General features: G+C 36.4%; 1 protein-coding gene across 2 annotated transcripts; it reads left to right on the forward strand.

Moving 5' to 3' along the window:
• The first annotated feature begins 2,526 nt into the window (after positions 1-2,526).
• Positions 2,527-82,160, forward strand: LOC149532142 (YCF49-like protein). Of its 2 annotated transcripts, none has more exons than XM_089810808.1 (4): positions 2,527-3,091; positions 3,525-3,603; positions 5,267-5,335; positions 81,834-82,160. In XM_089810808.1, exons 1-4 carry the CDS (start codon positions 2,706-2,708, stop codon positions 81,939-81,941), a joined length of 642 nt encoding a protein of 213 aa, XP_089666934.1. In that variant the 5' UTR covers positions 2,527-2,705; the 3' UTR covers positions 81,942-82,160. The 2 variants fall into 2 exon arrangements, with proteins under 2 accessions (XP_089666934.1, XP_089666933.1); XM_089810807.1 differs by having other exon boundaries at positions 2,593-3,091; positions 3,495-3,603.
• Positions 82,161-144,179: the final 62,019 nt, after the last annotated feature.

The following is a 144,179-nucleotide window of genomic DNA, read 5'->3' on the forward strand; positions in this document are numbered from 1 at the left end:
TATGTACTTTCTGATGCAGGAGCATCTTGCATGGAAAAATTATTGAAAAAAAAAAAAAATCTGGAAGAGAGAGAAAGTGACGAAAATTAGAGGAGAAATAATTTTTAAAAAAATAAAAAGGGGAAAAAAATGAGAAAAGAAAGGAAAAAGGGATTTCTATTTTCGAGGTGCATAGGTGGCATAATAGAAAAAAATAAAAAATAAATGGTTGTCATTCCATTTATCGAGGTGTGTGGGAAGAATTCTAGAAAGTTATGAATATTGTAGAAGGTTGTGGAAGTTGAAGAAGGTTGTGGAGGAATTCTAGAAAGTTGTGGATAAGTCATGCATGGGGTGGTAAGTGCCTATTTAAGCAAGGCATATGAGCATTTCTAAATCAAGCTCAAGGAGAAGCTTGAGAAGGAGAAGCTCAAGGGGAAGCTCGAGGAGTAGAAGCTCAAGGAGAAGCTTGAGAAGTGGAAGCTCGAAAAGAAGGTGAAAGCTCGAGAAGGAGAAGCTCGGGAAGTAGAAGCTTTGGAAGGAAGGCTTGGAAAGGTGAAAGTTGTGGAAGGTGAAGCTTGGAAAGCTTGAAAGGCTTTAAGGTGTGAAAGAGAAGGAGGAAGTGAAGAGTGAGTTTTCCTGAGTCTATGGATAGAGCGCCGAATGTGAGGCAGTTTACAACAGGATTGTGATGGACTTGTGAGTGTGTAGACAGAGCGCCGAATGTGAGGCAGTTTACACTTGGATCTTGGATAAGGTTGGAGAAGAGCTAGTGACTACAGTTTAGAAACAAGGAGGTTGCTTGGTGGCTTGCGAGCACAAGTTGAGATCTTGGAGGTTTCTACCAGAGTGTGGATCTGGACTAGCTTAGGCTTGGATTGGATTTTGAGAGATCTTGTAGAAATGTTATTGTAATTTCTATTGGATTTTCAAGTATAATAAAATTGTATTCATATTGTTGCATTCTTGGTTGTGAGTTGGTAGGGTGGTGTGGCCCTTCGTCAGTGGTATCAGAGCGTATCGTCATCAGTGGTATCAGAGCGTACCAACATCAAGTGGTATCAGAGCATACCTTCATCACTTTCTTTCTATCACATTATTGTTTACATACAATTTTTTCATACTTGAATTTTAGTTAAGTTACAATGTTGCACTGCACCAAATTCATCCGATTTGCTAGTTCCAAGTTGCTATGTTTCATGTTGAGTAATAGGGGAGATAAACAGTCCATGGTTGGGTGGAAAAAGTGTTTGGATGCCATTCTTGTCTTGAGTACAATGGGTGGACAACATTTTGAGGCTTCATAAGTCATGGATGAACACAATAGAACTTCTTAATGCATTGATAAATTTAACCTCTTGGTCATCGATTGCATCTCTTATTAATTTTATTATTTGATGTATCGACAAGATAGTAAAAAATGATACACACACAACACACATACATATATATGTAATATTCCTCGTATGAGAAAATAATATAATTATTTGATTTATGTATTTCTTTTGTTTTCAACTATGCATTTATACATAAATTTTGGAATTGAATCTTATGTGAAATGTTAGCCTTTATTTTCCCTTAACTACAATCTAGAAGTTCAAGGCACGAGTTTTAAATGAACTTATGTAGAGTTAAGATACTTCTACACTTTCCATGACACTTTTATAGATATATGACACCTTAAGGCCTTCTAAGACACTTTCTTGTTTATTGGGACTCTACTATTTAAGTGAAGAACAATATATAGCATAACAAAAAAGGAAGAATCCAAAAACTTGATTTTGGTTAGTTAATACCTCACTTATTTTCTTTAACTTCTACATCTTCCTCTATACAATTTCTCTTATTTTTTCTTTTCTTTCCTACCCTTACAACTTTATCTTTAAATGAATTTCTAGTCATTTAAAATCTAAAATGATATATAATTATTATTGTCATTAAATTAATTTTGAAATAGATAAATACATTAGAAATTTCTTATCTATATTAATAGATGTGCATGATATGCATTGATTCATTTTTCTATGTTAAGTAGATGTCTTATAAAAATGAACTTTTTCTTAAATATTTTCAGTATTGAAGTGAACACAATCTTAATATTTGAAGTTCAAAGTTTTCGGAAAATTGGTGGTCTCATTAGTTTTTAGTAATAATAATATTAAAAAATCACTTGAAATATTTTTTCAAGCAACAATTGTATAACATATGACCAACCTAAAAATACATGCTGAAAATTTCAAAACTAAAGAATAGAAACTCTTTAAAAATTAAAAATTGTCCTATAATACAAAATTACCTCACATCATAATACTTACAGTTTTATTCACGATTAAGTAGTTTAAATTAAAATAATAAATAATACTTTGAATCTTTATAACAATAACATTATTTGACTTAATGATAAAATATATTCTAATAATTAAAATCTTAAAAAAACTTAATTAATTGAATAATAGTATTAAGAATTAGTACTTTATCACCATGAATATCGCCTAACATTATACTAGAATCATTGTTATAAAAGATGAATATCTTCCAATCATCTTGAATACAATTTATTTGAAGATAAATACTTTCTTATCACTTGCTATTCATAAAGCAATAATCAATAAATTTGACTTCAAACCTGCAAGTAAAATAGCATCAAATAGCATCACAACTCCACTCCCTCATAAACCTCGTCGGGGGTAGAGCATAAACGGACCCAAACAGTGTAAAACGACGCGATGACAGCTCTGTTTGCGCATACACCGCGCTTTGCTCTACATTACAAGCACCCTTCCCCTATAACCAACTCTAACATCTCCAAGAACAACATTCACAATAAACCGGAAAAGTCCCTTTCCAAAAATATAATCGGAGAAGGGGCAGATGCTACTAAGGATTTGAAGCTTTCTATCAAGCCCATGTTGTTACTTACACCAACGAAGAAGACGAGTATATCTCTTGGAACTTGCTCTGCCTTATTCTTCACACTTGCATTTACCAGAGACTGCTATGCAGCTGGGATTGAGTCCCAATTGGAAGGTGTTAAATCCTTGATTTCGCAGGAGCCTAATAATGCATTGTCTCTGCCTACGTGGGCTATTCATGTCTCGAGCGTTGTGGAATGGTAGATTACAATTCAGCCTCCGCTGTACTTCAGATTTATTGCTAGAATTTTAAAAGTTTTTTCTTTTTTTACTTTTAATCAATTGGTTTTACTGGGTAAGTTTGGGTGAGGTCATGGCTTGAATTTTAGTTGTTTCGAATAAAGGCATGCCATCTTTTTCACTTATTAGTTATCGTTTCTGCTGTGTATCGAAGTACATGATGATTATTTTGGGATTCTGCTACGTAATTTCCTGACAATTTACACCAATGTACATTGACCGATATTTCAATCTACTGCTACAAATATGGGTTGATGTTGATTGCCTAGAAACTACATTGCACAATTTTCAATCAAATTCACCTTAAGGAATATTTATAATTTAATATCTGAAATTAATTCAGATGTTTTTGATGCAAGGCAGTCACGTGCGTATTGGAATACTATTGTGCAGGATGACGGCCATGGTTTTGGTTTGGCAGTATGGTGATAAGCCGGGATACAAAGCCTGGAAAGGGCTGTCGTGGGGCATGGTTAGTTATTCTATACTTCTGTCGAAATCATGGATGCTACTTAAAAGTTTCGTTTGCAGATATTATGTAGTTCAGTACGATGAGTGAATGCATTTGCATAGATTGTTGTTTATCTCTGTTCTCTGTCATTTGTTACTTGATCGGTATGGCTGGCCTTAGATCCAGGAACTCAGTGTTAGAGAACAGAAAGAAAATTCAATACATTGGGGAGAGATTTATTTTAAATGGTAAGTATAAGGTGGGATAAGTGATTTCCTTTAATGTGGTGTTAGTTGTGGACTACGTTTATGTGATATTTAACAATTAGTTCGAATAAACTGTAGTGGGGAGATTTGAAGTTGGGTCATGAAGTTGGGTCATGCTTCTACAAATGCTCCCATAGCCATTATACCGCAACATTATAAACTATTAAAGAGAAACATTGATCTCATTAAGGAAAGACTATAATTTATTATATACATAAAGCACAAGGACTCAGGGTTTGTGCCAGAGTGATGATCTTTTCTAAACTGATAGGGGTGCTTATGTCCAGTGCCTAATCCTAGATATCTTAGGATGTTTTGTGTATGTGTATGTATTAGTGTTGTTAGCTTAGAGGGAATATTGTGAATGCTGATATCCATAAAGCACAATATTGTCTGGTTATCAGTGAAAATGGTCAGCTTCAGATCTAGAAAATTTATTGCATAAGATTATAAATGTTTTGAAAACACTAGTGGATCCCTTGGCGAGGTGAATGTTTTATGGGATTTTTGTGTTTCACTACCAAGCAGTAGGACATTTGTTGTTTTGTTAACTCTCTGAAGGGCACAATGGGAGTCTATGAGTGTTCACTGGGCTTAGGGAGTAATTTTCACTTAATTTAAATTTTCATAATACTGAAAGGTTGAATCATATATCTGAATCTTGTCCTTTTTCAAATTTTGAAGTAATGAAATTCAAAACTATTTGACAAAAATTACAGTTGATGGTGCGAGATATATTAATTCAAGGAATGTAACATGAAAAGAAGATTTACCTCCATTTCAGGAGAAACAATAATTTTCTTCTTGTTTGCTCTCTTGGTCTATCTGCATACTATAAGTGTAAGAACTTGCACTTGAACAACTATTCTTTTTTTGAAATATGAAGCCCTTAGATCTAAATGACATTTATTTTAAGCTTCTTTCTGGAACTTGTCCTCATAGGTTTAAAAGTGACGTGTAAAAGTTAATGAAGAGAGAGAAGCCTTGCTGTAAATTTAACTAGGACCTTCCTGGAGCTCAACCAAATACTGTGACTACATAGGTCTATCTGTAAGTGTAAAGAAAATAATGTCTCTAAAATTTTTCTTTCAGAGCAGTATATTGTTAAAAAATTTGAAGGAAATATGTTCATGTCACGTCCATTTATTGTAATACTATTTGACAGTGTAGTTTGTTAGTTTTCTTGCTGTTCGTTTGCTCAAGATAATGAATCCTTCTTTTCTTTTTTCCCTGTTAAAACTTTTCTGCTCTAAGTAGGTTGAAAAAGTGGAAAATAGAAGTAGCATTTAGAATCGAGCAGGAACAAACATGCTATTGAACATTCAAATTGATCTGTTGGTGCTTCTTTGCAGTTGTCAGTTGGTCATTTGGGTTTTTTATTCTGGCTTCTTATCCAACTTTGTAATGATCTTGTTCAGGTACCTCTACTTGGAGGAGCATTTTGTGCATGCACATGGCATTTCTTCTATAATGCTGAGTCACTTGAGGTTAGTGTGGTTTTTCCATGTTTCCTGGTAAGCATAATACTGGATTTCTTCTGCAGACTGCTTTAAAAGGATCAGGATTAGTATAGATTGTGGAACTCTACAGGAGAAACGTAATGATCCATAATTGGTGTAGATATTCCATAGCATGATCATCAAGAACAGATATGTATTTTCCTTCTATGTTGTTGCTAAGTTTCGTGCTTATTAAAACAACAAACTAAGGTTTCAAAATGGCGCTAAACTAGCTCTATGGCCATCAACTACATCAAATAGCCATTTGTGCAGTTAACACACCTTAACATTCTTTTGTTTATTGCATAGTAGTGCCCATTCATGCTATTATCAACAGGAGATAGTTTCAATCCCATCAAACAATAGTGCACTATAAGATTATGCTGAGGGTTGATTAAACATCACTTGGCTGTAATCAACAAGAACTATCCGTACCAAATGAGTATATCGATTAGATGTTTTATCGAGTAATTGAGTAGCAGTAGAATTGCATATGACCTAAAAGGGGGGATACATTAAGACAACAAAAGGAGGTAAGCTCAAGAATTTACACTGGAGAAATTCCAATATAAGGAAACAATCCAGCAAGAGTGAATTTATTCTAACAAATCTTTACAAGCTTGCTACCCTCCTGGGGCCTAACAGGATCCAGTCAATACAATATTAATACACTTGAAAATGCAGTAACTGCATGCAAACATGCATACTAGCTTGCTGCCCTCAGCCAAACACTGCTATGCAATTCCATTTCTATCTCAAGGATTTCCTCAAACACACCTGACTATGGGTTGCTCCTTCCTACTTTACCAAGAGATCCTAAAAGATCCAAAGAATTGGATGGATGGATGGATTTGATTCTTAAAAGACGCTGATGATCAAAAGAGTCAATTACAGGATATGAACAGTCTTTGATTCAAAAAGACAAAAGGGACCAATTAAACTTCCTCTGGCAGTCAAATTTTGTCCTTCTGTCTCCACATACAACACTTTTGGCTATGGACAAACATGCCCTAATTAACCTGTATTATGATGATGTTTTCTACTACAGTCAAAATTGTCAAATGGTCTTCTTTGAAAGAAAAAAAATCATTTGGTTTTTTCTGCAAGAAAAATTGTCACCTTAGCTGATTTTTTCCAATGATGTGGTCGGAGGGTCAATCCAAGTCTGTACATATTAGGCCTATACTTGTGTCTTTCTGGTTTCCATTTGCTGTGTGTTTCCACTTCTCGAGTATGTTTTTTCAGATTTCTTAAGATTTTGTATCCCCTTCTTTTTGTTGGTGTTCTGGACTCTTCCTTATTGACATGCTGTTGCTCAACTTCTGTTGCCTTAACTGTATTATGTGTTTAGTGGTATGGCTGCTTCTCGATCCTCGATATTTCTACATGTGTTCCCATTTCCCTCCTAAATTTCCAGAATGTATATTAGTGTTTACACTAGTTTTTTTTGGTATCATAATTTTCCTAGTGAAATCTTTTCCTTGTGTATATCCTTCTCTTTTGCTAAAGGATGATTTTCTCCATAGCTTGCTGATTCATTTGCTTGTTTTTGTTCATTAATATATGCTGTCATTTTCTCTAATGGAATATGTGTACCAGGTTTTCTAGGGAAAGCTTTGATTGTATGGGTGCGCCACACAAATGAGCTTTCATCCAACTATATGAACTTGATACTTGACATCATGCCCCCACGAATCCAAATATAACCCCCATCATTTGAAACTGGTATTATCAATATATTAACATACTCACAGGATAATTCATTGTAATACATTCATATAAAAATGAAAGGAAAATAAAAAGTTGTAGGAAAAATAGGAGAGTTTGTAAAAAGAAATGTAGGAGAAAAAGAAAGACAACTTACTTTTGTCAAAAATCTCCTTCTATGATTTTTTCGGCATCGATGGACATTTGCGCATGCATAGGAATAACCATTTAACTGCTTCTGAACTTTTAGAGATCAATTTTTTAGCTCTTTTTGTTGAATGAAAAACAAGATAAAAGCTAAGAAAAAAGGAAAGACATTTGATTTTTGCAATAATAATGCGTTAAAAATTAAAATGAGTTTGTTTAGCATTTCAAATACTTTAGTTGGCACTTTTAGGTTAGGTATTTGTTTTAGGGTCCCATAGTCAAAGTCAAATGTGAAGAATTGATTAAAAAATTTAAAATAAAAAAACCTATCCAAAGATAATTAGGTTCACTATGAGTTCTCCTTGGTTCACTTTGATTCTCCCTAAGTTCATGTGGGATGAAGTAGCCCCTTTTGATCGCTTTGTGTGAAAATTTGTAGCAAGATTAAATTGGGCTAGGGATCTTATTGGACTAACTGCCAACGTTCCCCTTCGAGATTCATGACATGGCTTAACTGCCTCCTGTGTTCTATAAATCTAATGGTTGTATCTAGCATTGAATGATTGATCTTTTGGTGCAACAACAACTCTAGTTTGTAACAAGTGGTATCAAAGCTTAATCACAGGTTCAAATCCCCTCGAGTAACGTTGAGGGGGGGATTGTTGGACTAACCGCCAACGTTCCCCTTCAAGATTCATGACATGGCTTAATTGTCTCCTGTGTTCTATAAATCTAGTGGTTGTATCAGGCATTGAAAGGTCAATCTTTTGGTGCAACGACAACTCTAGTTTGTAACAGATCCAACACACAAATCCTGCAAATTTTTAACATGGCTAACATGTAATGCATTTTTAAATAGAAAAAAGGAATATAGAGGAGATATATAGTATCTATAGGACTAAGAAATATGGTATGTTAATAAAATGATAGTGAAAATGAGCAAAAGTGGTGACAGAATTGTGGTTTGTGCCAATCTAGAGAAAGTTAAGGAGAATGAGACGAAGTAGGGGAAATAGGAGGATCGGATTAAGAAATACAACTCTCCATTTTCAATAGAGAAAAGAAAAAATGACATGGCAAGGATGGATTAGTGCCACAGTAGAGAAAAGGGGGAATTTAACAACGCCAAATTGGTGGTTGGCAATGTCAACTTGGAAGTTGATGATGAGTTACTTGTTATATGTGCTTTGGATGAATTCTTGAATTCGAAGTTTGGAAGTTTGAATAAGATTGTGGTAGTGTGAAACTTATTGAAATTTGGACATCAACGAAGAGAATTAAGGATTTAAATATCAAGGCTTTGTGTAGTTAAATGGGATATCATTAATGGTAAGATTCCCCTAAGGGCCCCTTCAAAATGAAGTCCTTTTGGTATAAACACTTGGAGTTCAAAGATGCACTCATGATTTGGTGGGAGATTTTTTTGGAAGTGTATAATAGTTTTTTGAAAGGCAAATAGAAATTAGATAAAAAAATAATTGCTCATGCAACCATACACTTGATCAAAATTAAGAGAAAGAAAAGGTATGATATTCAAACTATATATGAACAAAGCTTGCAATAGAGTTTCATGGGACATTCTTCTTTAAGTTATATTCAAGTCTGGTTTTGTGAAGATTGATGCAAGTGATTTTACAGCCATGTCTTGTTGGCTCCTATCCTTTACTAATAAATTAATTTCTCTATATGGATTCTTTTTAGCCCATTTGGGGCCTCAAGGAGGAATATCTGCTTGCCCCATTCTTTTTCATTATTGTTGTGGAGGCACTTTGCATGTCGGTGAAGTGTGAGATGGTGTAACACACAAATTTTCCTAAACAAGTTTTAATCTACTGATTTCTAATTCATATCACATGACAATGATTTCCATCAACTGTTTATAACTGAAATAAAACTCTATTCAATATACAATACATATTCTACCGAGTTTGCCGAAAAATGAGATATTAATGTATTTTAACTTCTAAATATTCAGCTGAAAGTAAGTAATAGATATTCTTGAAATGAAATATCTAAAAATACAAAATGAGATATTTATGTACTGCGATCATTTAACTACTTCTAAATGTCCAGCTGGAATTAAATAACAGATGTTCTTGAAATGAAATATCTATCTAATTACAAATTGAGATAATTGCGAACATTTAACTTCTTCTAAATTAACAGCTATTTGTAAAGTAAATGACTTTCATCTTGAAATGAAATAACTAAACATTCAGAGTTTTAAAGAACATACAGTATAATTTGAGAAACTTCTTTAACTTGTTGCCCAAGCCTCGACATTGGTGAGAGGAGAAGCATTGACATAGGCTTAACCTTCCAACCGTGGACCATTACTTATCCCCACTTATTCTAATTTATTAGAACGGCCCTCCCTACCTTGGGATTGGGCTTGGGATGTTCATAAGTCTAGTCATTAGAGTAATCGGGTGGGTTGAAGTCCCAACAGTTATTCGCCAAAATAACTGAAGCATCTAGACAATCAACAAAGATCACTTGTTTGGCAAATTTGTCTAATTCCAACCTGGCCAAGGATTTCAAAATTGGGTCTACAAACCCGATCTCCACCAACTCGTCTTGACAACATTCTTCATGAGTGGAACATGTATGAGCTAATGCATTATTTATCATGTTATTTATTTATTCTGATGTCATTCTTGTTTTGTAGATTCTCATACACCTCACCATTTTCAGGCCATCAAGCCAGTGATTCCTTGGTGCTTTCAAATTAAAATCACAATGAGACTTTACACCTTCTTAACCATATTCTCGCATCATCGCCTAGTGAATTCCTTGGTGTTCTGATTTCAATATCACACTCTCATATATATATATATATATTAGGATGCATTTGATTCCAACTGGGATGATAACTTTCTTGCCATGGACTTTAAATGATTCAGAGTAAATCTAACTATTATTTCTCATTTTCAGATTAAAATATTAACACACTTTATGTTGTAAAATCGGTGCCATATTATCACACGCTGAAATTACACTAAGAGAGATTGTGATCAGGACTGACGGCTTAAGAATTAAATACGGTATCCAATTTAACATGAAGTGTAAAAGGTACACGGTTTGCAGCAAATGATTTACATGACTCTTCCACTATAATTTGAAAAGAACCTTGCGCTTGAAATAATCTGTCAACCCTATTCTGAGACTTGTGGTAAGGAGAGATTAAATTGATTTGGACAGAATGTTATCGGGTTGGCTCTGTATTTACAAAGGTATCTAATAGCATGGATTTCGAATGCAAAGGGAGTAAGAATGCCAATAAACGATTAAGAGAATTTGTAATATAGAATGAGTCTGACTCTATGGCTTCCTTCAGTTACAAGACTCTATTCGAAAGCCATTCAAATTGATTTAAAGGATAAAAAGAAAGGAGGGAAAGAAAGAAAGAAAGAAGATGAAAAGTTGTAAAAGTTATTATTATTTTATTATTATTATATTTTCTCATCTACGCTTATGTGTACGTAATGATAAGGTGGCATCATTGGATTATTATTTATAATGTATTGGTGTCATCTTATTATTATTTACATATGTTCGTATTTGAGAATATAAAATAATAGTTAAATAATAATATTTGTTGTCTTTTAAAGGTAAGAATTTATGTTTATTTTACTTTATTTATTAAAATGTTCTTCTTATAGCTCATGCGGTTCCACCATGAAATATGTTGCAAAGTCCTAGTAACCTTGCCAAGATAGTTGTAGGTCAAACTTGTCGATTCTGATGACTGAGCTATTCGACCATCCCTTTCTGATGGCCCTGTTTAGCAACGCTTCCCCTCTCTCTTCAGTCTTCCTCCTGTAATCATTCAAAACAACATTCTTGCCAAGGCATCAATTCAAGATTTAAAAATTGCTAATTCAAAATCATCAAGTGATCGTTAGGGATTTCATCAATGTCAGAATAACTAACTCTTACTTTCACATGAACATGAATAAATTGATACAACAGCTATTGTTGTCACTTAGGTTTGCACCCTTGTCCAAAGCCTATGCGTGAGGACAACCTAGTGAAACATGGAAACAACCTCCAAGCTGTGGGACTTGAACTGTGAGGTTGAGTCTCCGGAGAAGGCCGGCTTCCTCTTACTATCAGGATGCACCTAACTACTCTTGGAGAGGAAAAGGGAGAAGGAGAGCATGAAATCAAATCTACCTAATCTAATCTAAAAAGGTGATGCACCAAAATAGAGTGTTCAGACCAATCTCTACCCATATATGCACTATTGAACCAGAATGAAACTAAGGATATACGCATTCAGACTTGCTTTTAATCTAATAACCACATGCAGACCAGAAAAGCTGAATGAATGACACAAGGAAAGAGAAGATTCACTTATATGTCATTCATAAGCTGAAAGAGATACAGTCAAGCAGATTACAGACTTCCACAAAACAATAACGAAGGCAAAGAGTTCTTGCACTTTCATACCAATGGCTGAAGGAGATAAGGTAGAGAATCATACAGTTCAGAGGCAAGGGGAATTTTACATTGGAGTTGTAGAGCAATAGCAGAGAACAAGAGAGAATGTTTCAACCCTTTCAAAATTTACAAAATCTACCTTTATATTGCAGGCATAACTGAGATGTCCTTTAATTGTAGTGACTCCTCAACCACTGCATTGAAGTCCTGCAGAGAACAATCATGGGGAAAATTTGATGATGGATACAGATCTAGGGCAATGATATCTGATCTTCTGTGTCAAATAATGTCTCGAGAAGACCAAATGGTGCCATAACTGTGCTCTGACTAGGTAGATGGATTACCGGAGGCGGTGGAGTGCTCTCTCGCATTTAGCATTCATTTTCTGGTGGTTGGGATTGATCATGAAGATCGGATACATAAAAAACCTTGATTTCCTTTGTTCCTAGTTCGTGAATCAGCAAGTTAACTTAGTCAATCTATCTTGGCACTGGGATGAGCCACGTGAGCCAATCAATTCATTCCATTCTGCCACCTCGCGGGTCTTACATGGTTGACCATTCCTTCCTTCACTAACTGCACCAACTTTTCTCAAAGAATCCTGACCGCGACGTTACACTAACCGCCAGCTGCATCTAACCGTTACTGCCTCAACTAGACCCACAAAACTCTGAGGATATATGGCAAATCCTTGCTATGTCGCTATAGCTAAAGATCGAGCATCTTTCCATAATGACCTAGTGAGAAACATCGATCTTCCACCATCCGACGGTCCTGGAGATACACCCACTCTGTCAGTGTGCTGACCAATAGAAACCTAGCCTTTCTCCAACTTGTCCAGTAAGTTCTTGCTTTTGCGGCCTGCCAAGGAAAATAGGACCCACAATCCACGTGTCGCTAGGTCGTTAACTCGCTATACCTAAACAACGTGCATCTTCCCATAGCGAGTTAACGAGGACCTTTGATCCATGCTGATCTGACGATAGTGAAAGATGCACTGAAGGGACTGGCCCACTTTTTGCACTGTCATTGCCCTAGCTAATGAGAAATTGACCAACTACCGACGTGTCATTAATCTGTACACTCATTCTTGGCGTATCATTGGTTCGAGGTCCACCCTGTGGCTTATGGAAAAAACTTGGCCCCACAAGACACGTGGTAGCGAATCGCTATCTCGCTATATATATCTTCTGAGCATCTTTCCATAGCGAGTTAACAAGAGCCATTGATCTGAGGTCAATCCAAGAGTGAAGAAACTACATCAGGGATTCTGAAGATTGGTGGGTCCCATACTCGCTAAGTCGCTATGAGTAAATAGCTTACAACTTTCCATAGTGAGTTAGCGAGGATGGTTGATTTTGCATTGATCCGATGGTCAGAATCCCCCTTGAGCATCCACGTCGCATGAGGTCCCACCAAACACTCATTTCACGGTGATTTGCTATGTCGCTAATGACGAGCTGTTTGAATTTTCTAGTAGTGAGGTAGCGAGCACCGGTGACTTTATCCAAACTCGGCGCCGAAAAAGCAAAAAACCACCACTGCCAAACTGGGCCCGCTGAACCACGTGGCAAACACTCGCTAAGTTGCTATGCATATCTATTGAGCAGCTTTTCTTGGCGACGTAGCGAGGGTCGTAGATCCTGAGAAGATCCAACAACGAGATAGGATGCAAGCCGGCTGAAACATATCATAAGTTTGATTTATTTTAATTTTTTTTTGATGTTTCTCAGGCATTAAAATAACATTAACTCTGGGAACTAGCCGTTGGCAGGTAAGCATTTAAAATTTGAATATTGGTGGGGCGCAAAAATGAGCAGCAGCTATAATTAACTAACTCACTTTCATATGATAAATAAATTGATACAATGGCTATAATTAACTAACTCACTTTCATATGATAAATAAATCGATACAACGACTATAATTAACTAACTCAATTTCACACAATCATGAAGAAATAATCAACGGTTATAATTAACTAACTCATTTTCACATGATATGAAGAAATAAACAACGGCTATAATTAACTAACTCAATTTCACATGATATTGTTTCGTTAAAACAACGACTATGTTCAACTTAAAATTTAGGGCAAAATTTGGGATGTAACAGATGGAGAAAGGAACTTTAGATGGGCTACATGTGTCCTGTAGTGTCTAGACTCTAAAACATCACACACCTTTAGTTTGTAGATGGTAATCTCCTCTGGCATTAATTTTTCTAGAGATGCCATTTTGATCATGAGGGTCTTCATGCAATATGAGAAGGCCTTAGGGGAAAGAGTAAATATTTATAAATCCAAAGTCTTTCTATTGAAAGAAAGGTGTTAGGAAAGTTTTGGAAGTTTAGAGAATTTTGGAGTTTGAAATGAAGCCGCTTCTAATTGTGTGTGTATATACATAGGATATGCCTTATAAAAAAGCTTCAGACTAGAGTGGAATAATGTATTTGACGAATTCCACTATAGATTGGCTTCATGGTAAGGCAAATAGCTTGCTTTGCTTTTAAGAATCACGTTGATTAATGTTGGAAATTAGTGTCACATAAGTTTTAGGAATTAGAGTTTATGTTTATTTAAACACATCGTAATATTAAGTTGTTGAAAAAGAACTTAATGTTATTTTTCACCACATGGTTTGTTAAAAAGGTTATGAAAATAGTGGTACGTATTGAGTTGTTAGAAACAACTCAATATTAATAGGCAGGTTGTTTGGGTTGCTCCCTGTAAAATAGGATATAAAATCCCATAAATATGTAATTTGCATTTGAATGAAACAAGCAAAAACAAACTTTGTCTTGTCTATTATTCTGCCTAAATTTTCAATATGGTATCTGTTGACACAAAAGTCTGCACCCCTGCTTGAGGTATGACCCTAAAACGACCTCACATAACATGGAAACAACCTTCAAGTGTGGGACTTGCTCTTTGAGATTGAATCTCTGGAGAAGGCCAGCTTCCTTACAATTAGGATGCATGTAAACTACAACTTTTCAGGAAAAGGGAGAAGGAGATGCTGAAAGGGGAAGGTGATGCACTGGATTGAAATGTGGTTAAGATCTTTGCCTATAGATGCACAACACATGAATGAGATACCCAAATACACAAATCTCAACTCTATTCTATTTCCTAAGAATTCACATGCAGGTTTGGAATTGATTAAATGCTGAAAGGAAGGATATTTTCACAATACAACAATTATCAATAGATTAAACACAACATATAACTCCAAGAAGTAGGAAAGAAACATTCAAAACATGGCAAAATACATCACAAATCATGAATGGCACGAAGAGGTAAAAGTAGAAATCTCATTAGTGGAAGGCAAAAGGAATACAGTTGCAAAGCATAAGGCTGCTACAAAAATACAACAGAGAAAAACTTTTAAGAAATATTGACAAGTGCCTTTTAAAGAGTTTAGGCATAACTCAAATTTAACTTGGAGTTCAAACCCTAACCAAATGGAGTTGAGTTGCAAAGGAGAGTAATAACTGAATATCAGAAGAAAATCTGATCATGAAGTGCAACTGCTGCTGGAAATGACATGAAGAGCAAAAATGAGTGCACCCAGCCATAAGAGATCAAATCACTGAAAATCTGATCATTTCACACATTAAAGAGGCGTGGAGGGGATTTGCATCATGCAAACAAGGCCCAAGAAGTAGCTCAACATTAAAGAACAGACCCTGTTAGTGTGTTATGGCCACAAGAATTTGATTTGTGCTGCTGTAGAAAACCGCGAGAAGAGATATTTAGTAACCCCTGCCGGTTATAACCACAACAATTATAATTTTCTTCACTATTCAGTCATTTGTCATTATGTCAAACACTTGGCAAGCAAACTTATTACCACTGGATATGCTGATAGATTTCAGATTTCATACATCTTTTTTGCTTGTGTTAATACTTTAGATTTTTGCATACATAAATATAAGAAAGAAATGACAATGCTGAAAATATGTTAACAATCAAATCCAATGTGCTCAATTCGTAAATGATCATCAATTTTTGCCAACTATATTATGACAATTTTGCATGTAGAGTAAATAGCAGCCAGTTCTGAAATGAAATTCAAATGCAATCTTATTCATATGATTTTAATAACCTTACACAAGAGTCTTAACAAGTAATATGAAACTTGAAATTCCCAGCTATAGTCAACTTGCAACAATAATTCCAACGCTAGTCTCATGGATCCAATTTCGAACTCTATCGATTTCTACAGTAGTTAAAAAAAAATCCCTCTTCCATAGATCCACAAGATACCTCCAACAAACAATCTCCTTAGACATAGATTAAACAATAGGAGAATTAGCAAATAGTTTTACCACAACAACCATTTGCAAAGCAAACCCAAACTAAAATCTTAGATTCAAATCTACAATAGTTCAGCTATAGATCCAATGGAACAACTCAAAATTCAAACTTTTATACTTCATCAAGGGCACAAAAATCAGAACTCAGAAAAAGCCACAAAGGTATCAAAAGCAAATAAAATATCCAAGCATGCTTTTATCAACAAATGGGCTTGTATTAATAACCTCCAAATGCCCTTTTTGTTGCCAAAATGTAACTTCACTCAAAAAGTTTCACCACACAACATTAATTAGAAGCTTCCATTAGATTCTTTCACTTGACTTGGCTTAACTAATTAATAAATGACTCTTTTCAATGATAACTCAACTCTCAACTTAAATGAAATTATAAAGTTAAATTATAACTTTATAATAAACCATTTAATAAATTATTAATAATTTGGCCACTAAAAATATAGTAACTCTCAAAATACTCATCATTTAAATATGTCCTTTGAAATAGGAGTTATACTATTATTTCTCCATGTAACCAAATGCACTTTTCAAAAATAGAAAGGGTCCATCTTGATCAACACCAACTTACCACAAATAGTAAGTACACAAAACTAAGCCCAAATGAAGTCCAGTTTGAGCCAAACGAAGACCAACTTGTAGCTTATTGAATTGTGGAGAAGATAAAACCCTCCCAAGCCAAGCCACTGCCACAGAAGACCCTCTATCCACAATAAATAGCCTACGAGGATCACAATAATAGGTTAATCTCTCAAACTTCGATGATGACAAAAATGGGGATGTTATAGGATAACATGACGTGTTATCCGCCTGCAAAATGTAGGGTTGACTGCAGGGAGGAATCTAATTTTCCCAAAAACAAATGCTGGTTGTTGATGTAGATCTCCCCTTTGAAATGAACGGCCCAGATGCAACAAGGATCTTCCTCAAATGAAAGATTAAAATGTAGCTGTCGATCAAGATTCTCTCTTTGAAACGGATGACTGAGATGCAGTGAGAAGATCCAAAAGATGCACCAAATCCAACGGTTGTTGCATCTTCTCAAAAGGCCAAGACAAAGATGTGAAAACGCAAGAGCTGTTAGATTAAGGCGACCCAACAAAAGGGAAAAAGATAACATGGGATGTGGGACCCTTCACCACGTGGCACAATTTCGAGCTCTGGAGCATCGAAGAAACATTGTAGCATGAAGAAATGCTGGAATGGAGACACGTGGCAGCATCTCGCACTTTTGCAAGGATGGGTAGATAGCATGCAAAAACATGAGAGCTATTAGATTTGGCGATCTTAGCAAAGAAGGAAGTGGATAACATGAAGGGTGTGACCCCCACCACGTGGCGCAATTCTGAGCTTCGGAGCCTCGTGGGAACACTACAGTACGAAGAAATGCCAAAATGTAGACACATGGCATCATGATGTTGGACAACAAGCTGAGTCAACCACCCGGGCATATAGAAAGGACCCACAACAGGTAAGGACACGTGGCAACATCTCGTGTTTTTGTGAGCCTGAGCTGATACTCCATGAAAACACGGGAGCCGTCGATGTGTTTTGTTGTTTGACAGAATGAATGACAATCTTTTATTCTTTTGTTGAATCTCCGCTGTTGATTTGCGCATGTGCATATTTGGTTGACTTAAACGTTGGAGATGGGACATGACCACTCGAAGACATGTGACGCGATTCTGGGTTCCAGAGCATTGAAGAAGTGCTGCGGCATGAAGAAACGCTAGAATGAAGATGTGTCAGCATCTCGTGTTCTTGTGAAGATGAGCATATATTGCACAAAAACATGAGAGCCGTTAGATCTGCAAGCCAGTCAGCTAGGGAGAAGGGGTGGGCAAACACAAAATGTTATTTGCCAAAAGCGCGTGTTAACCCACAACAAAGAAAACAACCCATTGAAGATCTCTCAGATTGGTTATCAGTTATGGATTGAATACAGGGCAAAAATAGCCAACATTCTTGGCTACTTAGAGAGGATGCTTGCCTACTAAGCATGGATTAGTGGCTTTAAGCAATGTATTGGACATAGAGTCACCAAAAGAACAAGACGCCATCCCACCTGCAACTCCACAAAATTTTGCCTCTGTAACCAACAAACTACAAAATTTGCTATATCCAGGAGGGAATAGTTGTGCTAGTGTGCTTCTTGAAAAGCTGGAAAACACCTCCTCTACTATGTACAATTAATCTACAATTACAAAAGTCAAACAAAGCCATTGATTGGTTTGTTGAAGTAGCTTCCCTTTCTTACAAGCTGATTTCTCCTTCCATGCACATGGGCAACTAAAAATAGCAGCAAGCATGACAAGCATGCTGCTACACTTTGGAACACCTTCCCAATGCTGAGAAAAAAGAAGCTCTCTAGCATTGGGACACTGTCTTCTTGAGCAAGACCAACTTGCTCACCCTTGTAGAACTCATGCTTAGGAATAAACATGACTGGGGGCAACATGCATTGTTGCAGAGCTAGATGCCTTAGGGGGCATCCCCTTGATGACACATGGTCTAAGCAATCAACCTTGAGCTCGGTGTTGTGTTCTGCAACCTTGGTGTCTAGCTGGTTTGGAAGTGACTCCTCTTGTGCAAAAATAATCTCCACCTCTTCCTCATGATGCTCATGAGCCACCTCCTTGGGAGCTATTGGTATGGCATGAATCTCCACTTGCTGCTGCTGTAACTCATAATTATTTGATGAAGGGGCAATTGCTTGATGTCCATGGATGAACAAAACATTTCCAGCTCATCCCAAAAACTATCTTCATCAGGTTCATCTTGCTCTGCTATAGTAGTATGCATAGGTTGAGGGGCAACCTCATGCATATCAACATGTTTCTCCTCAAGGACAGAGCTATCCTTGAGGCTACGCTCTTTTCCATCCTCCATATCATGGAGGACTATTTGCTGCAACAAATGATTTTCTTCTATAATGTCCCCTTCTCCGCGCTAGGCCTTTTCGGTGCCTTATTGGTCAATCTTTCCATTCGGATAAGCTAATGACATTAATCTAGAGGATGCCAACTAGTCACAAGAATTTATTTGGTTTTGTTTGGGGAAATATTAAACTTTAGGGAGCTTTTCTATGATGATGGATCATAGAAAAGCTCTCTCATCCCAATGATGGATCACAAAGTGTGATCCGAAAAGTTGATGCAAAAAAACAGTAACACAATCTGCCCAGAAAATATAGCAAAGAGCTTTTCTATAGTTAAGTCACTTTATTTTATAAAGTGGATTTATAAAGTTACTTTATGACTTAAAGTCATTTTATAAAAAATAACTTAAGTGACTAAAAGACAATTATTTTTGATCCCACTTTGCTTAGTTATTTGTGCTCTCCCTCATATTGAGGTTATAAAAGCAATAGGTCTTCTTGGGATTTGCACCATGAAATATACCAATATATTGAAAGATGAAGTTGGTTGCTTAAATGTGACTAGTTTCTTAAGGACAAAACCCTTTAAGAAGAGTTGGGAGGCTGGACGTAGCCCCAGCATCTCTTGGAAGATTGCATTCAGGTTCAAGCACGGAATTTGCAGTATAATACATTGCTCAGTCGAACATACATTCAGAAGTAAGTCTATTAGTAGTAGAAGCACTAGTGAGTTTTTTACACTAGCTGGGAATCTGTACAATTAGTCTCCAATGCATCCGAGAATGTGGGGAGTGTGTGGCATCAGAAGTGGCAAGTGGTAATATTGGTATAAGCACTTGGGGACAAATCAGAGAAGGTCGAGTTACTATCTGTAGTAGGCCAGTAGTAGCATTGCAGCCCGACACCTATGGGAAGTATAATAGAAGTTGCAGGTGCGAGTAGCATTAACACCAGTTCAGGGGTCTTGGCAGTCATTACCATCAACACCCAAGGCCACATCACAGTTGGAGGACACACGGCAGGATATTATCAAAGGGTTTGATCATCGTGGCAACAGGAAACTAGCACGACACCCGACTGACATAGTTGCTGGCTACGAGTCTCTGCAAGCTCACAACTATCAAGCATGAGTTTGACTCAAACAACACCGTAGGGGATCGGGAAGGCTGCAGGCCTAGGGATGTCAACTCTAGGTTCCCTCCTTATATATTTTATTTTGTTTGCACAACGAGACTATATCTGTTGTCTAGGTTTCTAGTTTGGGTGTTTCAAATTTCCATTCACTGGCTATTATGTGCTCTCTATTTGGATAAAAGTATATGAAGGAAAATGAATATGTAATGTGATGCATTTTTTTGGGAGTATTGCGTGATTGATGAATTATCTTTCCACCCTTTTATATTAGTGTATGTTGTCACTGACATAACACTGGAAGACTGAATTCGTGGTTTGGTTTAATGACACTCTCTCTTTATTGTTTGTTTTTGCTGAGCGTTTTTATTACCCCTTGGGTTTCGGATTCTTACATCTTCCTTCTCTAGCAATAGATCCTCCATCTCTTGCAAAGGCTCAAAAGCCATGATTTGTTCCTCAAGAGAAGGAACAAGCTTTTCTTCTTCTTCTTCCTCAACAAAGGAGAGAAGCTCTTCAAATAAGAGGATTGGATCCTCTTCCTTTAGTTCAACAGCTACCTCCACCTCTTTGAGCTCCTCAGCAAGCTGCAACAAATGTTCCTCATATGGGGAAGAGGGCTTGTAAGATAGACATGACGCCTCAATCTCATAGAAATCAATCTTCCCCATCGACTGTGATGTCCCCATGTCACAAAAGTCCCTATGATGGCTTGAAGAAGAAAGAAACTCTTCTTCCTGGATTGTCTTCTCTATTGTGACATTGCATGCAGGCTAAGGAGCAACATCATGCACATTAATGTGTTTCTTCTCAAAGACAAGGATTTCTTTGGGAAGCAACCTCTTGCTGCAACACATGTTTTTCAATTGGTGGCTGCTCCATTGTTGTCTCTGATATGGACAAGGATCTATTGACCTCTTCATGAACCAAAAAGAAGGGACAAAAATCAGCTGGAGGCTCACAATCATCAACATGGGGAGGTGTTTGAAGCCTAGGTTGAGATTCAGGGCAGCTTGAAATAGAGGTCTGGGGAGGGATGCTTCGTCTGAAGCTGGCAAATCTGTGCCTTGGAGGTTCTTTTGCTCCAGCATCTTGCATTTGGGCAAGCTTTAACCTTGCCTCCTCATATCTCTTCTATCTGAATTCTTCCTCCTGTCGCAAATAGAGGAGAGCCTCTTGAGCCTCTTTGAAAACATCGACTGCCTCAGACAGCACCTGACATTCATAAGGGTTAGATATCCATAGCTCCATGTTGCTACACATCACATCAATCCAAGAACTCATGAGGAGCAAAATGAAAGCAAAGTTCCCACTATTTGAAAACTCATAAGGATTATGAACTTCAGCAAAAATCCTTCCCAAGTTAGAAAAGCCAAGGCACAAGCCATCTATACAGTTGCAAAGCTCTTCTAACTTGGCCTTTGGATCATTATAGGGCTCTATGGAAAACTGAGCAGGCTTATCATTTGACATTGTAGGGGAGACTAAACCTAAGGAGGAATCAACATATGGGCTTGATTTTGTTTCCTCTCTTGCTGCTCTTGGAACTCTTGTACTAATACCTCTCTTGCTGCTCTTGGAACTCTTGTACTAATATGAACTTGTAGGGGGAAATCTCAACACATTGATGGCCAAAAATATTATGAAGATTTGGGGTAAAACTGGCCTCTTCATCTAATAGGGGAAAATGGTAGGAGTTTCAAAGAAGTGGGTCCATGATAAGGCATCTAAGAAAACAACTTCATAGAAATCCTGAGGAAGCATAAAACTGTGAAAATCATACCAGCACTAGGTCTATTAAAACTAGTAGATGCACTTAGAGTCACCATGGTGTTTGATGGAATGCCTCCAAAGGCTGATGGCACTAAGAAAAAAAACCCAATTTCTCAATGCATAGATCTTAACTGGCTGACCAGCAGACTTATGTAGTTGAATTTGTGTCCCACCTGGTATGCCAAAAACTGTTGACACAAAAGTTTGCACCCATTCTTCAGGTATGACCCTCAAATGACTTTGTATAACATGGAAACAACCTCCAAGTGTGGGACTTGCGCTCTGAGGTTGAATTTTCAGAGAAGATCGGCTTCCTTACAATTAGGATGCACCTAAACTACAACTTTTCAGGAAAAGGGAGAATGAGATGCTAAAAATTAAATTGCTGAAAGGGGAAGGTGATGCACCGGATTGAAATGTGGTTACAATCTTTGCCTATAGATGCACAACACGTGAATGAGATACCCAAATACATAGATCTCAACTCTATTCTATTTCCTAAGAATTCACATGTAGGTTTGTAATTGATTAAATGTTGAAAGGAAGGATATTTTCACAATACAACAATTATTAATAGATCAAACACAACATATAACTCTAAGAAGTAGGAAAAGAAACATTTAGAACAAGGCAAAATACATGCACAAATCATGAATGACAAGAAGAGGTAAAAGCAGGAATTTCATTAATGGAAGGCAAAAGGAATATAGTTGTAGAGCATAAGGCTATTACAAAAATACAACAGAGAAGAACCCTTAAGAAATATTTACAAGTGCCTTTTAAAGAGTTCAGGCATAACACAAATTTAACTCGGAGTTCAAACCCTAACCAAGTGGAGTTGAGTTGCAGAGGAGAGCAATAACTAAATATCAGAAAAAAATTTGATCATGAAGCACAATTACGGCTGGAAGTGACAAGAAGAGCAAAAAACGAGTGCACCCGACTGTAAGAGATCAAATCACTGAAAATCTGATCATTTCACACATTAAAGAGGTGTGGAGGACATTTTTGTCTTGCAAATAAGGCCCAAGAAGTCGCTTAGCATTGAAAAACATGTCCTATTAGCGTGTTATGGCCATGAGAAGCTGATTCGTGACACTGTAGAAAACCGCAAGAAGGGATAACATGATGTGTTAACCACCTATAAAATGTAGTGTTGACTGTGGAGAGTAATCTAATTTCCTCGAAACAAATGATGGCCATTGATGTAGATCTCCCCTTTGGAATGAACGACCCAAATGCAGTAAGGATCTTCCCCCAACGAAAGATTAAAATGTAGCCATAGATCAAGATTCTCCCTTCGAAACAGACGGGTGAGATGCAGCGAGGAGATCCCAAAAAATGCGCCAAATCCAACAGTTGTTGCATCTTCGCAAAGGGCCAAGACAGAGATGCGGAAACGTGAGAGCTGTCAGATCAAGGTGACCCAACAGAAGGGAAAAAGATAACGTGGGATGTGGGACCCTCTGCTACGTGGCACAATTCTGGGCTCCAGAGCATTGAAGAAACATTGCAACATGAAGAAACGGAAGGATGGGTAGATAGCATGTGAAAACATGAGAGCCGTCAGGAGTGATCTTAGTAGAAGGAAGTAGATAGCACGAAGGGTTGGACCCCCACCATGTGACACAATTCTGGGCTCCGAAGCCTCATGGAAACAGTGCAGTATGAAGAAACTCCGAAATGGAGACACATGGCACAATGACGTTGGACAACAAGTTGAGTCAATGTAACATTAGGTTCTTTTACAACTACAAAATCAGCTGAATTTAATATTCTAATTATCTGATGAGATATATCTAAACTAATACTGAAGTTAATCTAAATCTAAATCTATTTTAATTACTGAATTTCAAATTCATTCGAATGTTTGAAAATACTGAAATTTAACCCTGATCTAGATTATTGTAAAGAAAAACTGCAAACTAACATACTAAAAAGATTCAATCTATGATACATCTATTTAGACAGAGAGAATATTTCAGTTATATATATTGCATAAAAGAAATAAAGAAACTTAATAAAAACAAAGATACGTACTGATTTACTTGAGAGACTTATCCAATTAATTGACCAAGCTCTGACTTTGGTGAGAGAAGAAGCATTAACATAGGCTTAACCTCCCAACCGCGGACCTTTTTACTTATCCCCACAAGTTCTAAATAAATAGAACGGCCCTCCCTACCCTGAGGTTAGGCTTGGGATGTTCATCGATCCAGTCATTGGAGTACTCAGGTGGGTTGAGGCCCCAACAACTATTCGATTGAATAGCTGAAGTATCAGGACAACAATGCGATCTTTTGTTGTGGCATGTTTTCCCTTCTATCGCCCTGGCCAAGGATTTCAGAGGTGGGTTTTTATAACCCGATCTCCACTGCTCAGCTTGACAATTAATTATCAAAGTGGATTTACATGAGCTAATCAGATTATTTTGATTGTAATTAATTATTGATATCTTTCTTGTTTTTCTTGTGTCAGGTTCATCTACACCTCACACCATTAACAGATCTTTAGATTGGTGATTCCTCGGTGCCTGAACTTGTTATATCTTATTCATAAGATTATGATTTTGCATTCTCAGAATTTCCTTGGTTTTCAGAATTGATCATTATTATTGATTTTGGTTGATTGAGGCAGAACAGTTCATGACACAATTCTACAGATTTATGACACGGGCTGATAATGGAATAGTTCTATATTCAAAAGTATTGTTGATTGAAGTGGAATATCAGACAAAATAAAATGAGATCAGAAGTCTTAATATTATCATAAGCATCATCTACTTTAATTGCTAAACAATGTTTTACAAACTCTGTTGGTTTTACTGCAATTATGATGAACACAAGTGTAACATTATGACTCAATCTTACACATAACTCCTTCACTCTGTTTCAACCTGACTCAGAAAGAAAGAAGACATAAAAAGATGGAAACCCGTGAGCAAAGGAAATAAAAACGTTTTTAATACACCCTTACTTGTCTACAGTTTACTAAGCGCCCTGTTGGTGAAGTCTTCAATATAAGTTGAATCCCGCCTCTCAGAAAATGTGCATGAATGGCTTCACGTCTGCTCAGATGAATGATTTCGTGGTCAATCAAAACGAGGTTGCAGGCGGTGATTTTTTGGCAGGAAGATTGAGGGATCTTAGAAGGAAATCTGGAACAGATAACTCACGGCAGAGATAGACTTTCACTTAACACCAACTCGGATTATTGATAGACAATACCTGAGACTATGGCGAAAGCATGAACAGGCGGGAACATTTGTTACTGTCATTCAAAAACGACAAAGGCAGGGTATAAAAGATATTGATCGGCTCTTCATCTCCTGCCGTTACAAGATTGAAATGCGATTGAAATTCCCATCGATTGGAAAATATGAAACGTTGGGACAAGGGGTGAAAAGTTTTATTAATATAATTTAATGTTATATTATTATTTTGGTTAGATTATAGTTAAGTATATTCAAAGTGACATTATTGTATTATAGATTCTATTATAATAGTGCCACTTTGCAAATAGTTAATTGTGATTCTAATCAAAATAATGATATAATATTAAATGATATTACTTATTTAATAAATAAAGGTAAGAATTTTATTATTTAATTTAATAATCTTGTATTATTTTTAGCTCATGTAACTTTCCACTTTGAACTTTAATTGTCAAGCTTTAACAACCTTGCCATGGCGTCTTTTTGATCAAACCTGATATTCCTGATAACTAGGTCACATGATCGTCCCATTTCCGGATGACCTCATTTCGTAATGCTTCCCCTCCTTCTCGAGTCTTTATCCTGCAACCTTCAAAACAATCATTCTTGCCAAAAAAAAAACATCAATTTCATAATTCATAATTTGCTTAAATAATATTGTTAGGAATTTCATCGTAAATAATAACTGATTAAACAACGGTTAAAAACTATATTCGTTTCATATGAACACAATGGCTATAAAGCATATTCATTTCACATGAACACAATGGCTATAAACTATATTCATTTCACATGAACACAACGGCTATAAACTATATTCATTTCACATGAACACAACGGCTATAACTACCATGATGGAACAACAACTAACTTCACATGAACATAAAAATTTATTCTGGTTCAACGGTTATTTTTAACTAAAGAGGAATTAGGGCAAAAATTGGGATGTAACAATCAACCACCTGTGTAGATAGAAAGGACCCACAATAGGTAAGGACATGTGGCAACATCTTGAGTTTTTGCGAGCCTAAGTTGATAGTCCACAAAAACATGGGAGCCGTCGATGTGTTTTTCTCTTTGATAGAATTGACGACGATCTTTTAATCTTTTGTTGAAGCTTCACCATCGCTCTGCACATGTGCATATTGGGTTGACTTAAACATCAGAGACGGGACATTACAAACCAAAGACACGTGGCGCAATTCCAGGCTTCAGAGCATCGAAGAAGCACTACGACATGGAGAAACGCTAGAATGAAGACATGTGTCAGCATCTCATGTTCTCATGAGGATGAGTACAAATTACACGAAAATATGAGAGCCGTTAGATCTGCAAGCCAGTCAGCTAGGGAGAAGGGGTGGGCAAAAATGAAATGTTATCTGCCAAAAGTGTGTGTTAACCCACAACAAAGAAAACAACCCATTGAAGATCTTTCATATCAGTTATTAGTGATGGGCTGAATGGGGGGCAAAAATGGCCAATAGTATCAGAGTGTACTTATTCCAAGTGCTTGCATTTGTCTCTTGTCATGACATTTTGATGTTTATGAGGTTGATAGTGGCATATTGATCTACCCAAGCCTGATTTTTGTTGACTCCAGTAAGCCTGATTGTGGCAAGGAGATCATGTATGTGCTTATTGTGGTATAAAATTGTCAAGGCCAAGTCTGCGGCAACTGATTATCAAAAGCTTCTTGCTTCAATGTTGGAGACCAACGTGAACCATTAATTGTTGGTCAACAAAATTTGGAGAGAATTGTTGTGCTGAAGTTATTATCAATGCTTAGCTCTAGTATATTTTCTTGCTTGTGTTGAATACAAAGAAAAAATGTAATGTTTATTCCTAAGACCCGCAACACGTTTGTGAGAGGCAGCATTAACTTTGTTGATTGCTACATGAATACCAAGAATTAATCGTCTATGGTGCAAGGAGGGGAAACTAGCAGCACATCATAACATAGAGGTCTGCAATGGCAATGGAAGTAGCTCATCATGCCACCTGCCTATTGCATTTCTTTAGTATGAATGGAAGAAAAGCCTCAGTGATTTTTATTATTTGCAGGGACATGTGTATGAGCCCCCTCTTTTTGATCTAGAATATCTTTGCAAGCTTTGATTTCCACATTAGCATTTGCAAATTAAATGTGATGCAGCAGACCTCGCCAAATGCCTCGTCTAATATGGTATAGTGATTGTCTTAAGCTGGCTCACACAAGACATATACGGAGCACACATTGGAAGGAATTCAAACAAAGAGGTGTGGGTGCCATCCCCACTAGGGTTTTCCCTTTGATCAAAGGTTTCCCTAGTCAACAAAATCATTGTGTTATGGTGTATGATTTTCTCTTGTTGTGCATCATTGTTTTATTTGTTGGAGTTAGAATTTATAAGTTTGGATTAAAGTTTAATTTGTCACAACTGATTCAGCCCCCTCCCTCTTAGTTGTGTGTGGACTCTACTTCTTAACAATTGGTATTAGAGCATCAGGTCCTCTTTGAGAATGAAGCTTTATAGCTTAAAGAGTTCTATGGCCTATAGGAAGGAAAGTTTGATGTTCGATGGTGAGAACTATGATAGTTGGAAGGATAAGATGCGAACACACTTGATCTTCATGTATATTGACTTCTGGCTGATTATAAAGACACAAGTTGAGGTAAAGACAAAGAGCAAACTATCTTCGAGCACAAATGATGAAAAGAAGATTTTTCAGTGTACTATGATTGCGAGGGAAGCATTGATCAATGCACTTTCAGTAGCTGAATTCATTGAGGTAAAAGATCTTGATCTTGCTTATGATATTTGGAGTAGGTTAGAAAGATTACATGAAGCTAATGAACGTACAAAGAAAGCGGGGTTGCAAAATTGGTAAAGTAAGCTAGAGAATGCTAGAATGCAAGAAGATGAAATTGTTAGAACTTATGTTAGAGAATTACTGAGATTACTATAGTATAAGAAGCTTAGAAGATGAAGTTTGTTACAAAATTGTTAGATCCTTGACTCTTGCTTATGACAACAAGGTAAATGCTATTGAAGAAGTTATTCTTATTGAAAATTTTAACAGAGAAACATTGATCGGGAAATTGCAGGATTTTGAGATTAGTAGATTGAGAGATTCTTTGCCTAGAGTTGAGATTGCTTTTAGAGCCAGTACACATAGTGATAAGAGAATACTAACAAAGATTGCAAGCACTAGTGGAAGCTATGGTGATTATGCAAGTGATTGGGCCAATATTTAGAAAGAAGAAAAGAAGATTGATGAGTTTGTATCATTGATTGCAAAAAGGGAACCTAAAGGTACGGGTATTTTCAGAAACGAAGCTCCTTTTGTTTGTTGGCATTGCAAGAAGATCGGTCACTTTTCTTATAAATGTCTTAAGAGAGAACTTAAGGTGAAACCTAGATCTTACAAATCAAAGATTCCTAAGGAATGTCTGTATGTGAGTGATGATAAAGTTGAAGTTAAAGAGATTAATTTTCTAGATAGTGATGATTTAGATGAAATTGGATTTGTTGCTATTAAGGAAGAACGTCTTGTTAAGAAGAAAAGACACTTATTTCACATGTAGAGAATAAGAAATCAGACTGGATTATAGACAATGGATGTTCACATCACACAACAGATGAAAGAGATAAGTTTGTTGATTTCAAGAGCTATGATGGGTGTAGTTAGTGTTGGTAACAGGTTACATTGTCCTATTAAGGGAAAGGGATCTATTACTCTTGATGGTAAGACTAACATTGAAGATGTATACTTTGTTGATGGTTTGAAACATAACTTGTTAAGTGTTGGACAATTTGTTGATAAGGGCTATCACTTAAAATTTACTAAAAAGACATGTACAATCAAGGACAAGCAAGGACGATTGTTGGCATAGGAAATAGAAAAAGAGGTAATGTATTTCAATTGAATCCTACTGAGATTAGGTGTTTGGTTGCAAAAGTTAATGATAGTTGGCTATAGCATAAAAGATTTTTGTCACACAAATTTTGAGAATAACGGTATTTGCAAGCAAGTTTCAGTACCTAAGACACAACAATAGAATGTTATAGCAGATAGAAGGAATAGAACAATGAGTGAAGGTGGTAGAGCAATGCTTCTTGAGGGTATGGTAGCACATGTACATTTGAGAGAAGCAGTTAATAATGTAAAATACACTATGAACAGAGTTCACATCAGGCATAAATAGGTAAAACTTCTTATGAATTACGGTTTGGGCACACACCTACTGTTAAGTATTTCAAAATATTTGAAAGCAAATGTTATATCAAAAGAGAAGATGATAGAGAAATTTGATCCTAGAAGTGATGAAGAAATATTTCTTGGTAATTGTACTAAGAGCAAAGCATATAGATGTTATAATCTAAGATTGAAAAAGATTGCAGAGAGTACAAATGTCAGGATTGATGAAATATTTTAGTTACATGAAAGAACATTTGAGTATGATTGTGATGATGATTCAAATCTGGCTAGTATGAGTTAGAGACCAATTATAAATCAGAATACAAAACAAGAATAATTCTTTGGGTTGGATGATGGAACACAGGTACAAAATGAAGAGCTTAGAGAAGAGCAAAGAACAACTAAATATTTTGCAAGGAATCATCCTGATAATCAGATCATGAGAGATGCTAGCAAAGGAGCGATGACAAGAGCTAAGCCAAGAGATGAAATTTGTTTGATTTCATAGATTGAACCAAGACTACAGATGAAGCATGTAAGGATGAATTTTGGATAAATGCAATGAAAGAAGAGCTTGAGTAGATAGAAAAGAACAATACATGGGAATTGGTCCCTAGATCTAAATATAAGAATGTTATTGGTAGAGAATGGGTTTTCAGGAACAAAATGAATGAACAAGGTGAAGTTGTAAGAAACAAGGCAAGGTTGGTATGCAAAGGCTATTCACAACAGGAAGGTATAGATTTTGGAGATAGTTTTGTCCCTGTAGCAATACTAGAGGCTGTATGAATGTTTTTGGCTTATGCATCTAACAACAATTTCAAAGCATATCAGATGGATGTTAAGTCAAATTTCTTGAATGGTGAACTTGAGGAAGAGGTCTACATTGAACAATTTGATGGATTTCCATTGAGGGAAGAGAAACACATGGTATGCAAGCCAGAGAACGCATCGTATGGATTGAAGCAAGCAACTAGAGCCTAGTATGCTAGATTGGATAAACATTTATTGAGTTTGGGTTTTAAGAAAGGTATTGCAGATAGTAATGTGTATTTGAGAACTAATTCTGATGGCTTGCAAATAATTAAGGTATTTGTTGGTGATATCATTTTTGGTGGTAATGATGAGGCAAGTAACACATTTTCTGATGAAATGAAAGATGAATTTGAGATGTCTATGATTGGTGAAATGAAATACTTTCTAGGATTGTAAGTAACTCAGACTAAAGATGACATTTTTATATCTCAGACTAAGTATCTTAAAGAGTTATTGGTGAGATTTGTATGGAAAATTGGAAACTTGTTGGAACGCCTATGGTAACTGGTTGCAAATTGTCTAACAAAGATGAATCACCTAGTGCTATGCAAACAAGGTACAAATCTATGATTGGTGGTTTACAATATTTGACTTATACAAGCCTAGATATTGCTAATGCCATTGGAATTGTGGCAAGATTTCAAGAAGATCCTAAAGAGACACTTTGCAGTAGAAAAGAGATTTTTCAGATACTTGAAAAGAACAATAGATTTTGGCTTATGATATGATAGATCTAATGATTTCACATTGTATGCATTTATTGATGTTGATTGGGTATGAAATGTGGATGGCAAAAAAAGTATAGTGGAGGAGCATTCTTTCTTGGTGGAAGGTTAGTATCTTGGCCAAGTAAGAAACAAGATTGTATTTCTCACACCATAGTAGAGGCAAAATATGTTGCAATAGCTAACAATTGTAATCATGTAATGTGGAAGAAACAAATGTTGAAGGATATCGGTATTACATTTTTTTAGCATGCTATTATGCATTCTGATAATACAAGTACAGTAAGCATGTCAAAAAATCATGTTTTACATTTAAAGACTAAACACATTGCTATTAAGTGTCATTTTCTGAGAGAGAAGGTTGTAGAGAAGGAAATTAGATTGGAGTATATGAGTACAAAAGAACAAATAGCTGATATATTTACTATACCATTGGCTTAGGACACCTTTGAGTATCTTAGAGGTATCCTTGGGGTGATGTTCCAAGCTAGTGGAGAGTAATTGATATAGTATTGCATTAGTCTAGTAAACTTAAGAGTATTATTCATTCAGGTGGATGTGATGCTTGGTACTGCTCCTTAGGGGGAGTGGTTGCAATGAGTAGAGATACTCATAGAGCTCTTATTGAATGTTTTTGGCATAACAATGTTTGTTGGCACTTGACATAATTTTGGTTGCAGATTGACTTTATCCAATACAAGTACTTTGTTGGAGATGTTCATCAAAGATGGAGCATTTCAGATTGATAGTTGATATTTGGCATATTGACACCTTTTCTATTGATCTCAAAGGGGGAGAAATTCAATGAAAAGCCAAATAAAGTATAAAAAGAAAGAGATTCAATGGAAGGATATGGGAACATTGTTAGAGAGGCTGTATAAGTTGATGATTTTGAAAAAAAATGGAAAGATTGTATATATTGAGGATATCTAGAAAAGTATAGTCAAATTGCTTTTTGGATCAATGGTTTTTCATCATAAGTTGCTATTAATGCCAAAGGGAGATTGTTAGAAATAGAGGTTTGGTTGACACTTGAATATACTACCCATGTGTTGTATTGATGACATGTTTTTTCATTGATGACAACATATGCTAATTTGATCATGACATACATAGATTATGTATATCACAAGGTTATTATTATCACAACAAAGTAGACATGTAATAAATTAAGCTATGTGAGCTTAGTATTGTGTTCATGGATGAGTATTGATATCATATCTATGTTTGTTGGATTTTATGTTGAGTTCTATATAAGTTACAGTTCATTTGGTGAAGATTGGTAGCAAATCAGTGTATAGGAAATAATGTTAAAGATAGATGGTAACATAGTATCTAATGAGCGAGGTGGAATTAATGTCGGTGAGCTTGGGTTGTGGTAGAAGAAATGTTTGTGCAACTAAGTTTGTGATAGCAAGGTTTGAATATTATATTGGAAAGGTTGCTGTAGTGAAACATGTAGTATGTTTTATTGGCAGTCGACTGGGTTGAGGAAAAGTGTTGATTATCATTGTGAAATTGTAATAATTGTATTGTTATGTGTGAGAACCTTAATGCAATGACTGTAAAGCTGCATATGAATGTGTGCATGCCTTTGTATGATCGTATATAATTAATTGTACATTGTGGAAGCTTTAACAAGCCGACCTAATTAATTATTTGTGAGGGTATAAAGGAAAGGTGTTTTCCTAGGTTGGGAATAATCATGTATGTAATGTAAGAAGTCAGTTGATGTGTGCTTGAAGGTTGGATGATCAAAGTAGAGCAGAGACTGATTTGGTTGATTGTGCTAGGCTTCAAAGGAACTGCTTTTGCAAGTAAGTTGCAGATCAGTTAGTTCACTATTTTGGATTTGTTATTCTAAAGTTTGATCATAGTTGTTGGAGTAGTTTAGACAGTGGGTCTATTAGTTTCCTTATTAACCGACCTCTAATAGGGTTAGAACCTTCTAATAAGGGTTCAAAGTCTCCTAACAGAGATTTGTCCTTAAACAAGGGCTGTTGTACTAAATACAATGTAATTGGCTCCTAACAAGGTCACATTCTTTTAGAAAGAATTTATATATTAGTACACTATGTTGTGGATGCCACCCTCACCGTGGTTTTCCCTTTGATTCAAGGGTTTCCCTAGTCAACAAAATCATTGGGTTATGGTGTATGCTTTTCTCTTGTTGTGTATCAATATTTTGTTCGTTGGAATTGGAATTTATAAGTTTGGATTAAAAAGTATAGTTTGTTACTACTGATTCACTCCCCACCCCTCAGTTGTGTGTGGACTCTACTTCTTAAAATTAATGCCTCTCATATTTGTCTCATGTTTTGTGTTAGTGAACAGTTTTTACCTTTAAAGATTTTAATTGACTCTTGACTCTATTCCCAATTTGAGGAAAAACTACAACACCAACAAATGAGTTTATTTGATAGCAAACTCTCTGCATTTAACATGTGTAGCTTCTTGACTTGAAATATTTCACAATTGAATCAATTTTAAAAGAACAACTTCTGAAAATAATTTTGACTAGAAAGCATTAGGTAAAAACATTTAGTTAATAACTATGAAAAGAATGTGCAAGTTGAAGATCAATTTAAATCTCACAATAATAGTGAGCCACATGACTGATTACTATAATGAAATAATCTAAGACTGAATAATACAAATGAAGGCTACTCAATTGTTTTAGATACAAGAACAATATGTAATGCAAAAGATGAACTGACTTCACATAGCATCCATTCCCACAAGACAATCAACAATATGCTTTAATAAACCATAAGATTCACAAGCCAAACATTCATATATAAAACCTTAAGATTCCATATATCTATTGCATCATGTGTACAAGTATCACATATCCAAAAATAGATAATCAAAACAAAATTTTCTAATATCTAGAGAGCCGAACTTCTCAAAATCATAAAAGCATAGTCATATAGCCGCGTAGGGCTTCTAGATTCAGTTTTTAAAACTAACTCCTACCGCAGTTGATAAACTAACAATTTGAAACATAGTTTTAAAACTACTAACTAAAAGTAGGAAATCATGCTATTGGCTAACAACCCTGAAGTCCTATCTAGTTTCAAGTTGTGGCGGCAAGGTCAACTTCTTGGTCTAGTTTTTTTGGAAGTTCACCACCTGCTTCCTTCCACAGACTAGATCAATTCTTTTTGCTGCGATACCCCAATGTGCTCCAACCTCAATTTTCACATGCTTTTGATTTTGTGAACATGGTCCATCTTTTTCTCATGTGCTTCTAGGTAGTCTCTGCAGATGATCATCATGTAATCCGCTCTGGCAATGGTGGTGAAATCCTTAACTGTCATTTCCTTGATTTCCTTCATGATCTTCATCTTGTCTTGCAAGGATACCAGTACTTCTTGTGTTCCTTTGTCAATTTTGTCTTCATTCTTTATGATTTTGACATCAATACATTTGATGTCATTATCCAAAATTTTCTTAAAGGTATTGCATTTCCCATAAGAGTGTAGATGTTTCATCTAGCCCCTGTTTGATGACTATATTCCTCCATTCTAGATTAGACCTTGCAAAAAATAAGAAGTCTGCATTGGGTATATCTGTTAAGAACATAGCAATACCTTAGGTTTGAACCTCGGTAATCTGGATAATATACTCATCCTATTTAATCTTTTGTAATAACACCAACCGGCTGTAACTTCGTCAAACACCAAATTCTTCTCTAATTCAATCATTTGACATTTTGTCAAACACTTTGCAAGCAAGAGATATATTGCATATCTAAATTCTGATTTGCTTTTTGAATGCCAAACATTAATAAATATGCTTGCAAAGAACACACCAAACATCTAACAATGAAGATGCAATTGTTTTTTTGTATAATACTGATTACAAATAGGAAAATATGCATCTACATCAATAAGACATTAGGGCAAAAAATTCTGATAAACTCTGATATAAATCAGATTACAACAAATTTTACAAACCCTACCAATGCCCTAAATATCTACTCTCAAACAATGCAAAATGTAGTAGATAAAAACTTGAAATTGCTCCCAAAATGTGAATTTTCTTATAGCAAATCACTGCAGCAATTTACTGTAGCAAATCACTGTAGTGGCACTACGGCACTATAGCAGAGTCACTATAGTAGTGTCATTGTAGCAGCGATACTGTAGTAGAGTTCCTATAACAATATCCAACTTATTCGTTCTCCACAAATCTAGCTTTAGGCCACAAATTCGGCACAATGAAAAGACTGATTTTTCTTCTCCAACAGTCGCAACCCTTCGGAAGATATTTCACCACCTCAATTATGCAAATCAATGGGAGTGTTCGTTCCCAATGATCAATGTAATAATTGCAGAAACTCTTGGCTCCACAAGCTATCTGGAAGAGTAGATGACAACATATTCAATGCTCAACGATGAGGCTGCTCTCTCTATTTATTCTTTTCCTCTAATAGATGAACCTCCTTCTAGAAGAAATAAAATAATATTAGATTCCTCCTTCTAGAAGATTCTTTTAATTAATTTATTTAACTTTAGTCACTTTTAATTAAATTAATTAAATATAAAGTCACCTTTTAATTTTAATTTATTTAATGACTTTATAAGAAATTAATTTAATCAATTTCTCCTTATTTCTCCACTTAGCCTTCGGAGAATGTAAAGGCTAAGAACTCCACTGAGATGCTAAAAAGATGGAGACATTACAGTCCACCCCTCTTGAAATTGCTTGTCCCCAAGCAATCTCAACTTTAGATTTTGCAAAATTTCTTCACTCTCCCAAGTGACATCCTCTACTGGTAGGTCCTTACACTTCAATAAGTACTCCTTGATAGTACGTCTCCTCAAATTCCTCTCCCTGAACTCAATGATAGCCTCTGGTACTAAAACCAATTTCCTCTCATCGTCCAAGGGTGGAATTACTGTAGAAGGAACAATCTGGTGTCTTAACACCTTTTTGAGATGTGACACATGAAAAATATTATGGGCTCTGCTCTCTGCTAGCAAATCCAATTCGTAAGCCACCTCTCCAACTCTCCTGATCACCCTAAAAGGCTCATAATAACGTGGCTTAAGTTTTTTGGCACCACTCTTCTTGAGAGTGGATTGGTGGTAAGGTTGTAACATCAAATATACCATATCACCTACCTTAAAAATCCACTCAGTCCTCTTTTGATCAGCATATTGCTTCTATTGATTCTGTGCCTTCATGATATTATCCTTAAGAGCCTTCACAATGCCTTGGCTCTCCCGTAATAAGTCTCTAGCACTAGGCACTCTACTATCTGATAGCAACAAATCCATGAAACTGGGTGCCTTATATCCATATAATGCCATGAATGGTGACATTTGGATAGACATGTGATAAGTGGAATTATAACATTATTCACATAGGTATACCCACTTGACTCAAGCCTTCTATTGCCTTGCTATGTAATTCCTGAGGTATCCCTCCACCCATTTGTTTACTATCTCTGTCTAACCATCTGTTTGGGGGTGGTAGCTAGTACTCAGAGTGACTTCTATCTCGCACAATCTGAACAACTCCTGCCAAAAGTAACTCATAAACTTGCTATCCCCGTCGTTGACAATGCTCCGAGGTAAACCATGCAACCTAAATACCTCTTTGAAGAATAAATCTGCCACCTGTGTAGTAGTGTATGTAGTGTTGATTGTGAAGAAGTGGGAAAACTTTGTAAGCCGATCAACAACAACATATATACAATCTCTGCGCTGGGCTCTCGACAATCTTGTGATGAAGTCCATGGATAAACACTCCACTTCCTTTCAGGAATCGAAAGCGGCTTAAGTAAGCTGGCTAGGTAAGAGTGCTCCTGTTTATTCTGCTGGCAAGTAGGACACTCTCTAACATATTGCAACTCCTCATCTTTGAGCCCTTTCCATGAAAAACTCTCAGGAATCTGCCGGTAGGTTTTGTAAAAGCTTGGATGTCCTGCCATAGGTGAGTCACGATAAACTCTCAACACCATCCTCTTCACCTTTGACCCCGGCACCAAATAAATGCGCCCTTTGTAAATGATGATCTCATTTACAAGGATGAAATCACTATTCTGGATCGATCCATCTATGAATCTCGATGCCCATGTATCCTTTGCATACTCTGCAAGGATCAAATGTCTCCAATCCTTCGATATATCGGTCATCAAGCTCAAGTGGGGTCTTCATGACAAGGCATCTGCTACTACATTTTATGCCCCCTTGAAATAGGTAATATCAAAATCATATGCCTGTAATTTATGTATCCATTTCTATTGCCTGTCATTAAGATCTCGCTGCCCTAGGAAATGTTTCAAGCTATTGTGGTTGGTTTTTATGCTGAATTTGCTACCCACTAAATACTACCTGAATTTGGCCAAAGCATGCATTATGACTAACATTTCCTTATCATAAATGCTGAAGCTCCTCTCAGGCCCCCTGAGCTTCCTACTCTCATAAGTAATCGGGTGCTTGTCTTGCATAAGCACCGCTCCAACACCTTCGCTAGATGCATCACAGTGCAACTCAAAAGGTTTGCTAAAATTTGGTAATGCTAGCACTGGACAAGAAGTCATCAACTCCTTGAATTTATCAAAACACTCTTGTGCCTCAAGAGTCCATAAGATAGCCCACTTTCTCATTAAGTCTGTCAAGGGTGCTGCATGCTTGGAATATCCACTAACAAACCTCCTGTAGAACCCACACAACCCCAAAAATCCTCCCAATTGTGTTAGGTTCACTGGAGTAGGTGACTTAATAATAGCATGAATCTTTTCAGGATCCATGCATACTCCTTGAGCACTGATAATGTGACCCATATATAATAACTCTGATAATCCCAAATCACATTTGGACTCCTTTGCATACAAGGACTCCTTGCTTAGAATGCTCAACACAGTGTCTAAGTGCCGCACATCCTCATCCCATGTCCTACTATACACTAGGATGTCATCAAAGAAGACTAACACAAATTTCCTCAACTGATGCTAAAAAACCCTATTCGTTGTGGATTGAAAAGTAGTTGGAGCATTAGTTAGCCCAAATGGCATAACTACAAACTCAAAGTGGCCATAATGACATCTAAATGCTGTCTTCTCTACATCCTGCTCTTTGACTCATATTTGATGATATCTTGATCTCAAATCAATTTTGGAGAAGAAACATGCTCCATTTAGCTCATCTAATAACTCATCAACCCATGGGATGGGGTACCTATTTTTGATAGTTTTCTTGTTCAGGACCTTGTAATCTATGCACATCCTAAGAGTTCCATCCTTCTTCACCAAAACCATAGAAGAAGCAAAAGGCGACTTACTTGGTCTGATGTTCCCCATAGCAAGTAGTTCCTTGATAATTTTCTCGATCTCATCCATCAATCTCTTTGGATGCCTATAGGGTGTGATCATGATGGGTTTAGCACTCTCCTTTAACTCAATAATATGCTCAATACCTCTATCTGGAGGTCTACTTGGTGGTATTTCACTGAAAACCTTGTAGTGCTTGATTCTCAATTCTTGTATGTCCGGGTGATATTTTGATTTTTGCTGCCCCTGTGATGGCATTAAAGTGCAACGGACTGCCCACTGAACTTGGTCATGTCTCAACAAGCTCTCCATGCATCTGCAAAACATCATCCTAAACCTACTGTCACGAATGACCTTAAGTATATGGGTCTTCCCTTCTGATTGAAAACTCATCTCCATATCTCTCAAATTGAGAGTGAACTCCCCTATATCATGTAACCAAGTCATGCCAAGAATTGAATCTGTATCACCCATGTTAACAACATAAAAATCTGCTTTGAAATCAAAGTTGATCTTTAGGGGTAGACCTGTAATCTTCCTGTCACATTTGAGGATGTAGCCATCAACTACCCTCACTTTCAGACCCTCAAATTGCTTTGTCTAAATCTCACGCTTCTCAATCAATCTAGAATCAATAAATTGTGAGTAGCACCTGTATCAAGCAAAGTAATAACTTGCTGACCAGCCAATACCGCTCTCATCCTGAATGACCCCTCTTGTTGTACACTAGTGATATGGACCTCCTTAAGTCTAGCCTCGGTCTTCTCTTCACTTATATCATCTGTGCCTTCCTTTTCTTCAATTGATTCCTCATTTTCATATTGCTGGTTTGAATTTTCAGAATCGGAGTCCTCATAATATGCCCACATAACCTTGTTTGCTTTCCCCTTTGGCCTTAGGGGATAGTCATGGTTTATGTTATAGGGTTTTTTGCAATAAAAACAAAGTTTTTTCTTCTTTAAATCATTCAATGCCTCTCTATCCAAAGGATCAAATGATTTATCTTTATTTTCAGCCTTTGTTTCATTCCTGTCAAGTTTTTTGAAGAATGGTTTGTCTTTGCTAGATGATGCACCCTTTGACTGACATTTATTTATTGGGGTTGCTTGTTCCATACTTCTAGCCTTCTTAATTGCTTCTTGCAAATTGAATGGATCAAAGGCTTTTACCCACCCCTTCAACAGTTCAGATAATCCCTCAGTGAACAAAACAATTAACCTCTTATCTGATATATCTGGCACCATAACAAATAGTCTTTGAAAGTCACTAATGAAATAATCCAATCCGTCTGTCTATTTCAATTGGGCCAACTCCTTGAAGTAGACTTTTGGATCCTTCTTATCAAACCTCTCTACCAACTTGTCTATGGAATCCTGATATGACGTCATTTGGCTATGTTGAAGGGTAAGCATCCCATGGTACCACCAATCATGTGTAGCTCCCTCTAAATGTAACGTGGCATATTATATTGCCTCCACTTCTGTCATAGGTCTCAGTGCTAAGAAGATATCAAGCTTGTGAATCTAAGCTTGCGCTGTCATTCTGCTACTTCCATCAGATGTAGTCAAGTAAAGCTTCCCTGTAGCCCGCTTTAATTAATTATCCTCACCATGAGGTCTCCTATTCTGTTTGACTGCACGATAGTGTTCTCTTCTTTGGTTCTCAAACCTCTCAAAAGTCATTCTCTCTCGTACCTGCGGTGCCAATAATTCCCATTCATCATTAGCAGCCATAAGGATATCTGCAAATGTCCCATCTTCAGCTTCCTCTGCTGGCTCTTGTATTGGTTCCTCCCTAACAAAGGTAGGATGTGTGGGCCTGCCTGCTGTTCTGGAAAGAGTTCTATGAGCTCTAGGTGATTCCATTGCACTCCTGTTATCCGCTTGTTCTTGATTTTGTTTGTCCTGTGGGTTCAGGCGCTCAACCATGGTGGTGAGTGCCTGAAAAGCCTGCGCCATCCGCTCTTGTCTTGTAACGATTTCTCTGAAAAATTCCCTTGTTTCTCGATCCTCATTCCTATTGTCTCTTGGTGGGCTATGCTCTTGCCTGTCACCCATGGTTTCTGGCTGCCTGTCAAAATCTTGTTCTCGTCAAACAAAGCTCTCCTGCGAGTGTAAAATCTGTGAGATCCAACCCCAGGTGGCTACATGTGATTGCTAAACCCTCAGGATGACAGGATTTAGCTCTAATACCAATGTAATAACCCCAACCGGTTATAACTTCGTCAAACACCAAATTCTTCTCTAATTCAAAAGCAATAGATATATTGCATATTTGAATTCTGATTTGCTTTCTGAATGCCAAACTTTAATAAATATGCTTACAAAGAACACACCAAACATCTAACAATGAAGATGCAATTGTTTTTTTTTGTATAATATTGATTACAAATAGGAAAATATCTAAGTTGCCGATTTGGGTTCGGGTTCGGGGTTCGGTTCGTGGGTTCGGGCAATTTTTTTTTTCCCCATTTGGGTTCGTGGGTGGGTTCGTTAGTATATATATATATGCAAAAAAAATTATAAACTCATATAGTTGTAAAAGTAAAACTAAGTCATTCCATAGTATGAATATATCAATGTTACTTGATTATTGATCAATGCCAAATGTAAAAGATAAACATTAAATACTCACTCATTAATCTATGCTAATGTTGTAAATAAAATCATACATTGAATTACTAAAATGCAAAATGGAATTTCAAAACATAGACTACTTCATCAGATTGATAGATAATAAATTATGACTTAATAAAGTTTGAAACTGTGAAACATAGTGATAAATCATAAATGACTCAATGAGTCAATGAAAAATGTTTAAACATAGTTTATCAAAGATGCAAATGCCCTTCAAGGGTCAAATGGGTCATCAAAATATGAGGGATCAATGGCTTCATCCTCATCTATATCATTGACATTTTCCACATCATTGGAACCCAAACCGGTTCCACTAGCCCCAGATGCAGCCACATCCTCCTCCTCGTCCTCCTCAACATCTACCAAGGCAATTCTAGATATATCTTGGACAGTCATATCCAAGTTAGAAGTCTCAGGTAGTACATCCCACAACTTCTCTGGTCCCTTCTTATATCCTGGATCCTTGCGTGATAAGAGGTGCCAGTTGTTGTGAATAAATACCAAGTCCTCTGCTTTCTTTGAACCCAACCGGTTACGCTTCACTGAGTGGATAAAGGAGTATGTACTCCAATTTCGCTCAGCAGCAGAAGAGCTTGCAACCTAGAGAGACAACCAACAAATTTTAAAAAATTAGCTAAGTAATTTTAGAATACAATAGGAATTTAAGAGTGCTAATTCGACAAGCTAAGTGGCCATAAGAAAAGGAAAAAAAACTTAAATACATACTTGTGACAAGATCTTAATGGCAAGAGGTTGGAGGTACATGTAACTTTCCCCATGTAAGTACCACCATCCAATGGCATCCAATTTACTTTGGTCATTGATTGCATCAGGCTCTGCATTTTTGCTTGAGACAAAATCAACAAACTCTCTCCTAACATTTGATGCCACATCAGGATCACTAAAGAGCCTGTTAAGTGCCCTCTTATACCCAACAACAACTTCAGGATCTCTATATAGTGCCACTCTACCAGGAATAGCAAGTATCTCACTGCTATAATATCTAGGAGAAAGTGCATATGCCAAGAGGCGTAAAGGTGTAGTCATCTTGTTCCAACGATGTAGAACAATTTTCTCCACCTTAGTGTACAAGGTATCAGGATCCTGCTCTCTCCTCTGAATGACCTGGGATGTCAAATGATGTACATGTAAGTTATCTTGATGTAGTGTTAATAACTTAATTAAAATAAAAAATCAAAATCTCTCAATAAACAAGGATAAAGTATTGTATAAAAATTTAAACTTACTAATTTCATTCTTTCTAGCATAGAGTCCATGGCATCATATATGTTCCCCAAACAAGGCTCATCCGTGTCGGCATACCGAAGCATAGACATGATGGGCTCGGTGAGTTCTAATGCATATTCCACCCTATTCCAAAAATTATCACTCAAGATCAAATCCTTTACAGTTTTGGCCTTTTTTGTATCAGCTTGCTTCCATCCACCCCATTTGTTGCTAATAACCATTTGATCCAATGCCTCTTTCACCCTCACAAGTCGTCTAAGGACGATTGTGTGTGAAGCAAACCTTGTTTCAGCAACCTATTACCATGTTAATTCAAATTGTAAGTTAATATGATAAGTTGATAACACAAAAATTTAAGAATGTATTAAATTTTGTAAAGTATGACACAAAAATTAATATGATAAATGAAGCTAAATAAAGTTTAAAATTTACCTTCAATAATTCCAAGCGGGAGAAAGTTCTGAAAATTGCTTGTGACATATGGTGGTTTGTCACAACCATTTGGATCTGCTCACCCTCCTCATACACATTTTTCATCCATTCAATTTGGCTGCCCATTGTTTTCATCACCAAGTTCAAGGTGTGGACAGTGCATGGTGTCCAAAAGATATGCTCATATCGTGCTTCTACCAAAGCACCTGCAGCCTTACAAACTTTAGCATTGTCCGTTATTACTTGGACAACATTGTCAACTCCCACGGACTCTATGGATTCAATGAGAAGTTGGGCAGTAAAATTTGCATCCTTTACTTGCCCTTCACAATCAACCGCCTTCAAAAACATTGCCCCCTTGGGGCAAACAGCAATCACATTTATTAATGGACGGTTTTTGCAATCTTTCCATCCATCAGAGACAATGCTCACCTCCGTTTGGATCCAAGAATCTATTATTGGTTTGAGGAGGTTTTCTACATTCTTTCTCTCCTTATGCAATATGGTGGTTCTCAACTTTTCATATCCAGGGGATTGGTAACCATGAGGTGCATCATTTATTGCTTTCACCATCTCTCTCCAATAAAGGGATCTCACTAGATTGAATGAAACACCATTTGTAATGAGGCAACGCCCAACCTTTATGTCAGCAATTTCTCTCTTGTCATTTTCAAATGCCGTATCTAATGGGCCTCTCTTGCGGGATGCGGGTGTTTCTATTTCATCTTCATCCATAGATGGGGTAGGTAGGAAGGGATGTGGTTTACTAATTGTTTGAGAGGGTGGTGTTGGTGGTATTTGCTTTGACTTATCTTTTTTTGCCTTTGACACTAACCTATCAGCCTCTTCTTGTTCTTTTAACATGTCTGCTATTTGAGGAGCCGACAACCCTTTTTTACCTCCTTCTGAGGGCCCCTCACACATAGAAATCCCTTGACCTGGTGGACCTATCAAATGATGTTTCACCCGGAAATAGGAGCTTCTATATTGGTTTTGGCAAAAATTGCATTTCCATATATACCCTTCCCCACCAGCACATTGCTCAATTCTTGTTGTATACTTCCACAAAGGAGAGCTTTTATCAATTTTAAATCTTTGGGATCCCACCCCACCCACTGAACCCTGACTACTCATTCTTGGATTCTTGCAATCTATGAAAACAAATTTAAAAAAATATTTCAAAACTTATACAAAACTTGATAAAAATTTAGAACAATAAATATAAAAAATTTAAAAAACTAAAAACAAACTATGAAAGAAGCAAAAGGAAGGATCAAATGCATACCTGGAACACTCAACACTGATTATTTGAAGGATTTGAGACTCCACAAACAATCTCTACAACCTTCTTTTCAAACTTGCAAAATGGCCACACCAAAATGAGAGAGCAAAATGACAAAGCAAATGAGAGATTAGATGAATGAAATGCATCTAATAGGCCTTACTTTAGGGTTTGGCAAAAAAAATAATGAAAAAAACATAATTTTATTGCTTTTTTGGGCCACTTTTTGGCTCCACCTGCCGCGGGTGCGCCCGGATTCACCCGGGTTCGCGACCGGTCGTGGACCCGGGCTCGGATCCGGACCCGGACCCGAGCTCCAGGGTGCGAATCCGGTAACTTAGGAAAATATGCATCTACATCAATAAGACATTAGGGGAACAAATTCTGATAAACTCTGATATAAATTAGATTACAAATTTTTTTACAAACCTTACCAATGCCCTAAATATCTACTCTCGAACAATGCAAAATGTAGTAGATAAAAACTTGGAATTGCTTCCAAAATATGAATTTTCTTGTAACAAATCACTGTAGCAAATCATTGTAGTGGCAACACTATAGCAGAGTCACTATAGCAGCGGTACTGTAGCAGAGTTACTATAGCAACATCACTGTAGCAGCGATACTGTAGCAACAATACTATAGTAGAGTTCCTATAGCAATATCCAACTTATTCCTTCACAAATTTGGCCCAATGCCACAAATTTGGCACAATGAAAAGATTGATTTGTCTTCTCCAACAATTGCAACCCTTCCAAAGATATTTCACCACCTCAGTTATGCAAATCAATGGGAGTGTTCATTCCCAACGATCAATGTAACAATTGCAGAAACCTTGGCTCCACAAGCTATCTGGAAGAGTAGATGAGAACACATTCGATGCTCAACAATGAGGCTGCCCTCCTTATTTATTCTTTTCCTCCAATAGATGGACCTCCTTTTAAAAGAAAAAAAAAATATTAAATTCCTTCTTCTAGAAGATTCTTTTAATTTATTTATTTAACTCTAATCACTTTTAATTAAGTTAATTAAATATAAAGTCACTTTTTAATTTTAATTTATTTAATGACTATAAGAAATTAATTTAATCAATTTCTCCTTATTTCTCCACCAAGCCTTCGGAGAATGTAAAGGCTAACTCCACTAAGATGCTAAAAAGATGGGGACATTACACCTTTTCTGCATACCATGCATTTAATTCAGATTCTAACTCGGCCATTACTTTATTTGCCTGTGTTTTAATTTTAGTGAACTCAAAATATAGTTTACCCCACTAGCCATCATTGTATCTACCCAATCATTAAAATCTTTAGCAATAGATATTACAAAGTAATTGGAAAATATTTGCTTGTTATTAACAGTGATCAAGAGATCAATTTATACAAGAGAATGAACGATGTTTTCTTAAGAAACAATTGTAAATAATAGAAACATTCTATTCTAGAAAGAGAAAACTAAATATTAGAAACACTCTAAAATTTATAGAAGATTACAATAGATAGCCATTAGATACTAAACACAGATAATAGAAACTATCTATTATTATAATACCCTCTCTTAATGGTTAATCTATCCAGAGCATGACGTTATCAAAAAGCGTAAAAGGGAGATTCTGTCTGCTCAAAATGCTCTGCACTGTGCACTATGAACCATATTGCTTAGATAGGACACCTAAGCGCTTTCGACATTCAACCTTCATTGCTCAAACTTGTGGCAATAGCTGCATTGAATGTGTTTCTTCTAGGAGCCTTTTGAATTTGAAATAGAGGATGTCTGCTGAGAAGACTGCTGATGGTACTTTGGATAATGCACAAAAACTTTGTAGATGACCATAATGCTCCAAAAAAAACCGCAAAAAGCCATGATTCTTGAGGTGAAAAATCTATCAAAACCCAACATGATTTTTGTGGTGAATAATCAATCAAAACCCAACATGATTTTTGAGGTGAAAAAACAATCAAAATCCAACATTACAAAGCTTCATTTTTTAGGAAAAACGGGAAAACCCAACAAATAATTTTTGAGGAAAAGATTACGAATCCACAAAGGAATCCCACACAACTTTGTGAATTATAAAATCAGAAAATTTTAAGGGAAAAGAAACCCATAAAAAAATGAAAACCCATTAGAATTTTTGTTTTTTGAGGAATTTTTTAATGAAAACCCATCAGTATTTTTAAGGGAGGCAAAACACGAGACTTTGCATGGTAAAACAACACATGCAAACAACATGCAAGTACATGCAACCCTCAAAAAGTAGACTTTGAAAATTTGAAGGGTGACCTAGAAGAGAGCTTGAAAAACACAAGAAGAATAAGTTAGTTTATCGGTTGACTTGAAAATTAGGGCACAAAAATCGAGGAATCTAGAAAAATCTAATGACAACCTAGTTGAGCTTTCGAAAAACCTATTAAGAATTCGGAATCAAAATTTTTTTCCAAACCCAAAAATTAGGGTTTTGAACAAAAATGACCTTGCTGCAAAAAAACTACAAAAAATGGTAGAAATGAGTAGAAAAATAGACAAAACTGGATAGAAATGGGTTGCAGAACTGAACTAGAAGTTGACGAATTCATATCTCTCAGAGCAGAAACCCTAGTCGGATTATAGAGAGAGTTGGAGGAAAATATGTATGTAAATAATTTCAAAAATAAAAGGCAGATAATTTCAACCAAGAAATTGTAATTATTTTTGAAAAAATTTAGAGTATTAGCTATGATACCATATTATGAATTAACTGGAAAATATTTGCTTGTTATTAACAGTGATCAAGAGATCAATTTATACAAGAGACTGAATGATGTTTCCTTAAGAAACAATCGTAAAGAATAGAAACATTCTATTCTAGATACAAAAAACTAAATATTAGAAACACTCTAATATTTACAGAAGATTACAATAGATAGCCATTAGATACTAAACAAAGATAGTAGAAACTAGCTATTATTGTAATGACAGACCTGTCCCTTTTTACTTGATCTAGAAACTTATGGTAGGTAGGAGATGAAACATCTACTACAAAAGCATTACTTGGTACAACCAGTGCATCAAGATTTTGGAGAGCATGAATGTATTCAGCAATCAATTGTATGGTCTGCTTCATGTCTTTTTTGTCTTTCTAGTCTTTCTAGATCCTATGTTCAATCTTCTTCTTGTTGGCATTGGAGATTTTCATGTTTGCTATTCTGGTAGTCAACCCAAGATCAGTTCTTTCCACTGTAAAAAACGATGGCAAAACTTCATCTTGATTCTTTATCATTGATAGGCTTATAAATGTTTGCCACCTAGTGTCCTATTTTATCATCTAAATCAAGTATGGCCTCTACCTTTGGCTTTTTGATGAAGGGTGCTCCCCTTAATACCACAACCATAACAGAAATAAAGAAACATCAGCAAATGCGAGATCAAAATATGGACTTCTTATTTGCACTGCAAATGTGGAATTATAGAGTTCACAAGTACAATATGCTAACCCACATGGGCACTTTCATTACAATAATTTGCAAGACAAGTTGCGAACTATCACCCAGAGCTGTTCTAGCAATGTTCAAACCTTTTCTTAAATAGGCAATTTTATGCCACCCAGGAAGGTTCTAGATGCTCAAACTTAATACCTAAGGCTGACAAACCCTAACAATACATAGAGTCAGCCAAATACATTTTTGATATTTATTTTAGATATTTCAGGTAGTCCAACTTTGGAAGGCCATAACTCTCAAATTGTTGCTCCGATTGGCTATTATAAGCACTTTTCAGAAACACCATCTCATGATCTACAAGTTTGTAACCGCGCAAGCGCCTTTCCATCGAGTTTTCGGACCTCATCTGGGCACTCCAAGGCCTCCAACGATGAGCCTGAAGATTTTTTTGCAAATTTTTCCACCAAAAATCCGCAATAACTTCTCTAATACTTAAGCTGGAGCAATGAGATTTTTATGTTAAGCTTATAACTCTAAAATGAACCTTCTTGTAGAAAATGAGAACATTTTAAGCTTGTATGACAAACTTACTAAAAATAGCAAGCTCCCATAAATAGAAACCACCCTGTATACTAGTCCTTATTAAAATAGAAAAGATTGAATAGAAAATATTTTTGGGTGATGCAACATTGCTTCTACACCCAGTATGCTCCTGCATCACTTTTTTTCTTATTGGTGTCTTACCAAGGTATTTACCAACCATGTCTTGAACTGGAATAGATACAGGTACTATACTTCTCCACCTCAACAACTTGGCAACATACTTCGATTGAGACATATCTGTTGAGACAGTACCTTGGTAGTTTTAATGGTTTCTCCTGAAACCCTCCAATTCTTAGGTAAGTGAATTTAGGAAATTTTATAAGGAAGCTGCCATAAATTGTGATCAACTGCATAGCCTTCAGACAATCTTTTGTTTTTCCTCCCTTGCAACTCAAATACTAACTTAACCAGAAATATATCTTGCACCCTTAGGAAGCCTTTAGGGTTTCTCTTGTTTTGTAACAATGGGTAATAATCATATATAGCCATGTTACCAACCCAAATTTGGTGGAGTAAGCCTTCCCATTGTCTGCAACAGGCTAGGACATAAAATAAATTTGACAACATGTTGAAACCTGCAGTTTTTGATACATATGGGAACTTTTCATGAAGCTTGCCCGTGATAATTTTGGCCCAACCAATAAACTTTCCCTCGCCAAGCACAACTTGGATGAAGAAAAACATCCAACTCTCCCACAAAAAAGCATGTTGGTTCCCCTTTACCTTGTTTAAGAAGATGATGACATCCTTGATTTCTGGTATCATGTGTTCCCTGGTTAGGGGTCTTGGCAAGTGGGAACCACCCTTCTCCTCCTTCAACAACCAATTCTTTGCAATGGTGCTCTAATGGTCCAATCTTCATACACTTCTTTGGGTGGAATCCGTAGGGCTACCATGACATTGATACAGTTTACATACACTAAGACTTCACCATAATGATTCTGGATACATCTTTCAACAACATCATACTTATCTCTAGATTCTAACACCAGTTTAGGGCAAGCAACGACTTTGGGAAAACCAACAGCTTGAACTAGGCCACTCCTAGACACCCTTTCAACTATGTACCCTAGTTGGACGTTCTTGAATCTAGACACCACCTTTCCAGTTTCCTCATCCACAAGAGCTGTATCCCCTAATTCTTGTAAGAAGCTCATTAAAGGTTCGGGTTTATTTTGTTTTGGCAACTTAGGATGTAGAGTAGCCATGGAAATGTGCAAGTTTTAACTTGCAAAACTAAATAGGGTACAAAAAGAAACCAGATGAGCTTTTAAAAATATTGAAAGAAAACAAAAACAAAGGATTTTGGTAAGAAATGAAGACTCACTGTGGTTGAATTCACAAAAATCTTCTGACATAGTCACTACTTTCTATTCACTTTTAACTCCGAGCAGACACATCAGGCTTGCTTCTTTCAGAAAATTATGGCAGTTACCAGAAAAATAGATTATATGACAACTTGGGTTGAATGACATGCGTGCTGAAAGATAGGGGAAGGTATTGATCTTACAGGATGTCATAATCTCTTAATGAGGAAATTACCTTTGCCCATACCAAATTTCCTTCCGCAACCTCCTTTTTCAATGATTATTAAACATGCGTCTTTTCATTTTTACTCAGAGGAGTAAAGCATTTTTGTATGCCACATGTCTATGGGCGGTAAGCCATAAGCCTATGAGCATTGAACTGTTGAACCGTGAAATAGTTGGTTCAAGGTTTAAGTTCTAACCGCCAATAATATTGGGACATAACACTCACCAAACCTGACTCAAGACCTTTGACAAAAACTAACTTTATTTGAAGTTCGAACTTTGAACTAACAAAATCCAAGGTACAAGTTCAATCATATTCAAGAGCGCCAATATTTGCCAACAAACACAAGGCTTCATACTGAACACACAAAACATGTGACCTTGAACCTTGCGGTTCATAGTTCAAGTTCAAGATTCGGGAATGTAAATAAAATGAAAACAATGTAGAAATATCCGACATGAAGTATCGATAACTTTAAAGCTTTGTACTATGGAACCACTTGGTTCAAGTTCAAGGTTCAAGACTCACTTGAGGGTTGCTTGTGTTAAGTAAAATGATTATATAAGGCCAGATTAAAAAAATGTGGGCACATACCAAATCTCCTTCCGCTGCCACCTTTTTCAATGATCATTAAAAATGTCTTCATTTTTACCTGGAGGAATAAAGCATTTTCGTACGCCACGTGTCTATGGGTGGTAAGCCATAAGCTTGCGACCCTTGAACTGTTGAACCATGAAATAGTTGGTTCAAGGTTCAAGTTCTAACTGCTAGTAGTATTGGGACATAGCACTCACCGGACTTGACTCAAGACCTTTGACAAAAACTAACTTTATTTGAAGTTTGAAGTTTGAACTAACAAAACCCAAGGAACAAGTTCAATTGTATTCAAGAGCGCCAATATCCGCCAACAAACACAGCTTCATGTTGAACACACAAAACATGTGACCTTGAACCTTGCGGTTCATGGTTCAAGTTCAAGTTTCGGGAATGTAAATAAAATTAAAACAATGTAGAAATACTTGACATGAAGTATAAATGACTTTGAACCTTTGAACTATGGAACCACTTGGTTCAAGTTCAAGGTTTAAGACTCACTTGAGGGTTGCTTGTGTTAAGTAAAATGATTATATAAGGCCAGATTAAAAAAAAATGGGCAACAACTGGCTCTGATTGGGGATTAGGACTGTGAAGGACTAAAGAGGGACTTAGAATCTCTGGTTTTGCAACTAACCTATCAACTAAAGACTAAACACTAAAGCAATTAGAGAAACAAACTAGACTATGACACAACAAAAAGGTTATGTACATTTTATACACAAAGAAGGAAGAATGTATTACAACTGGTAAAGTTTAAGATCCTGCCCATTGTAGGATAGGGTCTCTTTGTTCCATCTTGATATTTCAACCTAAAGGAATTGGGCCCGAGCACTTGGCTAAACTCGAAGGGGCCTTTCTAGAGTGATTCAAACTTTTTGTGGGCTCCTCGTAGCTCTCTTCGCTTATCCCAAAGAAGCACTTTGTCATTCTCCATGAATTTCCTAGGTCTGGTCTTGCAATAGAAAATCTTCTTAACCCGTGCTTGTTGACTGGTAATATGATCTACTGCACTTTCCCTTTCCTCAATTTTTGGCAAGGTAGAAGATCCACTTCTCCAAAGCATTTGAAAAGTTTGGCCCTCTATCACCTTTTGAAGTTTGGCCATAGCCAACTCAAGGGGTAAGGATAGCAGAGCTTCAACGCCATAAACTAGCTCAAAAGGAGTCATTCCTGTAGCCCTTTTAGGAAACATCTCGTCAGCCCATAATGCTTCGAATAACTTTTTATGCCAATCTTTAGCATTCTTACCGACTAGCTTTTTCATGATTGAAATGAGGTTTTTGTTGGTAGACTCTCCTCGACCATTCCGTTGAGGAAAGTAGTTTGAGGAGTGTCAAAGCTATATGCCATTGCCATAGCAAAAGATTTGTAGCTCATTGGAGAAGAAATTTTGAGCATTATCAACTACTATCTTTGCTAGCACTACGAACCTGACCAGAATGTTCTCCTTGAGAAAATGACATACTATTTCAGAAGTGGTCTTCTTCACTGGGACAACTTTGACCCATTTGGTAAAATAGTCGATAGCTGTCTGAATGTGAGTATGTCTAGCATTGGAAGACAGGTTGAGAGGCCCTGTAAGGTCCAAACCCCATTGTCTGAAAATTTCTTCTATGACAAGTGGCCGTAACAAAAGTGTTGCTAGTTGAGGCTTCCCTGCAAACATCTTGCATTTTTCGCATTGGCCTACCCATTTGTAAGCATCTCTAAACATACCAGGATAGTAATAGCCGTTCCTGAGGATTTTGAATGCTATGAGTGTGGATGAGAAATGGCCTCCGCATGCTTCATTGTGAAATGCCTGCAACAACTTTTTTTGCTGATTACTATCAATACACCTAAGGAACATCTCGTCTAAACCCTTTTTATAAAGCACATCATCAAATATCACGTTCTTTGCTGATTTCAATCTCAAGGTTCTCTTTTGTTTGCTTGTAAGATGTTCTGGACACTTACCATAGGTAAGATAATATGCGATTTTTGAGAACTAGATATCTTTCAACCGTACTAGTTATGTCAACGTTCCTTTTTATTCAACAACCTCATGATTCTGCGCCAATAATTTGCATAGACCTTGCCCCCTTACCAACTTGGTTTGATTTCAAGGTCAAATTCTTGGACCCGTGCCACCCAAGTTGCTTGTTATTCACAACTACTTTCTGCTGAGTAAGAATACTCTTAAGTGCATGTTGCCATGATTTTAGTTCCTTATATTTTTCAAACTTCTAGGATTAAGGTTGAGTCAATGTGATGTCATGTCTGTGTCTAGATTGCCTTTAAGGGACTTCTCTTCTCATCTATTCCCTTGTGTACACCTAGGTGGGCATTCAAAAGCAATCTAATGCATTCGTTCATATTAGGTGATTAGGTTAGGGAGGGTAAGTTTATGTATTTCCCAGATGAGAAGAAAGTTGTTTAGAAAACCCTAACTCTATGATCAAGTATTTCGTTGAAGGCATGATACATCTAAAAGAAGAGATCACATTGCATTCAGAACAGATGGCGACTAAAAGCATCTGGATCGAAGCTCAAGACCAAGGTGCAGATCACAGGAACATCATGGAAACCAGAGAAGTTGAATCGAATGCAAGAGAATCAGATAAATAATCAGAAATGGTGAAAGAACTTGGTCAAAGGTGGTATGACTCTGAAATCCAATCGATAGCTTATATTTAATCCGCGCATCTGCGTTGCAAAGTTGACAAGTCAAATGACTCAGAGATTAATTCCAGATCGTCAGATGAAGACTAGATCGGCAGATGCTATTTTAAGATGAAATTATAATGGTTCTTAGAGATGTATGTTCTTAGCCGTCAGATCTTAAAGATCAATGATCGTCGCAAGGTCACAGGTTAGAATATATTGAAGCTGTTTCAAGTTGTGAAGCTGCGAATGCCAAAGATTGCATGGTCGCAGGCAGTTGAAGGTAACCTGAGGTTAATGTCACAATGAAGCGAAAGTATGTGTTTGTATGGTCGTAGGTGGTTAAATGCAACCTTGAGTCAACATAGTGAAGCAACGAAAGTCAATCATCACAGCATCGTAGGTTTAAAATGACAATTAAATTTTAATGTTGCGAAAGCGCGATCATGTTAGTGTGCAGTTGTCATTAAGTCGCTGTGGTTAGTAGAATGGAGATAGGTCAAGTTGTGAACTGGCGAATAAGAGGAATCGCAAGGTCACAGGTTAAAAAGTATTCAAGATATTCTAGGTTGCGAAGCTGTAAAACAAGATAGTAGTTAGTCAGCACATCGTTGCATCGGAAAAAGACATCGTATGAATGAAAGTAGCGAAGCTGTGATGCAGTTAGTTGTTTGAGTCATTACTATTTTGCAGTTTAAAGAAATGTTAAATCTTACACTGCAGTGAAAATGTGACATGAAAGAGGAGATACCATTCAGCCGTCAGATTTTAAAGGATCAATGATGCTCACTTTCTTGCTTTTCAAAGATGCATGAAGGATAACCAATGCGAGAAAGCGAGCTCTGGACACATGTATGTGTAGACCCATGAAAAAAGTCATAAAGGGAAATTGCTAGGTTTTAATCATGATCGTTGGTTTAAGATCGATGACCAAAATTCAAAATCGCTGTGACTTTTGAGATACAAATTATATGGATTTGGTGCCAAACAACAAAATATGAAGGAAACGAAGAGTTTAACAGGGGTTTCTAAAGCCGCATGAAGATAAAAAGTCACCAGGTGTTCTTGGAGGTGCCATGGGATCAGGAACATCATTGCGAAAAATGCCATGCGTTCATACCATGTTATAGATTGGATGTTTTCATGTTTTATTCATATTTTCTTCCTATAATGTGATTGTTGCTTTTCCAGAACTGAGGAATGACACAAAACTATACATGTATTTTCTTCTGATAATACAAAGATTGGCAATTTTATGCAACTTCTCCCCTTGTATTTTCAGATGCTAAGTGAGAATCGAGAGGTTGTATGAAATGGAGGATTTGATTGATATCTGCAACTAGATTTTGTGTGGTCTTAATCATTTGGGATCAACATTTCTAATGTTCTGTTTATTGTCTCCTCCGGTTGAGCTAACCATGCATAGTAAAGTAGTCTCTATGGGATTGCAGGATAGATGTATTTGAAGCTGATGATATCTTACTAGATTCCATTTTAGTGGAGGGTTATCAGTCATGGTGGATTCCATTTCATCTTTCATGTGCATCTTTGCTCTCTCCCTAGGTTGCATTTTAGTAGGACTAATTTGCATTTAGATTAGAGTAGTAGTATTAAAAAGGCTTTAACTTGTGATATCCATTCCACTAGGTGTTATAGGTTGCCCAAATCTATTTCTGCCTAGGGTGTTTGTAGCTATGAATATCCTGCTTTATCCTCTTCTGCTCTCAAGTTAAGAACATACCCCCATCTCAATGATCTATTAAAACATAATTCATTGTATATCTTGCATATAAGGGAGCTATACCTTATAATTCAGAGGGGGGTGATATAACACATACACTGACCCATTTGTTGGTGACATCCTTTTGTTTCTGTAGCAAAATTGCTTCATTGCTTTCACTACTGAGAATGCCTGTTTTTCTATGAGTATCTTAATTCATGATTCTTCAATGACACTCATGAAGGAGATGGGGACTTCCTCACCTTCATCATTCTTTTGCAATAATACGGCTGACATGGTGTGCTCACTAGCATAACAATAAATTACAAAATCTTTTGTATAATCCGGATGGGCCATAATCGGGGCTTGTACAATAGCACTTTTTACCTCTTCAAAAGCCTTAGTAGCTTCATCATTCCACTTGAAGGTAAGCTTTTCACTAAGCAAGTTTGCAATAGGTCTAGTTGTTTTTGAGAAATTAGGTACAAATCTTCTTAGAAAGTTGATCTGACCAAAAAAAGAACGCGCTCCATTGCAGTTTGAGGGTAAGCATAATTGCTGAATTGCCCAAACTCTTTCAGGATCAATCCTAATACCATCTTTCAACACTAGATGTCCTAGTAGCTTACCTTCTATGACATAGAACATAGACTTCTTTGGATTTAAAGATATTCTATGTTCCCTACACCTTTGTAAGACCAATCTTAGATCAGGAAGATGCTTCTTCCTTCTCCTAGAAAATATAGTCCTATCATCCAAATAAATATCCACCACCTTGTTCAATAGGTGTCCAAAAGATGAGTTCATTGCCCTTTGGAAAGTGACACTTGCATTTATAAGCTTGAAAGGCATTTGACTATAAGAAAAGGTGCCCCAACGGAAGGTGAAAGCTTTTTATGTTGATTTGCTGGGGCCACACTGATCTGATTGTATCTTGAAAATCCATCAAGCATGGACATCATTTCAGAGCCCGCAAAAGTCAGCAAGAAATGATCCATATTCGGCAACACAAAGTTATTCTTCACACTGGCTTGATTCAAATTTCTAAAAACTACACAAATTATGATCTCCCCACTCTTCTTGCGAACTGGTACAATGTTGGCAACCCATGTAGAGTGATGTATAGGATATATTATGCAGGCCTTCAACATTTTACCTATCTCCTTGAGAATTGCGTCCGCCACCCTAGGATTGTAATTCCTCAACTTGTGTTTGAATGAAGTTGCTTTGGGCTTTAAAGGAATTTGATGCTTGAATTGCCCTTGCCTAAAATCTTTCAGGTCTTCATAAGACCATGGGAACACATCTCCGAACTCCTTCAATAACTTAGAAAACCTCATCTTCTCGATCTCCCTACTAGATGTTCCTAGATTGATCAACTTAGGATTATCCTTTGTAGTAATAATAATTTTTTCACATTCACTGGACTGGCCACCTTTTCCCTCTATAGTCCCGCCAGCATAGTGGTCTTTCCTGTCAAAAAGTGTCTCCAATGCTACCAACCCTTTCGGAAGGTGATTTCCCTTCAACTAGACATCCTATCCTCACCTTTGTATGCAGATTCAGGACAAAATTCTTGACACTCTAAGCTTGAACCTTCAAAGAAAGGAGTACCAAAGTTCTTGATTCCTTGCAGGAATGAATTTATGTGAGCGTCGTCACTGAATACTTGCCAAGAGATGGAATTGTCTGGTACACTAGGCCAATGTATCAATTGGATGGTGTAAAGATCTTCTTGGAAATTAGGATGAGGTATCATCAAGGATGCTTATCTCACTAATGCGTCTGCTTTTGTGTTGAAATCTTTAGGCACTACTTTTATCGAGAATGCATCAAATCCTTCTAGCTCATCCCACACTCTATTTCTATAGTGCTTTAATTGCCCATTCTTCACAACAAAAATGTTCCTAACTTGCTTTACCACTAATTTTGCATCTCCATAGGCCTTTAAAAGTTTAACTCCTCTCTTTTATAGCTTCTTCGATGTCAAGTAGCAGAGCTTTGTATTCGATAGTACTGTTAGTGTTTTTGAACTCTAGTTTGAAAGCCCTAGGGATTATCTTCCCAGAAGAGGGCACCAACACTACTCAACTCCTAAACTAGCCGGAGAACAACTATCATCGAATTCTAGCACCCACAACCCTTTATCTATCAATTCTCCTATACCTGTTACATCTTCTTTAGGCAAGATGACATAATTAACGAAATTAGTCTCATGATACAATATGTGGGATCTAGTGTTTTCTGAAGGGAAAACTTTGTATTTAGACTTGGTCTCAAGCCACAAAATGACTTTCTTGTTACCAATTGGTTTGGTAGCTTGAGACTAGTCTAGTTTGATTTCTCCACCTAAGTCTTTACAAAATGCCTACTCAACAACATCCCGTAACTAGCTGGGATGTCTGCGACTAGGATGGTCAACTTAACTCTCTTATCAGGGAATTTAGTTAAGGTGACTTGTGCATCCTTAATTTGACCAATTAGAGGGACCTGTTTGGAGTCCATGGAATAACACTTGCCAAAAGTCTTTGTCATGGGTAAATCTAAGGCTTTAGCCACAAAGGATGCCATGATATTATTAGACACTCCAGAGTTTGATACAATTGCTTAGTTTATGACCATGGATAAGCAAAGACACATAAAAGGAATTTGGCTTCTCAATTGCAGGGGAACTCTTTGAAGTTTCTATATGTACAACTGTCTCTTCTACCAAAGGACTTGCTTCCGGTTCAAATAGAGGTTTAGGGGATGACATAGAGTTCACTTGTTGAGTTACATTAGGAGGAGCAAACCTTTTCACATATTCAATCAACCTATCTAATTCACTAGGATTAAATCTTAAATAATCAGCATATGAAATTTGTATCTTTGCAGACTTACAAAACTCAACAATGTCAAAGGCAGGCTCTAGATTAGATTTCTTCAGAATCTTCACCTCTGGTATCGAGGTCTTTTGGCTCCTAGAATCTCCAATGAATTGGTTAACTGGCTCCTTCTCTTTAGCAAACGATGTGCAAGAAGGATGAATTGGTGATTTACCTCCTCATTGATTTCTGGTAAGTATAGAGCAGGAGTGCTCCTCAAGAGTGAAAAGAATACCGCCACCATGCTCAGAATCAGACTCGTATAAAAGGTAGTAGCTGACAGAGTCGTGGGGTCCTCTTGAGGTTCCTTCATCAATGGGAACTTCTTCTACTGCCTTCTTGTTCACTTCCATCTCTCTATATTGTACCATCTCTGGACAAGAAGTCCCATCATGGTCATCGATCAAATGTAAAGTACACATGTTTCCTCTATTAGCAGAGGGGCCCTCAATCAATAGTTTATGTATACCGGGCAGCATTTAGGTAGTTTTGCAAATGTCTCTCCTTGATAAGGGTATCGCTTAGGAATATCTTGATATGAAGTAGCTGCTTTAGGTAATTGTCTTTTAACCATGATTATGTCATTGACTAATCTTTGTACGAAAGGATCAGTTGAACCAGTGGTGGATGGCTGAGTGTTTGTGACTTGGACTTCTTCAATTTTCCTGCTGATATAAGATCATCTTCCAATTCTATACCAAGTCTTTGAGATGTATCAATGTCTGCCACTCTTCCCCTTCTCAAATGAAAGCTAATCTCAGGCGGCATAACATTCACAAAGAGTGCTTTTATATTTTCAATGTTTGGCCTCTGTGCTGCTGGAATCTTTCATAGGGTTTTATTAAATTTTGCCACAAAGTCCTCATGGGCTCAGGGAGTTCCTTTTTAAGTTGCAACAACTGCAAAAGGAGAGAATGCTCATAATTTTCTGCTTTGAATCTTGCTTCAAAAGCATATCTCATAGAAGCCCAATTGGTAATTGAATTATTGGGTAGATGATGAAACTAGTCAGCAGCTGCATTAGTCAAGTTTTGTACAAATGGCTGAACTGCCACATATTTAGTGGGAACAACAAGAATGCCACATGTGTTAAAAGCATTCAAATGTTCTTCTGTAGACTTCTTTCTATCTCCACTAAATCTAGGAAGGATGTCTTTAGTGCCTTTCAGGAGAGGATTTGGATTATTTCCCAAATTTAAGGGCCCAACCTGAGCACCCCAAGGTTGGTTCACAACCATGGCACCTAGTATGATATAAAGAGGTTGGGCATTGAAGTGGGATAGGACTAAGGTTCCGGGTATTATCAAAGCTTGTAAAGTAGAAGTAGCAGGGGCTAGTTTAGGAGGTGAAGAAGGTCTACTGGTAGATTTTCATTTAACTCCCTTCTTCCTTTTGTGAGTGTGATCAGGGGCAAAGTTCAATTTCTTCAAGGCCTCTTAATCATTGTCAACAAACCCTTTGAACTTATCATCTGAGTATACTTCTTCCCAGCCAACTTATTTCTGTTAGGTTTTTCAAGATTAGGCTATTGAATAGGGTTAGGGGTGTCAACTCTAGGTTGCTAGGCTAATCTGTCTAGAACTGCTGCTGCGTGTACAATGGGCAATCCCCTAATGAGTTCTCCTTGTTCTTCATCTTCAAGGACTTGACTAACCTGAATGTATTATTTAAGGCTTGTTCAAGAGTTCCAAGCTAGGGTATTCAAGTCAGAAATGATGTCTTCTGTATTTTCAAACCCTAGGTTTGGTTGAAGAACATGAAAGATATTTTGATGAGGTAAGACCATTCTAAATCATGTTCAGTTAAATCAAATGTCTTTTAAACACTGGTGGCTTTCCCTAGTGGAGTCACCAAAAACTGTTAGTGAACAATTTTTCCTTTAAATTTTTTAGTTAACTCTTGACTCTATTCCAAATTCGTGGAAAATCTACAACACCAACAAATGAGTTTCTTTGGTAGCTAACTCTTTGCATTCAATTGGCTCAACTTCTTGACTTGAAAGGTTTCATAATTGAATCTTATTTGAAAAGATAACTTTTGAAAATACTTTTGACTAGAAAGCATAAGGTAAAAACATTCAATTCAAACTATGAAAAGGGTGTGCAAGTTGAAGATCAATTCAAATCTCACAATCATAATGAGCCACATTACTGATTACTATAATGAGATAAACTAGGACTGAATAATACAAATGAAGGCTACTCTGCTGTTTTAGATACAAGAACAATATATAATGCAAAAGATGAACTGACTTCACCTAGCATCCATTCCCACAAGACAATGAACAATATGCTTTAATAAACCATAAGATTTACCGGCCAAATATTTATATATAAAACCTTATATCTATTGCATCATATGTATAAGTACCACAGATCCAAAAACAGATAATCAAAACTAAAGTTTCTAATATCCAAAGCATCGACCCTCTCAAAATCATAAAAGCATAGTCATATAGCCGTGTTGGGCTTCCACTGTAGTTGATAATCTAACAAGTTTAAAGATAGTTTTAAAACTACTAACTAAAAAAAGGAAATTATGCTATTGGCTAACAACCCCTAAGTCCTATCTAGTTTACAGCAAAGGCGGCAGGATCAACTTGCTGGTCCGGTTTTTCTGGAAGTCCACCACCTGCTTCCTTCCACCTTTTGTATGCGGCTGCAAACTAGATCAATTCTTTTTGCTGCGGTACCTTGATGTGCTCCAACCTCAATTTCCACATGCTTTTGATTCTGTGAACACGGTCCATCTTTTTCTCATGTGCTTCCAAGTGGTCTCTGCAGATGATCATCATGGAATCCGCTTTGGCAATGGTGGTGAAATCTGAAACTACCATTTGCATGATTTCCTTCATGATCATCATCTTGTCTTGTAAGGATGCCAGTACTTCTTGTGTTCCTCTGTTAGGCTTGTCTTCATTCTCCATAATTCTAACATCAATACATTTGATGTTATTATCCAGAATATCCTTAAGGCATTCCATTTCCCTTAAGAGTTTAGATGTTTCATTTAGCCCCTGTTCGACGACTATGTTCCTCCATTCTGGATTAGACCTTGCAACATAAGAAGTCTGCATTGACGACTGCATTGTGTATATCTGTTAAGAACTTAGCAATACCGTACGTCTGAACCTCGGTAATCTAGATGATACACTCATCCCATTTAACCTTTTCCGCCTCCCATGCATTTAATTCAGATTCTAACTCGGCCATTACTTTGTTTCTCGTGTTATAATTTTAGTGAACTCAGTATTATAGTTTAGCCCACTAGCAATCATTGTATCTACCCGATCATTAAAAAATGTAGCAACAGACCTATCCCTTTTCACCTGATCTAGAAACTTCTGGTTGGAAGGAGATGAATCATCTACTACAGAAGTATTACCTGGTACAACCAGTGCATCAGGACTATGGTGAGCATGAATGTATTCAGCCATCAATTTTATGGTCTGCTTCAAGTCTCTTTTGTCTTTTCAGTCTTTCCAGATCCTGTGGTCAATCTTCTTGTTGTTGGCACTAAAAATGTTCATGTGTGCTGCACTGGTAGCTAGCCCAAGATCAGTTCTTTCCACTGTAAAATCCTATGGTAAAACTTCATCTTGATTTTTTTGATAGGCTTATAAATGTCTGCCACCCAATGTCCTGTTTTATCATCTAATTCAAGCATGACCTCTACCTTTGGCTTTTTTCTTTTTGGTCTCTTACCAAGGTATTTACCAACCATGTCTTGTACCAGAATAGTTACAGGTACTATACTTCTCTTTTTATTTACAAAAAGGTCAAACCAATTCAGGACAGGGGCTATCTTGTGTTTGAGGAGTTTGGGGTCCTATGGGGTTCCCAATAGCCAATGTGTCTCAACTCACTGTGTTAGCACCATCAACTACTTATTTATTCTCCTGATCCATGACTCCTGAAAGGCTTTCTGCAGTGGATTCTGCTACTGGTTCACCTTCACTAGGTTCCTTGTCCAAAACTACTACAACTTCCTCCTAATTCTTCCTCCTCTGGCTTTGGAAGCGAGTGATACTTAGTAATGATTGAATCTGAACCCGCATTGGCTCTTTTGCAGGGGGTTCAACTTCTTGTTCAGGACCTTGATCAACTGCAAGGGAACATGGTGCAGGCAACACTGAACTAGAACTAGTTGAAGCTATTTGTGGGGGATGCTCTGTTTCTTTTGACTTCATCTGTCTTTTCTTTTTAAGCCATTCTTTAGTTCTGTCAATGATAGAGATAGTCCTTCCATGAAAATCATCCTCTTCTAGCTTGTCTCAATCCAATTTAGATATGGGAAAAAATTTGACTTGTTCTACGAACATTGGGTCTAAAACCTCTTCATTTTCAACTTGTTCAATTCCAGAAGGTTTCATTTGAAGTCTGAACTCTATAATTTTCTTCACGGTAAACTGGGACCACAACCTTTTTCTCACTTCAAAAATATCTTCACATTCTACCTAGTAATCTTCTACATGAGGTTCATGGACAAATAAAGGGTCAAGTTCAAATTGGGATTTGGCAAAGCCCTTACTATCAAAGTTGGGCCTAACAGAGTGAGGTTGCAGATTTATAGTCTTTAGTTCCTCTTTCAGATTGAAAGCATCTTGGATGCTTTTGCCATGGTAATGTCCCAACTCAATAGGGAAAACATACCCAAAATCATTTCTGGTTTTACAATTTTTGTCTACCTGAGCAACTTGGCAACATACTTCAATTAACACATATCTATCTAGACAATACGTTGGTAGTTTCAATGGTTTCCCCTGAAACCCTCCAACTCTTAAGTAAGTGAATTTAGGAAATTGTATAAAGATTCTACCATAAATTGTGATCAACAACATAGCCTCTTTAGACAACCTTTTGTTTACCCTCCCCTGCAACTCAAGTGCTTAGCAGAAATATATCTTGCACACTTCAGAAGCCTTCAAGGCAAAGATGCATGGATACAGATACAAATACAGGTATGAATATGGTCATTTTTCAAGACCCTCATATGGATACAGCTAAACATGATATTAATAAATAACACATACATAAATATTTAACATAGTTTTCCAAGTTATAAGAGATTTTCATTGCATCAAATGCAATATTGACACATAAATGCTACATAAATATTTATAAGTTAATCTGGGGGACTATTTGACCAATGTCGGTCTTGTGGGGAACGTGGAGCAGAGTACAGAGCACGGAACCAGCCGGGAAGATCCTCAGAAAGAGACTGGAATCCAGGAAAGTCAGGGGGACCAGATGCATTTCCTCCCCACGATCCAGGAGGAAGAGGCCAACCAGAAGGAAAGTGACGCTGTAGAAACCTTGCAGGCAATGGAAAAGAAGGGACACTAGTCTGCCCGCTAGGCTCTGTTCCTGGCCTTTGTTTCTTAGGCTTCGGGCCTTTTTGTTTCTGGCCTTTTGAGGCAGCTTTTATTTCTGTCTTTTCTGCTTTAAGTTGTTTTATGCTGTAAAACTTTGGGTTTCAGGAACCCTGTAAAACCTATTTTCCTAATCAAAAACATAGTAGAGTTGCATTAAAAGATAACCCAATAATGGGTCATTGATATAGAAAAACATTTTAATTGTCTTTCTCATTTGGTGCAGGTTTTGTTTATACCATTTCTTTAAAATTGCTTTAATAAAGTTTTTTAAAAATTGAATTTAGAAGATTTATGTCAAATGTTAAAAAAAATCAAATCCCATAGTATTTGGTATAGTTGGAGAATCAAGTTTTTTAGGTAGATATGGGTACAATACTTGACGTGTATCTGGACAATATCAGATATGTTTCCAAATTGGATACGGGGATACGTGCACCCAAGGGGGGATTTAGGAGTTTTTGGAGACTCTACTTTAGGGTTTCTCTTGTTTTGCAACAATGGGTAATAATCATATATAGCCATGTTATCAACCCAAATTTGGTGGAGTAAGCCTTCCCATTGTCTGCAACAGGCTAGGACATAAAATAAATAAGACATGTAGAAACCTGTTAGAGCTCCTCATGAAGTCTATTTGCAATAATTTCGGCCCAATCAATGAACTTTCCCTCGCCAAGCACAACTTGGATGAAGAAAAACATCCAGTCCTCCCACAAATGCATGTTGGTTCCCCTTACTATGTTCAAGAAGATGATGGCATCCTTGATTTCTGGTATCATGTGTTCCCTGTTTAGGGGTATTGGCAAGTGGGAACCACCTCTCTCTGGCTTCAACAACCAATTCTTTGCAAGGGTGCTGTTGAAATCTTTGGAATTGGTCGTAAATTGGGAATATGACAGACTAATGGTCCAATCTTCATACACTTCTTTGGGCGGAATCTGTAGGGCTCCCATGACAGTGATGCAATTTACATATACTAAGACTTCACCATTATGATCTTGGATACATCTTTCAACATCATACTTATCCCTACATTCTAACACCAGTTCAGGGTAAGGTACGGCTTTGGGAAATCCAACAGCTTGAACTAGGCCACTCCTAGACACCCTTTCAGCTATGGACCCTGGTCAGACATTCTTGAATCTAGACACCACCTTTCCACTTTCCTCGTCCACAAGAGTTGTATCCCCTAAGTTTGGTAAGAAGCTCATTAAAGGTCAAGCTTTCTTTTCTTTTGGCAACTTAGGACATGGGGTAGCCATGAAAATGTGCAGGTTTTAACTTGTAGAACTAAATAGGGTACGTAAAGAAACCATATGAGCTTTTAAACATATTGAAAGAAAACAAAAGAAGAGAATTTGGGTAAGAAATGCAAATTCACCGTGGTTGAATTCACAAAATTCCTCTAACGCGAACACTGGCTATTCACTTTCGACTTCGAGCAGACACATCAGGCTTACTTCTTTCAGAAAATTATGGCAGTTACCAAAAAATGGATTATATGACAACTCGGGGTAAATGACATGCTTGCTGAAAGATAGGGGAAGGTACCGAGTTGAGAGGATGTCATAATCTCTTAATGAGGAAATTGCCTTTGCACATACCAAATCTCCTGCTACCACCTTTTCTAATGATCATTAAACACACGTCTTATCATTTTTACCGGGAAGAATAAAGCATTTCTGTACGCCATGTGTCTATGGGCAGTAAGCCATAAGCCTGCGAGCCTTGAACTGTTGAACCATGAAATAGTTGGTTCAAGGTTGAAGTTCTAATTACCAGTAATATTGGGACATAGCGCTCACCAGGCCTAACTTAAGACCTTGATAGAAACAAACTTTATTTGAACTTCGAACTTTGAACTAACAAAACCTAAGGTACAAGTTCAATCATAGTCAAGAGCTCCTATATTCTCTAGCAAATACAAGGCTTCATGCCGAACACACAAAACATGTGACCTTGAATCGTTGAACTTTGAACCTTGAACCTTGCGATTCATGGTTCAAGTTCAAGATTTCAGAATGTAAATAAAATCAAAACAACGTAGAAATACCTGACATGAAATATAGATGACTTTGAACCTTTGAATTATGAAACCAGTTGGTTCAAGTTCAAGGTTCAAGACTCACTTGAGGGTTGCTTGTGTTAAGTAAAATGATTATATAAGGCCAGATTAAAAAAACGTGTACAACACTGTGGTATTATATTCTCAATATATCTCCCAAATCAACCATCCATTATGGATCATTCCCTTTTTATAATGTCAGCCGACTGGATTGTCGTCGGTGTTTCTGTAGCCGACGAGTAAATAGTTTGTAGCGGACATAATGTTTGTGGCCGACGGACTCCTTCGGGAAGGTTCGGCAGATAGTATTTATATCTCGTCTGGGATCATTGCAAATCATCATTGATCATTCATCTTATGAAGCATAATGTAATGTTCTGACATATGTGAATAATAATTCTGCTATTTTGTCTATTATTTGTATGCATTGTTTTCTTTACCCAGTACGGTAAACATTTGGCACCGTTGCCCTATGAGCCTGGAAGGTGGGAGGAATGAAGATTAATGCCAAATCAGCTTAACAAGGATCGAAATAAGGCTAAGGGAAAAGATGGAATCCGTACTACGTAAGAGAATTTAATCCTCGCACAGCAAGCCGAACGTCGATGGAGATTTCAGAAGATTGCCGATGGAAACCGGAGCACGGAAAGATTGGAGGAAACTTGGCAGCGGGTGGAATTGGTGGAAGAAGCACGGGAGGAGTTTTTGAATTTGTGTTCGCCGAGGGAAGAGAATCCCGACGGAAGAGCATCGACTCGCACGGCTCGAAGTGCTGACGGAGCAAGAGTGTGGAGTGAACTCTTCGTCTGGGATATACTTCCACAGGGGACAACTTCAAAACACCCTTCTTCACCAAGGTTTGCCGCTGTTGAGTCTGACGGTGTGGGAAAACAGTCCGCCGGTGTGGGAGTGTAGTCCGCTGGTGTGGGAGACCAGTCCGCCGGTGTGGGAGTACAGACCGCCGGTGTGGGAGTGAAGACTACTGGTGTGGGAGTGAAGAGCGCCAGTGTTGTAGGACCGAGCAATGCCTGTTTACAGAAACCAATTGTGATGGCGGGACCAAAAGAGAAACTACTGAAGTTCAATGGCGATGGTACGACCGATCCCATTCGACATTGCAAAACATGTGAAACGATTTGGAAGGAAAATGGGATAACTGATGAAGACGACTGGATGAGGCAATTTTCGGCAACCCTACGGGGTGTGGCAATTGATTGGTTTACTAGTATAGATCCGCAGAAGCTGGACAGTTGGAATAACATTAAAAAAGAATTTCTAGCCGAATTTCAACTGTTGCGTAAGGATAATGAAATTGTCGCAGAGATCTTCAATACCAAGCAGGGGAAGAATGAAACCGTTTGCGTTTACGCCAGAAAATTAAAAGACTTGATAAACAAAACTGGAAAGTAAGCTGGTGGACGGACTTTAGAAAAGATGGTTCGTGGAAGGCCTACGCTTGAAGTTGCGGGGGAAAATGAAAATTGTGCCACCGTCGTCATATACGGAAGCTTATAACAGAGCATTGGACCTCGAAAGTGAGCTGAAGACAAAGAAGACAAAGACTAGCTCATCTGATTCGGATGACGATGAGCTTGTCGGAGGTGATAGCAGCGACGATGAAGGCAACAATAAGAAGGTTCGTGCCCTACAGAAGGACGTGATCCGCATGATGAAGGAGTTTAAAAACATGCAAAAGGAGCCAAAAGGTAGTGAGCTGTGGTGCACGGAGTGTAAGACTGATGGTCATACTAAAGGATCGTGTCCAAAGAACCAATTTTGTGACATTTGTCAGATCAGGAGCCATTCGACAAAAGAGTGCCCCTTTAACATGAAGACAAGAGGATCTCTGTAGGTGCTTCTTACAAAGGAGGCTTCCCTGTCGGGCAGTAGCGAAAATACAAATAGCGCAGGTGCCACATCCGGAGGGTACAGGAATAATAACAGAGGGCAAAATAACAACAATGCGAACAATAATAATAATAATGGGAGCCGAAGTCGAACTCAGTATGATGCAAATGGACGGCCAATCGTTTAATGCCGAGCATGTAATTTGTGGGGTCATTTTGCACGGGATTGTACAGCGGCAAACACACCAAAATTATTATGTAGATGGTGCGGACCCGACGACCATGAAGATGCCAAGTGCCCAAAGTTTGGAGTAAACTTGATCACTGTCGGTACGGATGAAGAGGAGGTTCTGGCAATTAGGTGGAGGGAAGCAAAATTGCCGGCAGAGGAAAAAAGAAAATTGGGGGAAGCGTAGGCAGAAATTGGAAAAGCATCGTCGACAGGGACATCTCAGTTGAAGGACATCATCGGCACCTTGGCAAGGAACTTCGCAGAACAAAACATTGTATGACAGATCTTACAAATGGAGATACCGGTCAAGATAAGTGACCTTCTCATAATGCCCTAGTTACAGACGGCCATTCTGAATCATACACCATTTTCAAAAGCAATAGAGGACACAAGAAGGGACAGTAGTCCAACGACGGCAACAGACCCAATGCTTCTGGCGCTCACGACGGGAAGACATCCGGTGGTCGTCGAGATGGGGATCTTGGGAAATGTTTTGACAGACACAATTGTTGACGGAGGGTCCGGCATGAATGTCTTGCCGGAGGATACTTGGAAGAAGTTGGGAAAGCCGACGTTGTGGCCACCTACATTTCAGTTGCTCACGGTGGACCAACATGGGATCAAACCGTTGGGAACCTTGAGGGCGCAACCGGTAACTATTGGAACACAACCATTTTTATTGGACTTCGTGGTCATTCCATTGAAAAGAAAAGGATATGATGCTATTCTGGGATGGACTTGGTTGGTGCAAGCAAAAGTAAAACATGATTGGAAACTAAATACTCTATCAATGGAGCGCAGAGGCAAAAGATTCATAATTGACTTGCACACACAAATGGTAGGTGAGAAGGCAGCATCGTCAGACTCAGAAGGTGAAGGCGACAGTGACGACGAAGGAAAGAGGAGAATGGCACTGGACGAAGGAGTATTGACACTAGAAGGAGGATCGAATGATGATGACCTAGACTCGGTGAATGGCCTTTACCACTAGCAAATAGAAGACTACGAACTCTTTCTGAGTTGTAATATGCTAAGGGTTGACGAAGGTGAGGAAAAAGAGGAAAATGAGTGTTCGAAGGAATACAAAGAAGCAAATGACGCAAAGGAGGTTACGGCTGAAGAAGGGAACGAAATACAATACAAACCCAGAAAAAATAAAAATTTCATCGTTCGATACACGGTGAACGGACCGCACAAGAAGAAAAGAATGCATCGCACCATAAAATTAGTTAAAGGGTGCCGATAGAAACAAAATAATCTAGATGCGCGATGACTGTAGGCACAGTGGGCGACGGAGGTGACACATAACAAGCATAAGGTGTGGCATGACAAGCTCAATAGGTTTCAGCCGGGGTAGTTGGTACTCAAGTACGACGATCAGAATGAAAGAAAACAGGAAAGGTTAAGGCAAGATGGGTTGGAGCATATCAGATCCGAGAGGTCGGCGACAATCGAGTGATAAAGTTGGGGATGTTGGACGGGCAAGAGGTACCTCACGCAGTCAATGGATCCTATCGTGCCAAGAAGATGCCGTCGCCATCATCGCCGCAGAATGATTAGATGATTCCCTTGTCGTCGTTGTTGCAGAATGATGATGCTTGGAGGCAAAATTGAGGTGCTGTTCATTTTTTTTTCCAAAAAAAAAAAAAATTGAAAAAGAAAAAAATAAAAATAAAAATTGAAAAAGAACAAAAAAAAAAAACTAAGTGCTCTGCTGGCGTCTATCCGTGGAAGGTTGCTTCGCGGGCACCTGTCCGTGGAAGATGCCCCGCGGGCACCTATCTGCGGAAGATGCCCCGCGGGCACCTGTCCATGGAAGCTGCCTCGTGGACCCTTGTCTGTGGGAGTTGCTCCGCGGGCAACTGTCCACAAGCACTTGTCCACGGCAGTTGCTCCGCGGGCACCTGTCTGTGCGGGAGTTGCTCCGTGGGCACCTATCCGCGAGCACTTGTCCGCAGGAGTTACTTCGTGGGCACCTGTCCGCGGAGTTGCTCCGCGGGCACCTGTTCACAGGCAGTGGGCGGACATGCTTGCAGCGGCCCCCTGGGTTGAGAATTTGTTTTTTCATTTCATGTTCTTTTCCTCCTGTGGATATTGTTCTATTGCTGCGTGCGTTCGTGATGGTTCCGTGGAGTTTGTTTGCATCCCCTACGGATGGGATGCCTGTTGTCTACCTCGGTGATGGCTTCACTTCTTCAACCTCGGCATAGTATTATCCATCCGTGGGTTGTTTTTCTGCAGGGTTACACTATGCTTCGAGGTGTGTTGAGTTCAGCAGAAGGAAGGTGCCAGGAAGTTTTATTATAACAAAAAAGAAAAAAAGAAAAAGACGACGACAGATTCAAGCAGTGTGGATATCAGTCGTGGGAAGTGTGACCAGTTGGGAAGACTTGAAGCTGCTATAGGCATAGAGTGTTTGTGTACCAGAGGCACTAGGAGTAGGTGTTGGCCGAGAGGCTGTCTTGGTGGAGGCATAGAGAGCTCATGAGGAGTGGATCATCCATAAGGCAGTACAGCGACACTTAGCTTAGTGGACCCAGTGTTGGAAGCAGAGAAAGCAACACGGGTGGCTATCAAGGTCAGCTTGAGGAGACAGTATTGTGTTAGCAGAGGCTATAGATGTAACTGGATGAATGTGGAAGTGATGTGACAAAAGCAGATTTTTTGTTGTAGTCACTCTGTTAATGTATTTTGCTTGTTAATTTGTCTCAGATATTTTGTTAGTCGTCAGGAGACAACTTTTCTTTTTGGGGGGGATGGTGTCAGCCGACTGGATTGTCGTTGGTGTTTCTGTAGCCGACGGAGTGATTGTCGTTGGTGTTTTTGTAGCCGACAGAATGATTGTCGTCAATGTTTTTGTAGCCGATGGGGTGATTGTCATCGGTGTTTCTGTATTTGTAGCCGATGGGTAAATAGTTTGTAGCAGACATAATGTTTGTGGCCGATGGACTCCTTTGGGAAGGTTTGGCGAATAGTATTTATATCCCATCTGGGATCATTGTAAATCATCATTGATCATTCATCTTATGAAGCATAATGTAATGTTCTGACATATGCGAATAATAATTCTGCTATTCTATCTTTTATTTGTATGCATTGTTTTCTTTACCCAGTACGGTAAACATATAACTCATTGTGCGATGTTCAATTCTATCGACATCCTTCTTATCCCTTTGCTTTGTCAATAATCCCCTTATAACTCCCTCGGCGATCTTTTCCTTATGCCTCGCTTCGATGTCAAAATGATTAGTAGGTATAGGTAGCTTGTGTGGTGGGGTCCTTAGCCAGTTTGCCTACAATATGACTTCTCTCAACAAGGGTGTAAGATTTGTTTCAACACACCCAACAAAGTCTTGAACTCTTGACCTCCTAAAAAGGAGGCTTGTGACTTACCATCACATTTGGGGTCATCCGCAAAACAACTTAATATTGTTGTTAGCCACATGGTTTATTGAAACAGTTATGAGAATAGTGGTACATATTGAGTTTTTAAAACAACTCAATATTAATAAGGAGGTTCTTTGTGTTGTTCCCTACAAAATAGGTTGGAAACATCATGTAAATATGTTTTGTATTTGAATGAAATGAGTAGAAGCACAACTTTACCTTTTGTATTTTCTTGCCTAAAATTTCGGATAATTAAGGCGTCTTTGATCTCTGTTTGAGTTTAAACCATGAGAGTCTTCCAAATTTCCAAAAAGGTGACCAAACATTTAGAAGATATGTAGAGGATTCTACTCTTGAACAACATCAAAAAATCCAGATAAGTACAACTTTTTAAGTAGAAAGATATATGTAAATAAATTTTTATTGCGGGTTTAGGTCTTACAGAGTGCAAAAAGATGAACAAGACATTAGGCTCCATACTTTGTTGGAGTATTTTTTAGGAAGAAGATAGATTTTCGAGTAGGGCTATTCAATGCAATATTTTGTCAATGGGATCGACAATCTTTTTAAGGAGGCTGAAGCTCTTCCCTGTGGGTCTACATCTTGAATTTCATCAAAAATTGCTGCAAGATGGTTTCCTTTGATGTCAAGCAGAATTTGGGGAGTGGAAACAAAATTAGATCTTGGAAGGATTGATGGCCGGAGGAAGACCTCCCTAGATGAGATTCAAAGTTTCACTCCCCTTATAATTGATTGTTGGATTTGTGTGGTCCTATAATGAATTGGCACCTCCTTATGTCCTATTTTCTGGAGTCTAATGATATTTGCAATGATATTTAAGAAAACTTGGACAACTAGCTATTTTTAATGGGGGCCTGTGAGGACTTCTTGGTTTTGGATGGTAATAATAGTGGTTGTGTTACTATTAGCTTCACCTTCTTCAAGTTCTCTAGTAATCTTGCCACTTCCCAAATAAAATTGCTAAGAAAATTTGGGTTGTCTAGGGGCTACCTAAGGTCAATGCCTTTTTATGGGTCACTTCAAAATGGTGTGCCCTCACTTGGAACCCCCTTCAATTGATGGGTAAATACTTTCAATGCCATGTTTTAGTGATTCTTGAATGGATCTGGATGTAATGCTTATTATTTATAAAATATCTAGTTAGATGTTCTAAGATATTATAAAACCTCCCCCAAGGTAGGTTTGGTACTTTTTCATGATGTTTTCAAGGTTTGATTAATATCAATCTTTAATAAGTATAATAACTGATTACATTTTGTAAGAACATAATATGCTTGCTTAGAGATATTTGCAGTTGATCCTACAATATAGTTAGTGCACATGTAACGAGGACATGGATATGTTTTCTTGAATAATTGACTCAATCACTTGTCAAGTCATCTAAATATTGCATAACTGTAATGCTTGACCAAAATATTGAATCAATGCCCAAAACTAATGTTGATCTACTAGTTTTTTATTTGTACAAGATGAATAAACTACGAGATTGTCACAAAAAACAAGTAGGTATCAACTTCTATGCTCTTCAAGTAGTATATAGGCATCTACTAAGCATATATTCAAAGAGCCATATAAATTCTCTCATTAATTGGTTACCTATAATTTTGAAGTTTGCTTCCTAGATGATTTCTTAGGGTGACAACCACCGATTAGAAATAGGGGCATTATATTGAAGAAATTTATTTGATTTTGTCAATACATGAAAGGTTGAATAATATTTAATTTTATCGAGAATCAACAACTTAGAATTTTACCCAATATATTCAATACACAAGAAATTCAATTCTTGTAATTCCGAAAAAATGCTCTCTATAGATGGAGTCCCATTTGACGTGTAATACTCATCATGAGAGATGGTAAAAGTATAACTATGTAAGGTGTCATCATCTATGGAAGCATAATCTTGTGAGGCCTCATAATACAGATTTTTTCTCTCCAGTATTGAAAACACAATGAACCCAAGTTGATGAAAATAAATCTATTTATTCAATTAAAATTAAACATAATGCAACTCCATGAACTGGTTCAAGTGTTTTGATTAAATAACTCAAATATAAAGAAGATTTGGAGGAAGCAGTTTTCTATAGATCAAATAAGAAAACGGACAAATAATAAAAGATGTGTTGAACATTTCAATTATAAGAAGGAGAAAGCTTCCATATCCTGATGGTCATACAAAACATTTTTCCTTCGGAATTGCATTCTACAGTTTCCTTAATTCAACTTCTTCCAAGTTTGAGGTATTTGATAGATATATGTGAAATTTTTGCTGAAAACCATAACATGGTACATAGTATTCATTTCTCCCATCTCAAAATTGATCCTCCCAAATTAAACAACACAACTTTCTTAGGAGTGAAAGCAAATAAATCAAATGAGGTGCCCCTCTTGTGATATTATGTGTGCATCTGAAATAAAAAATGCATTTGGTGAGTATGTAGGATATGTCAACTAACAGTTAAGTTATTTGAATTTGTAAAATAATTAATGTGGAACAGTTCAGTTCTATGTCTATTATAATGGAGAAATGTTTAGAAGTTATGTTAACAGTCTATATTATTTAACAGATCTTTAACCATCATGACATTCTAGCATTACAGCTGATAAATATGTATAGGTTGTTGATCAAATCCAAACCAATCCAAGCATTTCATCTATGAGTTCCAACTATCTAGTCCTACTTTGGATTCGAATGATTGCAAAACTCAAAACTACTAATTTTCAGTGACCTCATTACTTTGACGAATTCTGTCAAAAAGTTCACTAGTCTTGTCCATAATTCTACATTTGTATACGTGACTACCAGGGCTGTTGTAACGGCAATCTTTTATGAATTTCCTGTATCTTTCATGCTTGATTGATGCCAATATCCTGTAGCAGTACTGCCATTTTGGCACAAGCGGGGAGTGCACTGACAAATGTGAACTGAACAGTAGGAGACCTGTTCATTGCATAAGATATTGCAGTATGATTCCCTCATGAGCATATCCACATCTTTTTTTGGCTGCAATAATCATCTCCCACGAATGCTGCCCCATATTTTACTTCGTTTAAATACATATCAAGCATTTTAAAAACTTTTCCGGTTTTCATACAGGTAACAATACATGATAATAGCTGCCTTTGCTTGACGCAAAAGAAGTGGCTGTAAAGCAAAAACAAAGGCTCAAGTTATGATAAAAACAATTTTCAACGGCTTAATGACACTTTGTAGGATCAAGGAGGAGACAAGAGCTTCTAAGTTATGCACTGCGACTTGATTGGTAGTGTGTTCATACCATCAATCTCCCGATCAATTGCGATGTAAATGTGGAAAGAGGAATGGAGAGTAGTGTAAGCAATGGCAATGTAATCTTGTGAAGGTATGAACTTGCTAAGAAATTCAGGAAAGGTATCAGTTGGATATGGCTTGTTAATCTTCCCTCTCTCTTTGATTTGTTTAAGCGGGAGTATACTGATAAATATTGATGACATTCCTTCTGCAATCACCTTCTTTTTATTGCACCTAACCACACAATATTCTGCAACTATTATTATTCCTTAACTAATTAAATATGAATATTAAGTAACAAATTCCCGCTCCTTAATAAATCCTTACCTTTATGCTTTTGTTTGAAATAAATTTCTAGAACAGTAATAATCAGGAGTGCAAATAAACACGTCTGCTATGTCTTGATTTATTAACAGACATAAAGTGCAAAGGTAGATGTAGACTGCTAAAGCATAATAGTATTACCATAATAAAAATTAGAGAGGATGGCTGCTTCAAACCAGTACAAACATTCACATTGTACAGCTGCTGTTTATACATATACTTGAATAAATGTTTAAGAACAATGACTTGTAATTATGGAAACATAAAACATTATTGTTTCTTTTTACTTTATATAATTAGTATTATTTAACAAGATTTTCCATGAAAGCTAATAGTATCTATTGAGGTAAGAAGTCTTGCAAAGGACTCTTGACATGACTCCAAAGTACACAGAAGGAATGTATGGTTCATACAAACCAATTGTAAATGCAGTCACGGAGAATATGTTTTCTATATCAGTGTTGAAGAAGTCATAATTATGAGAACTCAGTGGTGTTATCAATAAAACTGAGCATAACTTTAAGTGCTTGGCATCATATGGGAATACCAAGTCATGTCGGCTGAGCAAAAAGGTCGTTGACATGTTGCTATGACTGTCCCAACAAGTATTTTGATTTAAATTTGAACATTTTAAATTGTAAGTGACATTATGCCAATTTCCTGTATTTTCAATGATGAGATCTGCACTTGGATAAGGTAAATTTATAGGGCATGCACAAGCAAAACTATTAGGATTTTACTATTCACAGACGGGGTTATTATGCAGAAGAACGGGGTTGCTCAATACAAACAATAGATTTGCATGATAAGCTTATGAAATTTCTGAAACTATCAAAGTTGAGAAACTTGTAAAAATGATTGACTCATGCCTAATTTTGCTTTGATGCCATGTCATAAAATAGGATCAATGAGCAACTGATCATAACTTGTTGATGTATAGATTAGTTGAAGAGTTATTTATAACTCTTATAATTAGACTTATGTTATATTATATATGAGATATTTAATAAACATATATATATATATATATATATATATATATATATATATTTATTCTAAATATAAATTATGACATTAGTTCTGATTTCATATCTATTCATATTAATATTATATATATATATATAACTGACTATTACTATGGTGTGTCAGTTTATATTAAAGTCGATATAATATTGAGTGCTTGTATTTGCGTAGTTTATTATGTGTCGGGCGCAAGTCTTATATTAATGAGTTTAGTTAAAGCCATGATTTAATAACAGTCACATCCCATGACTTAATAACAGTCACGTCTAATAGACGTGACTCATATATGAGTCACGGCTATTAGCCGCGACTTCCTTTATCTGCCCGCATATATAATATGCGATCTTCTTTGCTTTAATATATGCAGCGAACACATAACATTAACAAGTCTTCCAGTATATATATTGCAAATTGCAGATAAGAATAACATTGGATCTTCTCACCTCCATCTCAGTTAAATTTATCATCTTCAGAACTTAATTATATCTTTGCCTTGAGTAAAATAAGATTATAGTTTGATACAACAACATGGTATCAGAGCAGGATTAAAAGAAGTATCCTGATATCAGACAATAAATTTTCTAGATTATAGAGGCATCAGATATTGTTAATAAAATGGTGAACGGCATGAGACTTGAAGATAGGCTTGAAGGTGATCTAGATTTTACAAGGTGGAAGCTATGTCTGAAACTTATACTCAAAGAACATGGCTTAAATAAGTTGATTGAAAAATGTAACTAGTCACCTAAAGGAGATAATGAAACAGAAAAATGGGAAAGTGATAACAACAAAGCCATGAAAATTACTGTGGACAGAGTTAAAACTCATTTACTTCCTGTAATCTCAGAATTAGATACTGCACATGAGATGTACGATGCTCTTGAAAATATGTTTGAGATAAACAATACTGTTTGAATCATTACATTAAAAGATAGAATGTCAAATATTAAAATGAATAAAGGAGAGAAAATTTCCTCTTACTGCATGAGAATAACTAATCTTCGAAATCAACTATCTTCCGTAAGACATATATGTGATGGAAAGGAGTTAACAATTATGGCTCTAAAAGGTCTTCCATCATCATGGGACACCTTTAGACAAGGGGTATGCTCTCGATCTAAGTTACCTAAATTTGAAAGACTAAAAGCTGATTGTATACAAGAAGAGTGCATGCAAGTAGCTTGAGGTCAAAATGTTTCCTCCTCAAAAGAAGAAATACATGCTCTATCTACTCAAGTAAATAAGAAGAAAAGAAAATTCAAAGGAAGGAAAAAGAACACTGACTTCTCCAAAATGCAATGTTATAGGTGTGATAAATTTGGACATCTAGCATCCAGATGTCCTGATAGAGTTAAGACTCAAGCTTCATTTGCAACCACTCAAAATGCTAATGAAAAGTCTGAACATAATGCTTTCTATTCAGCACTATCCAGTGAAGCATCATCCAGATCAAGCACTTGGGTAATCGATAGTGGAGCCTCTCGACATATCACAGTTTTTAAAGGGTAGTTAGACTCTCTTCAAGAAGACTATGTTGATGAAGTAACCATTGGAGATGATTCAAGCCACCCCGTAATGGGAATAGGAACATGTACCATACATCTAAAATCAGGGAAAACAGTTGAACTTACTAAGGTACTATATGTACCTGGCATAAAAAGAAACTTGCTTTCTATCTCTGCTCTTGAAGATGAAGGACTCATAATTACATTTATGGAAGGAAAGGTCTTAGCTTGGCCTAAGAACTCTAACATTAAAAATGCATACAAAATTGGCTCAAGACATGGATGTCTCTATCAGGTTAACTTTGTCGTTCATTCAGCTCTAATTCATGATTCCTTCAAAGAAAATCAAATCTAGCACAGGAGATTAGGTCACCTTCATTTCCGAGGACTATCCTCTATAGGAAAAATGGTAACAGGTATATCTAAACTTAATCCATATCATGAAGGAACTTGTAAAGGCTGTGCTCTAGGGAAGAATGTCAAAACTACATTTCATAATAGTCAAACCAAATCTAAAGAAATCCTAGAACTTATTCATTCAGACTTATGTGGTCATATGTCAGTCCCATCTCTAGGAGGGTCTCTATACTATATCATATTTGTGGATGATTTCTCTAGGAAGACATGGATCTATTTTCTTAAAAGTAAAGAATCTGAGGAAATCCTTTCTAAATTTAAAGAGTTTAAAGCCATCGTAGAAAACCTTTCTGGAAAGAAAATAAAAGTATTAAGAACAGACAATGGTAAGGAGTACATTTCTGATATCTTTATAGACTATTGTAAAACTGTCGGAATCAAGAGGGAGTGTTCAGTTCCTTACAATCCACAACAAAATGGAATAGCTGAGAGAAAAAATAGATCTATAGTTCATTCTGCCAAAGCAATGCTTTATGATCAAAGTCTTGAGACTTTTCTTTGGGGAGAAGCTTCAAATACTGCTGTTTACCTTCAAAATAGATGTCCCCACTCTTATCTTGAATTTAAAACTCCTGAAGAAGTATTTACCGGGAAGAAACCTGATCTTAAGCACCTAAGAATCTTTGGTTGTCCCGTCTATGTACATATTCCTAAAGAAAAGAGAACCAAATTAGAGCCCTCAGGAAAGAAAGGAATCTTTGTAGGTTATAGTGAAACCTCAAAAGCATATCGCATCTATATCCCTGGACAAAGGAATATTGAACTAAGTTGAGATGTAATATTTGATGAAGATTTGGCCTACAAGAGATCTAAAGATGAATCTAATTCAGAAGAAACTCTAGAAGATCAAAATCCTGATAATGAGAGGGAGTCTATAAATGAGGAAGATAAACAAATTGAACCTATGGACATTACTCACACCTCTGAGGAAAGGAAAAGACCTTTATGGGCCAGAAAGCTAATTGAAGAAAATAATTCCATTCCTTCAGAGTTCATTAGGGAGAGGAAACGTCCTATTATATACTCAAGTTACATTGCACTAATGAGTGAAATTTCAAAATCTGAACCATCTGATGTAAAAAAAGTCATAAAACATCAACACTAGAAAGATGCCATGACAGAAGAATATAACTTTATACTTAAGAATGATGTTTGGGATATTGTTTCTAGACCGAAAAATAAATCAGTTGTTTCCTCCAAATGGCTATTCAAAATAAAACATGTTGCAGATGGAAGTATTGATAAATACAAAGCTAGATTTTTTGCTAGAGGATTCTCCCAAAAAGGAAGGAATAGACTATGATGAAACTTTTGCTCCAATAGCCAGATATACCTCAGTCAGAACTGTTTTAGCCATTGTTGCATCCAAGGGATGGAAAATTCATCATATGGATGTAAAAACTGCATTTTTGAATGGTGTTATAGAAGAGGAAGTTTATCTAGAACAACCTGAAGGATTTGAAGTGTACAATAAACAAACTCATGTATGCAAGTTGAAAAAGGCTTTATATGGATTGAAACAAGCTCCCCGAGCTTGGTATGAATGGGTAGATCAGCATCTAACCAAACTTGACTTCTCTAAAAACATTGCAGATCCAAATTTATATTACAAAGTAATACAGGGGGATATGTTAATTATGGTTTTATATGTTGATGATCTCTTGATTACAGGAGAAGATCATTTCATTGAAAAATGTAAACAAGCTCTCATATCTGAATTTGAAATGAAAGATCTAGGAATACTACACTACTTCTTAGGACTAGAATTATGGTAGCATTCTGAAGGGATCTTTCTAAATCAAGGCAAGTACACTCTGGATCTACTTAACAAATTTGGCATGTTGGATAGCAAGGCAATGAAAACTCCTATGAAAACAAATCTCCTGAAACTAAAAGAAGCAACTGAAGATTCTGAAAGTGTTGATCCTACTCTATATCGACAGATAATTGGCTCTTTAATGTATTTGGTGAATACAAGACTTGACATTTGTTATGCTGTAAATGTTCTCAGTCAGTTTATGTGCAAACCTAAACAAACTCATTTGGTGGCAGCAAGGCACATTCTCAGATATCTTAGCGGTACTATTGGATATGGTCTCAAATACTCTAAAACTGAATTAAATTTGAAAGGATATACAGATTTTGATTGGGCAGGAAATTCAGAGAATCACAAGAGCACTTCAGGATGTTGTTTCACATTGGGCTTAGCCATGATATCTTGGTTTAGTCGAAAGCAGTCTTCAGTAGCATAGAGTTCTACAGAAGCTGAATACATAGCCGCATCTATGGGAGCAAGAGAAGCTGTATGGTTGAGGAAACTTATATTTGGATTATTTGGGAAGCCTCTTCCACCTACTACTATTTATTGTGACAACCAGAGCTGCATCAAGCTATCTCTTAATCCTGTGTTTCATAACAGGTCTAAACACATCGAGATACCTTACCACTATGTTCGAGACATGGTTGAGAAGGATGTAATCAGGCTGGAATATATTAGTACAGAGGATCAAATTGCAGGCATTCTTACCAAACCACTTGCTAAGACGAAGGTGGAACTTTTCTGTAAAGAACTTGGTATGATTGTAAAATCTGAGGACATGTCTCAGAGAAATTGATTATTGTACATTATTTTTTATATATATATAAAAAACCTGTGTTAAATTCTTAAGAAGTGACGACTTCAAAAGGTTTTTCACTTGTATCAGGAGAAGTTGTTGTAATGTGACGTCCTTACAATAACTTGTAGCATGATTCATTTTTTGTGAAAGTGTTTCATGTAAGGGCTTTATCTTGTAAATCAAACAACTAGGCAGTTGATATCATTAATTTGATTATCTACAAGTTGTTTGTATAGATATATTTCCAGTACTTGGTGTATATCATGCCCTGATATTTTGATAGGCCATTACCACATTGAGCATTTGGTGATCATCATTAAGTTGATGTTTCTGATAGGCCATTGCTTTTGAGAGACTGGTGAATATCATGAAAGTGATATTCTTGTAGACCAAACTCTCACGTGTTACAATGTTTATATTTGACATTGGATAAAAGAAGTCTTCTGATCAAAGACTTCTTATACCTGTATACCCTACTAATCTAAGAGGGAGTGTTGATGTATAGATTAGTTGAAGAGTTATTTATAACTCTTATAATTCGACTTATGTTATATTATATATGAGATATTTAATAAACATATATATATATATATATATATAAATTATGACATAAGTTCTGATTTTATATCTATTCATATTAATATTATATATATAAAACTGACTCTTACTATGGTGTGTCAGTTTATATTAAACTCGATATAATATCGAGTGCTTGTATTTGCGTAGTTTATTATGTGTCGGGCGCAAGTCTTATATTAATGAGTTTAGTTAAAGCCGTGACTTAATAACAGTCACGTCCCATGACTTAATAACAGTCACGTCTAATAGACGTGACTCATCTATTAGCCGTGACTTCCTTTATCTGCCCGCATATATAATATGCGATCTTCTTTGCTTTAATATATGCAGCGAACACATAACATTAACAAGTCTTCCAGTATATATATTGCAAATTGCAGATAAGAATAACATTGGATCTTCTCACCTCCATCTCAGTTAAATTTATCATCTTCAGAACTTAATTATATCTTTGCCTTGAGTAAAATAAGATTATAGTCTGATACAACAACATAACTTATAGACAAAAAATATCTGAAATAAAAACATATAGAGGACACATTACATAATATGTATGTGGGGAAAAGCTTTCTGGAAAAGAAAACCTCGCAAAGACACCATTCATTATTGATAATATTCAGTGATTGTATGCACAACCATATTAAGAACCTGTATATTGCAATATCTTCTTCCTCCTCTACTTTCCATACATAGTGTATCACATGCACATACAATGCTTACCTTCCATGTAGTCTTGCCTCTACCATGTGACAATGTATATGCTGCATATGCACAATATGTCAAAATGCTTTTATGATTGCTTACATTTAAATCAATCTTCATAACTTTTCACCGTATAACCTTTTGATTATATATTTAATTAATAAGTGAATTGTTTATTTATTAATCTAAACTTAATAAATAGCCTGTTATTATTCTATAAGGACAAACATTGTGCTCTTAGAAAGCAGCTCATTTCATCTGAGATAGGGCCTCACCCAGCCCTTGACAATTTCAAAGTAGAAAGGAAAGGAGATTTCTCATGCTTCCTTTACCATTAAACCCCATATGAGATATCACTAACTTTCATTCTCACAGAACAATTAGCTATTTGATATCTAGTGCCAGTAGTTCTTTGGGGAACTCATGTTGACGCTTATATAAATATAATCCTCACTATTATTTTTACCTTGTAGAAACCAGCGAGAATTGACAGCAAGTCAAGTGAGTGTAAAACATGCTTTTAGCAGTTGCAGAACTGAAATTTATCACCAACATTGTGTGATGACCCACAAAAGATCATTCAGCACCAACATCTCCTCATTGACTTCGACTTAACTAAGGCTACTAAACTTAGCATTCAAAATCATAGGTGTAAAACAAGAAAGAAAGGGTTGAGGGTGGCAAGGAGGGGAAGGGGGTCATGATGTTGGAGGGATGGAGAGAATCAGGAAGTGATCTACATTTTGGTTTGTTTTATAATTCTGAAAGTGTGGGGAGGGTTAGCCAGAGATTCAAGACTTTAAAATCAGAACCGAAAAACCAACAAGAATATTTAAAAATCTGCATTGTTAATGGTGACCTGAGGATGCCTAAAAACTTCATGTTTTGCACCCCTCAACAATTAGTTTGCTTTGCACAAATAGAAAGGATCTCTGTGGTCTGCTATAGTTGCTTTGCCACAATTTTGAATTTTAGATGAAATTGAGAATCAAATGATTCCATTAGCACACACAAGACACAAATACTTGTGTGGTCTACCACAGCTGTGTGCACAAATTTTATTTTTCTTCTGCTAAATACAGAATGGAATGATTGCATTGATTAGAATTTAGAATGGTTTTGAGTAGATTCTTTCACTATGTAACTGGACAATCAAGCTCTATAAGGTGACTTTTAGGTTTTTTAACAATTCATTCTTGTAATCAACAGAACAAATAACTGAAGAAATAGTAAAAGATGAATTAGATTGCACATGATGCAAGCATAGCCCTAACGTGAGTTCAGGCCTCTAGCAGTGGTAAGATGGAAGACAAGTAACTAGTATGACAAACAATGTTTCCTAAAGGAGGGAAGTGTAAGATTACACACAGGATTTCAACTAATTGGAGTTCATCAATACGAATATACTGATTGGAGAACCTTATAGAGACAGCAATTCATCTTAGGACTTCTTTTGAATTTGATCTATTTGTATTTGGTCTATTATATTGTCTTTATCCTGACATTTATGGATTTCTGCCCAGATACTGGTGGCTCTTCAAGGTGCACTGACTGTGATTGGTAATTTCACAATGCTTCTGGCTGCGTATCGTATCTATGAATCAACTAAAGATGGTTCCAAGACATCGTGAACTAATATTTCTGCACCTTGAAAGCATTGACATTTTCTATTTTTAGCTTGTCTTTTCTACTCCTGTGCCTCTAAGAAAAAGTTATGAGATTTTCAGGCCCATTTATGATGTTCTCTCGACAATGAGAGCATAGTTTGGTAACAGTAACACTCTCTTGATTAGTTGCTTTTTGTGATTATTATTATAAGGTTGCAATTCATTTTTCAAACTTATTTTCCATCTCTGAATTTGATCAGTTTCTGTTTTTCATTATGCTTCTGATGTTATTATAAATCTAATAGATTTGTATTCCTTGCATGTAATTTCCTTGTATGCAATGTACATATTCTTTGCACCCAATTTATTCTTTTATATATTAGCACCTTTTCAAATATATTTTTCATACCAGTGCTTATATAGTTCGTGAGTTATCCAAAGTTGGCTTTACAATGTTCAAGAAACCAAAATGCATTCTAATAATAAATAGACTAAAACCAATTGATTTGTTATTTGTAAGTTCTTCTCTTCAGAAATAATCATTAGCATAGAGTTGAATTTTTTTTCCATTGTGTAGGAGATGAGTAGAACATTAAGGGAATGAGCAATGAACATGCAAAGAAACAATATACATCAGATCAACACGAGTTTTCCCTTGAGATATCTATTGTGGGTGAAAAGTCCAACAAAGATTAGGCTACACCCCTCCCATATCTCTAGTTCACAATCTGACAAGCCATTACTAATTTACTACACTGAGTATTATAAGACCATTTGGAGACAATAACATGCTTCTATAATAACCTTAATCTGACTTTTGAATTGAATTTCCTCCCGACACCCTTGTAAATGACCCCCTGCACTAAATTGCAGCTTCTGACCAATACTATATAATTAATTACATGACCCATTTTTCATATTTATGCTTCAATCTTGTTATAGATCATTTTGTCTTGTAGCATTGGTAGAACTCAACAAATGGGTAGAGATAGTGATTCTTCTACCAATTGGGAGATTGATTCTCTATTTTATTGTATGTAGATGGTTTTGACATGAATTGTTTTGATGTTTGTAGCTTTAGTGGGATAAACCTATGAATATACATAATTTTGTGTGTGTGTGTGTGTGTGTGGTCATTTTATATGGGATATAAGTTTATTATTATATGAGAAAAATTAAGTTTATTATAAGCCATTAATGTTACCAGGGTTGGAGGTAAGTATAAATTGTCTATTTCTAATGAATGTAAGTGAAATTGGTCATTTTAGATGTGGCATTAATAATAAAATAATATGTGAAAACATAGATTTAAGATATATACATTCTATCATATATGCATATATTTAAAATATATATCTATTTATATTGGAATAATGAGAATTATTCTCAAAGGAAGATAAGAGGGAATGGCGTTAGTTTATAATTATCTACATTTTATTGGAAAAATCTTATATTGAGTATTATTGTAGTTTCTCTCTTTTATTTTTATTTTCAATAAATACTATAGGAGCTATTTGCCTTGATCTTTTCCTTCGAGATTGTTATCGTAGAAAAGGGAGGATTAATATTAGGTTCAGAGGGAGTCTAACACTTTTTCAAAGTTTACAGAGCTCAGAAGATTGATGTTCATACGGAGTTTGACACATCCGTTTTGAAGGAGTAGATAGATAAGATAAGATAAATTTATTAATGTCCAACAAGAGACCGCAAGGGTCTATGGGACTGAAAAGTGTACAAGATAAAAGACCACTAGCGGTGGGAACACCAAACGGTGCCAAGGAAAGAGAGCAAACAGGAAAACGAGAAATACAAGAAGTAAGGAGCACAATAAGCACAAGAATGAGGCAAGGACTAAGGGTCCTTCCTCAGTGAGAAGAAGCCAAGCATCGAAGGGTATAGACTAGGGTGAGTAGGGACCCTAAACCGTCGACGAGAAATGCTGGGGGGTTTTGCTGACGAATATAACTACTACAAGGTCTCATAGATCTAGAGTGATTGGCGATGGTGGTGGCACTGGATGGCCTCTTTGTCCCATGCGCAAGAGACAAGGAGAGAAGAAATTGGTGATAAGCTGAATTGAGGTCACTCTCTGGGGGAATAAGAGCTATAAGGTGTGGTCACGGAGCTGCATGGTTCTTTGAGGTACAGTGCAAGGCATCTCTGGTTTGTGTAGCTGAAGAAGATTGCGAGGGAGCTACACTCCCTAAATAAGAAATAAAATCTCCCACAAATCTTGTAGTAGGCGGGATAGTGAAAAATGAAATGGATCTCTGTCTCGGTCGTACCCAAGATACACAAGTGACAGGTTCGGTCCTCTTTGTCCATGTGGTGATCAGTCCGAATTTGAAGCCAGTGGGAGCCAACTCTGAGGGAGCCCAGAGAGATGCGTAAGCATGACACCAATGTCGAGACAAGTAGCTAGGGGGCACAAAAATACTGTCACTGATGACTAGAAAATGCTCAGGGTAAAAGGCCATTTGAATCAAGCGTAACCCACAAGTAGGGTTACACCAAGTTGTGGTGATGTACTATTTGTAAATGTCAAGTTTGACATGCCTGTTCAATTCTTATTGTGAGGGGAGGAGGTGGGCGAGAGCATCAAGTGAGAACTGGAAGGGAGAGAGGTGGTCAATATCAATCCCAATCGAGCTCAGCAAAGACGAAGCTTGCGTGAACCAACAACGGGCCCAGGAGGTTGGATCAAAATCCGTCACAATGACAAAGGAGCAATAAGCCAAGAGTATCTATACTGATCACTCGTAGAGTCTGCAAAACCATGAAGATGATGAAGAAACCAAATCAGGTCAAAAATGGTGGCCAACCTAAAGGGATGGGCCCCGAACTCGGCCATAACAATGCTGTGGGGGGTGAGTCGATGACATATGATAATGCACCGAAGAAATAGAATCTGGACAGGCTTGATAGAAGTCTAGTTAGAAAGAGGGCCCCCAAACCACTGAGCTATAAAGAACCACTGGTTTGACTAAAGACTAATCTAGGAGGGACAACTTGGATGAAGTGTCTTGGAAGTGATGTTTGAAGCACCATCTCTCGAGCATGGTAAGGGAGCCCATACCCTTACTAACTCTAGGTTGGATGACGGGTCTCAAATTGAAGTGAGGTCTAGAGAACTTGACCCCAAGGTACACATATGATGTGGTGATCTTGATCTCATGACCCTAGAAGTAGAAGTGTAGATGAGAGGTCTTTAGGCAATTTAAGACCATAACCCGAGTCTTGCTCAGGTTCACTAAGAGTTGATGAAGGTCACTGTAATGACCCTCCTCAAATCTGCTCTCAAAAAATGCTAATGAAAGCTCAAGGAATTTCATCAAACAATTCACATGCAAGGGACGTATGACTGATATAGTTTTTCAGCTGGCTTTAAATGACTCTTTTTTCAATTTGCATCAATGAGAATCTTGTGCTAGAAGACTCCAAATGGACTACACAATAGCCTAACATGAGTGTGCTACTAATTTTGACAATATTCAGTGCATATATATATGATCTAAGCATGAGAAATGAACACCTACAACCAACTGGCATTTTTACAAACAGTTGGTATGCAACTAACTAGCTGATAAATAATGATATTGAATTGCTTAAATGACACTAGCAACTATTATCTTTGTAATTTGCAATGAAATTTCTAATACAATGCTCATGAAATATGGCCAAGACTTTTGGCATTTACATGGATTACAAAATGATAATGCTGGTATAATGCACACTTACAGCTGAAACTTATAACACCTAAAAAAAGCAATACTATAAAGGAACCTGGTTGTAGATGGCTGTAATAATTTTCTTCAATGCTGCCCCTTCTGCTTTGCTTTTTCGAACTGCTTTTTTGGATCTGCTTTTTGAATAGCTTTTTCGGACTGCTTTTTCAGCCTACTTTTTCGGTTTCGCTTTTTCGTATCTGCTTTTTCGAACTGCTACCCTGTTGAATCTCAAGACCATATTTTTCAATGGCGTCAAGATTTTCAGCTTGAAGGGATTTTGTCCTTCAAACTATTGAGACATAATCACCAGAAAATTTCCCAATTTCTTTGATATTTCCAGCCATACTTAAAAGAAGCTCTTCCATTTCTTTTATAGTGTTCTCACAAGGGCTCCATCCTTTGTTTTCTCAATGTGTAATAAAACATAACTCCCTTTATGTAACTTATGTTTCCAATGTGTTATAAAATAAAAGGGACTCTTTTAATTTAAATATTTCCCACAAACTATAGTCTATGCATTAATAAAGTTAAATATTTAAATTTAACTTTATAAAATAGCTTTATCAATGCATAAAAAATCTTATCAGTGATAAACAAGTCTTCTTGTCAATTTTAAACAATTACCATCGACATACCATTGCCACTGGATGTCCGCCCATGTCTAAGATGACTTACTATAAATAGTAAGTATGCCCAAAGTTGACTCAAAACCCTTCAGAAAGACCTGCAACTGAAACTATCTAGGCCAAATGGCCTCTAAGTCCCTTTAATGTCTTGGTTAGCCTACGAGACCGTGGGGAAATAGGCTAACGACAACATCATGCTATGAATGCTAAAAAGGGGACATTACAGTCCGCCCTTCCCAAAATTGCTTGTTCCCAAGCAATGGTCGAACAACAACTCAATCAATCCCCCTGGATCCCAAATGTAGTCATGAACTATACTGCTGTCAGTAAACATAGGCTTCTGCAACAACCTCTGAAAATTAACCAAGAGGAATCCATAATCAAATTGGCAAATACAACTCACCCAAACTCCAAAGTTAGGAACCCATGAGAAACAAGCTCTCGAAATATCAGAACCCAAGTAGAGTAGATAACCCAAACTGCCAACATAGTAAATACCATCAACACATCCCACTAGCCTATGTGGAATGTACAATACAATTCTGCAACAACGATGAATACTCTCACATGAAATTGCACCAAATACAGAGAATCCACACACTGCACACCTACTGCAATTATCACAACTCTACAGATCACCGATCATTGTCTCATAACCATAACACCCATGCACTGCTAATGGTGAATAGTCATTACACGGTAGATAGCAAAAATGAGAGCCCAGACCAAACCTATCTGCCATCAACTCCTCAACACATGGATCAAAAGCAAACCGATGAACATATCCTACAGTATAATGTCAGTAAAAAGAACCAATCCCAGTCAAAGACTCATCCTGCAGATGTGATACAACCAAATGTGACTGATCATCAGCTAAGTTAGAGGATGATATAGCCAAGAGTGCAGAATCAACAACATCACTAGTCTCTATGCCCTCCAAGTCAAACATATCACAATGCTCAGCTGCAGCGCCCAACTCAGTTGAACCTGCCTCCAGTGGAAACAGACCAAATATGCTAATACTAGTGTCGTGGACAGATATATCCTCATCTCCACTACCTCTATCAACCTCGACCATGGACATCCGCAAATCACCAGACACCACGGTCTGTGATTGTACATAATCTGGTAAAGACTGAAGTCGTTCTAACTCCATGGTCACCTTAGCTAAATGAAACTGTGAATCCTTGAAAGCCAACTATGTACTCTCAAGAAACTCAGAAGTCACCTCGAGCTGCTGAGTAAACTCACTCACCTCATCTTCCTTGACCAATAATGCATCATATGCTGTACTGCCCTACTCCATAAGATAATCTCTGTCGGCTACCAACTGCATATAATTCTGTCTCAAAATTTGGATAGCCTCCCATAAAGAGTGGATCTCTGTCAAGGAAAGATAACTGCCTCCGTGCTCATCACTAGTAGGAGAACCCTATCCATAAACTGCTAACAACTGACGAACAACATCAAAATGCTCGCAAGTGATAGAAATGTCTCGCTCACCAACTCTCAGCTGACTAGACACATGATTGTGTCGACTGGTCGAACTCTTATACTCTATCCCTGGTACACTGTCCAAAGGAGTAACTTTAGAATAGCCATCATCTATAATGCTCAGATCCTGGGACTCTCCTGTAAACTCTGTCATCTCTGAGAAATCATCAACATGTGACCTGACTGTAAAAGAAAACTGAGTCCCTGCTATACGCGCTAACTCCCGAACTGAGCTCACCTCAAGACAAAGCTCGTCTACATATCTCTCAGAATCCTGGAGAGCTAACTGAATACACACCAAGGAATCCCGAGTATCCTCCAGCTCATGAGAAAGTCAGTCAACCTCCTCCTCCTTCTTCAATGCATCTAAATAGATCCCTACAAGATTAAGGAGATGATCGCGATCTGAAAGTAGGTGTATGTAACTTACCTTCATTGCCTCCATGCCTTCCTTGATCTGTTGTAAGTTGTCACAAGAAGAACCTGTTGTGACTCCTTTCTGTCTCTCCTGCAGTTGAATCATCCAAATGTGATTCTCAATCAATCCATGTATCCTGTCATGATGAGATAAAGCCGTGACAATATTCTTGTCCCTTGTCTTCAGCTGGCTTGCCAAGCCAAGTAAAGAGCTACTAGCCTCTATCTCATGTGAAGAAGCATCCAATTGTGCTTGATACTCATTTTCTGCAAAGTCTTGAATGCTCACTTGCTGATCAAATGTACTATCCTCAAACATGATAGTATCCTCAACTGTTGTAACTTCATCCAGCCCAACTGTACTGGAATCACTATTTGTGTCAATCACACAATCCGGTGTCCTTGTGATATCACCTTTTGATGCTACTAGCTCAACCTACACAACATCTGTAACCTCTTCTACCTGTGAAGATGATGCAGATAAACCATTACCTGAAGATGTGCTAATGTCTCCCTGTATTGAATCAGCATGCCTGTTAAACTCCTCATACAAGTTTCTGCCTGTCATAGGGAAGGTACGATCCTTAGGCCTATCAAAACGTTCAATCAGTCTTTACGTAAACTCCACATATAAGGTAATGTGTGCATGACCCATAGTGACCATACCATGATGCCACCACTCGTGTGCTAACCCATCCAGATGAATTGCTGCATACTTAATAGCTTCTTCCTTAGGCATAGGGTTCATTTGAAAGTATGTGTCAAGCTTTTGAACCCAAGCTCTTGCTGTAAACTTCCCCGAGCCATCATAATATGGTAACTGAAGTTTCCCTACTTTCTTCCGTAGCTCATAGCTCTGGTTCCTGTCATGTCCACGTGGCATATGCTTCATCCGCACATCTATATACTCCCTAAAGGTGATTGCAGCAATAAAATCTGGACCTCCGGCTTCCCAATCTCTCCTCAACTGGTCCTGTATATCAGTGATCTGGGGCTCTGGTACGGGCTGCTCTGGAGCTCTAGGAGGAAATGTGGGAATCATGGGCCTCGATCTCACTGTCCTAGCTTGCTGGGGTGCATGACCGAAATTGTTCCCAACTTGTTCACCTTCATTATGTGTCCCATCTTGATTATTCCCATTCTGATTGTTACCATTCTGATTATTACCATTCTGATTATTTCCTCCACCTATGTTAGCGTTCAACCCCATTTGACAAGCCATCATCTGCATCATAAGCTCCATTCTCTAATTTTGTTCCTGTGCCCTCTGTTCTGCTAATCGTTGTCCTTGTGCCAAGGTCTCTAATAACTGTAAGAATCTTTCCTCTCCAGGATCCCGAGCATTCCTGTCATCTTGGTCACCCATATTGATGTCTTGATGAAAGAATACCTCCTCTGTGTCTGTATGACTGGATTCTATGTCCACCTACACGGATGAACTAGACTGTTCGCTCTGCAGGTCTGAAATCCTATTTTGTCTTGCTCTGGTATTGCGAAAATTATATGGCCCCTGTCGCATGCTCAAACATAAATGCTCTGATTTTAGTGTTTTGACATTTCGTCAAACACTTGCCCCTCTATCTGGCTGTTCCAAATTCCCTATAAGACCTTCACAGGATGGTAGGACTTATAGCTCTGATACCACTATAATGGCCCTCCTCAAATCTGCTCTCAAAAAATATTGATGAAAGCTCAAGGAATTTCATCAAACAATTCACATGCAAGGGACGTATAACTGATATAGTTTTTTAGCTGGCTTTAAATGACTCTTTTTTCAATTTGCATCAATGAGAATCTTGTGCTAGAAGACTCCAAATGCACTACACAATAGCCTAACATGAGTGTGCTACTAATTTTGACAATATTCAGTGCATATATATATGATCTAAGCATAAAAAATGAACACCTACAGCCAATTGGCATTTTTACAAACAGTTGGTATGCAACTAACTAGCTGATAAATAATGATATTGAATTGCTTAAATGACACCAGCAACTATTATCTTCTTAATTTGCAATGAAATTTCTAATACAATGCTCATGAAATATGGCCAAGACTTTTGGCATTTACATGGATTACAAAATGATAATGCTGGTATAATGCACACTTACAGCTGAAATTTATAACACCTAAAAAAAGCAATACTATAAAGGAACCTGGTTGTAGATGGCTGTAATAATATTCTTCAATGCTGCCCCTTCTGCTTTGCTTTTCTGATTTGCTTTTTCGAATTCCTTTTTCGGATCTGCTTTTTGAATGGCTTTTTTTGATTGCTTTTTCAGCTTGCTTTTTCGGTTCCGCTTTTTCAGGCTGCTTTTTCGTATCTGCTTTTTCGGACTGCTACTCTGTTGAATCTCAAGACCATATCTTTCAATGACGTCAAGATTTCCAGCTTGAAGGGATTTCGTCCTTCAAACTATTGAGACAATCACCAGAAAATTTTCCAATTTCTTTGATATTTCCAACCATACTTAAAAGAAGCTCTTCCATTTCTTTTATAGTGTTCTCACAAGGGTTCCATCCTTCGTTTTCTCAATGTGGGATAAAACATAACTCCCTTTATGTAACTTATGTCTCCAATGTGTTATAAAATAAAGGGGACTCTTTTAATTTAAATATTTTCCACAAACTATAGTCTATGCATTAATAAAGTTAAATATTTAAATTTAACTTTATAAAATAGCTTTATCAATGCATAACAAATCTTATCAGTGATAAACAAGTCTTCTTGTCGATTTTAAACAATTACCATTGACATACCATTGCCATTGGATGTCTGCCCATGTCCAAGATGACTTACTATAAATAGTAAGTATGCCCAAAGTTGACTCAAAACCCCTCAAAAAGACTTGCAACTGAAACTATCTAGTCCAAATGGCCTCTAAGTCCCTTTAATGTCCTGGTTAGCCTACAGGACCGTGGGGAAATAGGCTAACGACAACATCATGCTATGAATGCTAAAAAGGGGACATTATAGTCACAAAAGGAGGCCAAGCCATCAAGGAGCCTCTGAAGACTATTCAGATAGGAGGCCAGAAGTATCACGCCATCAACAAATAAGTGAATGGAGATCAAGACTTGATGTAGGTAGCAGCCATCAACAGGGAGTGAGGAGTCTTTGAGGAAGGTCTTTAGCTTATTAATATAAATACCAAACAAAGTGGGGGAAAGAAAACAGCCTTGTTTCACCCCAATGGTGCTCTAAATAGGCACTAACAAACTTTTTGGCATCTTGAATCTACCAGTAACACTCGTATAATCTCATAATAGCAGTCAACAAAATCTTTGAAATCTTGATGTCTCTCAGTCTTTGGAAAAGGGCAACCCACAGTACAATATCAAAGGCCTTATGAAAGTGCACAAAGCAACAGTAGACTTCCCCGGAGCAATGGCAAGCCTCCCCGATGATGGCCCTCAACGTCAAAATGTGATCCATGATCCATGGTCTGGTAGAAGATATGTTTCGGTTGATCTTTGAAGATCTTGATCTTATCACAACCAAAGGGAGTTTTGACTTCATGTCAACTTTTGGTATCATGTGTGTGATTGCATGATTTAATGGTCCTACTCCTTGTGTACATCATGAGGAAGTGATGACTTCCAAATCATTATCACTTGTATTTGTAGAAGTTATTGGAAGGTGACAATCTTACAATAAGTCATGATATACATTTTACGTAAACATTGAAACAAACCATAATGAATTATATCTTGTAAATCAACAACTAAATATTTGATGAAGGGTTCTCCCATTAATACCATAAACTCATAATAGAAACAAAGAAACAACAACAAATGCGAGAACAAAATATGAATTTCTTAGTTGCATTGCAAATGCAGTATTATAGAATTCACAAGTACAATATGTTAACCCACATAGGTGCCTTCATTATAATAAATTTGCAAGACAAGCTACGAACTATCACCCAGAGTTGTCTTAGACAATGTTTGAGCCTTTCTTAAATAGACAATTTCACGCCGCCTGGGAAGGTTCTAGACAATGAAACATAATACCTAGAGCTGACAGACCTTAAAAATACATATAGAGTAGGCCAAATACATCTTTGACAATTATTTTAGATATTTTGGGTAGCCCAATTTTAGAAGGTCATAACTCTTGAACCGTTGCTCCGATTGGCTATTATAAATACTTTTCAGAAATGCCAACTCTTGATCTATAGGTTGAAAACATTGCAAGTGCTCTTCCGTCAAGTTTTTGGACCTCGTTCGGGCACTCTAAGACCTCCAACGGTGAGCCTGAAAATTTTTCTGCAAATTTTTCCACCAAAAATTCGCAATAACTTCTTTGATACTTAAGCTAGAGCAATGAGATTTTTATGGTAGGCTTATAACTCTAAAATGGACCTTCCTGTAGAAAATGAGAACATCCCAAGCTCATATGACAAACTTATTAAAAATAACAAATTTTTATACATATTAACCACCTTGTCAACTAGTCCTTATTAAAATAGAAAAGACTGAAAATAAAATATTTTTGGGTGATGCAAGATTGCTCTTACACCCAGGATGCTCTTGCATTAGTGTTAGATGTCATTCACTTAACATTCTATGAATTGTTTGTATAGATATATAATAGGTATTTGGTGAATATCATGTGTTGATATTCTAATAGCCCAATACTCATAATATCAAATGTAATTTGGAAATGGTGGATATCTTCTAATCAAAGATATCTTGAAAATTTTCTGTTCGTAATATTATATATATATATATATATATATATATATATATATATATATATATATATATATATATATATATATATATATATATATATATATATATAATATCTAATTAATGAATAAACATGTCTCATAAAGGGAAATGCCTTTTCATGGCTTATGCTCATTATAAATTTAAGAGGTTGCTGCCTTTGGAACACACATACCAAAAATCAAGCAGTGCTTAGTACATTTGCAACGATTATCAAGTATGATATTAAATATTTTCTATTTTCTTTCTCTTACATTTTTTTTTTTCTAATGGTCACTCTTTTTGTAACGTTTCTATGAAATCCTTATGTTCATTATGGAAACTTTTTTTTTTACTCTACAAGAATGTTTCTATTTCCTCTCTCTTGTTCGTTATAGAAACATTCACTATTTTACCATAATATGGCATCAGAGCAAATTCTTGGCCTCTTTGAAAATCTTTAATTTCATTTTGAAATTAGTATTTCAAATTTTTTGAAATATTTGCCAGTGTATTCAAAATTTGCATCTTTTTTCCCTCCAAACCTGACTAGGGATTCAACATCCAATTTTTTTTTTTTTGCAATTTCATGGCCTTATTTTTGGGCATTTTGAGTTGACTTTTTCTGCACATCTTTTGCAAAGCATGTTGTCTAGGGTGTTTTAAACCCTCTCTGATTTTTGTCCAACAATTTCATTTTGCACCATTTTTTTAATAGTCAAATTTGCCATTTTTTTGGTTTTTATAAAAAAATGACTAGGTTTTTTTTTTTCGAAACTCTCTTTTTTAGTGCTGATTTTTTTGTAAATTCATGGTGGCTTTTTGCAAATCTCAACTTTGATCTCTTTTTTTCCAAGGTGCATCGTTTTTTGTGCCTCAATTTTTGAGCTAGCGGAATCAAAATCTAATTTCAGATTCTTTGTGGGTTTTTCGAGCACTTATCCATGTCTTCAAATTTTTTAGGTCTTTCATCAATCTGTGTTGAAGTTCGTGCCATTTTAAATTTTCACATTTTTTCATTGGAAAATGTGCTATGGCATCTCTCACCAGTCTCATTCTGGAAGACAATCAACATTTCAATAGAAAGAAGTACACCATCTGGAAGCAGAGAATGATGACGATCTTCAAGTACTGTTGCCTTAAGGCGCTTGTATTGGGTACCAAGTCTTGTCCTACCACAAACCAACATTGCAGAACATGTAGACCTCTCTCATCAATCTGAGGTTGCTATTTACATGTTTTGAGGATATGAATTTTTTTTTTCTCAAAGATAGATTTGACCATGAAGGGAAGGTATTATGATATTAGATAGTTTCTATTTTCTCTCTCTTCCATCTTTCTCTAATGGTTACTCTTTTTGTAATGTTTCCATAAACTCATTCTGTTTGTTATGGAAACTTTTTTTTTCACTCTACAAGAATGTTTCTATTTCCTCTCTCTTGTTCATTGTAGAAACATTTTCTTGTATCTTGTATATATAAATCATTCATAATCTTTGTTTAATAACCAATTCATTATTTTACCATAATATTCTCAAACCTCAACAAATTGGACCTATAACATGCACGGGGCTTGTTAATAATATATATACATGCTTAAGAGTTTGGCGTAACCAAACATATTAGATTTTCTTTTGATTTTAGGGAGGTGTACTAGTTTTGCATTCATGACTTTGGGATGATGAGTACAAGAAGACAACATTATATATATTTTTTCTTACACCATGCTATGAGTTTGAATAAGACTCTAGTTGTCTCAATGATGTTTCCTCCATTTGAGCTGACTATTTTTTTGGGCATTTTAAACATTCCTGAAGCTGTTTTGCTACAATTTTGTTTTGATATTAAATTGTTACACTCATGGCTCTTCTTTTTGTTGCACACTTTGGTCTTTGACTTAGTGATTCTATATTTGAGTATAAAGGTGATAAAGTCATGTTTACTAAATTTTACTAGTCCATTATAGATCACTTCTTAATTGAGAATCATTTTGTTCCCCAAAATTCAATTACTTATGTGGCAAGGTTATAGCTTTGCCACCTCCTTGGACACTTATCATCTCACTTAACTATAACCCTTTCAAACCAATCTGATATTGCTTCAATTCTTTTGTTTTTAGATGTAAAATACTCATTTCCAAAAAAAAAAGATTTGGAACATAATTAACAATCTTTGCCAAACTAATGCAAACAACAACACTTTTGTTCTTCCAAGTTTTTAGGACGGGGATGGGTTTTTGGGATGACAATTTTTTTTGGCGATTTTGGGGACGAGGGAGATAGCAAACATGGATGACTATAGATATATAGGGAAAATTTAAAATATACACTAAAATTTGCAAATATACACGTCATTCATATGAAATTAAGCACAAAGCATGTCATTTAAACATGATGGAACCTTAACATACACCATTTGAGTGCCATGTAGGATATAATAACTAATTTCAGTACTCAATTGTGAACAAAAATATTTAAATATAAGTTTAGCAGTGAACAATAGCATAAAATCTTGGAAATCTAAATATGCCCAAACGCTAGAGGGCTGCCATAAAGCTTCATCATCATGTTCAAGTTCAAGTGTTCAACATAGAAAACAATATAGAAAAATGAAGTAGATTGTCTCTCCTATCTACCTCTACTATCATGGCATCAAAATTAGAGTCCTCATTATCATGTTCCATAGGAAGCGTAGCCTCATCTAATGGAATCCCAACCAATGCTGGTGCTATCTCAGCCTCATCTATCTAGGCCACATCCTCAAGCTCAACATCCCACTTGCCTATACTCTAGAGTCTGACGTTCTGCAAGTCGAAGAGCATGGTGCACCACCACTAGCTTCTCCACTCATTTAGAGGTAAGTTTGTTCCTCTTGATGGAGTGGATAAATGAATGTGAACCAATTCCTCTCTATAGCTTGAGGAAATAACAACCTGTGAAAGAAGGTGAGTGGCAAGTGCTTTTAACTTAGCTATATCTCTTCCATGCTAGGTCCACCATCCAATAAGATCTTTTTGTGCCAAAACCACTCTACCCAACCTCGCTTGTGACTTATCCAAGTTTGGGCCATGAAGGTTGGTGAAGTTAAGGAACTGTGCACAAAGAGTAGAGGCCTCTTGAGCTGAATACATCTTATCAATGACTATTGTGAAGCCATCCAATACCTTGGGAACATCACATGGGAGGCCCCTTCCACCCAAATCTGCATACCATTTGGGATTTAAAGAAAATGCTCCCATATAAAGTGGGGTATCCATTATGTTCCACCTCCATGTCACAATAGGTCTAATATGCTCCTCATAAAACCCCAATGTAAGTTTCTTTCTTGCAACAGTTCTCTTCATCTTCCCCAGCATGTTGTCAAAAGTCTTACATATTTCTCCTAGACTAGGAGCGTCAGTATCAACATATCTAATGACATCTACAGTGGATGGTATGATAGAACAAATATATTTGCAAGACGGAAACAATAAAATAAAATAAAATTAGAAAATAGAAATTTAATTTTTAGATTTCTTAAGTTAGTTTGAAAATCAACAAGCAAAATACAAACATTTAATTTAAAAACCAGTAATTACCTCATTGTGGACCACCATCTCTCATCAATGATCCTTTACTTCTTAGCTTATCCTTCAAAGGACTTAGAATTGGACCATCGTCCCCACTTTGGATTCACCACCATCAATTGGAGGGCCTCGTGCACCTTAATCATCTTCTCAATCAAGATGAAGTATGTGCAATATCTATAGAGACAATTATAAATTAAAATAATGATTAAACACATCAGATGTAAGTATGTAACAATTATAAATAAAAATAAACTTCAAGCAAACTATAATTAAAATTGGCATACCTTATCACGGCTAGTTTGAAAAGCTCCTTAGAGAAGTACCTGAATAGAGAAAGTGAAGTGTGGTGGTTGCATATAAACATTTGTACTTCTCTAACATCTAACACCGCCTATTTCACCTATTCAATCTTTCCTATGTCCTTCAATGCATTGTTCAATGCATGAACACAAGGAGTCCAAAAGATGTGCCTATAAGCACTCTCTACCATCAAACCGATTGATTTGCACATAGGTGAAAAATCTGTGATAACCTGCACTACACTAGCCAACCCAACCTCCTCTATGACATCTCTCAAAATAGTGAACTAGAATTCTACATCTTTCATATTTCCTAAGCAATCAGTGACTTTCAAAAAATAAGAGTCAGTAGGGGATGTGACAATGATATTGATGAGTGGCCAATGTCTAACTTCAGTCCACCCATCCATCACAATAGAGCTGCCCCTCCTAACCCAAGTACATTTCATATCCTCAAAAAATAAATCAACCCTAGAGTACTCTTCATCTAAGATAGTTTTTCATAGCTTATGCTCACCAAGGAATACAAATGAGGGATTCATATTCAATAATTTTTCACCATTTGTTTAAAATAAGTGGAGTGAACTACATGATATGGGATACCAGTAGCAACAAAGAATCTACCAATGGATGACTCACACTTTTCCTTTGCCTATGCATTAAACAAACTTTTCACCAAGCCTTTCTCACCAGTATTCATCTTCCTCTTCTCTCTAGACCCAATAGGGATGCCACTAGTACCAATGATGGATGACATATGCCTAGATGATTGTCACTGGATATATATGGTGATGTCAATGTCAAATTTTGCACCCCTATTTCAACCTCTAAGTGCAATCTTTTGCATTCTAATATCTGTGCGTCAATCAAGTTGGGACAAACTTTGATTCCATGACATGCAACACCTAAAAAGTGTAACTTCACCGTTGTATAACTGCCCCTAAAAGCATGAAGAAAAATATGATAATCCCACACCATAGTCCCTCTTGTATTCTTTTTATCTTTTGGCCTAGGTGTGACAAATTAGAGAAAATGTTTTTTCCTATTGAAATGACCCTTTGCAAAATCCTTCATGATGGTGGAAGGGCATTTAAACAAATCAGTTTTAGGATCATCTCTTTTGTTAGTCCCACTACTAGCAATATCACCTCCAACCACATTTTCCTCCTCATCAACACTACTACTAGTACTTCCATGTAATGTCCCCTTTTTCATGAGCAACGAAGTTCAAAGGAATTAGCCTATTCCTTATCCTTGTAGGCTAATGGGACTTGATAATTGGATCATGAGGCAGTTACCCAGTTGCTTGGTTGGCTCATTTCTTGGTCATATGAAGGTTTTCCTATTATTACCATGGATGTTTCTAATTTTGGAAACCTTATTTTATGTTATAATGTTATATTGCACTTTAGGAGTTGGGTTATATTTTATAATTATAAAGTGCAATATTAAAATAATAAAATAATATTATAATATTCCTTCTCGAAGGTGACTTGAGAAAGTTCTAGAAAGAGGCCAACCTATTAAGGAAAAAGAATAAATAGGCATTGAGGGCTCATTGTCTATCATCCAGATTTGTTGTCGATGTTGTTGTTTGTTGTTGATGTGCATTGTGGAGCCTAAGGTTTTTGCAGTAGTCACAATTGGCCATTGAGAACGAAAAATCTCAATTGGTACGCAATTTTGAGGGTGTGAAATATCATTTGAATTATTGCAAAGTTAAGGAAGTTGCTTTAGACTTTCTACTTGTACTTTAAAGAAAATTTTATGGCGTTTAGCCAAATTTTTGGTGGTATCGATTTGAAGAGATAAAATGGTGCATTGCTAGAGTCATCTTGGTGTATTGAGACTTCATCAAAATTGTTATTCAAGGTTCAATCTATATCTTTATCAATTCTGGAATAAATTACAGTCATATATATCAGCTTGAGAGAGCCACGATTTAGCTTATTGCAGCCATAACATCCATTGATCTTGGTTTTGATTAGTAGTGCTTGACTTCTAAAGAGATGGAGATCATTATTGGAGCTGGAGGAAATCTTTAGAGGCTGATTTATATTTATTTTTTGAGGTCTGCTAGAATAGGGGCAAATTTGGCTGGGAAGCACAAATAAATTCGTTAAAATTCATACACTTGTTTTTGGCTTATGGGTATTGGAGCAATCAATTTCTAGAGGATGGAAAATGATGTTTGATGATTAAAATTAGAGGTTGCAGTTGCTATTATTTTATTTTTGGAGTCTGAAATATCCAACAAGGGTGGCTAGGGCTGAGACATCTTCCATCACTCATAAGGTGCACTCTCCTTTGTTCTTGTTTGCTACTTCATCCCCAATTCAAGGCAACTTCATTCTAGGTTTCTTTGCATTGTTTGGAGCTCATTTACATGTCATATTTGTATATGCTTGAAGTCTAATTTTGTACTCAGAAATTAGCAAACTTTAGAAAAGTTGTAAATTATCAAGAGTCTTAGCAATGTTTTTCATTTGGTTTATAAAACAAGTGTTGGAGTTTAGTTTGGATTAGTAACATTATTTAGTCTTCTAGATTCTAGATGGATGCATTCCAAGTGTTTGATAAAAAGTCACTTGGCTGTAGGTGGATATTTCACATTTAGAAATCATTTAATGAGCATTGTATTGAGTCTTTGTATTGCAAATTGGAGATATAGGTTGTTGATAAGTTGTCAATAAGCATTTCCATATTATTATTCACACTCAAATTTAGTATGCATACCAACTATTTGTAAATATACTAGTTGGCTGTAGGTGTTCATTTCTCATGCTTAGATCATATATATGCATTGGATATTGTCAAATTAAGTTGCACATTCGTGCTAGGAAATTGTTTAGTCAATTTAGAGTCATTTGTAAGCATTCTCATTGATGTTAATTGAAGAAAAGAGTCATTGCAAACTGAAATGTTATATCAGTCATATGACCCTCGTATGTGAAGTGTTTGACAAAATTTCCAAGTCCAAAAATCAAAAGTTTTCAATCAGATTTGAGCATGGTCATTACAATGGTATCAAAGCAGTCTCCTGCCATCTTGTTGGGTGAAGAATGAAGACATTATGGCTATTCCTAGGATGTAGTTAAATGCCATGATGGGAGAATTGGAGAAGCTTATACAAAGTCAAAGAAAGATGGCCAAATTGCTCTCACCAACAACCATAGACAAAATTGCAAGGTTTATGACTTCCATTTCTAAGAAGTCTACAACACAAAATGAAAGGAAGGAAGAACAAGAGGTCTCTCCAAGTGAGGTATCAAGAAACCTCTACAAGGAGTTTGCAGTAGTGGGTGACCAACATACAGCCGAATCTAGGGAGGACAAAAATCAAACCAGGTTGGAGGAAGATGTTGGGCACAAGACACTTCATGAGGATTGCAAGGTTGAAGAAGAAAAAATGGTGTTTGAAGACAAATCAGTTGTTTCTTGTGATGCTTCAATAGGTGAGTTTAGCATTGCTTCTTTTTCTCATGATGGTAGTTCAATGAATGTTCATTCATATGGAAGTCTATTGGAGACACAAGATGTTAAGGAGGATGTGGAGTTTGATCCTCTACTTAGTGGAGCAGCCACTAGTATTTTTCCTTCACATGATGAAGAAGACATTCTACAATGGCATGATGTCATCATGGATTTTTTTGAGGATAGCAACATGGTGCATCATCATTCTTATGAAGAAGAAGCTTGTGATCATGAACAAGCAAGTGATATGATATCAACTTTTGATAGCAGCCCCACACTCATTAGTGGACATGAGGATATCAAGAGGACCGATTTTGTGTACTTTGGCATTGAAGAGATTAGAAGGTCTGAAATGATGAATGATGAGTGGGCCAAGTAGGCTAGGTTAGTGGCTGCTAAGGCAAGACAACGCCTTCCAGATATGAAAGAAAAAGTCAATCTCTCCATCTTGGCAAGACAAAAAAGAGTAGATAACATTAGAAGACTCCTTGCTCAAGGCAAGGATGCATTTTGTGATGAGGTTGACAATTCTTTCAAGGAGGACGTTGATATTAGTGATTACACTCTTAGTGGACCATCCACCCAAGAGTTGTCCTTGGAGGGTAATGAAGGCATCTACAACTCATCTTTGGATTGGTTACCTATTTCATACGATAGGACAACTATCTACTTGTTGGTTGGTGACTTACTTCCGATCTCAGATGGTGATTCCAAGTTTGGCAGGTTTTCTACTTTGTTCTCTCATGATGATTACCGTTTGATTCAGGACTTGGGGACTTGCTACATTTTGGAGATGGGAGGTATTAGAGTGGCACAACGGGAAGCAATGGGAGGTGGCTTTCCAACAGTATGGGTGCATTAGATTTATCATCGCAGTTTTGGGGTTGAGTTGATTCAACAGGTTGTGCTTGTGCTACAAGAGTTGTTTGGTGATGATTGATACATTACAAAGGTCTTCACTTGGGATCCAGGTGGAGGAGAATGGTACTTGTTACTGTAGACACTTAAAATTGTCCTAAAGACTATATTAATTTATTTAATATTTCCCTTGACATTATAATTAATTATATTTGTCATATTCTTCTACCTATTTAATTAAATAAGTTCACTTGCCTATTGTATTTAAATTTAATTTAAATACCCCCCCTAATGTGTTAAATTTATTTAATACATGATCCCTCCATGAATTCCCCTTTTAAATAAATTCTATTTATTTAAATCCCCACATTCCATTAATTCTTCTAAACCTATGATTAAATTAAATCCTATTTAATTTAATCTTAAGACTAGCCTAAAACCTAGCCTATACCCCATCATTTTCATCCTCTTAAGCCTACTTCTTCTTTAATCCCACTTAATCATCTTAATCACTTTCCTAATCCCCCTCATTAGCCTAAGTGTGTGCTCACACATGTGTGAGACCACTCCCCTTTGCACTCTTGTCTCCCACTCTTCCTCTCAAGTTTGCTCACACATGTGTGAGCAAACTTTGAATATTTGACCACTTGCATGGTTTGCATGTCACCTTATGTGGCACCTACATGGATGCCACCTCACCAAGCCCTCCCTCAAGCCTATAAAAAGAGGCCTTGTCTCAAGCATTGATATCTCTCATTATTGCATTGTTACCATGTTGGTTTGAGATTTGAGCTTGCATCATAGGTTGAGTTTTCATTATAGTCGAGCTTGCATGCTAGTTTGAGTTTTCATAGTAGTTTTCATGGTGATTTCTAAAAGCATACTAACCATTTGGTAGCTGGTTTAGCTTTGCATTTGCATTGTTCATTTAGTTTACTTGTGCATTCACATTTCCATTGCATTTACATGTTAGTATAGCTTGCATACTTAGTTAGCTTTCTTGATTGCATTTCATTTTCATCCTTGAATGCCTTCAAGTATGGCTTTCTCCATAGCCATTTCTTGAGGTGTTCTTCATCTCATGTAGCTTAGGTTCATATTTCATCATTACTCACATTTGCACATCCACTCAAGAGATTCAATACTTTGTTGTGTTTGGAAGAGCACACCAAACATACCCCCTATCTTAACACACCAACAAGGCCTCTCATGTGTGCCCTTGTTGAGCTGTAGAGGTGGCTAGAGGATTTGGTTCGTTGGTTGCTTAGAGTTGCAAAACTCAAGCAAGCATTAGTTAGCTAAGGTTCTTTCATTTTGATGAGTTTTTGATGCATACTTGGGTTTTTAACTAATGTTTGTTTTTGTTGATTCGTGCTTCCAGTAGGTCACATTTTCTAGCACACAGTTGCTGAGATTGCTTGGGGACGAGCAATTTCAAGGAGGGTGGACTGTAATGTCCCCTTTTTTGTGAGCAATGGAGTTCAAAGGAATTAGCCTATTCCTGATCCTTGTAGGCTAATGGGACTTGATAAGAGGATCATGAGGTAGTTACTTAGTTGCTTGGTTGGCTCATTTCTCGGTCATATGAAGGTTTTCCTATTATTACCATGGATGTTTCTAATTTTGGAAACCTTATTTTATGTTATAATGTTATATTGCACTTTAGGAGTTGGGTTATATTTTATAATTATAAAGTGCAATATTAAAATAATAAAATAATATTATAATATTCCTTCTAGAAGGTGATTTGAGAAAGTTCTAGAAAGAGGCTGACCTATTGAGGAAAAAAATAAATAGGCATTGAGGGCTCATTGTCTATCATCTAGATTTGTTGTTGATGTGCATTGTGGAGCTTAGGGTTTTTGCAGTAGTCACAATTAGCCATTAAGAACAAAAACTCTCAATTGGTGTGCAATTTTGAGGGTGTGATATATCACTTGAATTATTGCAAAGTTGAGGAAGTTGCTTCAGACTTTCTACTTGTACTTTAAAGCAAATTTTATGGCCTTTGGCCAATTTTTTGGTGGTATCGATTTGAAGAGATAAACTGTTGCATTACTGGAGTCATCTTGGTGTATTGAGACTTCATCAAAATTGTTATTCAAGGTTCAATCTGCATCTTTATCAATTCTGGAATAAATTACAGTCATATATATAAGCTTGAGGGAGTCACGATTTAGCATATTGCAGCCATAACATCCATTGATCTTGGTTTTGATTAGTAGTGCTTGACTTCTAAAGAGATGGAGATCATTATTGGAGCTGGAGGAGATCTTTAGAGGCTGATTTATATTTATTTTCTGAGATCTGCTAGAACAGGGGCGAATTTGGCTGGGAAGCACAAATAAATTCATTAAAACTCATACACTTGTTTTTGGCTCATGGGTATTGGAGCAATCAATTTCTAGAGGATGGAAAATGATGTTTGATGATTAAAATTAGAGGTTGCAGCTGCTATTATTTTATTTTTGAAGTCTGAAATACCCAGCAGGGGCGGCTAGGGATGAGACATCTTCCATCACTCATAAGGTGCACTCTCCTTTGTTCTTGTTTGCTACTTCATCCCCAATCCAAGGCAACTTCATTCCAGGTTTCTTTGCATTGTTTGGAGCTCATTTACATGTCATATTTGTATATGTTTGAAGTCTGATTTTGTACTTAGAAATTAGTAAACTTCAAAAAAGTTGTAAATTGTCAAGAGTCTTGGCAATGTTTTGCATTTTTTTTTATAAAACAAGTGTTGGAGTTTAGTTTGGATTAGTAACATTATTCATAGTCTTCTAGATTCTAGATGGATGCATTCCAAGTGTTTGATAAAAAGTCACTTGGTTGTAGGTGGATATTTCACATGTAGAAATCATTTAATGAGCATTGCATTGAGTCTTTGTATTGCAAATTGGAGATTTAGGTTGTTGATAAGTTTTCAATAAGCATTTCTATATTATTATTCACACTCAGATTTATTATGCATACCAACTGTTTGTAAATATACTAGTTGGCTGTAGGTGTTCATTTCTCATGCTTAAATCATATATATGCATTGGATATTGTCAAATTAAGTTGCACATTCATGCTAGGACATTATTTAGTCAATTTAGAGTCATTTGTAAGCATTTTCATTGATGCGAATTGAAGAAAAGAGTCATTGTAGCAAACTGAAATGTTACATCAGTCATATGACCCTTGTATGTGAAGTTTTTGACAAAATTTTCAAGGCCAAAAATCAAAAGTTTTTAATCCAATTTGAGAAGGTCATTACATTCCTTTTGCTGCTCATTGTGCCTTGTTTTGAGATTTAAATATGCAATGAAAATATGGGCTGAAACAATGAAATTTTTTTTTAAAAATTTAGACTTAATAAGTTATCTATTAAAAAATAAAAAATGGAAGCACAAAGAGTTTCAGACTTACTTGGTGTACAACAAAGGAAGCTAAATGGAAGGGTAGAAGAATAATAACAAAATGATAGTATGATTTTTTTGAAGATATTTATATTTCTATAAAGAATTTGAAATAAAGTTTCTATTAGAAGCCAAAGTATGAATAATCCAATGCCTAATGAAGATGTGTCATTTCTAGAGATACTACCTCTAAAGGATATCGAGTGATATAAGTATTTTATGATTGTTATATCTTGACAACTACCTTTATTTACTTTTTATAAGATAAGATAAATCTATTAATGTCCAACAAAAGACCAGCAAGGGTCTAAGGGACTAAAAGCATACAAATGAGGAAGCAACAAACTACAAACACCAAATGCTGTCTGGGAAAGAGCAAGTGAGATCAAAATAAAAAAAACAACAAAGGGGCCAACAAAGACCTGAGAACTAGGGATCCTTCTTCCGCTGAAAGAACTTCAACACTGAACGAGATGAATCTAGGCATGAAGAACCTCTGGTCTATCATTGTGACTTGCCAGAGTGGTGTTGTTGAGGAGTAAGACTAGTAGTAAAAGTACCAAACCTGGTCTGGGGTCTCATTGATCTAATGTGGCCAACCATGGGGGTATTGTTAGTACTGGAGGTATGCATTACCCCCCGCATTGGAGACAAGGGGGAGAAGAAGGTGGTGGTGATAAGGGGCTGATCTATGACCTTCAGGGGGTTCAAGTGCTGCAAAGTGGAGTCCCAAAATTGCATCACCTCCCTGAGATAGAGCACCAGGCATCTCTAATCTGTATACATGAAGAAAGTTGTGAGGGAACTACACTCTTTGAATAGGCAATAGAAACTCCCTCTGATCTCATAATATGATAGGCGACGAGAGATGAAATGGGTCTGTCTCGGCCTCAGATAAGGAGCATAAATGAGAGATCCGATCATCTCTGCTCATATGATGATCAGTTTGTATATGTAATCGGTGGTAGTTGAATTTGAAAGATTCAAGGGAGATGCATATGGCATGACACCGATGCCATGATAAGTAGCTAGGTTGTGCAATAACCTCATTAGTGATAACTGAGAAGTGCTTGGCATAAAAGGCCATCTTAGGACGTAACCCCCTGGCTGGGTTGCTCAAGGTTGTGGTGATGTATTGTCTGTAAATGTATGTCTTGACATACCCATTCAACTCCTATGGTGATGGGAGGAGATCAGTAGGAGCATCCAATGAGAACTAGAAGGAAGGGAGGTGGTCAATATCAATCCCAATAGAGCTCAACAAAGAGATTTCCTGAGAGTACCAACATTGACGCAACAACGACAATAGAGGAGCAATAGGCCAAGTAAGAACATTAGTGACGACCAACCACTGAGTCTGCAAAGCCACAAAGACGGTGAAGAAACCAAACCAAATAAAAAATGTCACTAAGTCTAAAAGGACGAGCTCTAAATTCTACCAAAATAATGTCACGGGGGATGAATCTACGGCATCTGATAATGCATCTAAGAAGCAGAGTCTGAACACGCTCAATAGAGGCCCAATTTGAATTAAGAAGAGATGGTCCCCAAACCACAGAACCATAAATCATTGTCAGTCTAACGAAGGAGTCTAGGAGGGACAACCTGGACATCGTGTCCTAGAAGTGGTGTTTGAAGCATTGTCTTTCTAGCATAGCAAGGGAGATAATCACCTTGTTAACTTTGGGTTGGATGGTTGGTCTCATACTGAAGTGATGTTCTGAAAATTTGACATTGAGATATGTGTGAGAAGAGGCGATCTCAATCTCCTATCCCTAAAAATAAAAGTGCAAATTAGAGCTCTTTAGACAATTGAATACCATAACCCAAGTCTTACTCAGGTTCACAACTAGTTGTCGTAAGTCACAAAAGGAGCCCAAACCATCAAGGAGTCTTTGAAGACTCTTGGGAGAAGATGCTAAAAGGACTACATCATCAGCATATAGGAGAATGGAGATCAAAACCTGGTGTAAATAACAACCTTCACCTGGGAACAAAGACTCTCTGAGGAAGGTCTCAAGCTCATCAATATAAATGCCAAACAGTGTGGGGGAAAGAGGGCAACCTTGTTTCACCCCAAGAGTGCTCTGGATAGGAGTCGAGAAACCCTTAGGGGTCCTAAATCTACCCATAACATTCTCGTAAAACCTCGTAATATCCATCAATAAGATCTCTCAAATCCCAATGTCTTTGAGCCATTGGGAAAGAGCCCCCTATGGGAGAGTGTTAAAGGCCTTACAAAAGTTAATCTCTTATTTGCATTTCTATATGTAGTATACAAGTTATTTTCCTTCATCTTTTCCTTTCTCTCTGAGGATGTTCTTGCAGGAAAATGGAGATTGATATTAAATTTAGAGGGAGTCTAACACAAGATGAGGAGCTGAGAAGATTGATATTAAGAGGGAGCCTAAAAATCCATATGTATGACTATATGATTTTGATGGGCCTACCTCCCTGTGTATATCACAAGGAAGTGACTTCCAAATGATTATCACTTGTACAAGTTTTTGAAAGGTGATGATCTTTCAATAACTTAACTTTTATTATGATGGACATCTTATGATGTCTAAGCATATCATGACAGATGATATCTTGAATGGTGGATTAAGTTCGGTAAATAGACCATGAATGTTCCTATGGTATCACTGAGGATACATGTGCACATACCTTATGAACAATTTTGAGTACTTGTTGAATGTTATGCAACTTGATTTTCAGGGGGCCATTACTCAAAGTACTTGGCGAATATCATGCGACTTAATGTTTAGGAGACCACTACTCAAAGTACTTGGTGAACATCTTGCAACTCGAGATTTAGGAGGCCATTACTCATTACTAAGAGTCCTTGGTTAATGCCATGTGACTTGACATTCATGAGACCATTGCTCTTGATATCATGAGATGATATCTAAATGGTGGACATCTTCTGATCAAAGATCTCCTTAATAATGCTAACTTGATATTACATTGAGATAATATCTAAACAAGTGTTTATGCTCCCTAGCTAAGAGGGAGTGTTCACACACACACACACACACATACACACACACACACACATACATACAGATATATGTATATATATGTATTTATATATGTAATTATATATATGTGTGTGTGTGTGTGTGTGTATACACATAAATATAGCATGAGAAATATTAATCATATATACATACATGTATCCATTATAATTATAATTGTCATTATGTTAATTATATAATAAATAGACATGTCTCTTCTTAGTTTTTTCTTTGTTGAGAATTGTGTCTCAACTTTGCAAGCTTTTTCTGAAAAAATTTAGAATTTGTTTGTGGTAGTGTTCCTCATGTTTATGAGTTGAAAAATGGTGTATGAGTTCTTAAAAATGTGTCTTGTCCCTAGTACAATATAGAAGGGCTATTTTTAGAGTATAAACAACTCATTATATGACTTTTATGGGGGTCTAAACTAGAGGACAAAATTATGGACGAAAATGTTATTCTTGGAATTACAAATGACAAGTGGGTAACATGTGGCATGGTTGTTTTGCCCATGGTTTTGGCCCATGGTATGGAAGACCACAAATGGTTTCCAATTTGTAAATAACTATCAAAGGAGGGCTTGGGGAGGTGTTTGAATCATCGAGTTTTGTTTGCAAGACTCGGTGCTAGAAGGAATCTCTTTGAGTCTGAGTCTGAGTTCGAGTTGTAGTGGTGCGCTCTTGTATGAACTTGCATTGCAATTGTATTGTAATCTTCTTGATTTGAGAATACATTATGCAAGTTTTGACGGGTGGAGTTTTTCTCTTGGAAGGGCTTCCCCATGGTAATCATTGTGTTATGCATTTATTGTTATTTTGATTATGTTATTATGTATTTTTTGAGACCTCTGCAATAGTTAGTTGAATTTGCATAATCGTCCTTTCACGATTAGTGTAGGAAGCAATTCTACGCACCTTTGCTTCCTTACAAGTGGTATCAAAGCCTAGCAAATTTTGGTTCTATTTGTTGGGTATAGGGTTTTTTGAGCTAATCAAGGTTTGAGTAGGAGCTTGTGCAAATGTTTTTTATTTCTGTGTTATAGGATTGCAAAGATGGCAAGCACATTAGGGAGGATTGATGTAGAGAAGTTTTCTGGCACAAAATTTGATATGTGGAAGTTGAAGATGGAAGATCTATTGATTGATCAAGATCTATGGGATGCGATTGATGAAAAGACGCTGAGGTCCACTTCAGTTGCAGAGTGTGATGTGAGAGATAAAAAAACTAAAAGTCTCATTAGATTGTGTCGTGCAGACTCTATATTGATTAATGTCCATGAAAAACCTACCAGGAAGAAGCTTTGGAAGAAGCTAAGTGAGATCTATCAAACGAAATCACTTGTGAACAAGGTTTTCTTGAGGAAGAAGTTGTATTCCTTGAGAATGGAAGGTGGATGGATTTTTAAACATCTTGAGAGTTTTAATATGTTGGTGACTTAGTTGACCTTAGTTGGGGTGTTAATGGATAAAGAAGAAATCTACCAAATCTTGCTATATTCATTGCTAGACTCATGGGACAGCCTTGTCATGGTCATAGGGAGAACTTCAGTTGTCTTGAAGATGGAGGACGTTGTTGGTTCTCTACTTTCTGAGGAGATGAGAAGGAAGGTATCTCTGAATGCCAAAGAGGCTTTGAGTGTTCAAGGAAGACCAAAAGAAAGAGGTAGGAATGAAAAGCAGCATGGCCATTCTAAGTCCAAGAATAAGGGAAGATCAAAATCTCCTGGTAAGTCCAAGACGATCTGTTGGAATTGTGGAAAACTTGAACACTTTTGAAAGGATTGCAAAGAGGAGAAAAAGAAAAAGAAAAAGAAGCAACATTTTGATTCTAAGTCTGAGAGGGAAGATGGAGATGTTTTCATTGCAACCTTGGCCACTCATGCAAGTGACAATGCATGGTTGATAGGCTCAGGTTCATCTTTTCACATGACTGCTAATAGAAATTGGTTTAGTAAGTATGAAAAACTTGATGGTGGTAAGGTGTATTTGGGTGATAACTCAGTTCTTGATATTGTTGGTCATAGAAGTATTCGCGTGAAATTTTCTGATGGTAGAATTAGAAGATTTGATGGTGTCTTGCATATCACTGGATTAGCGGGGAATTTGTTATCTGTTAGCAAACTAATAGATGTGGTTGTGCATGTATAGTTTTCTAAAGTAGGTGTGAAAATGGTGAGAGGTGCTATGGTGATAGCAAGAGGAAGCATATTGGGTACATTGTACTAGCTTGATGCATGCATGGTTGAGTGCAATAGTACTTCTGATAAAACTGTGAAGAGGACTACTTTGTTGGAGAAGGAGAGGGTTTTTCTTTCAATAGATGGTTGTGGTTTTTGGGTACTGAAGAGTGCTCTATCTATTGAATCAAAGTTGCCTACAGAGAAGACTATGTTATGGCACCAAAGACTCGACCACATAGGTGAGAAAGGTATACGAACCTTAAAAAGTTAAAAACTTGTTGATGGGTTGAATGATTGCAATTTTGAGTTTGATTTTTGTAGTTTAATTCAAGTTCTCATAAGTCCTCGTGTATTTTGGATCTAATCCATTCAGATGTATTTGGTCTAGTTGATGTTCCTTCTATTGGTAGATTAGTTTATTATGTTTCTTTCATTGATGATTTTAGTAGAAGAACATGGGTTTATTTCCTTAGGAGTAAACCTAAAGTTTTCAGTTGTTTCAAACAATTTAAAGCAATGGTTGAGTTGCAGACTGGAAAGAAGATAAAGCGTTTGAGAACTGATAATTACGGTGAATATTTCTCCAATGATTTTGCCACATTTTGTAAAGATTGTGGTATTAGAAGAGAGAAGACAACTCCATATTCTCCACAATAGAATGGAGTTGTCGAAAGAATGAACAAGACCTTGATGGACAAGGCTAGGAGTATGTTGAGTGGAGCTGGACTAGAAAAAAAGTTTTGGGTTGAGGCTGTAGCCACTGCCTACTACCTAATAAATAGGTCTCCTACATCAACTCTTGTTGATAAGACACCAGTGGAAGCATGGTCGGGCCACAAGCCTTCACTTAGACATCTTAGAGTTTTTGGTTGTGAGGCATATGCTCATGTGGCAAAGGAGAAGCAGACAAAATTGGACATCAAAGCTATCAAATGTATCTTCATCAGATATAGTTATGGTGTGAAATGATACAAGCTTTGGGATCCTATTGCATAAAAGGTATTTTATTCCAAAAGTGTTATAATTTGAGAAGCTAAGCCATCTTCTGTTACAGTATAGGCATGCATAATGGATAGAAGAAAAGAAAGATGTGATTCAACTTCTTGCTACACTTGAGAAGGTTGAATCGAGACCCTTAGAAAGACGAGATGTTAGAGAGAACTCTACAAGTTTTGAATCATCAAAGGAAGAGGGAGAACCTAATCATGAACCTGAATATGAACCTGAACCAGATCTTGTTCGAAGGTCTAGTAGATAGAGGAAAGCACCAGAAATGTATGTATATTCTCTTGATGATTTGAGGTGTATATTTTCTTTGAATGCTAATATTGATGAACCAAAATTTGTAGAAGAGGGTCTTGGTATGAATGATTTAGAGTTGTGGAAAATAGCCATGGAAGAAGAGATGACAACTCTTAAGAGGAATGACACATGGGACCTTGTACCATTGCTTGAAGGATGTAAACCTGCTAGTTGTAAATGGGTGTTCAAAAAGAAGATGGGTTCAAATGGAAGCATTGAGAAGTATAAAACACGATTGGTTGCAAAAGGTTACTCCTAGGTTTTAGGAATTGATTATGGTGAAATTTTTTCTCTTGTAGTGAAAATGACATCCATTTGATTTTTACCTTCTATTGTTGCAGCTTATGATCTAGAAGTTGAACAGATGGATGTGAAGACAACTTTTCTTCATGGAGATTTGGAGGAAGAAATTTATATGACACAACCAGAGCACTTTGTGGTGAAAGGTAAAAGTCATTTGGTTTGTAAATTGAAGAAGCCCTTGTATGGTTTAAAAAAAAGTCCTAGGATGTGGTTTATTGGCAACGAAAAAGGTTTGATTGTAGAATTAAAATCTCAGCTCTCAGCAAAGTGTGAAATGAAAGATCTTGGTGCAACAAGGTACATTCTGGGATGGAGATTATAAGAGATAGAGAAAACAAAAAGCTTTGGCTAGGTCAGAGCAAGTATGTTGGTAATATTTTGAGAATATTCAATATGTAGGATTCCAGATTATTGACCATTGAGTGCTCTTGTTACTATGAGAACAACGCTTTCTAGCTCATGGTGTCCTTCATCCCCATTAGAGATGGAAGAGATGAGTTGAGTACCGTATCATAGTGCTGTTGTAAGTTTGATATATGCTATGGTCTGTACAAGACCAGATATTGCCAAAGTAGTGGGAGTACTTTCCGGTTACATGTCTAATCTAGGAAGAGCACATTGGGATGCAGTAAAAAGAGTTTTTAGATACTTGTGGGGTACCTCAGAGTACTCTATATGTTACCATGGAATAGGAAATAAGCATTCCTTGAATATTCAAGGCTATGTGGATTTAGAATGGGATAGCAATGTTGATAGAAGAAGATCCACCAGTGCATATGTATTTACATTATTTGGTGGTGCAATCAGTTGGATGAGCAAGCAACAAGCTGTGGTTGCTTTGTCCACTATAGAGGCTGAGTATATGACAGCTACTCATGTGTGAAAGGGAGCTATCTAGCTAAAGAGACTGTGTTTAGATATAGAGTTCAAATAAGGTGCAGTGACAGTCAGAGTGCAATATGCTTGGCAAAGAACCTGACATTTCATGCTAGGTTCAAGCACATTGATGTACATTATCATTTTGTGAGAGATATGGTTGAGGATAACAAAGTGAAGCTGGAGAAGGTGGAGACTTTGGTGAATGTTGTTGATGCATTAACTAAGCCCATGAGCATAGAGAATTTTAGATGGTGTTTGGAGTCTATGGACCTCTCGGCCCCTAGCAATTAAGTCCATGACACTTTGGATCCCCCGACTCTTGTAAGGTGTTCAACAAGTGGGAGAATGTTGAAAATTGTCTCAACCTTGCAAGCTTTTTTCTGAAAATTCTAGAATTTGTTTGTGGTAGTTTTTCACATGTTTATGAGTTGGAAAAAGGTGTATGAGTTGTTAAAAATGTGTCTTGTCCCTAGTACAATATAGAAGGGATATTTTTAGAGTATAAACAACTCATTATATGACTTCTATGGGGGTCTAAATTAGAGGACAAACTTATGGATGAAAATGCTATTCTTAGAGTTACAAATGACAAGTGAGTAACATGTGGCATGGTTGTTTTGCCCATGGTTTTGTAAGACCAAAAATGGTTTCCAAGTTGTAAATGACTATAAAAGGAGGGCTTGGGCAGGTATTTGAATCATCACTAGGTGCTAGAAGGAGTCTCTTTGAGTTCAAGTCTGCAATTGAGTTGTGGTGATGCGCTCCTGTAAGAACTTGCATTGCAAGTGTATTGTAATCTTCTTGATTTGAGAATACATGGTGTGGGTTTTTCTTCTGAAAGGTTTTCCCCATAGTAATCATTGTGTTATGTGTTTATTGTTATTTTGATTATGTTATTATGTATTTCTTGAGATCTCTACAATAGTTTGTTGAATTTGCATAATCGTCCTCTCATGATTAGTGTAGGAAGCGATTCCACACACCTTTGCTTCCTTACATTCTCCATATAAATGGAAGAGATCGTTGCCTTTGAAAAACACATACTATACACATAGTGCAATTACATTAGCAATAATCCTCATAAAATAACATTAGAACAAAATTAGCATTGTCAACATGCACACATGACCCAAAACTTAGGATAGTCATTACAATTGTAGGAAACACAATTACAAATTTTCAGCAATGATGTACTTCATTAAAATACTAATCTATACTAGAAACTTTGATGTACTAATGTACTCCTTGAGTGAAAATTTTCTCAAGAATCTAAGGGTTTTTTTTCATTTTATTCTAGTCTCCTATTGTGTTTCATCCCAAAAGATACAATAATATAACATTGATGATTATAAATGAAATGTTATCTTTGCTTTATATGCTAGCCACCCAAAGGTCAAAGTAGTTGACATACACCAACATTGGTCCGAAGGCCCAAATTTAAGCTTTCCACATGACAACTTATGTTGGTCTTGTAGGTCTTATATAGTTCCTAGTCAAAAGTTTAGAGTCTCTAATTCCTTTTGACTTAGAACATGTTAGGTAGACACATAAACCCTTAATATCAATGTCTCCCCAAGTTTTTCCCTCGTCACACTTAGGCATGTTTTTGGCAATATCCTTGAACCCCAATCTCTTACAACCATTTGGCATGTGGTAATCCTCAACCTCACTCTTTGATCTTTGACATCTCCTTGGTGTGACTTGAAATGCAAATTTGATTTTTGATGTGATAATCTTGACATCCAATCTCTTCCTAAGCAAGGAGTCATTTGTCTAGTTTTTTTGGAAGGGGACATGACAAGTTCTCCCTCTCTAAGATTATTTTTCCTTAAACAATGCAAATAAGGACTCTCAAGAATCTTAGACCCTTTCGATGTGACATCTTCTTTTGCTAGGTTTTCTATCTAACTATATACTTCATGATGCTTGTATTCTTCAATTTATTGACACCATTGTCTACTTCTTTTGGGATCAAGATCAAACTACACACTTTGTCTAAGGGTGACAAACCCTCAAGGGTATAATGTGTTGACCTAAGGCTTTCTTTTAAACAAAACACATGAAATATATTTTGAATCATGCTATTATATGGGAGTTGCAACTCGTAATTCACTTTTGTCTATTCACTTCACAATTTTTTACTATCCATACATCAAGGTTTGAGCTTTTCTACTTCCACCATTTTTAATAGAAGTCTTCTTATATGATTTCAATCTTAGGAAAGCCAAATATCCCACCTCAAAAGACCTCTCTATTTTAATTCTTTCGTTGGTTCTATAGTCACTACAAATTATCCATTAGTGCCCTTAGTACCTCTTGGTTGTGGTTCATCAAGTCACTTGTTGTTAATACCTTGTTATTTAAAACCAATAGATTAGGAAAAATATAGTGCATCATAACCATAAAGAGCCCTATGTGGTGTCATCCTAATGAAGATGTGGTGTAAGCTATTGTGGTAGTATTCACCTAGGTGCTACCATTTGATCCATGTAGTTTATTTGTCTAAAACACAAATTTTCAAGTATCCCTCGATCCACTTGTTCACTATCATTGTTTCTCCATTGGTTCAAGGATGATAGCTAGTACTAGGTGTGAGCTCTGTAATTGTCAAGTGAAATGATTCTTGCCAAAAAGAATTGAGAAATTTGTTGTTGTTAAATCATATGTTATTGATGAAGGGAATGCCCTTTTTAAAACCAAACACACACAACACAAGAGAAAAATAAATATAAAATTGTAAGAAGATAACAATGACAAGAACATAAACACTTTCTATTAACTTCAATACAATGACATTACATTTTTCAAAAACTTAACATGCTATAACCACATGGGCTTTTTTGGAACTATACAACTTTAGAACTAAACTCTAAAATCACAGTAAATCACTATAAGCTTTTGGGGTGAAGGAGGATTTTAGAGTTTAGTACCGAAAGTGTAGATTGTGGCTAAACTCCAAATCCCCCTTCAGCCCCATATAAATAACATTATTAATTGCCTTAGAATATTCTAGAAAGTAAATTTTTTCTATTTTGGCACCCAATGGTTCATTTTCCTGGCTGAAGTGAATTTTCTCTCTCCATTTGTATTGGAATTGGAGTACTGGAGGTACAACTTTCAAAAACCATAACTTGTGAACCATTGACTTGATTGACTATTATAGCCTCATTTTGGAAATACCACAAAGTGCTCTACAACCTTTGTCTTTTAAAATGCCAACTGATCAAAGTTTGACCCCCTTCTTTTGAAGCCTCTAATAAGGCCTCCAATAATCAAGTTCAAAGTTTTTATACTAGCCCACTAGAATAGTAAAGTTAATATCTTTAAAGCTAGACTTGACATTGCCATAAATCTTTACTTGTAGGAAGACTTATATATCCAAAATGAATCTCCAAGGAAATAATTGGGACAAGTTGTTGGTGCAAGAGCACCTAGGGTAGGCTAGAAGAAACCTCATGTCTCCTAGGTCATTTTAGCTTGTAGTGACTTTAGCCAAGTCACTAGTGAATAAGAGGGCATTTAAGGCCTTTCTGATGTGTTTAGGTGTTTGGAGTGTCAAGTAAGTAAGTTGGAAACAAGTTGTCAACTTTTGGCATAAAATTGCCAAAGTTGCCAAAAAGTTGCTAAATTGCAACTAGGTATGCAACTTGAGTCTTGGAGACTCCAAATAGTGGGATGCAACATGAAACATGTAGGAAGTAGATAAGGTGTCTATTCTGACCTTAAGGCAACAAGTTGGGAGGTCCTAGTATTAAATGTTGTCAAAGTTGTCATCGGCAACATGTGTTGAAAAGTTGAAAAGCAACCTTAGGTGGTTATGGAACAATTTGAGCAGTTGTAGCTCATGGCATAAGAGGATAAAAGGACATCCATGACCTGTCACAAGGGTTGTGTTGTGGTTCCACAACACACACCCCATTTTCGACTTTAGAAATGGGGACCCCCTTTTTTTGACTCATAGATACTCATTCCTAAGAATAGGGTATCTTCCAAGGTGTCTCGAGAAGCGAAACTTTTGTAGTTTAGTTTTAGAAGTCTGGTTAGTTAGCATCATTTTTACCCCCTAACACCAGTATATTGTTTATCTTTTGTAGGTCATCATTCGTAGTAGCAACAATTATCATGGTATTGCATGTGCATATTCAACATAGGTACCTTGGTATTTTAGATAGAAGAAGCACAAGGAGTTCAACTCCATGAAAATTTTGGACTATAAAGAGGGCATAAATCATCAAAAAAATTAGGAATAAGTACATAAGGGTGGTTGTTGACCTCATTTGAGCAAAACCCAAAAATTGTTTTCAAATCTGGGAACTTCAATTTTTTGGTGAATTAATTGTCTTGTGCAACTCCTTGAAGGTACGCTAAGTGCCAAGGTGCACTAGCGTACATATCCAAAACATTTAAAGGCCCCTAAGGTCTGCAAGCTTACCATGACTTCCTCATCTTCTACAGTAGCTAAGATCACACTCAAATCCATGTCTTTCAAGTTCCAAGGAGTGCTCGAGAAATCACACTTCATGGATTTGTGCTTAGAAGTGAGAGATATCGAATGCTATTAGATGTTATAAAAGACAAGAATTGGATAAGATTGAGGATTGAATTGAGAATATACATGCTAGTAATAAGGTCATGTTATCTATGTATGAAGATATCCAAGATATGCAGAGAACACATGCCCAACTATTAGAAGTGAATAAATACTATAGTGTAACCAACTTAGAGATTTTTGATGACAACTCAAGAAGACAACTATGCCCAGTACAAATGGTTGTACAAAAACTTAAACATCATTTGAAGCAGTATCTTCTAAGGATGATGTAGACACATTTGCAAAATCGAGGAGACACTAAGGGATTTGGACTCTAAGCTGGATGATTTTGCAGAAGTAAGGCAAGAAGTTCATGATTTCAATTGGGAAGTGAGGGAAAAGTATGAAGCTTTATACTTGTCAGATCCTCAAGAAATCACCTTCATCCAAAAGTTCAAAGGGGAACATCCAAACATCCTCTTGGTTGAAGGTCAAAAAGACCCAAATGTTGGAAGCAAAAAAATGTATACTTTGAAAAATCTTTTCACTTTTGGAAAATTGTGGACTTAGAAAAATCTTGTCCCTTTGGAATATTGTGGAGTTGGAAAAATCTTGTCACTTTTGGAAAATTGTGGACTTATTCTATCACTTTTGGAATATGGTGGACTTAGGAAAATTCTATCACTTTTGGAAAATTGTGGACTTAAGAAAAATTCTGCCACTTTTAGAAAATCACGGATTTAGAAAAATTCTATTAGTTTTGGTCCTCTCACCCAAAGGTTTGTTTTTCATAAGGTGCACCAAACACGAAGGTGGGTCGTCAATTTTTGGATCAGTTGCGGTGGCGCTGACAGTTAATTACCAGTTCCATTTTTTGTGTTTCATGCACCAAAAATGTGTTTTGGCAATGATTTAATTGGTAGAGACACATAGTGAAGTCCAAGTTTGCATCTAAGAAGTGCAAGAGACTCTGAGATCATCCCAAATCCTCTCGATTCTTATCTTTCTCTTTTTTATAAGTTTCTAAGACATGAAAAGGTCCATGCACCATTTAATAAATAAAATAAAGAGTGCAAACCTACTTAGCACCTGGTTAGGAGTCTTTTTGTACATAATTTTCTTAAAATTAGTAATTTTAACATGCTTTTTGCAACGAAAAAGCCCTATATCTAGAAATTGCATTAAGGATGACATTTCCTATAAATACAGAGATGTAATATGTATTCAAGGCTGATATTTTGATGCAATAAAGTATGCTATTAGTGCTCTCATTTTGTGTGTAGTGTTCTTGTTGGAATGCGCGTTTACTATATGAATTTATGTTCATGAATAGCGATGAAGCCAATGGTTTTATTGTATGTTAATGCTCATGCAATCAATTAGTTTTGGTGTTTGTCAATTGCTAAAAAATTCCTATGTTATGACAAATTGGAGAAATAATCACCTTCAAGTTCGTGCACAACAATTTCTCTCGTGAAAGAGCACTTTCTATGGCTATACTTTTTGATGAGTTGTGAAACATCCTATGATTTTCATTGTTCCCTTTGATGATTGCATTAGTGTAGTTGAGGATGCACTACAATAATTTCGTTGGTTTCATACCAGATCCTTTTGATAATTTAATTTGCAGAAGTGTTGTGGATTTGACTTATGTCCATTAGGAATTCCATTGTTAACAATTTCCTTTAAATTTCTAGTTACCCTAACTCTGTTATTTTCTTTTGAACATGTGGTTAGAATAGGAATTCATTTAGTTGCATTGTTAGAATTTGCATTCATCATAAAACAAAAAATACAAAAATACATCGGTTTGTGGTTGCATCTTTTTATAGATTTTTATTGATTAAAGTATCAACAAAGGCCTCCTTTTGAACATTCACATTTATGTTCAATTGAGCTACCAACGGGTTGAAAAATAACCATCCAGATCCTTGGAGTTGGCTAGTTTGATAAGCTTTTCAAGAGATAAATTTGTAAGAATTTCTACCATTGGCATCGTGCAAAATGACTGCTCAATAGGTTGGTTGCTCATTTTGGTGATTTTGAATTGTGGAGTGATAACATTTTGTGCATATTTTATCACAATCTATCTTGCAAGTTGAGCATTTTGATTTTTATGGATTGATCATCAGCTCTATGTGTGGTAGTTGGTTAGAGTAAAGTAAATTATTTCTTTGTGTGCTTTCTTAAGGTCATTGGTTTCCATTTATAATGGTTTTTAAAATTCTTCCTATTCTAGCGAGCTCATTGGTTTGATAAGGGCAAGGAAGCCTAAAATGCCTCTTCCATAAAATCCCACTGTGGAAACATCATGCCTTTTTGGGACATGGGAGCGCACTCAATGTACAATATACATAGGAAATTTGGTAGCCTAAAAAGATGGTTAGCTATTTTTAGCATCTTGCCCCAGGCGAGGCAAGAAGCACCTGACTAGGAGCAAGACAAAATAATCAACTTGAATGTGGATGGATGGATTGGTAAGTGTGAAATATTTATGTGGAAGTGTTGAATAGTCATGTTAGACACTATGGGTGGGGTAGTCTACATAGTTGAGCCCATGCCAATCATGAACAAGAGTGAAAATCCCTAATTGTTGTTATCCTTGAGGAATTAGGACATATTGGTGTCAGGATTGTACAGACACCTAGGGCACCTGAAACCCACAAAATCTCAAAGCTTGTGCAAATGGGTATCTAGAATGGTGGTTTGTTTAAAGGGTCCTTAAGGAAGTTTTGAAGCAATAAAACCAAAACTGGTTTTGGAGACCTAATTGGTTAGTAGGTCTACTGGCCCTATTTTCTAGGGATTTGAAGAGATCGAGTAGGAGGAAAGGGAAAGCGATTGAAAAACCTACCCAAGATTGTTGGAATGAAGAAGTCTAAGACCCCCCATCCATGGGAATGTTGAAATTAGAACTATGAAGACTTGAAGTTGGTTTGAGGGTCTAAAGCCAATAGAATTGCTAAGGAATCAAAACTTGGTGGAGAGCTTCTTGGGTGTAGGAGAATATGATTGATTCTCCTTGCTTAATGGTGTCTAGGATGACCCCTTAGGACTCTAGAAGAGGTCCTAGTGTATACCTAGAAGGGATGGCCTATGTGAGAACCCAAAGAATTGGGTTTCTTGGAAGCTCCCCATCAAAATTGGTATCAGAGCCCTAAACGATTGGCACCTGAGGACTATGAAATCCAATAGAATAATAACAGGCAGAATCTTAGACATAAGGATTTGGATGTGGCTACCTACATAGAGGAGTTCTACAAATTGTGCTTAAGGTCCAAAGTACAAGAGGATGAAAGCATTAAGGTACCTAGATACCTTAATGGACTTAGATGGAGCATATACAAAGAACTTAGTTTCTTGAGCCCAACTATTGTCCAAAAATGCTATCAACTAGCCCTTACAGTGGAGGAAAAGGGAAAGAAGAAACAAGATACCTAATCTAAGGGTAGGGGTAGAGGAAGAGGCTCTAGAGGCAACATAGGAGGTTATGGTGGCAGAAGTAATGACAACAGGTCACAATGTGACTCTAAGTTTATACAGTAGAGTGGGGACTCCATATCAAGAGGAGGTTCAATGATGCAAGAGCATCTTGAATTTACTTGGTGACTACTTTGGAGTTCATGGGAGGAGGCTTAGTAGTTTCTTTGGAGGGTCTTTGGAGCTCGGCATGGTCTAGGGAGCTCGACATGGTCTTGGGAGCTCGACATGGTCTATGGAGCTTGGCATGGTCTAGGGAGCTCGGCATTGTCTATGTAGCTCAACATGGTCTTGGGAGGTTGGCATGGTCCTTGGTTTCTCTACATGGTCTTTGGAACTCAACATGGTTTATGGAGCTTGGCATGGTCTTTGGTTGCTCGGCATGGTCTAAGAATTTGGTGTCTATTTCAGGCTATATAATTAATTGTAGTGCCTACCCTCGTTCACATCTTTTCTAGACTTATTGTTGCTATTATTATCAGACTATGTAGACTAGTTTTATGATTGATGGTTTAATGGTGTTGTTTTGACACTATTAGATATTATGATAAGGATTCAGTTGATATATGATGAGATCATTTAGACTTTACATTTCATGTATGTATGATGATCATTACATCGTTTTCAGTTATTAATGATGATTAGTTAGATGGTTTATTATCTCATGTGTTTTATTATGGTTACTTACCCCATACTTGCATGTGTATGGTGTGCGTTTTTTCTTATTGTATGGCGTTTCTGATGTGGTTAAGGAAGGGAGTCGTAGTCACCTACTTAGTCAGGATCTACACGATGCACCACTTCCTGCCATTGTCTGTTTAGCTTAGCATTATATATTGTATGTACATGCATGGTTTTTCTGCAGGTTGTAGGTACCGGGTATCGACTTCCCTGAATTGCCAGGATGAGTGTACCCTATTATACTATCTCAATGATAAGAGAAGAGAGATAAATTCTCAAGTCCAAATCCCAAACTTAAAAACCATTTGTCCTAGTGAGTTAGGACAAGTAATAAAGTTGAATACCCACTAATGTGTCGGATGACATATTTCATGATTTTTAACCCTTTAGATTTATTTTGTATGATTTGTTCTATGATGGGTTTTCATATTTTATCTTGGAGGTCTATGGTGAATTTTCCATTAATTAAGTCTTAACAAATAGATTTAATTAATAAATTATTTATTTGAGAAAATTAATAAAATATCACGATCTTTGATATTTTGTTTGTAATGTGAATTATTGGAGAAAAGGAATTAAATAAAGAAAACTAGAAATTAAAATTAATAATAATTATAAAATAATAATAAAGTAATAAATAAAATAATAATAATAAAAGTTATAAAAGATTAAAATGAAAGTTATAAAATTTAAATAGAAATTATTGGAGTTATAAGCTTGCATGGAAATTAACATGTGTCAACAACACGGAGGTTAGTGTATCAATTAAGCACAAGGTGTCTACAATTCTATGACTCATCAAAAAGAATTGGAAAAAACTCATGCTTAGTTGGTGACACCTTTCAGCGGTTTCAAGAAGCATTCCAAAAGTTTCTTGAGAGCTCTTTGTATTCAGGCATTCATAGAAGCTTAGGGAGAGGGTGGAGAGCAATTGGAGCATTGGAGGACTCAAGAAATCTGAAGAAGAGAGCTTGCTCTGCGGGTTTTCTGAGGAAGAGCAAATTAGCATCAGAATCTGGGTAGATTCTTGTGATTTTACTTATGCTATTTTTGCATCATGCATTCTTGTCTTCATCGTGTCTATTTTATGTGTCCGAAACTTCTCTATGATTGAATCTGTAATTCAAATTGGAATCTAGATATGCTATTTGGTTGAGAAGAAAACAATAGAAAAACCCTAGATCCAATTAAGGAGAAATAATTAGATATGAATCGGATTTGAGTTCGAATTTATATTAAATTAGAAAGACAAGATTTGGAATTAAAATAAAAATTTTATGGTGAAAATTTGAATGATTAGATGTAATCTTTCTATCAATTATATTTTTGGATGCGTATGAATAAACCCTTTTATGGTTAAATTTAGAGAACAATTATTTTTAAGAGAAATTTTTTAATTCATCACAAACTGCCCTGTCGCTGCCCCTTGGATAGACCCGAACTCAGTCATTCATAACTTTTTATTGTGATCGAATTTATTCTATCGCTCCAGTCAAAATTGGCACGACTTGGCCCTCTCCAACATATTTCAATTTCAGCCCGATCCAATGGTTCATTAGGGAGATATGGCCGTCGTACTGAGACTGCTTTATTCAAAGACAGATATTATTCCATTTCCCATAACCAAGAGTTCTTTATGCTAAAACTTCACAAGAAAAAAATAATATACCAAAGCATGGAATGGATTAAAGATATTATTGCAATCTTCCCTTATTAGAATCTTATTAATATGCATTAGTTTTATATGGTTTATTATCTAATCTAATTAAATCAAATTTAATTAAGATTAGTTAATAGTAGAAGAAGTGTAATTAATTATTAGTCAATTTAAGTAAATGGATTTTTAAATGAGAGAAAATTAAAAGAAAAGAGATATTAATATAGTGGAATTTTTATAATTTATATTGAATACTATTTAATATATATTAAACAATTTTAGAGTTGTTTAATGAAGATGATAATGTTAAGAATTTGGAGATTATTCATGTTAAAATCTACAATGAGTCTTATTGGTTTGTGATAGGAATCTTTTTCAAACAACGTTTATATAGACAAAATATTATTAGTACAATTAGCAAATGGAATCTAATAGTTTTGAGGAGAAACTTTTATCTATCAAACAAATACATGGGTTAGGAAAAACGTGAAATTTTTCCACTTAATATAATTTGAGAATACGTAAACTGAGACTTCTAAATTCAAATTTGAAAACTTAGCAAAAACCAAAACATGTGTTTGCATCATGTATTCTATATGCTTCTTGTTTTGGGTTTTGGGTTAACTAGTGTTGACCAGTCTTAGGTTGTTAGCAGAGGCTCGGGGGTTATGAGATGTGTTGGCATGTTGATCTTATTTGGTCTCGATCTGTATAAGCCCAACCATGGTAATGTGATTGTATGCTCTATGAAATGTTTGTATTTACTGTTTGTATTTGTTTATCAGTCTTCATGTGTGAAGCTGAGATGTATGTGTACGAGACACTTGAGCTAATCATTTTTGAGTTATCGATCAGTTATCTTTGATTATTTTCTAGTCGCCATGATGGGACTGAGATGTGGATTTATTCTTGATGATGTCATGTTGTGACATGTTTGACTCAACCATTTCTGGAGTCTTCGATCAGTATGATTGAGATATATATTTTGGTTATTGAGAACCATTGGATACTTTGATTATCAATGATACTTCAGTTGCCAATAGAGAGCTATTGTGTTCATGTTTTTCTATGGATGTTTGCTCATGGAGATTTGATGCTTTTATGCATATTTGATGATTTTATGGATTATCTTTTTTGATTTTGAGATTTATGAGTCCATGAGCATTAGGGTAGGATATCTACATGTAGTGACGGGAAGTGGCTTGCAATGGGGGTCGGGGCCCTAAGAGGCTGCCAGGGTAACTCATTGTAAGTTGGATTAATACGTGATAACATTCACACCTAATACTAACAAAATGAACCTAAAAAGATAAGTGTTTTGTTCTCGCCCATGCCTTGAGTGCTTGTACAGGCTAGGATGGGAGTACTGAGATGCATGGTTGCGACCTTGCATTCTGTAGTATGCCTCGTCAGTATGAGAGGATACTAGTGGCCGCATGAAATTAGTATGGACCCGTGGAGTTTAGCTAACTGTCAGGGTAACTTGTACGTGATAATTGCGATGACACTTTCCTGCTTGCACAGTAGGTTCCTACATGTCATTGTGTGCCTCTGGGAAGTAGATGTCAGTTTCGTGATTGGAACCTTTGAGGTAGTATACTTTTAGGATTCCTGGACTATAGAGATTTGTGCTATGTGTTATGGATAGCCTGTTTGGGACTTGAGATTATCTCCTCAACACGATGGGAGTGGACCACTTAGGTACCACGTGGTCGGGTGGTAGTGTATTTTCCACTCTTATCATTTGAGATTCATCGAGACATCGTGGCTGATGCATCCTTCGTGATGGTGGATATGTATCCTTTCATTGATGATTAGCATATGTTAGATGATGTTATCTTATATTTGCATGTTAGATTACTTTCTACATATGATGTTGTATATGTTAGGAATGACATTCCTACTATGTTAAAACTGATGATCCCTTCGGTGATTTGGGATGTTACGCACGGAGGGATGGCTAGGGCCCACGATGATCTAATGATGCTATTAACGGTTGGGAGAAAATGTGCACTTAGTTTATTTTGTTTGATCTTTATGATGGATGTATATGTCTTCTATGATGATGTATCATGTGATTGTCTTTGATGGATTAGAATAGGATGATGTACCTTATTTCACATATGTATATTCTTTTAAGCCTTCATACCCTGTGACATGTACAGTGGATGATTGAGCATTTGGAAATGTAATGTATGAACATTGGACTTATCATTATTATTTCATGTGGTTGTTGTACTAGATGGATTCATGTATGTAATTCAACGTTAAGGGATCTTAAAGAATGTAATCTGTTATGTATGTTATGTTTACTTTTCAGATGGACATTGCTATTACTTCCGTTATTGTGAATAAGTTATGTATGGTATTTACTTTCATGTAAAAAAAAAAAAAAGAAAGTTACCAAACTTAGTGAAATTCTAGGTTAATTCTTTGGATCCCTTGGCGGGGCATTACACTAATTTTTCACAATGAGTTAAAGGATGAAACATTTAGAGATTGAAGAGGGCCTAGACTTCTACCTACAATTCGAAGCTCGAGTTCTATTTCATTTGGAGCTAGGAGATATTGCAATTTTACTAAGACATCGATTTTGGGAATTTAATTATTGTAGGAGGCCGACTTTGGCATTTAATTTATGTATTTGCATTTAATTTGTGTTTTGGGTTGACTTGTGGCTTAGATTGGTATAATTAGGGGTTGTGGGGAAGGCTTTAGTCATTATTCATTCACTTAGAAGAGGAGTGGGTGTGGGAAGTAGCTGAAGAGAAAGTTTTCCTGAGTCTGTGAATAGAGCGCCGAATGTGAGGCAGTTTACACTTGGATGAAGTTGGAGCAGAGCTAGTAGCTGTGGCTTGGAAAATAAGGAGATAGCTTGGTGGGCTTGCAAGCACAAGTTGAGATCTCCCTTGTGGATTTCTACTAGAGTGTGGATCTAGACTAGCTAGGGTTTGGGATTGAATCTTGAGGGATCTTGCAGAACTATTACTTGCTTTGTATTTGGCCGTAACTGGGAAGGCCTTACAGCTCGACACATTGCATGTAATCAGTTATATTTTATGAATATATTATTGTGATTTGGTATCAGATCTTGTGTTATTGCTTCCTATTATTGTTTTTTTGTTGCGTGGTTTTATAGTAGGGGGCTGGGACATCTCCTTTGGGGATGCTCTTGCCTTGCACTACGTCATTCAAGTAGAGGTAATGGGTTTGGAGGCAATAGAGGAAGATAAGGAAAAGGTTCACATTTCAAAAATATGAAATGCTAGAATTGTGGTTAGCTTGGACACCCTACTTATAGATGCCCTAAGAAAATAACCACTTCTTAATAAGGGAAAATAATCAACCATGAACAAGAGGACACTGTTAGTGTAAAGTCTCCTGAGGTGAATCTAGACTCATAGAGTGGGGGAAATTTAATGTTCAGAAGGATCTTGATTAAGGAACTAATCAAGGAGGAACCTAGATAGAGAAGAACACTATTTAGAGTGAAGTGCAAGATGCTCAACAAAGTATGCAAAGTGATCATAGATTTAGGGTCAACTGACAACATCATCTCTAAGGAAGCAATGACCAAGTTAGGATTAGCAAGGATCCCCCATGCTCATCCTTGCAAGGTTACTTGGTTGAAAAAAGGCTAGAATGTTTTAGTGAATGAACAAGCTTGGGTATCCACCATTGGAGGTTACAAGGACAAGATCTTGTGTGACATACTACCCATGGATGTGTGCCACTTGCTATTAGATAGCCCATGGCAATTTGACAGGAAGGCCATCCGTAATGGATAGAAGAACTCTTATTCTTTTAAGAAGAATGGAGTCACCTATGATATTTAGTCACTAGTTGAAGAAGATGACGCAAAGACAATAACCCCTAATGTGTTATTGATTAGTGGGAAGGGGTTTTTGAGTGACCTAAAGAAGGAGGATAGTGAGGTGAGGTTTTCCATTGTTGTGAAACCTAACGAGGAGGAAAAGCCAGTGCCAGAACCATTGCTTGGAGAGATGGAGAAGTTGCTTCAACAATTCAAGAAGATAGTTAGCAATGGAAGCCCTACTACATTACCACCTAAGAGAGCCATTAGTCATTAGATTGACTTCATACTAGGGGAATCTTTACCTAACAAAGTTGCCTACAAGATGACTCCACACAAAAATAAGGAGATTGCAAGGCAAGTCTAGGAGCTTCTTGACCAAGGTTTGAAGGAAGAGCATCAATCCATGTGCAATACCAGTGGTGCTAGCCCCTAAAAATGGAGTTAAGTGGAGATTATGCACTGATTCTAGAGCAATAAGTAAGATAACCATTAGGTGTAGGTTTCCTATTCTTAGAATAGAAGATCTAATGGATTGTTTAGGTAAGGCAAGATATTTTACTATAATAGAATTGAAAAGTGGCTATCACCAAATTAGAGTCAAGGAGAGAGATAAATGGAAAACAACATTCAAAATGACAGATGGTCTATATGAATTGTCGGTCATGCCCTTTGGGCTTAGTAATGCACCTAGTATATTCATAAGGTTGATGAATGAAGTGCTTAAAGACTACATAGGTAGATTTGAAGTGGTATACTTGGATGATATACTAATCTTCAGTAAGACCAAGGAGGAACACTTGCAACACTTGGAGATTGTATTAAAGAGGCTACATGAAGAGAAGCTAGCCATAAACCTAGAGAAGCGTGAGTTCATGAAAAAAGAACTAGTGTACTTAGGATTTGTGATCTCATAGGGAAGGTTAGAGATGGGTCCAAGCAAGGTGGAAGTTATTTTGAGTTGGCCTACTCCAAGATCAGGGACAAAGGTAAGGAGTTTTCATGGGTTGGCTCAAATTTATAGGAAGTTCATAAGGGGGTTCAATGAAATCATGCACTTGTTCTAGACACCATTAAGGGTGAGATGAAGACTAAGTTTAAGTAGACCAATGAGGCTAACAAGGGGTTTGAAGAGCTAAATTAGAAAGTGGAAACTCAACTCATCTTAGTCCTTCCAAACTTTGATAAGTTATTCACTATGGAATATAATGCAAGTAATGTTGTAGTAGGGGCAATGCTTAGCCAAGAAGGAAGACCACTGGCATTTTTTAGTGAAAATTTGAATGAGGCAAAGAATAAATATTCTTCTTATGATTTGGAGTTGTATGCATTGATGCAAGCCCTCAAGAAGTGTATGCATTACCTATTGCCCAAGGATTTTGTGGTTTTTACAAATAACTAGGCCCTAAGTTTCATCAAAACACACAAAAAGCTGTCATAGACCTATTAAGTGGGTGGAGTTTCCCCAAGCCTACACCTTTACTATCAAGCATAAGAAGGGACAAACAAATAAGGTAGATGATGCACTTATTAGGATACTATTCACAGCCAATGAAGTTCAATTACAAAGTATTGGAGTAGAAAGCTTGAAGAATCTCTACAAGGATGACGAACACTTTGCAGAGGTGTACAAGGTATCTATAAAGTTCAATAATCATTTTCATAGTCAATATATAGACTACGCTTTACAGAATGTGTTCCTTTTTAAGGGTAGTCAGTTATGTGTACCCATAAGCTCCATGAGAGAAAATTTGATGTAGGAGAAGCACAATGGTAGTCTTAGTGGGCCTTTTTCCCTTAATAAGACACTAGAGTTGGTTCAGACATTCTACTACTAGCCCAAGATGTAGAGGGATGTGAGGAAGTATGTGGTAGAATGTGGGATTTGTCAAAGAACAAAGGGGACTAGTACAAATGCGTGGCTTTGCCAACCACCTCTTGTTCCAAATAAGCCATGGGAATGCCTTAGCATGGATTTTATAGTTGGATTACCTAAGAATAACTCTGGTTTGATAGTGTTTTTTTAGTTGTAGATAGGTTTAGCAAGATGAGCCATTTTATACCTTGCAAGACAACTCATAATGCTAGACATATTGTTCATCACTTTTTCAAAGAGCTAGTAAGAATGCATGGGTTGCCTTTGAGCATTGTGTCAAAAAAAGATTTGAAGTTCATGGGGTTACCTTTGGAAGATTTTGTGGAAGAAACTAGGGACAAACTTGTCTTTTGGCTTTGCATACCATCCATAAACAAATGGTGAAACAAAGGTCATGAATAGGGTGTTGGGAAACCTCTTTAGGTGTTTGACTAGGGAATATGGTCAAATTTGGGATCAAGTCTTATCCTAAGCCACTAGTACATATTAACTCATTTTTCGACAAAAAAATGGTCAAATTTTCCATTCACATTGGTCAATTTTTTGACAAACTATTTTGTTGCTATTTTTGTCATCGAAAATTCGACCAATTTTTGCTTTGCTCAAAATGTTGACCAAATTGTCAATGATTGCTATATGTTATAGTGATAAGCCTCCTCCTTTTCGATCACCAAAAAAACTCATCGCCATCAATGTCACCACCCATTTTCCCCACCACTAAATAGAAGGGATAGTTTTGTGCCATGCAATTTTTTCATTTTTTAAACCTAATTAAATTTCAATATAACAATGTACAAAAATTGTAAAAGAGAGTGGGGAATGCAAATATTAGGAGGTTCATTACACTTTTAATGGAGAAACACAAGTCATTAGAGGGGGTAATAATGTCTCCATAATTAGGGAACTTCAGGTTTCTTGCAAAAGATGGAAAGAGATGCTTTGACGGTCTATATAATGCTTTGTCATGGTGGGTTCTCTCATATTCTACTCTGCTCCCATTTTTGTGTGCATTTTGGATGTTGTGCTGCCATATGCTCTTCTATCAACCTTTAGATTTTGTTTCTCTGGTTTCAAGACAGACTGTATTACATAAAATTTTGGGTTTCTATCATTGATATACTGTTCATTTCGCTACTTCGATCCATGTTCATTTTGTGTGTTTTTACTGTGTTTGATGCATCCAACCTATCATTTGGACCTTACCTTTGGACAAAATTATTATGTGGGATTAGTTCAAGCATGATCATAACTGTCATGGCCTCCTTGTTTATGGTTTACTCAACATTAGAGAGCCCCTCTTCATAGTCTCAAGAATCTCCCCTCCTCTCTCCAATGTCTGCTACCACTAACTACCATTAGAATGAAAGAGTATGATGGTGAGGGTTGTCTCATCTAGCAAGTTTTTATTTGGTGTTTGGAAGGGCAGATGAGAAAGCGGGCTCTGAGAGAAGACATATTCAAATTTAATAAGTTAGATAAGAAACTAACTGTCTCAAAGAATTTTCCTCTTTTTCCTATAGGCAACATCCTGCTCTCTCATTGCAAACCCTATGCAAATTTTCTCAAGGATTCAACAGATTTCTTGACATGAAGAATATGACTAGGTATGCATTCCATTGTCTTATAGCTTCTATTCTTGTATGATTAAAAATAGTTAATATATATATGGAATACGTTATAGATTATTTATTAAAATGTCATCCATTTTATACTTGGTTAATATTAATCAAGAGAGATTCAAAAGCCATTTTTATTTACTTCTCTTTCAAATAGCTAAAGTAGCCAACATAGTCCATTGTAATAAGATGGGATGGTTTGGATATAACTATTTATGACTTGTATCTGAAAGTTCTCAACTAATTACTTTCATAATTGATACTCATCAATGGAGGTGTGGAATTGGTGGTAATGTTCTTTGTCCCCTACCATTTTTTCCCACTGGAAGCCATCTCACATAAAATGATGCAAATAATCTTTTAAAAAAAATGAGCGGCGGAAAAACCTGTTGGCATATGGAGATTTTTACCTTGAAATTTAAGTCTGATTCATAACCAAACGAATAGCTTGTGATGCTTGTAGTTCCTTTGGAAATGTTGTACACTAAAAAAATAGGTTGTGTTGAGAAACTAAAGTGTTAATATTTATTGAATTGATCATAGGGAAGAGAAACATAGCATAGTGTGTCTTGAATGGAACATTAAATATACTTCCTTCAACATACATTTCATAATCCTGGGAGCAGAAATGACTACTAATCTATTTTAGAAGAAACATTCATTGATTAACAAAGATATAATGATTGAATGATTTTGCACTCAATTTTTTGAATGAAACACTTCACAATTGGTCAAAACTATTTCTCTGAGATAATTCTACAATTCATGGAACATACTCATTATTAGGAAATGGACATTTGAAATTAGATTACTATTAGTGAGTTTTGGAAACATCCCTTGTCAAGTTCAAATAAGGCATGAAAGAATGCTTGTAGAGAGTCTCTACTGACAACTATCTCCATTTATTTGTTTAGCTTGCAATGATATTTATATAAATACAAAATAACTGACCTTATCAAACATAAATATTGTGCCTTCTTGAAACAATTTACTTTCATTGATCGAGGTTAGGCACCATGAAACTGTCTATGCTATTAAATTTTTGAAACTCTCCAAACTCAAGTTATAACCACATCATGGAATGGGTTTTGTTTTGGAGAGGCATAGCATTTGTTGTATAGTGTATGAGTTTTAGTATGGACAAGAAAATCTAATTTTTTTATTTTTACAATGAAATTCCATAATGGAAAATATGTTTAATCCATGTCTTACGTGAACAAAATGTAGGGTATCCTTGAGTGAATTTTTATAGAGATGGACTCGCAATAGAATGTGAATGGATGTTACATGTTATACAACTGAAATCTTATGTGTTGAATTCATTAAAAGAAATTTGATTGTATCTATCATGAATGGTGTTCATAATTAAAGGAATATTTGTTTGTATCTATCATGATTGGCATTCATAGATAGTTATAAAATCCTTGATTTTTAGAAAGGGGACTTTAAAACTATAATTAATTCACATGTTTGAGAATAGAAACTCATTGGAAGATGTGGCACCAAAATGGGAAATAATGATACTTTATTTCCATAAATTTCCTATAGTTTAACCATGTCTTATGAAATAAGTTTAGGATGTGATGGACATTTTGGAATGCTTCTCAAATTAAGCGTGAGTTGGAAATTCGATATATTTAATCATTGTACACATGATTCCATTATCACTCTTGTTTTTACCTTCTTAGACTTTCTTGATGTCGGGTTGGGTATCTTTCATGTTAGGAAAGATTTCAGAGAAGCTTAACAACTTCGTGGTAGGGTGGTAAAGAACTCCTACAATATTCTCACCATTATGTTTTCTTAAGTAGGCTCTGAAGCTTATTTCATCTTGGTCCTCATATCTAAACCATCTCGATATTTTGGTATCTCATACCTAGTATATGGTATCTGATATCTTTTAAATGTATTTCTTTTAAATTTAATGATAATTGATAATTAATGTTGACTAGTCAATATTCAAAGGACCTTGACTCTCGTTGAAATTTTTGTATTTTATGGAGAGTGTTGATGTGGCATTGGTTTTGCAGGGGTAGTCTTTACATATAGAATATATTCAAAAGACCTTGACTCTCATTGAAATTTCTGAATGTTATGGAGAGTGTTGGTGTGGCATTTGTTTTGTAGGGGTAGTCTTTACATATGGTATTAGAGCTCTTGGTACTACACTTGGGCCTTGAGTTCACTATGCTAGACACACAATTGTAAGTCAACTAGTTTACTTTATGTTGTATGAGATGATGACATGGGTTGCATGTTGTGTCTCTTAGCTATGATTACTTTTGACATAGAAGGATATGATGTTCCCTATGTATGTCATGATTTTGAGTTAAAATTGCATTCCTTTAAAGATTGTCAAAAATGGAAAGTTTATGGAATGATTGGTAATTATCCTATCTCATATGGTTGTCATTATATTTTGATTTAAATTATGTGGTGGTATAATATGCATATTTGAGTATTATACTTGATGTATTTGTTTCTTGCAAGTGTGATGCAGGAAGAGTGTAAAATTTTGTTAACTGTGAGATAGTCAAATGATGGTTGGCTTTTGCATTAGGCTATGAGTGCCTACTAAATGAAGACGTGGCTTGTGATAGAAATGAAAAATACCTTTAATTGTGTAAATAGCATGTGATGCACATATGGAGAAAGAATTATGTTATATGCCATATTTATGTGGTTCATTGAGTAACCTAGTATGATAAATAGGAAGAACATGGATTTCATTTGAAAAAGTATTGCATGTTTCATTATGCATTTATAAATATTTGATTATCAATATCAATTGCATGTTCTTTGATTGTGTAAAGATTTTACCATCAACATTTCGAATCACACTACGTATCCATCATCGAGATGAAAAGAGAGCAAGAGATGCATTTGAAATGTTGATGGTAAAAATCTTTACTCAATAAAATCTAGAAACATATCAATATTATGCAATGGATTGTGGAAATTTGATCTCTTTAAATGTTGGTCAACTTCTTAAGTATATTCATTTATCGCATATTCATGTGATGATATGTTGCATTCGATAATTTGGTCGATAGTTGGCTTATGAAATGTAATTATTATTACACCTACCTTTTCGACATGTAAGTTGGAAACTAGAATGAGGTTTCATTATTAATTGGAAGATACTTTATCTACTTGATGATTCAACTATGTGTAGTTGACTTTTGACTGACCTGACTTGATTTTTTTGGCCTATGTGGCAACTGTATGGAAATGCAGTGTTCCTACGAGAATGCAAAAGGGTATGTATAGATCCTTATTTTATTTATTTTTGGAAATATATGGTGTTGAAGTTATGAATATGTGATGATCCACCGTATATGTAACTTTTGCTTTATAGGAAGTTGTTGACTCATTTTATTTGGTCAACTTGGTTGATAAACAATGATCAATGATTTGGTCATATTGAGTCTTGGACTCTTAGTCAATATGTTGTTTGACATAGTCTTGGTCATTATGTATTCAACTTAGACCTTTGGTCGATATGTTAGGTTGGGATTTGGTTTTATTACCTATTGATGTAGAACTTAGGGTCAACATTGCTTGATACATTTGACTATGTGGCCTTTATAACATTCATTTACTTAACATATTGGTTGGATATATGTTGTTCATTTTGAGCTAAATGATGCATTATACGATGTAAATACACTTGGATGCCAAGTTTTGCAAGCATTTAGATGCATAATGATGATTAAATATTAATGATTACATTGACAATGTTATATGTGCATGTCATTGCATGTCATTATATTCATGATGAATCATATGATGATGACTTAGATATAATATGATTGCATTGCCTGATTATATTTCATGCACATTGACCTATTGACATGGACACTTACTCACTTAGCGAGCACCACATGTTAGGTGGTATGTATGGTATGTATGGTTAATTATTTTTGTTATTCTTGATCAAGGTGTGATTAAAGATGAGTTAAGGGAACTCATATTGACTCTTGATGTTATAATTGAATATTTCTCTTCTTGAGCTACTAACATTGAAATGAGTTAAAGTTATTTTCAATGTACATGTATAAGCATGGTAAGATGTGGACATGAAGTACATACTAGCACAGTCAAATCTTGGGGATGCTAAGGTATGATAAGTAAGTATAGGTATGTGTGTGATATCATGTGATTTTAAGGTAACATGTTACTTAATTTTAAGAATTATATAGATAAGAGAGCATTTGATTTGATTATGATATATGATAGACTAACATTTGGTGTTGTTCCTATAATGCAACAGAGGGAACAAAACATCATAAGAAAGGGGGAATATTGTTGGAGAGATGTAATTCTAACCTTGTAAAACTATAGAATGGTAATGGAATTCACACACTCACGTAGAGTATTCTTAATATGATAACTTATATGTGTTCTTATATGAAATATGTGTTATTTTTCTCCAAATTTGTTTACTTTAAATATGTGTTGATATTGTCTTCAAAAGATTTCTTTCTAAGAGAGTATGTGTAGAATTTATTAGAATGCATTAAAATGAAAGGTAAGTTTCAATACTGGAATGGAAAGTTGAACTTATAAGAGTTGATGAAAGTCAACATTTGATAGCATTGAATCTGAATGTATATATTATTGTGGGAATAGAAGTTAGACTCGATCTCGTTAAATAATTCTCTTGAATGTTAAGGATATAATTGTAAGTTTTAACATTTTTTGCATTGGGACAATGCATTATCAAAGAGGGGGGGATGTCACAACCCATTTTTCCCACCTCTGAATAGAAGGGGTAGTTTTGTGCCATGCATTTTATTATTATTTTAAACCTAATTAAACTGCAATATAATAATGTATGACAATTGTAAAAGAGAGTGGGGGAATGCATAGATTAAGGGGTTCGTTACACTTTTAACAGAGAAACACAAGTCATTAGAGGGGGTAATAATGTGTCCATAATTAGTGAGTATGAATAATGGTTTCAAGTTTCTTGCAGAAGATGGAAAGAGCTTCTTTGACAGTGTATATAATGTTTTGTCATGGTGGGTCCTCTCATATTCTTCTCTGCTCCCATTGTTGTGTGCATTTTGGAAATTGTGCTACCATATGCTCTTCTATCAAGCTTTAGATTTTGTTCCTTTAGTTTCAAGGTGGATTGGATTACATATAGTTTTGGGTTTTTATTGTTGATATACTATTCATTTCGCTGCTTCAATCCATGTTCATTTTGTGTGTTTTTACTGTGTTTGATGCATCCAGCCTATCATTTGAACCTTACCTTTGGACAACATTATTATGTGGGATTGTTTCAAGCATGATCATAACTGTCAAGGCCTCCTTGTTTATGGTTTATTCAACATTAGAGAGCCCCTCTTCAGAGTCTCAAGAATCTCCCCTCCTCTAATGGCCGCTACCACTAACTGCCATTAGAATGAGAGAGTATGATGGTGAGGGTTGTCTCTTCTAGCGAGTGTTATTTGGTGTTTAGAAGGGTAGACGAGAAAGCGAGCTCTGAGAGAAGACAAATTCAAATTTAATTAGGTAGATGAGAAACTAGCTATCTCAAAGAATTTTCCTCTTTCTCCTATAGGCAACAACCCGCCCTCTCATTGCAAACGCTCTGAAACTTTTCTAAAGGATTCAATAGACTGCTTGACATGAAGAGTATGACTAGGTATGCATTCGATTGTCTTATAGCTTCTATTCTTGAATGATTAAAAATAGTTAATATTTATATGGAATACGTTATAGCTTATTTATTAAAATGCCATCCATTTTACCCTTGGTTAATATTAATCAAGAGAGATTCAAAAACCATTTTTATTTACTTCTCTTTCAAATAGCTGAAGTAACAAACATAGTGCATTGTAATAAGATGGGATGGTTTTGGTATAACTATTTATGACTTATATTCGAAAGCTCTCAACTGATTGCTTTCATAACTGATACTCATCAATGGAGGTGTGAAATTGGTGGTTATGTTCTTTGTCCCTTGCCATTTTTGCCTACTAGAAGCCATCTCACATAGAAGTATGACAATAATCTCAAAAAAAAAAAAAAAATGAGGGGTGGAAAAACCTGATGGCATATGGAGATTTTTACCTTGAAATTTAAGTCTGATTCATAACTAAATGAATAGCTTGTGATGCTTGTAGTTCCTTTGGAAATGTTGCGCACTAAAAAAATATTTTGTGTTGAGAAACTAAAGTGTTAATATCTATTGAATTGATCATAGGGAAGAGAAAGATAGCATATTGTGTCTTGAATGGAACATTAAATATACTCCCTTCAACATACATTTCATAACCCTAGGAGTAGAAATGATTGTGAATCTGTTTCAAAAGAAATATTCATTGATTAACAAAGATATAATGATTGAATGATTTTGCACTCAATGTTTTGAATGAAACACTTCACAATTGGTCAAAACTATTTATCTGAGATAACTCTACAATGCATGGAACATACTCATTATTAGGAAATGGACATTTGAAATTAGATTGCTAACAATGAGTTTTGGAAACATCCCTTGTCAAGTTCAAATAAGACATGAAAGAATGCTTGTAGAGAGTCTTTACTGACAAATATCTCAATTTATTTGTTTACCTTACAATGATATTTATATAAATACAAAATAAGAGACCTTATCAAACATAAATATTGTGCCTTCTTGAAACAATTTACTTTCATTGATTGATGTTAGGCACCAAGAAACCAGCTATGCTATTAAATTTTTGGAACTCTCCAAACTCTAGTTATAACCACATCATGGAATGGGTTTTGTTTTGGAGAGGCATGACATTTTTTGTATAGTGTATGAGTTTTAGTATGGATAGGAAATCTAATTTTGTTTATTTTTACAATGAAATTCCATAATGGAAAATATGTTTTTTCCATGCCTTACATGTACAAAATGTAGGGTATCCTTGAGTGAATTTTTACAAAGGTGGACTCATAATAGAATGTGAATGGATGTTACATGTTATACAATTGAAATCTTATGTGTTGAATTCATTAAAGGAACATTTGATTATATCTTGTTCCCCCATTTTTTACCCTTGAACCATTTTGCAAAAATGGAGAATTTTTTTGTCTTAGTCAAGTCTAAGTGTGTCTGAGTCTAGTTTTAAGTTCCCTTAGGTCGAAGGAGTCTTCATTAGATTTTTCATCTTTCCCTTCCCCCCCATCTCATAGCCGGGTTGTCTTCCTTTATGTTGTGAGTCTTGTGGGTAGCTTAGTATCTAATCCGATGGATATTCTTACAAATTGCAATAATTATTCACAAAACTGAGCTTGCTTGCAACTTATCATATTTTTAATGAAAAAAAGAAGCTTATGAAAAATTGAGCATCGCCTTCTCCTCGGCGAGTTTTCTATCGATGAAGGCAATTTCTCACAAAGAGAAACAAATGATGCTTACAGATCCAGGTAAGAGGATAATGAGATATCTTTTGGAAAATTCCTATTTTCACTGTAATACAATACCTTGTGAATATTTAAGATTCATCAAAATGCTTAGAGTCATCTTAAGTGGAAAACTCAAAACTGATTTCTCCTCGACAAGTTTTCAACCCATGAAGTCTGTTTTCTGCCAAAGGCAGTTGTAAAGGAAAAGAAGTGAGGAATTGGGTTTCTTTCAAATTTTGTAGTCCTTTTCAAATTCTTTGAAACCAAAGAAAATATTAACTCGAAAGATAAAGCTTAAAAGAAAGCCTAGGCGGAGAAATGAAAATCGTCTTCTCCTCGGCGGGTTTTCTACCCATGAGGATGATTTTCTGCACCCAAACGAAAATCAACTTTGTAAGTGGATTGGACCCACAAATTGTACAAAACACATCTTAAGATGATAATGGAAACAATTTGACTATTATGGGAAAGGTCTATTGAGTAGAATTCGACTAGGCGAATATTTCCTTACAGAGTACTCTATCCATAATATTTTGAAACTTAAAGGGAATGGGAAAGTAAGTATGAAAGAATGGAAAATTATCATTGGGCCAACAAAAAATAGTGAAAAGACACTGAAATATCTGTTAGAGCTTCCACATTTACTGTTTCAATAGATTTATCCTTTAATTCATTTGTGTCGTGTAAACCTTGAAGATCAACAGGTGAATTGAGACTCCTATATAGATGGAAACTAGCAGTTATTCAAACTACCACTTTTTCTTAAATTGTTATTTTCTTAAATTGCACAACTTTTTCAAACAACTTGTAATTGCAAATTCAATATTCGGTTCTTCTTCTAGATTCAAAATTTTGATTCATTTCATTACTAGATAGAATGGCAACCAAGTTTGCGAGTTTTGATGGACTGAATGGAATCAAGTCCACATTGTAGAATTTCATGGATACCTCACTCCATTTTTATGATATGCAAGACTTCCAAAAGAGGCTGAAATGGAGCCGATTCATCCCATAATTGAGAAGCTTTGGGGATGTGGACTAGTGGAAGCAGCTAATTTTTTGGTGGTAGTCCAAGCTCTAGAATTGATTTATGAATGCATAAATCATTATAATCTAGATACCAGATAGATTGTGTTACCAGATGATACAATATTGATCTCCATTAATAGGCAAACTATGGTGAATTGCCTCCGAGTTCCAAAACAGGAGGAGTTTTTAGATTTGATAGTGGGAGGAGCAGTTTCTGAGTTCTTTGCAAAGAAGATGGTCTGGAGGAAGGAGATTATGTAGTCCTGGTTTCAAAAACCATATAGCGCCAAAAGTAAGGTCCCCAAAACTCTATTTGGTACTAATCTCAAACTTGAGATTGTAGACATTTTGGTTCTTCTACATAGATTGAAAGGCAATGTAGAAGCTCTAAATTTTGCTGAACAATATTTCTTTTTGGTACAAGTTATTTGTTGATATATGCAGTATATAGATTGGGCTCATGAGGTAAGTGGAAATCTTTCCAATTCTCTTAGTGCTGCCAAGTTCTACAACACCTTCTATATGTCTTCCTTTTTGATACATGCTAGCATCTCTACAGCTATGGCTGAGCCTCCCAATGATAGAAATTTTTCCTGATGATGTGAAGTGTTATGAGTTCTATTCATGTTTGCAATTGCAAAATAGTTATGTGGAGTATGTAAAAGTTAATGATGCATTCACTATAAGAATTTGTAGGGAGCTCCAAGGATGCCTAGAGAGGAGATTCAACCCAGAAGTAATGTCAATTATTAGTCAGTTTGGAAGTTATTTTATCCAGTTCTCATCTTTCTTGTATTTGCACCTTGTAGCTTTTGATGAATTCCCCTTAAAGCTACCCAGATATTCGAGCGACATGATCATGATGATAGAGATCATGAGGCAGGCAATCCAAGTGAATGTGCTAAGTAGGAGCTTGAAGAAGAAGGGATATGAGTTCCCTATGAAAGTAGGAGCTTTCAGTTGCAAGTCTTGATTTGATGCAAAGAATATGCTTAAAGTGTTTGAGATGTGTTACAAATTGGAGATATATGAGGTCCTGAGACCTATGTTTGATCTAAATGGATATGCTAGGGGGTTGTTGCAGACTGGGAGTGTGATCAAACACATTAACACTATTGAAGATTATTGGGCAGATTGTAGAGATGAATTTGAATGTCAAGATCATGCTTTTTCCAAGCTCACAGTGGAGCAAATAAAAACATATAATATCAATATTGATGTTAAAAGACTAGAGGATGATGGGAAACATATGTATAGTAATACATATCTAACTAAGTTAAGAAATGCTCCTATCAGTTTGAAGCCTTACGAGGATGCTGAGGAGAACTTAGATATCATGATGGCTTGAATCATCAAAAGAACTAGAAAATGGGTCGAATGGACTACTGCAAGGAGTAGAAGCAAAAGAACATCAGCTCAAGCTTCCCCAGTGGTTGCAACTCCTTCCTCATCTTAAGGTGGCACAATAGGTGTAACCTTGGTTATTACTCAAGGACTAGCTCAACCATTAGGGGGAGGTGACCAACCTCCAAAAAAGAACATCCCCATAGCTAAGACTTGTCATGATGGCTCCCTCTTGGTTATTGGAACCCAAACTGAGGCTGAGAAGAAGAAGATGGAGGAGCCAAAAGATAACGTTGTTACCCTAGTTCCCTCTCCTCATGCTACCCTAGTTTCCTCTCCTCATGTCACTCCAGTTCCCTCACCTCATCATAATCCAATTTTGCAAGTAAGTGCTACACTTCTGCAACCAAGTAGCTCTCCAGTGTAGATAGTGGATTTGGGAGATGGAAAGACTAGTAGTAGTGAATCGACTAAATCAGATGAGACAACTAATAAAACCTTAGAGGTGGAGAAACACTAGAGCTCTTCCAAGCTCATTTCTTAGGCTTCGAAGAATCCATTCTCTTTGACTACGATGGTAATCACTCTAGTCAGGAAGAAGATGTTTAGCATAGACTCACTTGGGACGGCCTCCAAAGTGATAGACACATATCCTGGTAGGAGGACACTTTGGAGAAGAAGAGGAAGAGGAAGGATGAAGGCACTCCAAAGAAGGATGCCTTATCTCTTGCAATTTGCTCTGGGTTTGCTTTGAGTAAGGTCAAGAAGCAAAAGACCTTGTCTATCCTTAGACAAGATCTTGAAACTAGGCACCTAACAATGGAGATTGTGAAGCCCACCAAGGATGGACAAATGGAAGATATGATTGTAGATGATTTCACTCTACACTTAGTAGATCTTGGAGAGGCTAGACATGAAAATAAGGTTGGCTTGTGGAAGTTAACCAATGAAGTAATTGAAAGACAACTAGAAAGCCTCAAGTTGTCAAAGGTTAGGATGAAGGTAGAGATAGAAGAATTGAATAGATTTATTAGACAATTGGTCACTCCATTGGCAAGTATCTCTAGAATGTCAGTAACAAGTAATCCCACTACTGCCGAGGCTTAAGCCCTTATCTCTCAGCTTTAGGAAGATAGGCACTTTGGTCAAATTGGTAAGGACTAGACTAGAAAGCTTAAATTGGAGGGAGTTTCCATTATAGAACAAATTGGCAATGTTATCTTGAGATTAGAAATAGAGAAGGATAAAATCTCAGCAAATAAAAATACTTTGGTCGGAGAAAGAGTGAAGAGTGATGATTGTATCTCTCTTTCGAATATGATTATTCAAATGAAGGAAAAGGAAGCCGTCAAAGAAAAGATCTTGCCAAAGGGAGATGAACCTCAATTTGAATGGCTTCAGAGCATGCAGTTCAAATAAAAAATGATATTATTAGCAAAGAAAGGACTTAAGGAAATAGAGGAGAAGGTAAAGAAAGACCAAGAAAAAATTTTTGAGCTCACGAGGGGACTGCATACAGATTCATAGACTAGCGATCAAGGGAAAGGACTCATTGGAATAATCATCATGCAAGAGAATTTCTCCAAATTCATAGATAGTTTGATAGATATATCCTCTAGTAATCAAAACAGAGTTGCAAAACTCTAGAAACTCAGTGGATGCATACATGTGGCCACAACGAAACTACAAGATCGATTGAATGTTGTGAAGGAGTTAGCCAAGGAGCCATTCTAAGTGGATCTTGAGATACACCAACATACATGTGCGAGGCATGAAGAGCTAATCTCGATCATTGTCGCTGCTAAGGCATATAGGAAAAAAATTGAAAAGGGAAAGAAGGTGAAGTGATTCATATGCTGCCTCTTTTATTTTCTATGTAATCATTGTAATATGAAAAATTGGTTTCTTGTCATTTTTAATTCTTTTGAGGAGATGAACTGATTGAACTTCTATTGTAACGACCATCTCAGAATCCTATATGTATGAAATTGAAAGATTAATAAAAGGTCGGTTAATTTTTGGTGTGAAGTATTTGATGTTGTAGAGTCAATTGAATGGTATTTTGTATCAATTATTCTCTATTCCATTTCTGTTAGTTGTTAATTACATGTTTTCTCTTTAATCTGAGTTGAAGCAAGGAATGAACGAAGTTTCCTTCCCCTATTTTGAAGTAGTGAATGGATGTGATAAGTAGTGTTATGGCATGTTCAAAGAGAAACCTCTTAGATTTATTTCTCACCAGTTAATTTTTCTTTTCTTGTAGCTTAGATTCTAGTTGAATCAGATAGTATTAGCTGCTATACCATTTTAAATTATTAAGCTTTGTGAGTTCATAAGATGTGTGGGTTCACGAACTTAACCAATTGTTTAGAAATTACTTCTTGTCTAAGTTAGATCCTGTTTAGGCCTAGCTCAGTTTTACCTCTCCAATTCTTGGGTCAAGAACACACCCCATATAAGTTTTAGGAACAAAACACAATTCATTGCAAATCCATAATAGGGAGATGTACATATTAATTCAGAGAAAAGTTAGCCTTTAGAAGCAACTTTTCAACTGTTAGTAATCATATGTTGTTCATAGTTTGGGCATTTAGGAGTTAGCAATCAAAAAGAACAAATTTGTTTACCAACATATCTATCATGAATGGTGTTCATAATTAAAGGAATATTTGTTTGTATCTATCATGATTGGCATTTATTGATAGTTATAAAATCCTTGATTTTAAGAAAGGGGACTCTAAAGCTGTAATTAATTCACATGTTTGAGAATAGAAACTTATTGAAAGATGTGGCATCAAATGGGAAACAATGATACTTTATTTCCATAAATTTCCTATACTTTAACTATGTCTTATTAAATAAGTTTTGGATGTGATGGACATTTTGGAATGCTTCTCAAATTAAGCATGAGTTGGAAAGTCAAGATATTTAATCATTGTACACATGATTCCATTACTACTCTTGGTTTTACCTTCTTAGACTTCCTTGATGCTGGGCTGGGTATCTTTTATGTTAGGAAAGATTCTAGGGAAGCTTAACAACTTTGTGGTAGGGTGGTAAAGCACTCCTACAATATTCTCACCCTTATATTTTCTTAAGTAGGTTTTGGAGCTTGTTTCAGCTTGGTCATGATATTTAAACCATCTCGGTATTCTGGTATCTTGTACCTGGTATATGGTGTATGGTATCTTTTAAATGTATTTCTTTTAAATGTAATGATAATTTAGAATTAATGTTGACTAGTCAATATTCAAAGGACCTTGACTCTCATTGAAATTTTTGTATTTTATGGAGAGTGTTGATGTGGCATTGGTTTTGCAGGGGCAGTCTTTAGAATGACTTATAGTGATGTCTCCTCATTTCTGATCACCAAAAACACTCATCACCATGACTTATAGCAATATCTCCTTTTTGATAGAAGAGTTCTATAGCAATAACTCCTCCTTTTTGAACACTAAAAACACTCATTTCCATGACTTATAGTGATATCTCCTCCTTTTCAGTAGAAGAGTTTTCTATATTCTATAGTGATATCTCCTCATTTTTAATCACTGAAAACACTCATTGGCATGACTTATAGCGATATCTCCTCCTTTTTGATAAAAGAGTTCGCTATATTCTATAGCAATATCTCCCACTTTTCAATTACCAAAAACACTCATCACCATGACTAGTAACGATATCTCCTCCTTTTCAATAGAAGTGTTCGCTATATTCTATAGCGATATCTCCTCTTTTCTAATCATCGAAAACACTCATCGTGGTGACTTATAGCGATATCTCTTCCTTTTTGTTAGAAGAGTTCACTACATTCTATAGTGATATCTTTGATGTAGTGGTAGATCAAACAAATGCTACAGGAACCAACATGGTCAAAAGGTGACAAGAAGTTAAATAAAATGTTTTATGTGTGTTTGCAATTTTAATTTTTTTAATAAAGTCTTATGTGTGGTGGCATAAATGGAATAGCGATCATATAAGCTCTCCAATTATAGCCACTTAGGAAAAAGTTAATTTTAGTTTCATGTTGAGTCAATTTTCTTTAAGAGTGTTTGTATGTGTTTGATAATTAAAAAGACCAACTATGAAATTGATAACAACAACAAATTTCCAACAGCTAGAAAGTTGGCAGTAGTTTAGATTCTTCATGATTTGTAAAATGTCTCTCTGTTCTTGATTGAAAAGAGGACGTTTCATCTTCCTACTTCATAGAGAGGAAAGTGTAGAAAAGTTAGTTTTATGTAATAGAGGGGATCATATCCAGAAGAGGGGAATGAAAAGCTTTTGAGTTTTTTTTTTTTTTTTTTTCCCAGATATTGTGGCTTTAGTTTGAAGACATGGTTTCTTTCCTCTTTTTTTTGAATTAAAAAGCCTAAAAACTTTGAGAATGGGTGGATGATCACATGAGTGTGTCAAAATATTTAAAATTAGCATTTTGAATCTAAGTTAAGCTTGTAGATTTCAAAAGGTTGTTGCTGAAAATTCATTTTTTTCTGGATTGTGAATGTGAGCTTTGATTGTTTTGAGAGTCGCACCATTTGATGGGAGTTTTCTAAACTCTCTATGGTCGGTTCCTAAGATTAAAAA

This window comes from Cupressus sempervirens, chromosome 11 (genome assembly GCF_028749045.1).
Source record: "Cupressus sempervirens isolate cs-2001-9-10 chromosome 11, ASM2874904v1, whole genome shotgun sequence".
Taxonomy (NCBI): Eukaryota; Viridiplantae; Streptophyta; class Pinopsida; order Cupressales; family Cupressaceae; genus Cupressus; species Cupressus sempervirens.

Bases quoted from the DNA above. Each gene is read 5' to 3' on its own strand.
- LOC149532142 (XM_089810807.1), top strand. From the start codon at position 2,706: ATGACAGCTCTGTTTGCGCATACACCGCGCTTTGCTCTACATTACAAG. The intron at 3,092-3,494 runs GTAGATTACAAT...GATGCAAGGCAG, and splicing joins GTCTCGAGCGTTGTGGAATG to TCACGTGCGTATTGGAATAC. The intron at 5,336-81,833 runs GTTAGTGTGGTT...ATTTCTGCCCAG, and splicing joins ATAATGCTGAGTCACTTGAG to ATACTGGTGGCTCTTCAAGG.